Below are 128,533 nucleotides of genomic sequence, written 5' to 3' on the forward strand. Positions count from 1 at the left end.
AGGAAAGGTCTTATACAGATGGTAGGAGTAGGAAATATATGAAAATTGGATCGGATGTTCATGATAAAAGTAATGATTCAATTGAAGATACTGATATGGATGACAACTCGGAGGTTCTGTCTTATGCGAAACCAGATGGAGTGGACCAAAATGAGTCTTCTGTACGGGGTCAGTCATCACAGAACCCAGATCCTGTAAGTTATGTTTGCTACTCTTGTTTTGAATATGTGATTCAGAGGTGTGATATTCCAAATGTTTAGCAGTATATTGTTAAATCATCTTTACCACCATTAATTGTAATGTAAGCTCAGGTTGAATCCAAATTCTTTTGAGAATCTAGAAATATAGTTATTGCATTTTTTATTTTAAATGTAACCTCTTGAGCAATCTAAAAGGTAGGGAGGTCTTAAGGTTATTTTAGAATGAGGAAGCTTTATTGGTTGTTTCTTGCAGTGTGTATATAATTAATGCAGATCCACAACACTCATATTTAGATCTGTGTTGAGCTTTAAAGTAATAGAAAGGTTATCAAATTATAAATAAAAGGCTAGTGCTTTTTCAGTGAGCAACTTAAAAGTAGCAAAGCCTTGAAAGTGTTCATGCCAGAGGCTAGCATAAAGAGAGTAGTTGAGTCACTAACTCGTACTATTGAAGGCCCAGTAACCACTTATCTCAAAACTTTTTTTCTTATGTTTGTCATAGTGTTAATTGAATTTTTTTTTTAATACAGTTATTAATGTGATTACATTAAGTCCGCTATATAACTTTTGTGTACCCTTACACGTGTAGGCTATACTGTATAGCAAAAAAAAATCCATGAAGGTAAATAACATTAAAGTTTGTAATTACCAAACAGTGGAAAAGGATTGTGGTGGGGATAAATGTGATGGCAAGTTTGTATATTAGATTTGTGTAAATCATGATTTTAGCTTCTGTCAAGGACAAATTTTTTAAAGGAAAATAAACTTTTTTTAATCATAAAATATTTTTGGTTATAAAATCCTTTTGATAGATCACTTTGTAGCAGTCTATACTCACCAGAAATATTTGCTTCTTCACTTAAGTGAATTTCAATATTGCAAGTGGTTTATGTGGAAGCCAATAGTATTTTCATTATTATTCTTATTGTTATTATCATGTAGTTTAGCTATTGTACATCACTTAGTAAAAAACTTCATTATAGGGCTGCCTGTAATTATCAATTTTCAATATTTAACTTAGCCGGTGATTATATAGCTGCAACTCTGTTGCCCGACAGACAACTCTACGGTAAAAACTCGCCAGCGATCGCTACACAGGTTGCGGGTGTGCCCAACAGCGCCATCTGTCGTCCAGATACCCAGTACTCAATGTAAACAAAGACTCAATTTTCTCTCTGTCGAGCTATCGACAAGACGTACTTACTCGCTGTTGCTAAACTGGAGTTTTTTCACAACTAATTGGTGAAGTACTTTATTCTAGTTTTGAGCTTTCGCTATGCAGGTGTTTTATCTTCATCTTAAATCTTGAACTCGTTTTGGATAGATTTAATTATGGTGACAAAGAGAGTATGGACTTTCTTTCACTTTTAAATGGCCGACCCTTCCCTTAGACGGAAGTGTGTTTAGGCTTTTAGTAATTATCTTATCACGTTATAGATTTTCCTCTATATATTTTATATCTCTCCGCCTTTATTAGGCCTCTTCGATTAACTTTCCATTTATTATAAACATATAAAAATAATTTTAATGTTTTGTTTATATACAGTAGACCTTTCCTGAGAGTAGGCGGTCCTAACTTGGAAACCGAAGTTAATCAACGTTGAGCCCTTTATATCGTAATTAGCTATTAAAGAGCTAAGGATTTAAAACTTTTTAAATGTAATATTTTATGAAAGAATTTCTTTGATAGTCTTCGTACTGTTTTCAAAGATGAACTAACGTTTAGTTTATTTATGCTACGCAGTTGTTGACGTTCAGGACGTTCAACATGCGCTCTATCGTTACGATAGAGAGAGAGTGTATCACAGTTTCACTTTGCAGTAAGAGTAAATCGATTCTGACGTTTTGTTCATTCTTTCTTAGCTTAAATGTTTTAAATTCTATTTTAAAGGAACTTTTTATTTGAAAAACCTTTCAGTTTTTTCCTTTAGTCAAATAACATGTTTTTTTGACGAAATATAATTGGGCTCTTCTCTTAGGTGCGAAATCAAGAGAGAAAGAGAGAGAGAGATAGAGACGGAGGGAGAGAGAGGAGAGAAAACGTTCCGTTCAAGCGGGTAACGTTGTTCTCGAGTTACTCTCGTCCCTAGTCGCTGTACGGGGAGGAAGGATAAAACTTTTTTAGTTTTTTTTTATTCTCGTCCCCAGGCTATGTGCGGTGAGAGATTGAAAACGTAGGTATATGAACTAGTGTTTAGTCTCTTTCCCAGCCACTGATTTTTTTATCTTAAAATATGTTTTCTGTTTTTTGCTGGTATTAATGAGCTTGCATTATACGACTGATTTCGCAATTGCTACCTTTTAATGAAGGGTAGAATTGCGTGTTTCAGGTAGAAATCAGTAAAAGTTTCGATTTCAGTGAAATAAGTGCAAAGCAGAAAATCGAAGTGATAAAGTGATATGCGCAAAGTGTTACAGTGTTGCGTCCGAGGGTTCATCTGTTCGTGCCTGTCGTTCACCTAGTCCGGGACCTCTTGCATGCTCCCAAGCCCAGGGGAGAAGTAATGTCAAACGACTTATGGGTTCGAGAGGCCTTGACCAACGAACAGACGTTTTCCCTCTATGGTATCGGGTGTATCTTACCAAGATCTCCCCTACCATAAGACGAGAGAGACGTTGTTTCTCCTCGTCATCCGAAGGCTTTTCATATAAGAAACCTGTCACAAGGTTTCGAAGCCCTTAAGCGAAAGTCAGTCCTTTCAGGACAGGTCCAGCGTCCTGGTTACAACCATTAGGACAGCTCTGACCCTATGCAGTCATCGGATAACTGCTCGCCGCCTAACATAAGCGTAACACAGACTCCGAGAGTCTTTTTTTGTAGGCAAAGTGTTGCGGTCACAGACGTTACCCTCGTCTCTTACCACAACCATTTCCGTTGATCCTTAATGGGTTGTATGGCAAGACATGCAGTATATGCTTGCCTCCCTTATGGAAGACTATTCTGCCGATTAGTCCGTTGAGTCTAGCCGTTTATCTCATCGATATCCTGGCTTTCAGCCAACCTAATGTTCCTTTGTGCTTACTGTTGACGTTGGCGTAGCTTAGTCACGTCAGTCAGGTTGTTTAGAACCACACTCGATGCGGTCTCGTGTGGATTTTCAGCCACTTTTGGACGTTAGGCCACTTGCTGATGCTCCTGTTGACGTTCAAGACGTTCACTAACAATCGGAGTTGACTTGTTTTGACGCTGTGCGTCAACCTCCGCATTCTAGAGTTGTTTTGACTGCTCAGTCTAGGCAGTCAAAGCAGTCTCGAGTGGACGCTGTGCGTCCTCACGCACCTGTTGTGGTTGACAGTTCAGTTGTTGACAGTTCACAGACTGTCAAGCAGTTACATGACGTTGCGTTCTGGTCCGCTACTAATGCACCAGTGAGTGTGGACTCTGCTTGTAAAGCATTGCCACCACGGTAGGTCTCTCCCTTGCTTGAGACTCAGCTTTTATCGGACAAGGTTCCTGTAGATGAGGAAGTTGCTGTTCCCCCTCCTACTGATATTCCCTTGAGGACTCTGTCAGATGGAGAGGAGCCTAAAGCTGCTTAGCCTCCTATGGACTTTAATTAAATCATGATGATTTTTTTAAGGATCTTTGTCCGGATCTTTTTGTAACTGCTGCTCCTCGTTCGCCTAAACGTCAGAGCTTACACTAGGCCTAGCTACTTCGAAGCCGATGTTTTTAAGCTAGTGCTCTCTCGCTCTCCTAGAGAGCTTTACATTGGCTAGGCGACTGGTTTTTCACCAGGAGGAGTTTGGGGGATACAGCCTTTGCTTTCCCTTCTTTTAAACTGGTTTATAGAGCGAGAGTCTGATATGACACGAGAGAAGTTCTCGGCTTGGGAGTTCATGCCTCTGCCCAGATAGACTTCTCAATTCTCGTAGACTCTCCCTGGCGCCTGGCCAGGAGACGCTCCAAGTTGTTTACAGGTCAACTTCACAGCTGTTTTCGAGCCTTTGAAGTTTTGCTGTACAATTATGTCATGCATAACAAGGCTTTCAGGGATGGTAAACGGTACCGCCTCAGTCGCTAACCCCGTCTGTTGCCACACCTGCTCCCGTAGACCCTAAATGGGCTTTGCTGCAAGACATGCAGTCCAAGCTTGCGTCCTTGATAGAGGACTTTAATGCGGAGAAGGTTGCTACCGAACCTTCTGGCCAACAACCTTCCAACCGGTCGGTTGTGCGCCCTGTTGACGCTGAGGTAACCTACTCGCGTCTGCCAGTTGAGGTGGTTCCTCCACCGATGCGACCCAGTGTGGGTTGCCAGCCGCACGTTGACGTTAAGCGACGCTCGGAGGTGGTTGTTGACGTTCAGGACGTTCAACAACCAGCAGAGGTGACTTGTTTTGACGCAGTGCGTCAACCTCAGCAACCCGGTAGGGTGTTGACTGCACAACCCAGACGGTCTAGACAGTCTCGGGTTGACGCTGTGCTTCCTCGCGCACCCATGGTTGTTGACAGTTCACAGACTGTGCAGCAGTTCCATGATGTTGCGTCCGGCTCCGTCACGCATCCACCAGTGCGACCGGACTCAGCGAGCCAGACGTTGCCCACTCCGTTGCCGTTTCCTCATCAGTTTTCGGATGAGGAACCCTCTGATGAGGACGTTGCTGAACAACATCAGCCCCCAGAATAGATCAAGCCCTGCTATCCATCCAGAAGATGCTGAAGAAGGAACGCTGGTCAGTCAGGCTGTGGATGAGTCTGGTAGGGACGCTGTCATCCGTGGAACAATTTGTGTCACTAGGAAGACTACACCTCCGTCCTCTTCAATACCATCTAGCTTTTCACTGGAAAAAGGACAAGACGCTAGAAGCGGTCTCGATCCCGGTTTCCGAAAAGATAAAGTCTTGTCTGACTTGGTGGAAGGACAATATCAACCTAAGAGAGGGTCTTCCCCTGGCTGTTCAGACTCCCAACCACGTTCTCTTCTCGGACGCATCGGACGTGGGCTGGGGCGCGACACTAGACGGTCGGGAATGCTCAGGACTGTGGAACTCGAGTCAGAGGAGCATGCATATCAACTGCAAGGAGCTGTTGGCAGTACATCTGGCCTTGAAAAGCTTCAAGTCTCTCCTTCGAGGCAAAGTGGTGGAAGTTAACTCGGACATCACCACGGCCTTGGCGTACATCTCCAAACAAGGAGGTACCCACTCACTGACGTTGTACGAGATCACAAGGGACCTGCTCATCTGGTCAAAAGGTCAAGACATCTCCCTAGTAACGAGGTTCATCCAAGGCGACTTGAACGTCATAGCAGATTGTCTCAGTCGGAAAGGGCAAGTAATTCCAACCGAATGGACCCTCCACAAGGATGTGTGCAAGAGACTTTGGGCCACTTGGGGTAAAACCATCCATAGATCTCTTTGCAACCTCGCTGACCAAGAGGCTTCCAATCTATTGCTCTCCAATCCCGGACCCAGCAGCAATACATATAGATGCTTTCCTCCTAGATTGGTCACATCTGGATCTCTACGCATTCCCACCGTTCAAGATTGTCAACAAGGTACTGCAGAAGTTCGCCTCTCACGAAGGGACAAGGTTGACGTTAGTTGCTTCCCTCTGGCCCGCGAGAGAATGGTTCACCGAGATACTTCGATGGTTAGTAGACGTTCCCAGTAGTCTTCCTCTAAGGGTAGACCTTCTACGCCAGCCACACGTAAAGAAGGTACTCCAAAGCCTCCACGCTCTTCGTCTGACTGCCTTCAGACTATCGAAAGACTCTCGAGAGCTAGAGGTTTTTCGAAGGAAGCAGCCAGTACGATTGCTAGAGCAAGGAGAGCTTCTTCCATTAGAGTCTACCAATCGAAGTGGGAAGTCTTCCGAGACTGGTGCAAGTCAGTTTCTGTATCCTCGACCAGTACCTCTGTAGCTCAAATAGCTGTTTTTCTCTTATACCTGAGAAAAGGACGATCCCTTTCAGCTCCCACTATCAAGGGCTACAGAAGCATGTTGGCATCGGTCTTCCGGCATAGAGGCTTAGATCTTTCCAAACATAAAGATCTGCAAGACCTCCTTAAGTCTTTTGAGACCACCAAGGAGCGTCGTTTGGCTACCCCTGGATGGAATTTAGACGTGGTACTAAGATTCTTCATGTCAGACAGGTTGGAGCCGTTACAATCAGCCTCCCTGAAAGATCTCACTCTTAAGACTCTTTTCCTGGTATGCTTAGCCTCGGCTAAAAGAGTCAGTGAGATATATGCCTTCAGCAAGAACATAGGATTTTCGTCAGAAAAAGCCACTTGTTCGCTACAACTTGGTTTTCTAGCCAAAAATGAGCTGCCTTCTCGGCCTTGGCCTAAATCTTTCGATATCCCCAGCTTATCGGAGATCGTAGGCAATAAACTAGAAAGAGTCTTATGCCCTGTTAGAGCTCTTAAGTTCTATTTAAAGCGTACTAAACCTTTACAAGGCCAATCTGAAGCTTTATGGTGTTCAGTTAAGAAACCATCCTTGCCTTTGTCAAAGAATGCTTGGTCAGACTTTATCAGATTGTTAATACGAGAAGCTCATTCACATCTGAGTGAGGAAGACCGAACTTTGCTTAAGGTGAAGACGCACGAAGTTAGAGCTGTAACAACTTCCGTGGCCTTTAAGCAAAATATATCTCTGCAAAGTATAATGGACGCAACCTATTGGAGAAGCAAGTCAGTGTTCGCGTCATTTTACTTGAAAGATGTCCAGTCTCTTTACAAGAACTGCTACACACTGGGACCATTCGTAGCAGCGAGTGCAGTAGTGGGTGAGGGCTCAACCACTACAATTCCCTAATTCCATACCCTTTTAATCTTTCTCTTGAAATGTTTTTATTGTTGTTTTTTGGGTTGTCCGGAAGGCTAAGAAGCCTTTCGCATCCTGGTTGATTTGGCGGGTGGTCAAAGTCATTTCTTGAGAGCGCCTAGATTAGAGGTTTTGATGAGGTCCTGTTGTATGGGTTGCAACCCTTGATACTTCAGATCCTAGGGTTCCATCAGCATCCTAAGAGGATCGCGAGGCTCCGTAAGGAAGACGTACTTAAAAGGCAGAGAAATTGTTCAAGTCGACTTCCTTACCAGGTACCTATTTATTTTGTTTTTGTTATTTTGATAACTTCTAAAATGAAATAAAAACTCTTAGCTCATAAAAGTGTAAACATATATTGCTGGTCTCTACCCACCCCCCTGGGTGTGAATCAGCTATATAATCACCGGCTAAGTTAAATATTGAAAAATGTTATTTTGATAATAAAATAAATTTTTGAATATACTTACCCGGTGATTATAAATTAAAGGACCCTCCCTTCCTCCCCAATAGAGACGCAGTGGGACGAGGAGAAAATTGAGTCTTTGTTTACATTGAGTACTGGGTATCTGGACGACAGATGGCGCTGTTGGGCACACCCGCAACCTGTGTAGCGATCGCTGGCGAGTTTTTACCGTAGAGTTGTCTGTCGGGCAACAGAGTTGCAGCTTTATAATCACCGGGTAAGTATATTCAAAAATTTATTTTATTATCAAAATAACATTTTTGCAAAAAATATCATTATAGGACTGACTGTAATTATCAATTTTGCAAAAAAAAAAAAAAAAAAAAATTATAGCCAACTGTAATTATCAATTTTGAATTATGATTTGTAAAATTTTGTTTTTATTCTTTTTGTAGGTAACATTCCTTGAAGTTATGTGCATGGAAAATAGTGTAAATGCAAATGGGAACACAGATGGTATAAAATCAGAACCCGCCTCTTCGCTGTCCGACGACCAATCCGAGACTTCCCCACAGCCTATTATCCTGTTATGCCCTTTCTGTAAAAAAGTACTAACCACAAGGTCTAATCTTCAGCGACATATTGATACACATCACCGACGCCATACATTCACTTGTCCCACTTGCAACAAAAAGTTCACAAGAAAGGTCAGTCTAAATAATGTTATTAATGTAGTATTGAGTTGATTGTTTCAGTAACTGTCAGGCATTTTTAATGAAAATATCATATATATATTTTGTAACCTGCATGCATAAAGTATTGTAACTGAATATCATGAGTCTTTTTATAGTTTATTTATGACATATTTGTTTTTGATGTTGTTAATAGTTTATATATGACATGTCTGTTTTGATGTTGTTAATAGTTTATATATGACATGTCTGTTTTGACGTTGTTACTTATTTTAGAATGATTTATTGTTAATTTGTTCTCTTCATTTATTTATTTCCTTATTTCCTTTCCTCACTGGGTTATTTTTCCCTGTTGGAGCCCCTGGGCTTATAGCATCTTGCTTTTCCAACTAGGGTTGTAGCTTGGATAGTAATAATAATAATAATAATAATAATAATAATAATAATAATCACAGCCTGATTAATCATATACAGCATATGCATAATATCACACAATGCAGTGATCCCAGGAACACCAGTCTTATGTCTTTCGGTTGGAAGAAGTAAGTAATCTCATCACAAGTGTCTTTGTGACCCTCATTCATGTGACATCCAATAACATCGCTTAGTTTTTGGTCTTGTATGTCTCTCCCGGTATTTTCTGCAAAACATCCCTCTCGCACTGGCTACTATTGATTTTCCATTTAGAATTATTTATGTCCCTTTTCAAGTATGGCTGTGTAAAAAATAGAGAAAAATAAATTTTGTTCTATAATAACCTTTCTTGTTCACACAAAAAGGTCTATATGGGATTTATATTTTGAAAAAGCACTAATAGATTGTAGTACAGTACAGTAATACCTTGGTATACAAGTTTAATCTGTTCCAGGAGCAAGATCGCCACCCAAAATACTTTTAAACCAAAAAAATTTTTCCAATAACAAATAAAAGTAATTCACTCTGTGAATTCCATATTCATTTAAAGAAGGAATTATAACCCCTAACATAAGACAGGAATACAAATTAAGAATTCAAAGTAGAAAATAGAAATATTGACAAATTAATTCTCACTTTACCTTTGAAGAGAGATGTGGCTGGAATTCGGAGGACGAGAGGGGATGAAATCACAGCTTTGAAGGAAAATCTCCCTCCATGAGAATTTTGGGTAAAATATCAGGAATACTCTCCTAAGCAGCATTCACTCACTAACTGAATCACTCAATTTAGGATTTGGTGACACGTCTTTTTTACACGCTCATGTTCAATTTTGATAAACTTATCTAGAGATGACTGTTTGCGTGGCTCTGGTAGCATAGCTGGTGCCTCTGTATCGGCCCATCCCTTTGACGAAGGAATTAGCTAAATGGAAGACAGCCTGTGAATAGTGGTTTTCACGCGCCTTTGCTTTAGACACGACACCCACAAGGTGCTCGCGCGAGGGTAGTAACCTCTGCATTCCATGCTTTTATCTTTCTCTGGTATAATTGGAAGTTTTATCAGAAAAGGTATATAAGAAGGACTCCTTTTCACCGGGCGCCACAGGTCTCTCCCCAGAAATAGATTTTTCCTTAGTCAAAATCCCTTATCTAGAGATGACTGTTTTTGTTTTTTCTTTAAAATTGTTTGGAAATGTTTCAATTTCCTTAAATAGATTAGCTGCTTGCTCTGTCGAAGCCTTCTCTGGGTGATGTTTTTCTACAGAATTTTGCAGGGTTTCCCACATTTTTAGCATTTCCCTTATTTCACTCAAAGCAAGAGATTTTTCACTGTCCCTACTCCTCCTCAGATAAGATTCCCAGAATCATTATGAATTTTTTCAATTTTGAAGACCATAATATACACTCTCACATATACATTAAAATGAGAGAATACCAATTTGCCTTTAGGAACAGAAACTTTTGCAGTACTGCAATGGCTTCAAATTTGGACTTCCATGTAGGGTATGCAAACACGAAAAGATATCCGTCAATTGTTTGATCTTATATGGAACCTGCAGTTCTCTTAGCAAGTGCACTAAGTAAAGCCAGGATTATAAGCTAATCAATAACAAATGTCCACAATACCAAATAGAAGAAGCAGCTGTTTTGACACAGATACATAACAAATCGGTGTGGGATATGTTAGGCGACTTTTAAGTTGAACAAAGTTACCCCAAGGCCTTAAAATCTAAAGATGGTCAGATCCAGAGAGAAATGCAACACCACCTAGACCAGCTAATACTTTATAAATCATCATTTAAGGCAATTATCCTGCCTCAAGATTTGGAATTGGTGAATCTCATCCTCTGAGTCTTCCACACCTTAGATGGTACAACCTTAGGTTATCACCTCACGCAACATCTTTGCTATATTTAGGAGATGAATCTTCTGCCAAAGAGCTATTGGATGCACCTGTCATAAAGAAGATACATACTCTCAATAGCTCTCTATCTTTTAATGGAAAAAAGAAGAGACCCCATCCCTCTCCCCTCCAATGAGAAATCTAAAAAAAACTATTAAAAAAGGTGTAATATTTTATCTGAAAATAATGAAGATGATTGTTTAAGAAATTTAAATATATGTAAGATTGATGTTTAGGTTCATCATCCCCCTCGACAACTAAATAAGAAGTCTGCTAAGAAAAATGTTGAATCGGGCTTAGCAATACCTATTTTCTCAAAAAGAGTATCAGAGACTCCCATCAATTTAAAGAACTCTGAGAGTAAGACCAGAGGAGTATTCCAAAAAATAAACTATTGTTTTCTCTTCAATCTTGCAATAGAACTAACAAGGTCTGAGGGCTAAATAGGAAAGCTAAAGATTGTAATTCATGACCATTAACCTATAGTTGCATGTCCAAATGGATCTAAATAGGATATGCTGTATACCTTATATCCACTTTATTTTGCCCCCTAATGACAGTATCTCCTATGATGATGTGGCTGAGGTGATGAGCCAACTCCCTCAACTATTTCTTCTTATGGGAGACATTGACAGCAGATATCCCTTATGGGGAGATGTCTTAGCAAACTCAAATGGTAATCTGTCAGCATTGGTAATAGAAAATGAAGATATTGGGGTTGTAAATACAGGTAAGCCTACTCACTTCCATATCCAGACAGGTAGTTTATTATGCTAGTCTCCCTTGATAGCATACATATATACATACATACAGTACATGCAAATACCAATGCACTTCCCCCAATTTCGGGGTGTAGCCGACATCAAACAAATGAAAAAAAAGGGGACCTTTCCTCTCTACATTCCTCCAAGCCTGACAAGGGACTCAACTGAGTTCGGCTGATACTGCTAGGGTGCCACAGCCCACCCTCCCCCGTTATACACCACAGATGAAGCTTCATAACGCTGAATCCCCTACTGCTGCTACCTCTGCCCCCTGTGGCTGGGGGGGGGGCATAAAATCAATTAGAATAGCGCCAATGTATCCCTGTGTGTCGTAAGAGGCGACTAAAAGGGACGGTTCGAGGGGGCAGGGAACTCCCTCTCCTGTATTATATACTACTGTGAGACATCCCTTGATAGCACTTAGGATTACTGGAGCACTCTGGAATGTCGTGTCTTGGAAGACTATTTAAGCACCCATGATTGTTGATTCTTAAGAGGATCAGAGCATCCTTCATCTTCATTTGTGGAGGTTATTCATCAAGTAGCTATATTTGAATTAGTACCGCAGTGTTGGGCATCCATTACACCAGGTTGATGGAGTTGAAAAGTATAATTTTAGTTTATTCTACTATTTATTTTCTTGTTGCTGTCTTAGGAGTTTATCTTTCATAGCTGGATTGGTTTGGTTATTACAATGTCTGGAAAATCTTACATGCCAACGTGACCATTGAGAATTTGTCATTTGTTCCAAACTTTTCCAAAAGATCGAAACAACTCTTACCATTTACTGTTTTATAACAAACTTCACCATCCCCTCCTTGTCTTTCCTCATTATCAAAGACAAAATTGCATGCTCTGTCCAGGTGGAAAATCAGGCTATACCTATACGGTAGCATAGCAATCACTTCAAGGATTACATTTCTGTTTGGTACTTTTCCTCTGAGGTGGGCATAACTGAATATTAACATAAAGTCAAGTTAGGTAAGTTTCTTGATGCCTAACAGCAAAACAGTTCGAAGTATGAGTCACCAGTCAAGTACACTCATAAATTTTACACAAATAGTGTGTCTCGTGCTTACTGATACTGTACAGGTAATAATGATGGGACATGATACCAATAGAACAGGATAGAAAACTTTGATCGCCAAGCATCTTACCTTTTCAATTTGAAAACTTATAAGTGCCTTGCTCTAGATTCCTGAGGTTTCAGAATATACCAGTAACAAACATTTAAACTATTCATAGAATTAGTTTCTGACTCCTTAGAATCACATAGTACAGTGTTGGATCGTAATGGGTTAAGACATTCAGTATTTTGATTGCCCTCATAAATAGGTATTGATGGATACATATAATTATTGAATTTTTAATGCAACAAATAAATTTTTTTTTTTTTACATAAGAATAAGGCTTCATATTAACCTCTTAATCATATATTAAGGGCCCTCCTATCAGCCTCTTTTGATACTGCTGCCTTGCATATACTTTCCATAAGAAGTAAGAATGTTGGTCAATATTCATTTAAGGATCAAGAGGGTATGTATATGGTGAGATTACCTTCATCCTATACCGGGCAGACGACAAACTAGCATTCTTGGGAACACTGCTAACTAATGCTAGGTATACAAATGATTCATGGTTTTCTTTGAATTTTGGGTTTAACATTATTGGAAAGGAAGTCTTGACAGTTAACCTAGCCTATCACTCATTTTACATTATTTTTGCAGGACCGATTAAATGAACATGAGAAACTTCACTCAGGAGAAGCTCCTTACACTTGCGATGAATGTGGAAAAAACTTTGCCCGGAGAGATAACTTGAATGTGCATAAACGCACACATACAGGTATGTACCTCATTTCAGTACTATTTTTCCTCCCTCTTTTGTCACATGTCTTTGATATTGCAACTTCAAATTTCAGTATCTCCTAGTGAAAAAAAAAATTTATATGAACTTGGTATCGTTATTATGCTGGATGGGAAAGGTAAGAAATAAACCTCAAAACATTAAAGTTACAATCAGAGTAATTTAGTAAAATTGCAAAAAGAAAATTATTAAATTTTGTTGTAAATTTGCATGATATAACAATGAATACTATGGCAGTAAATTCTTAGAACATTAATTAAAATAATGCGTATATCCATTTTGTTATCAATGAGTGTCTGTAGATTACTTTCAACATATATTGTAAAGCTTTTGTTTGGATATTGTTTCATTCCATCTCCAGCAGAATGCAATGTGGAACTCACTCCCTTGCATTTGAAAAGTTTAGTGGTTATAAGAGTAACTTGAAAGATAATTCTGTTATCTATTGACCCTTTTACCCAGATGGGTGGTGCACTAGTGACCAGTTTATTATAGAGGAAATGAGATTGATTCAGAAAAATAAGGGATATTTTAATTCAAATGAGGCTTTTAGTATGGTACAAATCAGAATTAAAGAAAAATTGGTTATTCATAGAAAATGTCAATCTTTCTTTTGCTGTTCAAATAACTCAGGACACTAGCCTTTTGGAGTCTTGAAGACAGAAGGAACAGAGTAGCATAGAGTGACTATTCAACAATGCTTAGTTATGAATATCAGGGGGTCAATAGCTAATCTGTCCATATTATTACCAAAATTAGATCTGACACAGGAAGAACTAGGGGTAGAGCGAGTCTAAATTGGAACTTGGGCAGGAGGTAAAGCGTAGAAGTTCCCAACTTAAAAAAAAAAACTTATGTATATACTGTAGATGGTCCATTGAGTTTCTTTCTCTGTTTACTTTGAACCGTTGAACACCCAGAGACTAAGATTTTCTACTTTTTCCATGTAATGAAAGGTGTAGATATCAACTATCCATTGGGTTACTGATGCCTAGAACTATGGAGCACTCTCTCTTTGATAATGATTAGGTGTGTGTGGAAAAAGAGTGAAAAACATCTGCTGTTTGTGAACATTTATCTGTTGTTTGTAAGTAAATCCCATCCCTTATAAACAATATTTGTGAGGTAAAAAATGGCAAAAGTGCAACTTGATATTTCTACTTATATGCATGATGGCTGGATATCAGTTTTGCTTCTGAAAGCCTTGATATTATGCATAGTCACTATCACATGACTACAAGTTGCTTCTAAGCTGTCAAAATATGCATACAAGAAACCTATTACAGCCAGGGTAAGAGTTATTAAAAAGATGCTTCCTTTCCTAATGTGTAGATACAGTAATTAGGGCTGGAACCGATTTCTTTAAGGGCCTGATCAACTTGGTGTCAACTGGCACATACCTGGTAAGAAAAATAATTCACCTTGCTGGATAGCAAAGATTAAACAAGGAAAGTGGTTGGGGTATAGAACTGAGAACCAGCCATTTGGCTTCTCTCCCATGAAATTTAGAGGAAACAAGATAGTTACCTGAAACAAACCACAGGAATGCAACAGAGCATCCAGCTTACTCATACTTTCAAGATCCAAAAGCTAACATGAAGCCAATCTTTATCCTAAAGTGCAAAACAGGAGCCACTTTGAGAAATTTGCCTATAGAGTGCTAAAGATGGTATGAGTTTGGTAGCTACTGCCTGTCAATGGTTCATATCTACGTATGGTTAAAAATTCTTTGTTACCTGTACTGCTTGTATGACTTAAGGATTTCAGAAGGCACATGTCTACGATTCATTAAAACTGCAAATAAAGGGTTCAATGTGATAGATTGGTTTTTATGAAGAAATACTTTAATTAAAGAAAAAAAGATAGATGCATTAAAATCAAATTCTTGCTTATATGTTGTACAGTCAGCCCTCCTTATTCGCAGGGGGTTAGATAACAGAGACAGGCACAAAGAACAAGAATCCTTGAATACTTGCTGCCCTTTGGTGAGATAACTCCAAACCCTACCAACTCACTGCCCATTGCCTATGCAGGGTTGAATAACACCAAGTACTGCTAATATTGCTTTTACTTGGTCTCTATCACAGTATAAGTATTGTGTAATTGAATGAAGATATTTCAGTAAGTGTACAGTACATGTGGACATGTGTAGACTATGTACTGGACACAGTAAGGCTACGGTACAGTACAGTACGTAACAGTAGTCATTGGGACACTTAGCAACAAAACACTGTTGTTCGTATCTAATGTAACACTTGCTGATACTGTATTGTATATTTCTGTAATATATATAAAGTACTATCACTACAGTATGGCTTAACTTTTCATTCAGACAACTCATACTGTGTGGCAACTCACCGCACACGTAGCCTACATTTACATATTGTAGAGTATACTGTAGTAGTAATTTATGTATGTTACTGTACAGTATATTGTAGTTAATAAATAATGCTATACATTACTGTAATACATAATGATACTGTATTTAAGATTTACTATGTCTACATATTTTATACAAAGATCACTAATCATTTTCATTCGAAGTTCTATCCATTACTGAAGTATGAGGCAACTTCTGATGCATCGTCTCTTGCACAGTACTGTAAAGAATTACACATCTACAGTATGTTGTCCAGTAAATATAAACAATGTACAGGAGTGTGTACTTCTGTACTGTATACAAATACCGTACATCACTTTTTTACATGAAAACGTGATTCTGCTCAAAAAAGACCGAAGCAGGAGATGCACATTCAAAAAAAGAATGCAAGACTGAGGCCGAGTCAGATGGAGATGAGACGTGCTTGGCGGATTGGGGAGTGGGCTGAAGCGAGCCGGGTGCTAAGGCGTACAGGGTGTTTGAAATTATCGTGCCTCGAGAGTACTTCGCGCCATGGTGCAAAAGAGCGAGGGCTGTTTGAAATTGTTGCATTGCGGGAGCACTTCTCACAAACCTGCAAATATGTGAATTTTTGTTTAATAGGTTATACAGTTCTCTGTCTCGTGAATTCATGAAGAAAGAACCTGCAGATAAGGAGGGCTGACTGTATAGACTGGATTTACTGGTTTTTATTTGTTTGTTTAATATTACTATTTAAGAATGGATAAGTATGTTTGCATAAAATTATCGCCTCGTTTTCTTTGAAGGTGAGCGTCCGTATTCATGTGAAGTCTGCGGCAAGACATTTTCTCGGAAAGAATACATCAACGAACACATGGCAGTCCATTCTGATTACAAAAGATTTTCGTGCCTGTGGTGCAGCAAGGAGTTCAAACACAAACAAAGTTTGCGTCACCATATGAAAAGTGCTCACGACAGTGTCAAAGCTGAACCAGAGTCCGAGATGGGTTCTGCATCTTTGCAAGTTAGCCTCAAGGAGGAGAGCACCTGAGAATTTTATTTCATGTTATTTGTTGAATTTTTTTGGTCCCAAATGTAGATTTATAAGTTGTTGAGTATATTTTGAGACATTTATAGATTTATAAGATAGTCTACAGCTTACGCACAGGAGAGCTAGGGAAGCTTATAGCTATTTTTGGAGCTGTAAGTGCACTGATATTCTTACTACTTTAAGTTTTATAGTAACAAAGAAAACTACTTGCTCAAATTATTCAGATAAAATCAAAAACTTGTTATACTGTGACTTAGCAATTATGTTTATGAGAGTTTATTGTTAATTGATTCACATGTGTCATTTCATAAACTTTAAAAGTCAATTTTAGTCAGTGTTAATTATATTAAGTCTTGATATAGATATAATGAATCTCTTCAAATCGGTATCATGTTAATTATATTTAAAATTAAAAAAGACTTTGATTGACAATTTTTTAAAACCTGTTAGTATTTTAGGTCTATTGCTACTAGATATATTATTTTGTTGGTGGCCATTTTATAAGGTGGAGAAAAAAAGTACCCATGTGTAGAATGTAAAAGGGTTGGCATACACCCTCCAAGTAATTTTCAGTTCTGCACTTTAGTAACATGTTATTGTTCTGAATACTTTTTGTTCCTACGGGAGTACAAACCTTTTGTCTTTTAAAATAGGGAAATATCTTCAGCAGAACTGGAACAGCCATTGAGTTTGATAACGAGGTAGATAACAACAGGTGTTGCCCGCATGCGAGTAGCCCTGCCCACCTACCTTTTAAAGTCTCTTCACTTTTGTCTTCGGCCATAACGAGTGCGGATTTACTGTTAAGTCCTTCATGTGTAGCATGGAATGGAGCAGGGTTGCAAGTACATTGGATACTTCTTCAGTTAATGACATACTGGTGATAAATACCATTTCTACTTAAGGGCATAATTGTCAAAATAATCTCCTTCATTACTATGTGTAGATTGTGGCTTCCCATCAGTGTTCCTTGTCGTTGAGGAGTGAGAAGACTGTCTTTCTCATTTTTATTCTTGGCAAGCCCAAGCCAGAGAGACTTTGGTGCTTTGTTCTCTTCTTCAAGTTTGCTGTTTGGCCAAAGTTCATAGGTATATGCCTCTGGCTTAGACCCAGGGAGTATGTTTCAAGAGCAGGGAGAACTGATCTACATCAGGGAGTTTTTCAGGCTGTGGAATGAGAGGTAACCGCCACACTACAACATGTGCTTGAAGCTCTTTTCTCCCTGACCGACAACAACGAGTGACCTAAGGAAGGCTTGGCCTTTCTTAGGTCTTGCACAAGGTTACTTCACACCTGTGACTAAATGCCCCTTCATACTGGAACAGTGGACTCTTTGCTTCCTTCCCTGTTCACAACTCTTCTGTGCTCCGTGTTGAGAATTTGGTACTGCCCCAGTTTGTCATTGTATGCATACGCACAACTGAAGGGATTGTTAACAACTGGTTTTGCCTCCCCACCATGATCTGGTTACTCTATCTGTTTAGCACATAGCTAAACAGGAAACTTCCTGTGTGTCATTCCACCATAAGATCACTTGGATGCCTACACCTTTCCTTTGTTTAGCCTGATCCACCTGCTAATCAACCAGATGTTGATTACACCAGGCCTCAGGATGACTCCAGTGGCTCCCTGGTGGTCACATACTGAGTGGTATTCCAATCTGTGTGTATGTCTAGTCAAGGTCCTGAGAGAACTACCTGAGTGGTCCATACTTATCTGTTAACTGCATCTTCAGACTATCCAACTTCTCTGGGTGAAGGCATTTTGTGAGGCACTACGCTGCTTCTGGAGACCTACGACTGTTCTCCGGAGCATTATTTTGCATTACAACTACACCTAATTTTACTGACCTGTGTAATTCTTTGACAAAGTTTTTATTGAACATTATTCTATCAAAAGCAGTTTAGGAAAGCTCAAGGGTTTGGCTGATTGTTATAATTTGTTGGGAAATTCTAGAAGGGTCTTATGTTCCTCTGCATTTTTTTCATGTATAATATGAACTCTATTGAATATTAATTTAGATCTTTATTTTCTTGGTTGCAATGCTTTATGATAGATTTTTTCCATATATGATTATTCTGATAATTTATTTTACTTTATGATACATTGAGCTATAAATCTTTGATGCTATTAAATCCACACTAGAAACTGATAATCCAAGCTCTTTAGATCAGTAGGGCACTAGACTAATTTCAGGGTCAGGATTTTAGGGCCCGCATTTGTCACCAACTTTGGAGTGTTCAGTCAATATCACCTCCATTGACCTCCATCACTGCTGAACCTAAGGCCAAATTCATTTACTTAACTATTATATAGGGAAACATCTATCATGAAATATTGCAGCCCAGAAAATAGCAATTTAACAAATTTTCTTGAAAAATGTACATTGTGCTCTAAAATAAGCACAAGAGGCCCATCACAGATCCATATAGCTAGAAATTTAATACAGTACACGGTAATTTGCACTTTATCGTCTTCCAGATTCTTGACACTGAAATTCAAAACGTATGAGTAAAATGCTCTTGTCCTTGTACATCTACCTAATTGACTTCAACTATATTTCAGCAATTGGGTTTTTCCCTTAAGAAAGGAGAGTACCTGCAGCAAAGCCTCATGGTAGAGATGGGAAAGGATTGAAATATCAAAAATTTTAAGTAATTTTTATTTTTCCTAACATACTTACCGAGAACTACTTTCTTAGGAGTTACCTGTAATCTCCTCTCTACCGACCAGAGTTTTGTGTAGTATACCCTACACCCGTTTTCTATGGAGGGCTAACCCGGGAGTAAGAGAACGTGCCCCGAGGGTAGCCTTGAGCTAGGTCGGCGTCAGCTAGGGTCCCGTTAGCCAGTAAGTTCCTCGGATGTTGCAACAAGTCCCTGCAAGGGCAGAAAGGCACTCGGGGAAGGTAGGGAGGGCCATTACCCGAAAGTAGTTCTCGGTAAGTATGTTAGGAAAAATAAAAATTACTTAAAATTTTTTATTTGTTCCAACACAAATACTTACCTCGAACTACTTTCTTAGGAGACTTACACTTTAGGAGGTGGGAGTGGCTTCCTGACCTTCAGACCCAGCAAAGCGGATGCCAAGTATCCTAGATATGAACTAGGTTCTTAAAAACTGGGAAACGAACGGTAGGGTAAACTACACAAAGAGCTCACGTTAATGCCTAAGTACTCACCCTTTGAAAAATCTTCTGATGTTGAGTCCAGTAACAAAGTTGCAGAGACGTGTTCATCATTGGTTACATAAGTGTGGTTATCTCCGATAGGGATAGGAAACGGGGATTAGGGTGAAAAGGAACGAACCTGTGTCTCCTGGTTTTGCTATCCACGATTGTGCCTGGGGCTTCACCGTTAAATCACTTGGAGCACGGAGATGACTGTCCCAATGGAGAACCCGTCTAAGGACCTTCTTGAGTAATCCTTGAGGTAATGGGCAGTAAAGGTCGACTGGTTCGACCAGGTGCCCGCCCGAAGGATCTGGCCCACTGCCATGTTCTTCTCAAAGGCTAAGGAAGTGCTCAGACCTCTGATGTCATGGGGCTTGGGAGTACCTGGCAAGGCTAGTCCCTCCTCCTTGTAGGCCCTGGCAATAACTTGTCTCAACCAAAAGGATATGGTATTCTTCGATACCTGCTTCTTTGTAACACCTGTGGAGACGAAAAGGCTCTTGATGCCCGGCCGGAGATGTGCAGTATTTCCTAATGGCACGTACAGGGCATAACCTCAAATCCTCAGGATTCCCAGTCCTAGGAATAGCTGGCAGAGAGAACCCCTCGAATTTAGGATCCCAGACTGCTGGGTTCTGGGTTTTCGCCACGAACGAAGGGACGAACTTGAAAGAGAGATCTCTCCACCCCTTCGAATGAGAGACATCATAAGACAGCCCATGGATCTCGCCTACCCTTTTCGCAGAGGCCAAGGCCAACAAAAAGACCGTCTTGAGAGTGAGATCCCTGTCTACAATATCCTTCATTGGTTCGAACGGGGGACTACTCAACATCTTCAGGACCCTAGCCAAGTCCCACTGAGGCACCCTAACAGTTTGAGGGGAGCAGGACTGTTCAAAACTCCTGAAAAGCATAGAGATGTGTCTAGAGGAGCCCAGGTCGATGCCCTTCAGAAGGAAGACTTGACCCAAGGCTGCTCGTACTCCTTTTATAGCTGGGATTGACATCCCTATCTCGTCTCTGAGATATACTAGAAAGTCTGTGATATCTGGGACTGAGGCTTTGAGGGGTTTGATGCTCTTCGAAGCGCACCACTTCGTGAAAGAGGCCCATTTCGCTTGGTAGACCGCTGCCGACGACCTTCTCAGGTATCGCGACATCCTCTTAGCCGTTCCTGACGAATATCCTTCCTTCCTCAGGAGGCGCTCGATAGTCTCCAGTCATGAAGGCGTAGAGACTGTGGGTTGTCGTGGAACCTGAGAAAGTGCGGCTGTTGTAGAAGATCTGGCCTGTCGGGGAGTGGCCACGGAGGATGGCTTGTCAGGTCTTTTAGGTCTGCAAACCACTCTCTCTCCGGCCACCAGGGCGCTACAAAAGTCATCCTTAAGTTCCGGGCAGCCCTTACTCTGTTGAGCACTTGCCTGATCAACGTGAAGGGGGGAAAAGCGTACACGTCTAGGTTGTCCCACTTGTGCTGAAAGGCATCCTCCAAGGCTGCCTTTGGGTCTGGGACAGGAGAACAATACACGGGGAGTTGTGCGTTCAGCTTGGTTGCAAAGAGGTCCATCACCGGGGAACCCCACCGTTGAATGATGAGCCTGGCTACTTCTGGGAGGAGGGACCACTCTGTTCCTACTATCTGACCCATCCTGCTGAGACCGTCGGCTAGGACGTTCTTTTTCCCCTGGGATGAACCTTGCCAATAACACTATCTGGTTCGCCTCCGCCCAATCCAGGATCTCTAGGGCGAGATCGCACAACTCCCTTGATTTTAGGCCTCCTTGCTTCTTTATGTACGCTACCACTGTGGCGTTGTCGCACATCAACGCCACAATGTTTCCCCTTAGTAGATCGATGAAGTGCAGGCAAGCTTTTTGGACTACCTTCAACTCTAGGACATTGATGTGTAGGCCTTTCTCCCCGTCCATCCAGGTTCCTCTCACCGTCCCGTTGAGGAGATGGGCTCCCCATCCCTGGTTGGAGGCGTCTGTGAATAGGAGCATCCCGGGAGGCTCGGTCGCGAAGGGCATCCCCTTGAGCGTGTTCGACTGCCAATGCCACCATTCCAGGAAGGGTATTGTGTTTGGCAGGACTGGAATGAATTTCTGGGGTGAGTCCAGTTGGTTCCAGAAGTTTTTCAGGTTCCATTGGACGGCCCTGAGTCTGAGTCTCCCCTGGGGAACCAGTTTCTCCAATGACACCAGATGACCTATTAGCCTTTGCCAGTCCTTCGCCCTCCTGGGTTGCCCCAACAGGAAAGGGAAAAGGATCTTCATTAGATTGCTTACCCGCTCCTCTGACGGAAAAGCTTTCACTAGTAGGGAATCCAGTGTCATCCCCAAATAGGTCATTCTGGTGGAGGGAGATAGGTTCGATTTTTCTGGGTTGATCATGATACCCAGACCCTTGCAAAACTGGAGAAGTTTTATACCCTGCTCCTTCAAAACGTCCTCTGAGGAGGAAAGAAGCAACCAGTCGTCCAGGTACCGGATGAGGCGAATACCTCGCTCGTGAGCCCACACCGAGACTGTCGTGAAGACTCTCGTGAATACCTGGGGAGCTGTCGACAACCCGAAGCAGAGGGTCTTAAATTGCAGGATCTGGGTACCCCATTTCACCCGGAGAAACTTCCGGCTTGAGGGGTGGACCGGGATTTGGAAGTATGCGTCCTTGAGGTCTATGGTCATCATGTAGTCTTTCTCCCTCAAGGACAGCAAGACCGACTTCGGAGTGTCCATTTTGAAATCTGTCTTTCGCACAAACTTGTTGAGAGTTGACAGGTCTATCACCGGTCTCCAACCCCCCGTCGCCTTTTCTACCAGGAACAGTCGGCTGTAGAAACCTGGTCCCGGGTGCAGGACCTCCTCCATGGCGCCCTTCTCCAACATCGTGGACACCTCTTCTTGAAGGGCCGCCCTCTTCAACGGGTCCTTGGGTGCCAGCCACTCCGACAGGCTGGCCGGAATTAAAGGCGGGGGTTCCGTTAAGAATGGTAGCCTGTACCCCTCCTTCAGTACGGATACTGTCCAGGGCTCTGCTCCATGAGCCGTCCATGCTTGCCAATGTAGTCTGAGATATCCCCCAACCTGAGGCTTGGGCAGGAGTAGGGGGCCTCCCACTCTACCTCCTCCTGGAGGAGCGGCCTGAACGGCCTCTCCTGGAGGCAGAATACCCTGTTCTAAACGAAGCAGACGCTGCTGGAGCTCCTCTACGGGGGGGCTGTGGCGCTGAAGCCCACGAGGAAGAAGGGGCTTCTCTCCTCGTCAGGTTAGGTGGGGCCTGAGAAGTAGAGGGCCCGTCTGATGCTGATCTCTTGTAGGAGGGCCTCCTTACCGGTTGGGGCCTGGGAGCGTTCACTTCCTTTCGTTTAGCCACCTTCTCCATAATCTCTTCTAGCTCTTTCAAGGGGAACAAGGAGTCACCCCACACAGGAAGGCTCCTCATGGCCCTCGCCTCCCTGTCTGGGACCTTCCGGGAAAGCTTCGCCAGAATAGTGTCCCTTTTGCGAAGAACCCAATTCGCTGAAAGGGCAAGGGACTGATACGTAAGGAACTTCAGGGTCTTGCCCCCGGAGATGATAAGCTCCCTCAAGAGGTTTTGCTGCTCCGGGTCCGTTAAGTCATGTGGCTTGAACACCTACCAGTGTGGAAGCCCACCAGTCCAACCAAGAGGAGATGTGCACCAAGTCTTTCGACATCTCCTCCATCATCGCAGCCTCCGACTGCGAAAAGCAAATCGGGGCTGAAGAGGCTCTGTCCTCCTCCGGGGCACCCTGTCCTAGAGCGTCGAGGGCAGGCTCCACTTTGCAGGCTCCCGGTCGTTGTCCCTCTGGCACATAGAACCTACTCTGTGTCTTGAGCCCTTGGAGCAACTTCGAGGAGCTCTGCGTTTTGGGAGCTTCGGCATTGCCTGCCACAACTCTATCAACATGAGCCCGTCCCAGGACGAGATCTCGGGCCACAAGCAGGGCCAGGGAGGTTTTCTGTTGGACGGGTGCCTGCATCAAGCGGGTCAGGCTATACCTCCAGTAGTCCTCATTGGTTGGGACCGGTTCCTCAATCCAATGATGCCTTCGAATCAGGCCTATAACCTTCCGATAGGCCGAGTCCTCGGTCGGGGAACCTTCTCTACCGTCAGCAGTACCTTCCGCCTGATCCCGAGGAGCCGGGTCACCGGGCACTCCCACCGGCCGCTTCGGTTCTGGAACAACAGGCACTCCCCTGCGGTGGTACCGGTCTTCCCCGGCGGGAACCTCCGCACCAGGTTCGGGGGTCAGAACTGGCATCGCCGTGCCGGCGAGGACTACCGTTCGTGTATTCTCTCTGGGGGACGAGGGCGCGGATCCCGTGGGCTGACCCGACGGAGGGAACCGTTCCTTTAAGTCCGAGGGCCGAACCAGCTGTGCTGATTCGGCCAGGCTGCCCGTACGGAAGCACGGTTCCCCCCGCTGGGCGGGGTGAACTGGAAGCTTCGCAGCCTTACGCCTGCCTGAAGCAGCCTTCTCGCATTTCTCCCTGCGAGGGTCATATCTGCGTCTGGAGGAAGGCCTTCGCGGCGAGAAATCCCTGGACTGCCGGTCCGGGGAACGCTGCAACTCAGACTTACGGGGAACGAAGACCCAATCACCATCGGGGGACCTACTCCTCCTGTACTTCGTCCGTGGAGAGCGGGACCGTTTTCTACTGAACCTCGAACGGGATCTTGAGCGGGAACGCCTGCTCCTGGACTGCTCCCTCCGTCGCCAATGTCTCCTCCTCGTTTCCTCTTCTGAAGAGAACGAAGCCCCACCATCTGAAGTGCCCGACGAAACTGTACCACCCGAACGACGGGCAGAAGCGGGGGCTACGGAGGGCTTTGCGACCTGCTGTATACCAGAGGTCGAGGGTTGTAGGAAGGTCTCTGGAACCGCCGTCAGAGGAGCTGGAAAAGAGGTTTGGCGCACTACACTAGGGAACCAGGTATCCAGCCCCTCTTCCATCCGCATTGGGGACCTACCTGGCGTTTTAGGGAGCCTCCACCCGAAGGGCTCACTTACCGTGGAGTCCAACTTACCCTGGGCGTCACCAGCCGCTAAAGAATCTGAAACACAGGCCCACGAAGCGGGCGAAGAAACAGGCACAACATTACTACACCACAAGGGGTCGTCGGAGGAAACGTGCCCCCCAAGCATAAGGGCAGAGTCTCCAGAACCCCCAGACACAGCACTACCAGGCCCCCCACTAGCCTGAGAAGACCCAGCAACCCCCACTTCACACACATTAGACTCCTGGGGAAGGGCCCTCGGCTCTTTCCCCGCAACGGATTTACCTCGTCCCCTACTCTGGGTAGGGGAAGTCGAGACAGAAGCCCCGTCGGACCGTCCACTGGGTGATGGTAACGGCGAAGAGATGCTAGATTTCCTGGGCGAACGTTTCGACGACTTCTTCTTAGTGCCGTAACGCACCCACTGAATCTCACTCCAACTAACACACTCAATGCACGTATCCGATGGCGAACACATCCTGCCCCTACAGGAAGAGCAAAGGGAGTGAGGGTCTACTTCGGGCTTGGAAAGGAACGCTCCACACGACTTTCCGGCTCTAGGCCCAGGACAACGGCGGATCTGCTCCATCGTACACAACCACAAGGCACAGGAACGAAGGGAATCAACAAGGAATACACTTGGAAATCACAAGGAAGGGCAGTGAACACACAAGAACACAAGGGATAAGCACAGAGATACCACGCGGGACACACGAGTCGGAGACAAAGGGTCGTAAGAGACGAGAGGGACGTGATGGTATCACGTCGCGACCAGAGAACTTACTGGCTAACGGGACCCAAGCTGACGCCGACCTAGCTCAAGGCTACCCTCGGGGCACGTTCTCTTACTCCCGGGTTAGCCCTCCATAGAAAACGGGTGTAGGGTATACTACACAAAACTCTGGTCGGTAGAGAGGAGATTACAGGTAACTCCTAAGAAAGTAGTTCGAGGTAAGTATTTGTGTTGGAATAAACTATTTTTTTATGGGTTCTTCACCTATTGGAAATTCATCTCCTTGAATTTTGGATATCATAGAAAATCTGTTGTTGTAGTTAGTTATTAACTCCCATATGGATTGATTGATTGATTTGAGGTTTTCTGGCATCCCATATGAAAGACAAGTTAACCTCACACTTTTAATAGTTCTAGACTTGGATGCTCTCCCAAATACTGACTTCCATATTAAAGGTAGGTTTCTAAGCCAATGGCAGATCTGATTTGTATCCTACTTTACCTTTGTTCTTGCTTTTTTTATTCCTAGATGCATCTTGCTGTCCAACCTCTTCTAATTTTTACCTTGTCGTGTAACTCTAGAATTTTACCCTAGATGCACTTGGAGGCTGAATGGCCTCACAGCCCCCGGCTATTTAGTCCACATCAATACAGTAGATCCATCCCTCCTTACAAATTGACTTTGTATTTTTGTGGTATAACATTCTTTCTCTACCTCTTGCCCATCATTTGTGTTATAAGGCCTCAAATTATCCTTTTCTTTATTAAAAAAGTATGTTTTTGATAGCTGATCTGAGTGGGCTCCTTGTAGAGTTGTTTAGATTATATGACTAGAAGAGATAACATACAAGAGATATTTGCTGCACTACAGGTAGGAATATTGCTTTTTATTTCTTTATGTTTACTGGAAAATTCAATAGAACCTCCATTTCTGCATGATTTTTTTCTGGTTACAATAACTTTTTATGTATAGACCTAAAATTGAATCAAAGTCAATTTTGTTCAAGGATCCTACCCATAATGTCAGAAATTGTTATTCTTAAAAAAAATATTGGGTACAATACAGGAAATTTTAACTGCCATAGACTGTACAGTAGTACAATACCTTGGTTTAGGAGTCTAATCAAATCTTGGAGCCTATTTGCAAACTGAAATGTTCATAGACTAAAACAATTTTTCCCATAACTTAAAAAAAAAGGAAATTCACTTATTGCATTCTGCATTTCCATAAATACACATACTATAGACTTGTTTTTAACGGTTTATAATGCTAATTTTTTAACAATTTATAACCCATAACATAAAAAATGAACATAAATTAGTCAGTCATAAGGAAAAGTAGAAATACAGTAATTGTCAATATAACTGAAATGGAAATTAGATGAAAAACTTATTACATGGTAAAACTTCCTTGTCTCATGCGGAAGCTGGTGAAGGGTGTTTGCATTATTTTTTATGCTGTCATGATGGAACCACCCTCTTTGAGGAGCTTCCTGCTTAACGCACTGGCAATAATCACTGCGAATGCTATGCAGTAATCTCACTCGCCAATGTGCTGCCGCTGTACACTTTTCATTTGGGCTTGCAAGCTGTCATAGCACCTGTACAGGTGACTTTTTCTTAACTTCAACTCATAATTACCTTACTGCAGTAAATTTTTCATTTTCTTTCTTCAAAAGGTTTTGACAAGTATATCCCTTCTATAAAATAACTAACATCTTTAGTCTGCCCCTCCCCCATAAGAAAGTTTTAATAAAAAAAAAACTGTTTGCAAAGACTTAGGTCCCATTATTTTTTTCAGACTAATACCTAGTTGAAATGCTGAATCCACACAAAGAAGCAGATACTATATGTATATTATTCATAGAGGCACATTTCAACTCATATCAAACATTAAAAGCATACTGTATTAATTTGAGACTCGCAGATAGTATTTCATTGCACCAGAGAAATTCTGTGCATCACATGATGTTCTCGTTTGTACAGTGCTGTCCATGAAAAAGGCCTATATCAAGCTAAATTTTGATTCTCACCAATGCAATACTCATATTCCAGTTTGAATTTGTAGTCTCGGTTTCAGAATTACCCTTAAACCAAGGTACTACTGTACTATCGTTTAAACAATATAAGTAATTTTAATCTATTATTTGTACAAATATGTGAATACTTAAGTCTCTTTAATGTATGAATGTGTGTATGATATGAAGTTTCTTCAGAAATCAATCCTGTTTGTTTGCTAATGATATTTGTGATTAAATCTTTTATTTATTGTAACTGATATGACGTATAATAGAAGCTTTCGTGATGCTGATACTTGTAGTTTTTTTAATGTCTTTTGGCAAAACGTACAAAGTATGTTGAAGGTAATAATCATTTCCCTAGTTTGCAATTTAGCTTTTACAAAGGACATGAAGCAGGTGATGCCCATCTTACAATCTCAAATGCTATACAAAAAGCCCTTGATTGTGGTCTGGAAGTTTGTATGATTGACCTTGATTTTAGTGCTGTCTTTGACTGTGTTGATTATGAGGTCCATGTTTACAAACTCAAACAATTGTGAGTAGGTGGTCCATTTCTTAGCATCCCTATTAAATTTTTAATTAATAGATTGCAAATAGTTGGTGTTGATAGGCACTATATTGAGTATATGAATGTGATATTTGGTGGTGCTCAGGGTAGTGTTCTTGGCCCATTACTTTTCACACTATATACATATGATATGTGGTTAGGCTTGGAAAACAAGCTTGTTGGTTATGCAGATGAGGCTTCTCTCTTTACCTCAATTCCATCTCCTAAATGTAAATCTAGGCTTGCTGAATCCTTTAATAGAGATCTAGCTAAAATTAGTGTACGGTGCAAGTTATGAAACATGAAGTTCAACCCTAAAAAAAATAATTAAGTAAGATTGATAAGGTCAAAGACATAGGCACCTCAACATCCAGATATATGCATTGATCCCATTTCTTTAACTATACAGAACTCCTGTAAAATTTTAGGTATAATTCTTGATTTCAAATTTACTTTTAACCAAAGAAAATTTTATTGAGAAAGTCTTAATATTTTTGGTTTCCAATATATTCTGAAGAAATCTTTTAATTCTTTCATTTTATCTTTTTTAGAGGTGTTCTCCTGTCTGGTTTTCAGCTGCTGACTTTTTCTTAATTTGTTGGACAAAAACTTTTGGTCGAATAAATTTCTTATTTCTGATCTTGATATTAATCTCTGGCACTGTTGTTCAGTTGGTTCGTTGTGCATGTTGCTTAAGATTTTTCCTTATTCTGATCCTTCTTTGCATTTTGATCTTCCCAGACTGTACGAAGGGTTGCTGAAAAGTTCGTGGCCGTAATGGTATCGTGAAAGGGTCGAGCTGTTACTTTTACAGGGGAGATAGGACAGCTACTTAGAAGATAGGCAAAAAGCATCTCTCTCTCTCTCTCTCTCTCTCTCTCTCTCTCTCTCTCTCTCTCTCTCTCTCTCTCTCTCTCAAGCTTGACTTCATTGTAGGAAGGTTATGGGTCGAGCTTTCATTGCAGGACAATGCCTCACTTCTGAAAGGAGGGAAATTTCGTCCCTTGAGATGTTTCTTCTTTTCTGGAAAGAGGTGATAATTGGTGGGGGCCCGGTCTGTAGAGTAAGGTGGGTGGTCTACCAATTCAAAGCCAAAATCAAATATTTTCCGTAAAGTTTCATGTGTTGTGTGCGCTAGTGCATTGTTTGCTCGACCCATAAGTTTCCTACAGCAAATTCAAGCACACAGAGAGAGAGAGAGAGAGAGAGAGAGAGAGAGAGAGAGAGAGAGAGAGAGAGAGAGGAGAGAGAGAGAGAGAGAGAGAGAGGAGAGAGAGAGAGAGAACTTTTTTGCCTATATTCTATATAGTTGTCCTACCTCCCCTGTAAAAGTAACAGCTCTACCCTTTCATGATACCCTTAAAGCCAGGAACTTTCCAGTACTTAGTACTAGATCTGCAGTTAATTCTAACAGTCTTGCCTTCTTCATCATAAGACTCAACATTGAATTGGTAGAACTTCAAAAATCTAAACTTGCAATAAATGTTTTTATGATGAACAAGCTGACATGTCTCTCTTCATAGTTTATATAAGACAGATCTATTCAACAATTTTATTGATCTTAAGATATTTTATATTCATTATTCATTACTTTTTATATGGTTTATTGATTTCCTTTCCTTACTGTGCTATTTTTCCTTGTTGGAGCCCTTGGTCTTATGGTATACCTTGTTTTCAAAGTATGGTTGTAGCTTAGTTAGTAATAATAATAATAATGTATATTCGTTCAGTTGACTAGAACAGATAATTTACCATAGGCTAAGTTGATTAACTTCTTGGTAAAGTTGTTTAAAAGGGGTCATAAAGTCATCTAAGATTCTAAGATATTCTATACCTTACTTTTGATAGATTTTAGCGAACTACAGTGGCTACCTATCACACAGAATATACGATATTCCTTTGAGTCTTGGGTATGCCACACTTATTTTTTTTTTACTTCTTAATGAACTAATTACGATGAATCTATAATGGGGGGTCACAGGGTGCAATAGTTTCACCTTGTATATCCCTTGGAATTAGACAATATCGTTCTGTCACACCCAGAAAAAGAAGAGAGAAGGTGTCCTATATGAAGATTTCTTTGAAATTATATCATGGTTGCAACTAAACGGGCTTGCTAAGAAGAGCTCTACATGAAGTTGAATAAACTGAATTTTGTAGTGAACAATTTGCGGAAATGTAAAGACATGTTAGATAAAATATCGGTAAATTTTTGGAGATGGAACTTAGGAGAAATATATTACATAACCATTTAAAATATAATTTAAGATGCGTGGGTTCGAAACTACGTTAACAACAAAAACACAAATGGTTTAGTCTAAGCTTTAAAAGTTGTGAGTTAAAGAATTTCATAAAAATAAATGCAGGCACCCATTTTTTTCCATGAGGATAAATATAACGTCATAAAAATAATATAGCACTCGAATCTTATCTATATTAGTTCTTTATTCAGTTGACTTCAGAAGCGCTGTAAAACAAATATCTCTTTACAAATATCCAAGAAAATTATATTTTGAATTCATGTAAAACATTCCCATCACTTTTAATTTAAATCAAAACTAGTGGAATGTCAGTCTGTCCATTTTGTAAGCTTTAAAATTCCATTGATGTTTGTTTGTGGCTTTCGCCTTTTTACGCAGTGTGTACCCTACATTCAAAACCGGTTTTCTTCTTTAACATACATTTGAGTATGGGATGACGTGTAGGCCATCTTTATTTTAGAATTGAATTGATGTTAAAATACATCGTTATAAGCTATTTGTCATAAAACTTTATCAGTTTTAATGATAAATAGACTTTCTCATTTTCATTTGTTACTTTAGGCCAAGCCAGTGCAAATCATTTTGTTGAAATAATAGAATATATTTTATACTCTTATTTGAATTTATGTAAGTTCATCATTGTTATTACATTCAATAAAGTTGTGATTATATATTCCTAGATATATAACAAAAGAGATTCATATTTTTTTGTAAGGAACGGGGCTTAGCTTGAACTTATACAAATTCGGTATATTTTATATACTATTATTTAGATTTACGTAAGTTTATCATTTTTATTGCATTCAATAAAGTTATTATTATATATTCCTAGATGCATAACAAAATATAGTCACATTTTATTCTTTGTAAGGAACGATGCCTTAGCTTGAATTTACACTAGTTAAGTATATTTTTATTGACTCGTTTGCTCATATATATTTAATGACGTTCATATATTAATAATGTAAGGTTTATTTTATTATGCAGTATAATTAAAACAATAAAAATAAATTAACTTTGTCAAATTGAAAGATGTAAAGCCATGACGTCAAAACGTCAAACTTTCTCTTTGGATGGATCTTCTTCGGTGTTTATTCCGAGTCTTGTAGACCCCGGAGTGACACCGTTAAGTTGGGCACGGCTTCTGTGCCGTTGTATCTGTGTACCATGGCACCTGAAACGAAAAAATCTAAAGCTAAACAGTCCTCTGAAGGTTTACCTGGCCTAGAAAAGATATTTACGAAGTATAGGTAAGTAATTGATTTGAAAATGTTCTTATGAAACAAACAAAATTGTCTTACCTGTGTGACCGTATGGTACCAGAGGCTAGTCCTGTGAAGAATGTAATCGGGGGAAATCTAATTGCCCAACGGGGATACAGTCCCGTTATTGGAAATGGTTTTGGAGGTTAACCCTATTCCCAATACGGGATTGATTGATTGATTAGAGATTATAACTTAGTGTCCAAGAATGCCTATTGGTAGACAAGAAGTTTAACTTTTATGTAGCCCACCGGTGCTTGTTAGGTTGTTAACCTTTTGTGTTAGTTTAGCTTATTTTTATATTAAATTTCACAATTTTCTCATTTATTTATTTACCTTGGTGTCTTTATCCATTTCTGACCATGATAATTGGTGCCACCCACTCTTTCTCTGCCCGTTCCTATATAAATGATAGAAATGCTAATGATAGTTTAATATCCAGCCAAATACATAATTTTTTTCCTACTTTTTAGTATGAGTTTTATCCATTTTTTGCCATGGATATTGGTGCAAACCACCCAATCATGAGTTTTCATAGTCACCCATTTAATATCAATTATGTGGGGTACCAGTGGGAAACAGGTTTTGGGTGGGGAAAGATCAGTAACAAGTAATTTTCAAAACCCACCAATGAAAAGTAATTTGCAGTAATAGTAATGTGCAGAAATGCATAAGAAATACAAGATAACCAGTTGGAAAAGTATAGGGTTTGTATAAGTGCCATGAAATTGAAGTATAAAAGCGGTCACCCGTATGTATTATTTTGGCTAACTTAGAATACGGCAGTGTAAGGAGGCCGTTACTAACGGCCTCCTTACACTGCTGTATTCTAAGGTAGCCATACAGGTGGCTGCTATTATACTTCAATTTCATGGCACTTATACAAACCCTATATTTTTCCAACTGGTGGTCTTGTATTTCTTATGCATTTCTGCACATTACTATTCCTGCAAATTACTTTTCGTTAGCCTCCCTGTTAGGTATGTAGGTAAGGACATGGCTTGTAGATTAGGTTTGGGGGGGGAAATTTAGGTTAGTTGATGTCCATCTTTAATTGACGCATAAGGAACTGGCTGCTGATATACAAAGGCTCCATTACCCATTATTCACATCCCGTCCTTCAAAGTGGTTTTGTTCCCTTGTGGCTTGCTTCATTCATAAATCAGCCTTATCTAGGTGCTCCTCAGTTCTGGAAAGCGGTGCGTGGATATGCTGCGAATGCCATCTGTGTTGATTACCATTAAAGGGTTAATATGATACTCTAATTACTAGCGTAACTGGAATTTGCTATAAGAAATTAACGTATACTGCCTAATTTGGCATTTTTCTCGGTTTAATTGTGGCTTGGACATAATAAATAAGTATTTCTCACTCTTAACTCCATTCTTTATTTACATTTGGGAGACGGATGATAATTTATTGGTAATAAGCATGCGTTTGCTTTTTCAAGCTTTTATTTTTTTTGTGCAACTTAATCATTACCTGGCTTTTTTTAACCAATTATGAGCTTTCAAATACTTATGCACAAGTTCCTGGATGTTGTTCTATAGCAGCCATTTTTTTCCACCCTCCCCTTCAGTTTCATCTTCACTACCATCACAAGAAGACATTTCCAAGAGGGAAGTAGTCTACTGTATTTTGAAATTTAGTTTAATTTATTCAATGTCGGCAGTCAATTATGATGAAAATTCTCTCCGTTCAGTGTATAGCTATTGTTGCCTGTGAAAGTAAAAAATATCCCCGAAATAGTGACCCATAGGGCTGACGTGCACAGCACATCCATGTACCGCTTGCCAGAACTTAAGAGCAGCGAGGTATGATTATTTGCGAGGTAAGCGAGCCACAGCCGAGCAAAAATCATTAGATGGACGCGAGTGAATCATAGAGAATTGTGATACTTAGATTTTCATCAACTTACATGAACCATATATTTTTCCAACTGGTTATCTTGTGTTTTTGTTTTATATTTCTGACAGATAATGTTGCTGCAAATCTCTCTTCTTCTTCTTCTTTTTTTTTTAACCCAGTTTCCCACTGGTGTCCCCCGTAATTTTCAATATATTAGGGGGCCCAAATACTCGTAAATGGGTGGTTTACCTAAAAAATCATGGTTAGAAATGCATAAAACATAATATAGCGAGTTTTATTAACATATTCATGTATTTGAATAGAGATTAAAGTATCATATATTTGACCATTAATCATTATTACCTATAATTTATATCACGTCGCTCAAATAACCATTAGCTCGCTACTCCTTTGTTGTGGAAAGCGATGTATGGTTGAGCTGCACAATCATGTAGGTCATTATGTAGGGAATGTTGTTTAATTAAACGTGAACAGTAATAGCTATACTTTATGTTGTTTTAAATGACCAAAATATATGAAATTACACTAAATTTCAAAATGGATCGAATTCCGTTGTGGAGGACGTCCTCTTGTGATGGTAGTCACGCTGGAGCTGATGCAGTTTGTAAAAATAAATGCTTTTATATAGAACGTCCAGGAACTTGTATATTAGGGTTTGGAAGACCTTAACTGTACCATATTTACCGGTACAGTTCTTTCCTTCTGCAGGAGAGTAACCACTAAACTTTTAGCAAATCTCAGCTTAGCAGATTTCGTTACTAATTGGTTATGATAATTTTTTCTATGCTACATGTGGCTACCTTATTTAACTTCTGTAGGGCAGTTCTCAAGCATTAGGAAGTAACATAGCCTTTGTATCCTGACTTTCTAGTACTGCATTGGGTTTCAATTCTTTTGTTTGGATATACAGTACAGTATTGCACTTCGCCATATTTCAGCACATTGGTTGAATTGTGTAGAAATTTTGCCGCACCCAATGATGCATTCATCCGTTTTTAACATTCCCGAGGGTGTGGGATGATCCAGAATTTCCGAGTAAAATAAAATTGTTGTATTGCTGTATAATGTAGTGATAAGTTTATCTTATAGCTTACTAAGTTTAATCATTATACAATTATGGGATGATGGTTGATGGAAAACAATGTAACCTTAAATTTCTCCCTAAAATGGTATGTTTTATTACTATTCAATGATTTTATTACTTGTTATGGTTCTTCTAAAGTGGTGAAGTGGTGAAATTATTATCTATCATCATCCTTATGTTTTCGGTCTAATAGTTCACCTTGCCTCTGCACCCTTTAGGTATCATCCCATTGCTACTTAGTGTCAAAATGATATTGTTAAATATGCATGATCATATCTAAAAATGTACATGTTATAAGTTAGGGGTACCCTGTATAGGCTATATAGAAAGGCCTACTCTAGGTAGGTAGTACAGTATTAAAGGAAGGTTAGGCTAGAATTTATCCCTTTGTGCAAGGTGAAGAGGACTTCAAGAAATCCAACCTTCCTACCCATGTAAGACGCAATGTCCTATAGTCAATTCTTTTTAGTTAGGAAGATTTGCAGACTCGCAAGGGTGCCCTTTTAACTCGTAAAAAGTTTCCTGATCGCTGATTTGTTGGACAAGATACCGGTAATTCTGACCAATCGGTGAGCAGAAAACTTTTCCGAGCTAAAAGTGTACCACTGCGAGTCAGTGCAAATGCGCTTCATTAAAAAAAATTGAGTATAGGTTAGGTTATATCAAGTAAGGTTAAGTTAGGCTAGAATGTATCCTTGTGATTCTGGAAGGCATTTGACGTTAAATTGATCCAGTTAAAATTTAATTGCATGTATGAAGATTCAGAGAAATAAATCTAACACGAATACTGTATTAAGATGTAGAGCTGTGTAAGTCAAATATGATTGTAAGTTGGAACACACCTAAATTTAGTACCGAAGTCACACCCTCCCATGCAATGCAGCATAACTAGTTGCAACTCTCGACGGATATCGTTTATGAGATCAGCATCGTCCCTCGATGTCGCTCACTATCACGCAGTTCACTGTAATGTTGCTACATTTGACAGCATATTTAAGAAGGCTACATGATAGCTGTCTTTTCAATTGTAGATATTACCATGAAATTTGGCAGGAACAGAGAAACTGTTTCACATCAATCCCTGAAATTTTCATTTGGATATGCGAATTATTTTAGGAACAATTTACTCCTCCACCAAAAATAACCATTCAACCCATACCAAAATAAAAATTTGCTGTGGCTTTTCTACGGCAGATATCAACATGAAAATTGGTATGGATATTATAAATATCCATCTCATAAATCCCTGAAATTTTCTTGTACGGTAGATATGTGAAGTATTTTATGAGTAATTTGTGGCGCTGCCGAAAATCAGTCTCCCGCTGATAAAGAAAAAGGGCTACTGTGACTTTTATATGGCAAGTATCAATACAAAAATTGGTATGAATGTAGTTTACATAACACCCATCAAACCCTGTGAAAATCATTTGGTTATCTGTAAAACTCTAGGAGTAGTTTACTCCTCATCACTGATTATTTAGCTAAAGGCATCACTTACGAACATAAGTGACAGCCAGGGCATCCCTATAGCAGGTATAAACATGAAAATGGGCAGAAACAAAGCTTATGTATATCTAAATAATCCCTTAAAATTTAATTTTAATGTATTTATTGGTATAGGAGTTATTTACCCTGGCACCAAAAATATTAGCTGCTCCCCCCAAAGCCTCGCTCCAAACTCTACAGTGAAAAGGAATGACCAGGCGTTGTGATGGGTTGTTACCTAAAAAAAAAAATTGGGTGCTTCACATAAGGTCACTCACTTCGTTCACGGCAATAAATTTATAATCTAGAACATAAAACACCTTATGATATGGAGATACTTGTATAATTAGGATTAAAAAAGAACATGGTCATGGATATATCGTAGAATTATACAAAAACTCTGGAAAAAAGACAAATACAACTCTTTGACTTATGAGAGATGTCTTATCCACGAAATCTCATGAGAGTACGGTAGACTTTTGTAACTTGATGACCAACAGCACCTTAATAAGTACACTTTCAAGGAATTGAATATGAGAAAGAGAATTCTTACTAAGTGTCTATGTAATATACAGATTGTAAAATATACCGACTCCAGTGTAGCAAAGTTTATTATCAACAGAGTTTAACATTATTACTGTTGCTAGGGAAATTCAAATGGTTGCTGGTAGCATTATATAAGTGTCTTACTAATGTTTTAAAAGCTGGAAGTAACCTTATGTATAGTACTGTATTGTTAAATATGGAGAATTTGGTAGAATATTTACTTACAGTGAACACTTTTCAAGATCGTGTAATTATTAGTAGTTGTTGATTTTCCTGTTTGTATTAACCACTGACTTCACCACTTGGTTCTAAATACCCATGGCAAGTGGCCACTTCATTTTGCAATAGGGAAGAACAATAAACTAAGCCGTTCAGTATATCATAAACTTTCTTCTACTGATTATTGAAGCTATTGTAAAACTGTTTTATTTTTTAGCTTAAATTGAAGACTGGTACATAAGCTGTTTGGTCAATTTCAGAGTATCCAGAATATAGTTATTGATAACCTTTTGTCCACTTTAGAATATTGTTCAGACAGATGTTCAAAGATAACTATCCTGTATCAGAAGAGTAAGAACATTGTTGTTAATCTTCCCAGTTATGTACAGTTCCGTATTATGATTTTCTAAGATCTCCACAATGCTAGAGCTTTAAAATTTTCCAAAACCCAGATTCAGATTAATTTTAAGTGAAATAGGCTTCCCATAATATGGTACATTATGTATGCCACTAGATAGTTACATACTTGTATGCAATTGTTAGCTTGATTAAGGAGTGCAAAGCAAAGCATGTGAAAGGGCATTTTCTATCACATAGTACCTTACCAAACTTGCACATAGTTCCCTATAGTATTTAATGGCAGTAATGTATCGTGACGAGTGTAATTAGTGAGTTGTGGTTGTATTTAAATAAATCCTTGGCTGCCTCCCAGAAACCAAAACTGAGATTGCTTCGTGGAGGACGTGAGATTTTAATGTTTCTTTCGAGTAGAATAGAAAATTAATTTTGTAATATTCCTGGTCATTTATTTATATTAACTGCTTGAGTAAATTTTGAATAGGCCCTAAAAATAAGTTGGAGGACATGTGTTTTTTGTTATTATGATATCTGATTCTCCCCTTAACCTGGTATGGGAAAACTTAAAATCCCTTCCAAAATCATGAGGGAATTTAATAAGTCCATTTCATGAAAGAAAAGGTTGGAGTATGGAGCATCTTGGTAGAGGAAAGGTTTGAAGAAAGGTTATATGTTGCTTTGAGTGAATCAGCAATATAGCACAGCTGTTATTTTTTTTTTTTTTACTTTATGCAAGTTGTTATATTGGATGACGGGGGCTGGATCTTGTATTCTATTAGTTAATTTAATTTATTTATTACTGAACTAATAAGACAAATAAATGCATAAATGTAGTCCAGTGATCTTAAAAATAGGCTACACACATTAGAAGTGTCTTGTTTGCTGAATTTTCATAAGAGGAGGATACAGAAACTTTTATCATTGTCAGTCATTACAAAGGTCTGGTATCAGTCTCTCAGTTGTTCAAGTGAATTTAGTAGTTGAATGTGGATTGGTTGATGTGATATTACAGTACAATACTGTACTTTGGATTTAGTATATTATTATCCCAGTTATCTGTAGCCCTCTCATATTGAAAATGCCATAGTCAATGTGATACTGCACACAGCATTGTCTAGAATTGTTGGAAATATTAACTCTGGTGAATGAGAAATTTCTTTTTCTTTTTAGGCAATGTGACACCCCAGCAGTATGGTGGACAGTATTTGGAATAATCTGCATTTTGACGGCAGTTACACGATTCTACAAAGTATCCGAACCAGAGCATGTTGTGTGAGTAAAATTATTTGTGGTAGTAATAATTGACTTCAGTGTTAGTTTTTTTGTCGAGTAGTTATTGTTTTACCTTTAAATAGTACTGTACCAGTTTTACGTTTCAAGAAATTTATTGGTGTACAGTAGTAAAAGTCTGACATGTTGCATGGTACAGTATTACATGATTTTTTGAAAATTAATACTCCGGTTAGGAATACCAGGTAATAGTAGTTAATATGGATGTAATTCTTCAATGTACCAAGACCCATATGCGATTTTGGCTTAACCTTTGGCTCTGACTGGGAACTCGCAGAACTGATTGAGAGTAAAGAAATTTATTGAAAAGGTTTGGTAGAGTTGAAATGGCACATGTTTTACATTTAAATACTAAATGAAATACCAGTACTGGTAAAGACCAGTGGTTTTAATTGTGCAACTTAACCCTTGGCAATTGATTACGTATCCCTGGAAAAGGAAAAGTAAATTAATCATGAATGCATGCAAAAGAATTCATGGTCTGACTGTCGCATGCTAAAGTTGAGTAAAGGGTGGTTGCGTTAAGGTTCTTGGCTAGTTTTGCAATTTCTGTGTCGGTGGAGTTAGTAAGAGAAAAGCTTGAATGTGGTATTCATCTGCCCTGTCAGTGTTTGAAAATATGTTAGTAGTAAAATAAAGTTTATGTTCCTCATCTGAATTAGGACATTGCATGCCAGGTTACTGTATTTTTTAATGGGTGCTGAAGAGGGTAATGTATTTTGAAGGGAGTATTTTTCTTCATTTTCATGAACACTGAAGGAAAATGTCTAATCTTAAACATGTGGAATTGGTTTCAATTACTTGAAGAGAAACTTCAACTGGTATTATAATTGATATGTTAAGTTTCATGTAATTTTAATTCTTTTTGTACAGTATTTGCTGTTTTGAAATTTCTTTTAATTTAATTGTTTGAGCAGAAAGTCGATTGTTTCAAGAGATAAAAATAATTAAATGTATGAACATAGTTACAACTTCATTTGATCTTTTTTATTGCTATTCAAAGCAAGCTGGAATAAAAGTTAAGATATTAATAACTTTATATGATAAATGGAAAGTTGAAAGTGATAGGAAAATTTTTGCAACCTTGATATCCGTATTGATTATTTAGAAACTTTATACGTAAGTGTCAAATTTAAGAATTTTTTTAGTTGTAGTTTTGACAACATAGTCTTGTAGGAATGAAGAAATCTGCAGTCACAGAGACAATTTGCATCTTGTGAAATTCAGATTCAGAGAACTTTATCTCTGATGGTCAGTCACCGAGACTTAGTGGAGGGAGGAGTGGGAATGGGGATAACTGGTTCCCTGAGGCAGATGATGTTCACTTTCACTTGCAGCCTTCCTGTCAACCATACCTGTCTAGAACCTTTTTATAGTGAACCCAAGCATATATAAATGCTTTTAAATTCAGATTTTACAGTCTTTTGTTGATGTAGATATTTTCTTAATATGTGAAATAAGTTTTTGTGCTTTCTGAATTTCTCTTTTCATAAAGTAGAAATTCAGCATTGTTTCTGCAACTCATGCTTGTCATGGTGGGGAGAAAATCTTTCCCGGTCTATTTGATACATAACAGAACAGGTTTGCACTATGCTGTATATTTGAAAAGGATTCTTTGGTTGTTTTTTGAGAAAATAGACGAGTCCTCTGGTTAAGCTTTTTATATACTGTATGCTAAATCTGCTATAATTAGTTTATCAGAAAGGTTAAGAATACTATGCATAGCTTCCAGAGAATATGCTAGTGTACTTTTAAGTACATTTACTCTTTAGATTGACTTCACCATTCATTTTAATATGATTTATTCAAAATTTTTTTTTTCTTTATTGGTAGAGATTGTGAGGTGGGTCACTCACTCCTTTAAAGAACACATTATTGCCAATATGAAAGCTAGACTTTCTTTAGTGAAGGCATATGTAATGTTGCCAACACTTTCTATTTTTCAAGTACCTTTGTTTTTATCTCTCAACACATCAATTCAGAATGTCTGGCTTATTTTCTTTTCTACTGTACTGTAAAACAATCTGCTTTACAAGCTATGGAAGAACAGACAAACAGCCAAAGCAATACCATTTTATCACCATTTCTTGCACAAGGTTCATTGTACTGTAGTGATTACTGGTATGTATTAGAAATCTCTTCCCCCATGAGTAGGTGTTATGTGAAGGTCACGTGTAATAGATCACCTGGTTATACTGATATTAAGACAGACCTTTGGGAAAAGTTTCCCTAGAAAAGGTTCTGTAACTTTGATTTACAGTACTTATTAAACAAGACACCTAGTCTAAAATACTGATTTCAAAAGTATGTTCCAAGGAAATTCAGCTGACACTAGCAATACTGTAATAAAGATCATAGGGAATAACAGTCAGGCTTCTGATATTGTTAGGATTCTTAGAATTTTAACTCCTATTAGGATTCAGTTTCTTGATGCCTAGTTGTGTTCAGTTAATTGACAGATTTGCTACCAAATCTTGTATGAAATCATAAGGTTTTGGAAGATTTTGTGTTCCTTAATATAAAAAAAATTCAACACTTAAGATTCCAAAAAGAAGGATGTTGTTCAGATGGCGCTCGCGTCGTGGCGTGGGTGGTGTGGCGCTGGGGGTTGGCTAGAGCCTTTGTATCGGCCCATCCCTTTGACGAAGGAATTAACTAAATGGAAGACAACCTGTGAATAGTGGATTTCACGCGCCTTTGCTTTATACACGACACCCAAAAGGTGCTCGCGCGAGGGTTGTAACCTCAGCATTCCATGCTTTTATCTTTCTCTGGTATAATTGGAAGGTTTTATCAGAAAAGATATATAAGAAGGACTCTCTTTTCACCGGCCGCCACAGGTCTCTCCCCAGAAATAGATTTTTCCTTCGTCAAAATCCCTTATTAATACTGGTTATATATATAAGAAGTTCATTATTGCATGTACTGTACTGCAATTGCTTTTCAGTATTCATTCCTATTTAGTTTTTCTTGGTAATCCCCACCTTTTTATTAATATTAGATGTTTACTGTTTAGTCTTACACTAGGTTTAACTTAGAATTTTCAATTTTGTTTCAGAAGCATTAGTTTTCTTTCTTTCATATTGATATTCACTTACTGTTAATAGTTTAGTTAAGTCAAATTCTTAATGTAACTTGATTGATAATGATAATGTTGAGAAGTTTCATATTTTTTGCTTATACAAACCTTCAGTGTTATCTAAGGAAAGTTAATGTAATTAGTTCTAGATGATGTGGTAACCCTAAAATGGAATTGATGTTGAAGATGTTGAATGTTTTCATGAGATTACAGTGGAAGAAACGACGTAGCTCTGTAGGTTTTTCATACGCCAGTTAGTCTAGTTTATATTCCATTTACTAATTATTACCCCATTAGATAGATTTCTAGTCATTTGTTTAATATAATCTAAAGATTACCAAAATTTTGTCTTCACACTGAATGTATTTGGTTTATTTCCTGCTCTTCATTGACATTCTTTTTCTTTTTTTTCCAGATGGGATGAAACTCATTTTGGAAAGTTTGGCAGTTGGTATATAAACAGAACATTCTTTTTTGATGTTCACCCCCCTCTTGGCAAGGTAAGTAAATTTCCTTTCAGAATTTCTCTCATTTCAATATTTGTAGTTACAAATTTTGAAAGTAAATTATATTTCTGAATGCTTAATTTTATTTTCCCCAGATGTTAATTGGGGCTTTTGGTTACTTGACCGGTTATGATGGAACTTTCCCGTTTGTGAAACCAGGAGATTCATATGAAGGCGTCAACTATCTGGGCATGAGAGTAGTAAGTATCGTTAGTAGTAAAAGACCTGTGATTTATGATACCATAATTGTGTTGATTAAACATTAATGATTTTTTTTATACATTTTTAACTAATGTTTTCACTTATACTTATGACACTCTTATTTGAAAGAATAATATGGTGATAAAAGTTTCATGTTTACTCTCAGCTTTTTTTTTCTTATTTAGACTTAGTATTGTAAGAAATAAGTGTCAAGAATAAGGGCATTGCAACTTTTAATTGATTTTGTAGATATTTTCCTGAACAGTATCTAAAAGTATGATGATGTATAGTGGGTAATTGTAGACAACTAAAATAATGTAAGGAGTATAAAAACTGCTAAAAATTGGTTACTGTAGTGGATGTAGATTTTCTTGTTACAATAATAGTGATGGTTATTTGGAAATGAAAATTATATTCTTTACCGTTTAGTTTTAGATTATTATTATTTAGTATTTTAACTAGAGAGCCATGTTAAGATTCCTAGTTTGAAAGGTTTAGAAATCAACTTTAATAGTTATAATTTTAATATTTTGTGAAGAAATTAGTCATTGTTTGAAATTATGTGAACAAGAATGTTTACATATTTTCAAAATTAGATTAAAAAAGATAAGACTAGTATTTTACTGGATCAAGATACAATATTTTAAAAAATCGTGTCTGGTATCTACATGGATCAGCATTGTAGAATTTACTTGAATGGAGATGTATTTTACCAGTCCAAGAGGGAGTAAGAGTGATATTGCAGCATTAAAGTTCTATTTCTTACATTAGAAATTTATATTCCTAATGCATTTGAAGGAGCATATGTTTGACATATTGTCTCTGTATTCCCTAGTGTTGTACAGCAATGGGAGCTTGTTTGGTGCCTTTTGCTTTCATCATTGTGTGGGAAATGACTTTCTCATTGCCTGCTGCAACTCTTTCTTCATCTCTCATATTATTTGGTAAGACCTCTAATTATGGTAACTTGTTACTGTACTTATACAGTTTTTGTTTTTATTACTGAAGTTGAAATAGTCCATTAATCATTTCTAGTAAGAGTTTATTCTTTTGAGATTTACACAAAACAGCCTAGCAGCATTTCTTATTTATTTCATTTGGAAAATATGAACATGAGTTTCATTGGGATCGTATGAGAAGAAACTTTTATTTCTATAATAATTACTGAGAATAACTATACTGTATCTACCAAAAAGGATTTTTTTTAATAGTGACCTGAAATATATTTACAGATATTGGACTTCTGACACTGAATCAGTACATTCTTTTGGATCCCATTCTGTTATTCTTCATCATGGGGTCTGTGGTAGGCATGGTGAAGTTCCATGCCCAGCGTCATAGGTAAAAACATCTTTGTGTATAATTCTTATGAGCTTCTCTTATATTTGGTTCTTATATCATTTATAGAAATAATAAATGTACATAACATGTTCTGTATGGTATTCCATTTGTCTGTGAGCTAAATCATAGTCATTTAGTTACATCCTATTTACCAGCCATAGTTAATCTTCCAAGCTTTAATATAGATTTACTCTTCACAGGCAATTTTAAAGATAAAGTAATACTACAGCTTTGATTTCGGCTAATATGAATATCATGTTAAATTAGATAGCAAGATCTGAATTATTGCATTGTTTGTTTAAAAGTTTGTTAAATTACTGTAAGTTTTATATAGTTCCTGTTATTTTAGAGGATTGTAATAATGTGGGAAAAAGTCAAACACTGTTGAACAGCGTTTTTTATAATGCAGGGGATGGGTTACTTTTAAATCCAAGCCCATTCTAGTGATATTCCAGGATGTAGTGTTTTGTGCAATGTTTAAAATTTCGTTTTAAAGACAGTAATAACAGTTGAAAAGGATTTTGTTTGGCATCAAATGCATCGCAATGATTTTTAAAACAGTACTCCAGCATTGTCGATTTTCTTCTACAGTCAATTTCTGATATCTGTTTAGCATAGATAATTTGTAATGGCAATGCATAAATGGTGATGATACTCTTCATAAGGTTCATAAGTTTGGGAAATAAAGATAACTTCATTGTTTCATTAGGCATTCTTAAACAACTAATGCCAAACTCTTATTATCTACTTATGTGATATAGCAAAGGTTTAAACTGTTCTCAACCATTTTTCAACTTGGGGAAAGTAATGTACCGTAATTTTATGACAACTTTTAAATTTAATTTAAGTATTAGATGAACAAGCCTTTTACCTGCAATTTGAATTGGAAATTTATATATTTTTTTCTTCAATTTTAGGCCCTTCACTGTACCTTGGTGTTTCTGGTTGACATTCACTGGCGTTATGCTGTCTGGATCGGTGTCCGTCAAATTTGTTGGCTTGTTTGTCGTTCTTTATGTTGGTTTACACACCATCAAAGATCTCTGGGACCTGTATGGTGATCTCAACAATTCTCTGGTGAGTTTGATAGTGTGGAATGTTAGTAGATTTTGACTCTCTATCCAAAGTCATTAACCCTTTGAGCACCATTGGATGTAATTTAAGTTCAATTTTTTTTTTTTTTTTGCTAGCTTCAATGCCAATGTAAATTTATTTAATTACCATAGTTTTGTTCTTTATTTACTTATGTAAAAACTGTACAAAATAGGTAACCTTATACATCAAGGGAAAGGAAATTTATTCATCTGTATGATAAATGTAAATCCTCATCTTGCACAAGTTTGTGGCAAGAGGAGTCTAGTAAGGTGGTCATGAAAAAGATTCGGGGACTGGGTCGCCAAATCATTTTGTGAGATGGCGCTCAAGGGTTATGGGTCCTTGGAAGTGTTAATCTAAATAAAACTCAAATATTTGCATTATTTAAAAGGTTTCCTTTTACTTTGACTAGTTTGTCCTTCATTTTACAACACAATATAATCAAAGACTCGTACCCCTACTGATGGAACTTGTAGTAAGTCCCATCTATGGTGCTTTATGCCAGTGGCAATAGAAACAAACAATGATAATTTTTATCTGGATGGAGTGGTTTAAACTGCTCCACCCAAAAAAGAAAGCTAATTTACCCTTTTTTCTTGTCAAGCTTGCATTTGAAGTATATAGCCTATGAATATTTGATAAGTGCTGAAGTCATTGATTTTTGTGAGGAAAATTTACTTATAATTCAAACAATTTTATGTATAGTTTTCAGTTTTTAACTAGAGGTTTATCAGTAAACCTGGTAATAGAAAAAAAAAACATAAAAGAATGTCCAAGCTCATTGACAAATTGTTTTATTACAGAAATATGTGATGCAGCATTTCATGGCCCGTGCGCTTGGTCTTATAGTTCTTCCAATAGTACTGTATTGTGTGTATTTCTACATTCATCTTACTGTTTTGTGCAAGAGGTGAGTAACACATTCATCTGTTTTAATAATATTTTTGGGTATACTTTCCATTTTTCTTTAAATCCTAAAATGAATTAATCAAGAAATTCTTTTAGGTATGATCAGACCTATACTGGTTAGAAAGAAGATTAATGTTTTTACAAATTACACCATGTAATGATGTTGGCATTATCCCTTGCTAAATTTCAGCTTTCAAACTACCTTTTGAATTTCAGGCCGCCTGTTGAATAGAGGTCATATTAAAAATGTCAGGAAATATGGAAGTTTCAAGGTAGTTAATAGGGTAGTGCAAGTCATTGTTGTTTAATTTCGCTTTAAGGGGTTACACCAAAAAAGAAAACAAAACTTGCTGGCAATATTTTGGCCAATAGTTTGGGTTGCTTATCCTATACAATATACAGTACTGTATTTTCTAAATTTGTATTACTGTACTTGTGATTTTTCAGTTATAGTAAATAAGTTTTTGCTAGATTGGATCCATATAGTATGTACATTACTTTTGGAAACTACCCTGATGTAATTGTACAGAAATTTGGTGTTAGTTTTATTTTATTTCCATAATTTATCCATACTCTTTTTACTTGGTAAGTACTAGTTTTATAGATGTTATTGATTAGCAGGAGAATATTAGTTTAAAGTTTAGCTTGATACCCGTAGCCTTTGCAATAAGTGTCATCAAAAAGATAATACTGTTGTTTACACAATATTGCAGTTTATTTCTATGAAGTTTTACTGATGCTTGCTACTGGGAAAACTGTTTTCATAAAGTAAAGCTGTAGTCATTTGTTCCTACACTAATGCAATCCCTCATCCTTTAATAGAAGTATGTTTTCCGCATAGCTGAATCCGTACTGTTGGAATTTATAACAAGGTGATGATAGTTATTGCTGGGTGGCTGGAAACCACGCCAGTACACCAAGTAGCCTCATTTTCAGCTGCCGTAGAGTACATATGTGCTTATGGTGCAAAATTAAAGATGCCTTCCAACATTTCCGGGAATCCTAGATGCTTACGCCTTTCTGTTCTTTTTCTTGTTTTGCCTATTTTGCAACTGTTAGTTGAAGACTGAGATTCAGTAACTACTATCACCACCTCATTGATCTTAACATCTGGTTCCAACTAGATGCTGAAAACATACTCCTTTTAAAGGACTCTGGTTTGGATGAATAGGAAAAAAGCAAATTACTTTAAAGATTCGTGATATTTTTATGGTCTAAAGTTTTTTCTAAGTCCATAGACTTTCTATTGATAAATAAATATGGAGAGAGCGCATAGTCTACCCTAAATTATTTCTTGTATTTTCTAGTATGAGCAGTATGTAGACTCTTTGGAACGTAGCATTAAGACTTTCATTATTACAAATTAATTAACACTCAAATACATTTTGTATTTTCAGTGGTAATGGTGATGGATTCTATAGCTCTGCATTCCAGTCACAGCTAGAAGGAAATTCTCTCTACAATGCCAGTATGCCACTAGGTAAGAAATGTGATGATATTTTCCCCTTGCCTACAACTTGTCTCAAATCCAGGTCCATGTGTATTTGCACGAGTTTTGTAGTCTCGTGTACCTGGTCTTTTTATTTGCATACTCTTAATTTTTATAAATACACTTTATTCTCATGTCCAAATGTTTTCTATTTTGCATAATTCTGCTCTGTTAAGTATTATTCATACACTTTATTTTCTTGAATGGTTAAGCAAGTCTTTATGTATTTTTTTGTTTACTAAATAATGTACTACTTCTTGATATTGAAGGAATAGAATTTAACTTTGGTCAGTAGCAATTCAAATTAGAATTGATTAGTCGTCATAATTGGAGTTTGTATTATATATAGTAATCTCTGGCTTGTCAGACTAATAGATCCAATGTTGTGGTAAAAATGGGGGAAATGCTGGTAAAGGTTATATCTTTTGCTTAACCTGGCCAACTTACCCCAAGTCTTAGCCTTCCTTGTGCAAACGTGCATTATGTCAATGAAACTAACAGAATTCATAGAAACAGACAATAAACCCAAATTATATCTGAAATAGGTTGTTACACTACTTAAACTTGGTCCATTATAATCCTTTCTGGTATCACCAAGCATAATTAAAGATTGCGTCAAGGACTATATGAGTAAACTATGTATCTACAGTACATAGTGTATTGAGCTTTATTCAATGCATTTATGGGTGTATACTTTCTCATATTATAAAGTCAGATTAAGGAAAGTTTGGATTCAAATAAAGCAAATAAACAAAGATTAGTGTCAGTGGTATGCATTTTTTTTCTGCTTATCAGATAGTCAAGTAAGGAACATTTTTGTATAAGTTTTCATCAAATTTTAAAATTAGTTCATTAGCACTCGAAGAAGCTTTGCAGATTGAAATGAGTCAAGTTTGTATATACTGAGTTTGAATAGGAACTTATTTTTTAGGTGACACTTTTTTTTAGGCGACACTGTTTTTTTTAGGTGACACTGTTTTTGATGAAGTTGCTATTAAAAATTTATATTGCAGTTGCTAACTTTAATATGACTTATACTTTACCAGAATTGGCCTATGGTGCAGAAATCACGTTGAAAAATGCGCGAACTGGCGGTGGTTATCTTCATTCCCATATTCATCTGTATCCAGAGGGTGCAGGTGCTCGGCAGCAGCAGATCACAACATATTCCCATAAAGATTTCAATAATAAATGGTAAGATTTTCTTTCTACTACATACGTTAGTATGCTGCAACGTACTTTACTTAAGACCATTGTGTTTTTCTGGCTATGAAATATCAACTATATTCGTTGTTCCATTTTTTCTGTTTTGTTGATATATTTTTTTTTTTTCCAATTTTTAAAACTGAATTGTTTTTCCTTAATATGTAGGGAGCATGACTGGCTCACAAAATGGTGATTTGATATTACAGTTGTCTTTGAAATGAAAATCAGGCATTTTTAAAGGTGCAATTTTCAGTGATTTTAATGGTGCTTAATCTTAATATCTCGAGGATATCGGCTATGGTTCTTGATCCCGAAGCTTTCTAAATATCAGTACCTAATTATTAGTCCACTGTTGTCTTTGGGAACTATTATATAAATTTAACTTCAGTTTGTTCATCAAACTATAGGTCTTTCTAGTTCAGTCATGTTTAACATATCAGAATTCCTCCTACAGTTTTAAGGATTTCAATCTTTTCTTGAAGACTTCCAATCATATATGTGCAAGCACACTCGCTACCACACACACCCACATCAACGCACATGGATATATGTATAGGCTATGTAACTGAATACTACATTATATACATAAAGCTAAGATGTTCAAACCTTCACACACATATACACTCGCCTAACAAACGCAAAAAATGTTGTACTTATCACCCTTGGAAAATAACCCCAAAAAACATTGCAGGTAGTATATATGTTGGCACATATGCACACTGAAGCATAATCTTGCGCGGTGTCATTTGTATATTTCCTGGAATGTATCGACACTTTAACCAAAGGAAATGGCACAGACTACATTTTTAAGTCATCTTTGCCTTATTTTGACTCCTACTTGCTTGAATGGATTTCAAATGAAATTTGTACAAATATAGAACATTGTACATAAGTATGCAAGGAAGAAAGATCATAAATCCATTTTTCATCTGGTTATAACCATGCTGCATTTGCATTTCATCTATAGCATTTGCAAGCGTGTCATTCCAACTAAGTACAAAGGTGGGCAGTCATGCATGTGTGTGTTTGAAAGGAGCGAGTCCATATGTTGTTTAGTTACACACACTTTGTCATTGCATTTGACCAAGGAATTTTAGTCAAAAGGTGATAAGTTTGATTAAGTTTCATGTAGCCATAGAAACCTACTTTTATAAGTTACACTTTAGTCATGTCTTGGCTTGCTCAAAGGTTTTCTTCTTGAATTAGGCAAAATTTCAAGCAAGTTAAGGTCTTAATCTTACTAGTTAACAAACTATTCAAATGATTAGAAAATATATCCTGTATGTGTAACCTATGCAACTTTTGAAAAATAAATGAATTTAAAGTGTAGCCTTTAAATTGTCTGGAGCCCACTGGCTCCCATTTTCTAGGGCTATAAGTCAGTTCTTTTATAGTAGACTGCACTTTGTAACTTTTCTTTTAAAGGGCGTTGTTGCCAGTTCTCTAAGCCTTAATGTGTTAATAAATCAGTAGTTTGTTTTTTTCGTCTGGAGAAAGGTAGCACAGATTCTCCTATGTATAACTAGCAAAGACAGTACAATTATTTATTCTTTGCAAAACTTGAGAGGATTATTATATATATAGGGAGCAACCATTTCTTGATAAATTCTTTTGTTTTTATGGTGTTTATTTTTAAAAATCAATTGTTTGAAATATAGAGATTTATTTCTAAAATTTCCTTTGTAGGCTTGTCAAGAAGTGGAATGAAGAACCAGGTGACTGGGAAGATGATGACCCCGTTGAGCTTGTGAAGAATGGAGATTTGATTCGTTTGGAGCATGTTCCTACTGGTAGGAACTTGCATTCTCACCGGGAAAATGCTCCAGTCACAAAGAGACACCACCAAGTAACTGGTTATGGAGAGGTGAGACTTTATGCATAAACATTTTCTTTCATTATTTTGGTAATGTACTCCATATATGGGGCTTAATATGATAGTTAATTTTATTTCAAAACTGAAGTTTTATATTTCCATACTTACTTCTGAATAGAACAAGAATTGAAATTTAAGTGCCAACCTGCTAAAGATGAATCAATAAAGAACCCTACCTTCCTCCTAAATCCGGCACCAAAACCCCTCCCCATTTTCTGGCTCAAAATGTACTATGCAATATGAAATAAGAACATATCATTTAGTACTAATCCAATGCCCAGAGTAGCTATGGTATGTCACAAGCTGAAGAAGGGATGGCCAAACATAATTGTGCCATAACTCTTAATGGCTGTCATTGATAATCCTAAAGGGTACATTTGAAATATAAGGATATGTAAAAAATTTAACGTTTCTTCTTCAGAATGATTTTCTGTGAACGCTACCAAAGACTAAACAGGGCGCCACAAGATAACTTCAGTAAAGTAATTGTAATTGCTCTACCTTCTTCATAGAATTCTAAAAGCCCATGATGCACTAGCTTAAAAGGACTTACAAAGACGAATTTAGGCTAACACTTTAGAATAAGGCACTGAAACATTAATTTATCAAAAATTAGTCTTAATAATTGCTGATGAATTAGGACTTCATGAATCAAAACTGAATAAGTATTCTATTTCTGAACAAAACATTCATCTAATCAGCTTAAACCCCTTGGTTACATTAAGGTCCCTATTATTTACTTTAATTAGGCCCTTCAGGATATGCTTTAGTTATCTAAAACTTGAGTAATCATATAACACACATTGAGATCATCTTAGGTGGGTTAGGGCCATCAGTGCACGTCATGCAGTATAATGTAGGCTTTACTCTGGTGTTTTTGCTGCATTCCTTTGGCTTCTGGCTGCAATTGCTTTGTATAATTTTACTTTACCTCCGTTCCTGCTTCATTTCTTTGATCTTACTGTCCAACTTTTAACTTTTTCTTTATAGTGTAAATACAGGGTTTCCACAGTTGTATTTGAGTGCTGAATGTCATTACAGGCCCAGGTTCCAGGCTAGATAACCCCAAATTATAAATGCACAATCCACTCACCTTGAGGGCAACAAAGGAATAATGTTACTTCACATACTTAAAGCAATATCCCTGAAATGAATTTACCATTGACATACCTGAATGGAGTAGAAATGGCCAAACCATAAAATATTACTTGCAGATTGTAGACAAAACATTCTAGACATAAATCTCTAGACCCGAAATAAAATGTAGGTGTTGTAATGGCAATGACCATTTGAATATAAAGTTCCCTACCTTGTTCCCCCTCTAACTCAGACGCTGTTCTGGCTGTCTTTTTTTTCCCCAACATATGAGTAGGGTTTTGGTGGCTAAATTAAAGGAAGGGAGGGTATGAAGACAGGGGTGCATTTTTTTTTTTTCATCTAGTTGGTGGCACGTTCCTCTTTATAGCTTTTTTTTTTATTTAGAAGTAAGGTTTTTGGAAATGATTATCATTACAGTATTAATGCTCATTTGAGCAACAGAGTATAGTTTAGAAATTATTTGGTGGGGTGAAGGAGACTTGGTGTTGACTCATCATTGAAGTTATTTCTAGGGCAGTGGCCAAAAATTAGTGCAATATTTAGTTGCAAATTTATTTGTAAGTTTTAAAAAGGCCTGAAAACTACTTTTATTTTTTATTCATTAACCTCTGCTCACATAGTGGCAGCTTTTCAGCTTTGCCATTAAAAAGTTTTCCTATCACATTTAAGAGCAAATTATTCAGGTAGGCCCTAGAACATTGTCAAGATTGTCTTGTTGAACTACATTACTATACTTCAAAATAAAAATATAATGAAAGGGATAGCATATTGGAAATACAAATAAAGCAACTGTACTTGTATGACTGTAGGAAACATGGTGAATGTTCAAAGGTTTAAACAATGTTTTATTAGAAATATCTTATATGATATTGTTTGAGACAAGAAATAATTTTTCTGTAACTTTACTTGGGAAAATCCTCATTATTCTTAATCATTAGGATATCTTAAGCACCAAAGGTGTACAATATGTTCCTAAAAATTTTACTTGTTCCATCTTAGAATGGTGTTGGTGATGTGAATGATGTCTGGCGAGTTGAAATTGTCAATGGCGAAGAGTCAGAAGTTGTGAAAACAGTTGTTCATAAAATCCGACTTAACCACTACCTAGTTGGGTGCTCCCTCATGTCACACAACAAGCAGCTGCCCAAATGGTAAGGGAACTTCGTAGTTATATTGAAACTATTTTACATGTTGGTCATATTATGAAAGTTTTATTTAATAAATTTTCAATATTGTCATAATTATTTAAACAGTATTAGTAAATTTACTGCACTTAGATAATTTTATTTTTATTTCTTAATTTTAGGGGATATGAACAGATGGAAGTCACATGTAATCCAAATATTCATGACCCAAATAATTTATGGAACATCGAAGATAATGTATTCCCTAAATGTAAGTATTGTAATTCTTTCTTTGAAAATTGTTTGCTCAGGATTCATATTATTGAAATGGTTTTTAAGTTTTATTCTTGTGTAGAATTCTTGAATACTGCAATCGAATTTTACCTATCTTCATGTTGGCTTGAATAATGTAGAATGTCAACTTCATGACATTGGAATGTGAAGCAAGTATTAAGAGGGCAATAAGAAAAGTACCAATTGCATGGATAAAGTGGAAGAAGATAGGTAGATTCCATTTGGAAACTATATAAAGCCTACTTGAGGCCTTGGCACCTGTAAAGCATATGGACGAAGTTGCCACGAGATGTGGTGCCAGCAGTTGTGGTGCTAGCGGATCCATATCCATACAAATTCCAACACTTTAGCCTGTTTGAAAATGTGGTAGGAAGGGATAAGGACCAGTTTCAGAAAATTACTAGCCAGGGGAAAAGGACAGATAGAATTAAGCCAGATGGAAATGTTTTACAGTATAGGCTAAAATTTCACAGGAGGCTAGATGACTAATTTCATGTATAAACCAGTCAAGGGAAAACCAGACCACTAAATTTAGTATTAAAATTCCACTACTGTATAGATATGATAGTTTGCTATAGTTTTTATTGCCTTGATTTAATATTTCATGGCTAGTTTAGATGGATACTAACAAAAGTTCAAGATTTGTTTTTAAAAACTTGTTTGGTTAATTTGTATGGTTATCCCAAATAGTAGTTTAATACAGAAGCTGTGCAAGATCTTTGAACTAATTTTGTTATAATTTCCTCTATTTTTCAGTACCCAATTCCAGTTTTGAGATTTATGCACCCAACTTCCTTGAAAAGTTTTTCGAATCTCATACAGTGATGTTCCAGGGTAACTCTGGCCTCAAGCCTAAAGAAGGAGAGATTACGTCACAGCCTTGGCAGTGGCCAATTAATTTCAAGGTATGGGATATATGAAGATGTTCAAAGTAAAACTTAAATTTTTTTCAATAACCAAATTGGGTTAAAGTCGAGGTCCTTTCCTTTAACATCATTAGATTCAATTGTTTATTTTGATAAGACAATTAGTGTAGTTTAGTAGATATCAATCCCATTCCTTTCCTTTTTTATTTCAAAATCTAACCCTGCATGCTCCCAAGTAATATCTACTAATGGATATAGGCATTGGAAGCTTGGTTAAGCCCTGCTTATCATTAGCTTTTCTAATTTTCAAAATGAACATTGGTTGAAAATTGATTATTTTTTGCCTTGCTTGTGTTTAATTTTCAGTATTAACCTAATGTACAATATACTTTAATTTGTTATTAATTGTAGTTAAAGTAAACTTCTAAATTTTGAAAAATTATACCTTGGCTATGGATAATGCAGTTTATAAGACATAAAATCTAGAATTGTTACACTAAATTATGGGAGTACCTTTTATGACTCTAAAGTTCATAATGCCTGGCAATGAAATTGATATATTGTATAGTCCATATCATATCAAAGAATTATTTGCTCCATTGAGAATGGATGGTGGAACATTCACTTGTTTCTTTGAGCTTAGTTTCTTACAAAATGTTTCTGCCATGTATTAAAAAAAAATCTTATGCAGCTCACAAAAGCATGTCATTGCTCTTAACCATCCCTTCAATCATGTAAGTGGTTCCAACACGGTCCATGATAATACCAAGATTTTCTTGTTTTACAAAGAGCACACTTGCAACATTAGCACCCCATGTTCTGTAAAGGAATATTGGATATGAATCCACAATTTTAATGTTTCATAGGTTTGCCTATTTGTCAATAGCTTTATACAGTACTCCATAAAGTTTTCTTCTGTAAGATTTATAAAACTTGCCGTCTATTGAATGTCTTATTCCTAATCTAGATATTATTTTTGTCATAGTACTTCAGTTAGTTTTATATGCATTTAGCATAAGATCTATCATAATTTTGACTCCTTTGCATTCAGATCTTCTCAGACTACCATTCTGTGTGTAGCACTAGGTACAATATGTAGTTAATTCTAAGTCATGCCTTCTTAATCATGAGGCACAATACCACAGTATTCCAGAAGTTTTATTCAGCTGTGACCAGATTGTGGAATGGTCTTAATCTGGCAGTTGAACTGGTTTATCTTCAGAAGTTTTTATATTTAACCCTTTTACCCCCAGGCTATTTGGAACTTTCCATCCCTTAACCCCCACTGGTTATTTTTTATTCAAGCACATTTTGCAGTATATATTTTTCAAATTGCTCTAACAGCCTTAATTTTCGCCATAGAGAGGTCAGGTTGGTCTCATTCTCTTGGAAAATGCCTGAAATTTCTCAAAAAATTAAAAAAAAAAAAAAAAATTATAAATAGCAGTTTTTTGCAAGGACGTACCAGTACGTCCATGGGGGTAAAGGGATGTGTTTTGTGAAACGTACCAGTATGTCCTTTGGGGGTAAAAGGGTTAACTTAAGTCTCTCTTCATAGTTTATATATGGGAGGTCTATTTTAATGTTATTGATGAAGATATTTTATATTCATTATTCATCACTTCTCATGTAGTTTATTTATTTCCATGCTTTCTTACCTCTAATATACTTTCTATACAAACGTACAGTACTTGAAACTTTTAAGTAATGAAATTAATAAGAATATTATGCAATTTTCACCATAATGAAATAATATATATAAAACTGTCATTATTGAGATATTCTAAAGCCAGAAAAATTTCTAATCCAAGGAATTCCGGATAAGGAATTCTCAACCTGTATTGACTACTATGTCAACAACTCATTGCAGAGACTTCATCAACACTTAGGGATGGCTCATGCAAACTATTTGATCAGATTCACTTATTTTACCCAATTTTCTCTTGTGCCTTACTGAAGAGATATTGAACACATTATGTGAGGATTGACTGCATCCAATACTACTGTACAGTGAATGCCATTTAGCTAGTATTTAATGCAATAACTTTGTTAACTAACAACAGAAAACTTACTTGCTGTAACTGGGCTCACAGCACTCTTTTGTGAACAAAATGTAGTCTGAGGATCATTGTGGACCATGATGGGAAGCATTGACATTTCATAATTAAGTGGTGTGTTTGATAGTTTTATATATAAAAATAAAAAATAGATTTTCTCTTCACTATAACTTAGTTAAAAGGTTAAAATTTCCTTTTTTGAACAGGGTTCTTAGATGATGAGTCAGATTGCAGTACTTTAATTATAGTAATTATGCTGCCACTTCCCTCCCAAAATACTACTGTACATTTTTCAATACATTAAACAAAAGGAAAGTTTTTTTCAGTCTATAAACTCTTTTAAGATTTTCAGTATAATTTTACAAATGATCCCTGTGATGAATATTCAATCGGTAATAGCTATTGTATATTAATAATGATTGTATTGTATGGCAAGAGAGATTTCCTCGGTAAGCATTATGGAGTCTATATTCCATTTCTTTTAGCGAAGCAGATTTACACCGACTCGCAGCGGTGCTCTTTTAGCTCGGAAAAGTTTCCTGATCGCGGATTGATTAGAATTATCTTGTCCAACCAATCAGCGATCAGGAAACTTTTCCGAGCTAAAAGGGCACCGTTGCGAGTCGGTGCAAATCTGCCTCGCTAAATTTTTTTTACTATAGTCATGTTTTTATATCTTTATCATCAGTTTATTAAGTAAATTTTTCATTAAATTTGTATCTGGAGCAAGTTATATTTTGAATATGGTATACAATAAAGGTCAGACATATTTTGCATAAAATAAGGGGCTTGTTAGCTGTTCATGCTAGTTTAGCTGTTGGTTGATCAATGTAGTGTTTTAATGCCAAGGAAGCTGGCATGTATATGCATGCAGACATATAGTACAATAATAGGATTAACCACTAATCTCTTCCATTTTCTTAGGGTCAACATTTCTCAGGTGGGAGTGGGAAACCCAAGATCTATCTGCTAGGAAATCCTATTGTATTTTGGTGTAATCTTTTAGCTTTGGTTGCTTACTTCTATCTGCATCTTTGGCATTCATTCCAAATCAAAAGGGGGATCATAATTCCTCACACACTTCAAGGTAATAATGGTAATGAGTAAAACTTTACACATTCTCCTTTTCAATGTATGCTGCATGATTATGCTTTGAGGCACTTTTTAATGTCTTGCGTGTAGGCATGCACTTTCCTGTACATTAATGTTTTACTTATGATTTGAGTTTCATAAGTGACAATTCTGAAGTAACTTCGGAAAATTTATCTAGGTCTAGTTGAAAGACCAAATAAAGTATTTATGTATTTGTGTACTTTGCGTGTTAGTGTTAATTTTTAGTGTTCTATGGCAAAACCTGATCCCCTGTGAAGTAATATCCCTTCACTTTCTTTGTGACTGAATGTAGACACTTTGTTAGCACTAGAGTTGGGTGATTTATTTACCATCATTACATTTACAGTTTGTCCTGGAATTATGGCTGCTTATTTTTGTTCTGATTAGTATTGCACTTTTTTATTCTTTGTCATATATTGTATCCAAATGTTTTTTGTCTTTGTTAATGTTTTGTTGTAATCATAGGGTCAGTGGTTCTCAGCCATTGATGGCTTCAAAGTGTATTTGCTGGGAAACCCCCTTATATGGTGGGGTAACCTGGTGGTACTAGGAGCTTTTGTCTTGGTGTACAGCTACAATGCTTACAGGGTTCAAAGAGGACATGTTGATGATCCAGAGACTACTGGTAAGTAAACCTTTTATAGATTTTATTTATTAAGCCTGCAAAATTTTTATTGTAACTATTTCCTGTATGGTATAGTAGTATTGAATTTGTACATAAAGCTTTAAGATAATTTTTATTTCAAAAGTAAATTCAGTATAAACCCATTAGTAATATATGGTAAAGTACTATTGAATTTTTACATAAAGGTTAAAGATATTCTTTATTTAAAAATAAATTCAGCATAAACCCATTAATTATATTTTCTTAACTTCTGTGCAGAGCAGTTACACCAATATTATCATTGAAATTTAAAGCCCTTAATGGGATTGGCCAGATTACATGAAAATACAGACCTAAAAATGTCTTTAACCAACTGTAATCATTCCACAAATTAGACCAAAGCAGGTATAAATGTTTAGATATTTTGTATCCTAGCACTTATAGACATTAAAGAAAATTAGGAAGCTTATAGCATGGCTAATACTGAAATTTGTATGAATATATCAAGCAGTGAAGTTACTATATGGGTAGTAAAGCGTGTATTAGGATAGGAAATGAAGTGAGCAAGTGGTTTCCAGTGAGAGTTAGGCTGAGACAGAGATGTGTGATGTCGCCATGTTTGTTCAATTTGTTTATTGATGGAGTGATGAGAGAGGTGAATGCTCGAGTGCTTGGTCGAGGATTGAAACCAATAGACGAGTGATCATGAATGGGAGGTAAATCAGTTATTTGCAGATGATACTGTACTTGTTGCAGGCTCGGTAGAGAAGCAAGGAACGGTGACTGAGGCAGGCACAATATTTCGAAATTTAATATTTTTGACTGTTTAACATTGGCTCTTAGTTTTTTAGGTTTTGTCCAACAGAAATGTTATCTTTTGAGTTATAATTTCATTTATCATCACACTAAAGAAGAAGTAAAATGTGTTTTTGTATACTTACGTAATCTTAGTCCAGTTCTTAGCCTTCTTGCAGTTAATGTGAATTTGTTAAATCGGTTGCCCTTGTAGTCCTTCAAAAGAGGTAGCAGTTACAATGCTTCAGTGCAGTTTTCTCTATTTTGATTTTAATCTTGCCATGACTGATTTCTTACTGTACCAAAATGAAAACTACTAAATAATGACTTTAAGTTTAATACTTGTCTACTTAGGTATTCTTGCCCAGGGAACAAGTTAAGGGACAATGGGGCTAAGCTACATTTGGTAGAACTCTTGTGTTTCCAGATGTTTGCCTTGGATTTTTACATTTTTGTTGACATTGCCAGTTATTATTACCACCCACCATTGTCTAGTAATGATTTTTGCCCATCAGGCAGTGCCTGGTCATATGAATATATCCTAAGGCTTATGTTGTCCATAGGATTTTCTTAGCAGTCAACAAGTCACATCTCTTATGTTGGTTGGGTTGAATACTCTTGATCCCTGAGGGATACACACAGAAAAAAGGGAAAAAAAAAAACTATATAGCTCCCCTTGCAAATCCTGGTAAGCATGCTGGCTTATAGGAAATCATAGGTAAAAATAGCAATAAGATACACTCATTAACACAGGTCCCGTTTGCTTATTCACATAAATCTAAATTTAATACTACTGTATATGTATACGAAAAGGTTGCAGTCAAGCTAAGATTTATCAAAAAAATAAATATTAAGGGTGGATAAAAAAAAACATGAAAGGCAATATATAATCTATCCAGCTTGTTACGCAAGGAAAATTAAATCCCATTTTTTCAGAGAATAAAATTTTTCTGAAAAATCTTTGTAATTTAAACTAATTTACTGCAAACTTGCTTTAACTTAGCAGTGTAAGTATAGAACTGGCACCCATAATCATGCAAATGATTGTTACAAGTGAACACTAGCAAAAATTAAGCACTCAAAAGTACATTTTTTTTAAAAATAAAAATACAGGCACAAGTGTGATGAGTGTAATCACGGTGAGCAGTATATTTACTCCTGTCAACTTGCTGGATCTGAGTGTAATAGATTCTTCCCAGTCATGAATGTCATGAAATTGGTGTAACTGGGTTCCTATCTAATGGAAGATTGGCTTTATCATTGACAGGGTTATATTGTAAATTAATGTGAATATTAATTTGATTTTTATTTTACTGACATTTTCAGTTTTTAAACTTGCAAGTCCAGTAAAGTAATAATAATCTACCCAATCTATTTTCATATTTTAGATGTATCCATTTGAACTACACCCTTAAAATGCAATGCACACATAGTTTTGATGGAGTACTTCTGATAATGTAGATTCATCTTTCAAAGGGATTATGGCATTATAAACATTTTTCAGCTCGCCGTGAAAGGACGTTGAATGCTTGTGGATGGCTCTTATTAGCATGGGCTTTACATTATTTGCCCTTCTATTCCATGGGAAGAATCCTGTACTTCCATCATTACTTCCCTGCCCTGATGTTTTCTTCAATGCTTACAGGTGTGTACTCTGCCTCATGCATTTACTATCTTGCCTCATGTATTTATGGATGTTTATTTTCATTGAACACATTAAATTCCTTTTATGACATGCAATTAACTATTTGGGGGGCTTCATTTTGTTTCAGGAGTTGTAATAGATTACATGCTGGAGAGTTTACCAAATATGGTCCCAAGAGTTATCGCATCCTCGGTTTATCCATGTTTAACTGGTCTTCTATTTTCAACTTTGGCTGGCAGGTGAGTGTAGTAAAGTTGACAAATCGATAGGTTAAGTATTTGAATGATTAATAAAATACACATTTTACAGCTCTGATTTGTAAATTTATTTGTATAAAATTTTAATGTCATGAACTATACTGCATACTAAAAATTACTTCAATCTTTCAGCTTTTATATATTTTCTCCACTTGCATATGGAATGCATAACTTGGAACCTGGTTTTGAAAATGGAACCATAAACCAAATACGCTGGCTAGATTCCTGGGAATTTTAAGCATCTTTATCAGTAATTTTCCCCCATAATTTTCTAATTTCAATTAAGATTTTATGAAACTAATTGGATAGAGAATAAGTAGGAAAAATAAATGTTAAAAGCTATGTGCACCTTTAATAATATATTATAATGTTTAGCCTTTTTAAACAGCCTGTAAATCCCTTGATGCTAGATCTAGTGTTGTTTACAATTTGCATGAAAAAAAAAATTTCAAGCTGGTCTTGCTGGTGGTAGGTGTTATATGTCTGTGTACACTGTTACTTGTTAGAATGTCATAATTATTTACTTTGAGACCATATTTAAAGCATTATTTTTGTATACTTTATTACAATAAAGAATTAAAAAATATTAAACTTGGGTCTTTTAATAACCTGTAATTCAGCCACATGTTAAGTTTAGGAAATATGAGAATGAATTTTCTTCAGCATATAAATGCAGCTTATCAAAAAAGAGGACCTAGTAAAAATGTATAAATTTATTTTTTTTCTACTAAAAATTTGGTAGATATAAATCTGAAAAATAATAGTTACAGTACCATTTCATAACATAGGAAATATTACAAATTACTGATATTTCCTTTACAAATTTTAACAATTGACTTTCCTAATAGCCAAACCCAGCTCTTTTGATACGGAATGTGATTTCGGAGAAGCTGTAACACCCTTGAACTTTAAAAAGTGGTTTTAGTTGGGGCAGGAAATGTAACATTAAGGATTGCATGGTTAGGAAAGACCTCGTGGAGGTTAGGAGTACGAACCACCCCGTGAACATAAACAATTCCTATAGAAGTAAAACTTAGGCTTAAGAGCGACAGCCTTTCACCTAGGATCCAATATGGTCATCTCGAGTGCAAATACTGTCAACACGTCTATTGAATAATAGGTAAATCAGGTACACGGTGTTGAAAGGTATTTGTGTTCAACGGTGTTGGATGGCATCCACGCATTACCAATAACTGGAACTGGAGGGCAGAATACTATTAGTTTCTTGTTCAACCGAATGGCCAATGGGTTAATGGATAATGATCCCAAAGAGGCTGAAGCTTTCCATGGTGGAAAGGCATCTTGCTCTTTTAAAGATGTAGGGACAGTGTATCTGCTAGAGCATTCCTCCTGCCTGGGATGAGACGGTGTATGTGCTAGAACATTCCTCCTGCCTGGGATGAACCTAACCAACAGCTCTACCACGTCATTGACTATCCAGGTGTGCAGTTGCTTTGCCAACACTGAAGGGTCTGGGACAGTCACCTTTTTTGTTGTATCTCAACAACATTACCGAGTGCCATATCAAACTTAGTTGGTAAACTCGCAATGCTAGTATCACTGCTTTTATTTCCAACAGGTTGATATGCAGGTGGTACTTCCAAGGATCATACCCCAAAGGCTGCCTATTTCTTAGGTGTGCACTCCAACCCTCCTTGGATGAGTCTGAACTGCAGCATTTATGGCAGTGGGGAGTCAAGTTGAATTCCCCCTAGTCAAGTTTTTGTCATTGGCCACCAGGCCACAAACCAGATTTTCCAGTACTTCTTGTTCCACTAGAAGCTGATGGTAAGAGAGATTGCTGGCTGATGAACAAGTGATGCTTCAGACACAACTGGAGCAATTGCAGACGGTTGGGTTTACCACCCGCCAGTAACTACAACCCCATTGTTAAAAGTCTGAAGCCATTCCAGATTTGTTGAAATAACACACCTATTAAAGGATGATGGTTTATATTTGCGTAAGAACAATTTTTCTGTTAACCTTATCAGTAATTTGAGGGTGACAGACATTACTGTAATCCTGACATATATGCTTATAAGTGCGCATATATGCACATTTTAGAAAGTAGTGTTTGGAAATTGTGCAAATTTATAAGCTGGAAAACTATACCGAGTATTCAATAACTAAAGGTAACCCTACATTAATAATACTGTTGCAACATGGAATGTGAAGGAACATTACAACCACTTATGTAAAAAAAACTTAAAATGTACACCACAGTCAGTATTAATCATTGAAAAAATATAAACTATTTCTTAATTCTTACAGACTGTAGCCAGTTTAAAGTGTACTGTATTGTACTTTTATACATAAACTTTCATTATCCCCTTAGTCTAACCACTTACTCCGTAGAAAGCATTGCACACATAACAGTATAAAAAAAATAAAAGCCTCACAATGCTTTTTTCACACTGGACCTTAAAAGAGAGATAACAGCTTTTGGATCTTCAGCATTCACAACTGCACTCCCTGAGACAATCATGTTTGCACCAGCCTGTCAAAAAGAACAACTATTAAAAATGGAAAAGTAATACTGCATACAACTGTATAGTATATAAGAATAATAACTAAAATAAGATTTGTTGAGATATCTTAGAGTAAAACAGTGATTAAAACCACAGCTATTTTTACCCCCATTTAAGTACAAACTCAAGCTTCTAAAGTCTACTACTACATAAAATATACAATCTGGATATATATTAGAATTCTTCATGGCATTTCCAATGTATACCCGAGTTAATCACAGAAATACAGTATCCTAAATGTTTTAATCAATAAGTATTTTTCCTAACCATACAAACCTAAGACCTTTAATAGGAGTATGACTACACCGAAGCTAGAAGTCTGTTCAAACGTGAATACCACGCAGTAAATGCTAAAAAATACAGGGGAAGACATGTTTATGCACAGTACAATAAGTAAAAAATCTGGAGAAGGTCTGAACAAAACCGTTTTGTGAGAGAAACTGAAGAGACAGAGACTGGCACGTCAGTTCTGGACCTCTTACCACTTACTGCTTGAATGTTAAATTCCTTTACAAATTGCATGTGTTTATTGAAGAGAAAGAAAATAAGAAATTTTTAAAATAATTTTAATTTTACGTGTAAATGTTGATTAAAATGAGCTTCTAGAGAATGTGCAATATGTACATCACACAAGGATAGAAATAAATTCTATTACAATATTAAGATTTTGTTTTTTAACTTATTGAACTAGAAGTTGGGATAGAGAGATGGAGGATGATAATTTGGTCTCAAAAGCTGATTTCAAACTACAGTACCGCTATTGAGGTTGTATCCATATACAAATAAATGGTATTCTTAATATAATTTCCAACCTAAGTACATGCACTTTTCAACATTACGGTGTATTACGCGATTTGTAACTCTAAATTTCATATTTTCACTTTTGTTCTCTGGCAATTTTTAATGCTGTACTTGCCAATATCTAATGTTAAATTTTATGTTTTGACTTGCGTTTTTCAACATTACACTGTATTTGGCGATTTCTAAATTTTTTGTTTTGACTCATGTTATTTGGCAATTTTTTGTTGTAAATGAATTTGGTGTCAAATTTAGCATTTTTGCAAATACTGAACATGTGGATACAAGAGTTGACCATAATGAATAGGGTAAAATCAGTTTTAATACCTTCATATAAATAAATATACAGTAAATAAATATAAACATCTCAGAACTATGCACTATTCCTAATGTGACCTACACAATACCATCTGGACATGACTTTCATTATCTGGATTTGATCATTCATAACCAAAATCTGTTATAATGGGGCCCATAATTGCAAGGTTCTACTGTACTAACTATTATTCTGTACTAATTATTATTATTATTATTTGCTAAGCTACAACTCTATTTGGAAAAGCAGGATGCTATAAGCCCAGGGGTTCCAACAGGTAAAATAGCTTAGTGAGGAAAGGAAACAAAAAAAAAAAATATTTTAAGAAGAGCAACAGCATTAAAATGAATATCTCCTATATAAACTATAAAAAACTTTAACAAAACAAGAGGAAGAGAATTAAGATAGAAGTGTGTGCCTGAGTGCACCCTCAAGCAAGAGAACTTTAGCCCAAGACAGTGGAAGACCATGGTACAGAGGTTATGGCACTACCCAAGATTAAAGAACAATGGTTTGATTTTGGAGTGTCCTTCTCCTAGAAGAGCTGCTTACCTTAGCTAAAGAGTCTCTTCTACCCTTACAAGGAGGAAAGTGGCCACTGAACAATTACAGTGCAGTAAGAAGAATTGTTTGGTAATCTCAAAGTTGTCAGGTATATGAGGCAGAGGAGAATATGTAAAGAATAGGCCAGACTATTCGGGGGTGTGTGTGTGTGTGTGTGTGTGTGTGTGTGTGTGTGTGTGTGTAGGCAAAAGGAAAAAGAACCGTAACCAGAGAGAAGGATCCAATATACTACTGTCTGGCCAGTCAAAAGACCCCATAACTCTCTAGCAGTAGTATCTCAACAGGTGGCTGGTACCCAGGCCAACTTACTACTTAAGAGTATATGAGGACTTCTCAATTTCTGGAGCTCATTAAAGAACGTCATGAATGCTCAGCGACAGGAACAAAGATGGGGACTTGGCACAAGTTAACGCACAAGTAGCATTGTCTCCAGATTAGTATTGGTTTTTGGTGATGACATATCACTGATTGCCAGATTATTTCAGCATTGGAGGTGCTGTGACAAGTTCAATAGAGCCTGAACTTGTGGGTTTCCCTTATACACACTGGGTGTGTACGTACTTTGCAGGTGGAAACATTGGCCCCAAGGCTAGGGAGGTTATATTTCTTTGGTAATTTATGTCGTATTGGATTCCCTGTTCTAGCCTTTCAAAGAAAGTCCTTGGAGACCTCACAGCACACTAATGGAAAAAGGCCTCAATATCTTGAACTAAAATCTCTTTCATGCAAATCATAAAAACACCAAAATAAATATACAAAACACCATAGCCTAATGGCAAGACATTTGGTCACCCCGATTGCTACCTTAAGATGCAGTAACCTCACAGGACTGGAGAGTGCTAGTATGGTAAGTGTATTGTACCCAATAAGGCATTTCACTTTAATTCCCTAAATTAACTTGTTGAATCTGTTCCTCTTACAGGATGAACAGCAATGAACTTAGGGAAGATTCTTTGGATTATGTTGCTGAACAAAGCAAATTACAAAAAGCACAATCCTCCAATATGTAAAATATGATTACAAGAATTTCAATCATCCTTACAGCTCATAAATTGATTTAAAATTGTCATTTGAGATTTTTACATTAACATATCAATACAATTCGGTAATAGTCAGATATGAATCCAATACAGTCTAAGTAATGATCACACTTCTTATAAAGGGATTTTGACGAAGGAAAAATCTATTTCTGGGGAGAGACCTGTGGCGCCCGGTTCTGGACGTCTGCTTGATCTCTGTTTGTACCGGAGATCCGGTAGCAAAGGCCCGTCATCGTGATATCGTGACCGTCACCGGTACGATAACATTAACCTCAATGAATGTTTGTGTTATCTCCAGCGAAGCCGGAGATTCGATGAAAAAAGGGGCCGTAAAGGTGTAATTGTGATCAAACATGACAACGGTTCGTGTGTAAAAGGCCTCAGCCGGAGTCTGAGTGCCGGATTTCACCGTTGCACTCCAAATATCTGACTAGTTCTCACCCAATGAGTATCCATTATAGCGGAGCATAACTCAAGGCGGAGCTAAGCATAACTCAAGGCGGAGCTAAGGGTGTCGGTATAAAACGACCCCAATTAATGACTTATACACTAACGTACCTATTAATAGCGTTAGCTATATTAACAGTAACCACATCAATAAAACGTGTATAACATTAAACGTACTATCATCAACTCTGATAATAAGAGGAGGCCTGAATAACTCGTGATCGTATAAAAACGGAGAACGGGAAATTCACCTCTCTTACTCGAGCTAATAAAGAAAACGAGAGAAGGGATAACTCATATCTGTAGAACAGGAAACGAGCACTCTATGCTCTCACTCTCAAGGTTACATAATAAAAAACTAACATCACACAATAATATAAGAAAATTAATAAAATTGATTGCTTTTTCCTTAGTAATTGTAATAACCAAAAACGAAGAATAACGACAACGTAACAAATAAACAAGGATATAGTCTAAATCGAGCCTTCCTGAGGCGAGTACAAACTAACAGTCTAAATCGCTAAACTTCAAATCGCTATTCGCCCCATACCATTGTTGGCACTATAATATTCAATTGTTTTTATATTTGTAATTTACCTAATGTCTGTTAATGACATAAGGATAAATAACTTAAAGCAATCTGCCGACCTCCGAGGGTTGGGGAAGCAGTGACATGCCCTTAAAATAAATATAAACACCAGCCTTAGCTAAAGGCAAGGCAAATATAAGTGTTAAGTGTATGGGCGACCTCCGGTGAAGCCGGAGAGTAATGAGATGTCCTGAATAATGCCGCCTTAGCCAAAGGCAAGGCAAATAAGTGTGAAGTGTATGGGCGACCTCCGGTGACGCCGGAGGATAATGAGATGCCCTGAATAATTCAATTGTGGCTAATAATTCAATTGTGAAAGATATAAAAGCCAAGCCGCAGCTAAAGGCTAAGGCTTAGATCATAGCAAAGCGTATTTACGATCTCCGGTGAGGCCGGAGGGAGAAGAAAGGTCCTGAATAATTATTGTGAATAAAAACACAATTGTAATAACAATGGCTATTGTGGATATGGCCGTGGCCTGAGACCGCAGTAAGGGCCACCGGAGGGTCGTATCTAAACAATATGAAGCCCGTCCCATGCAGTAAACAATATATAAATATAACAATAGAACGAAAGTCATTGAGAATCCCTCATGCCGGAGTAGAACTCAAGGCGGAGTGGAAAACGTTCATAACTACTCCCGAGCCATAACGGGGAGAGGACGAAACACGGACCTAAAATAACGCTAACAATTGAAAAGTAACCAAAAATAAATAACTCGTAAGTTATCATACACCCAGAGGGGGAGAGGTGAGGGAGGGAGAACCCGTTGAACGCACAAAACGGAAAACGGGAAATCCGCTCACCCACCGGAGCTAAGAAAGAAAACGAGAGAAAGGGGTAACTCGTGCCTGCGAACAGAAAACGGGGACCCCAAGCTCTCGCTCTCTTGGACACAATATCAGGACTAAAAATCACACAACACTATTATAAACGTATAAAATAAAAATGTACATCAAGATAAGACTACGAACGAAGAATAGCATCTGCTAAAACTTAAAATAAATAGCACAGCCGAGTGACAAACGCCCCGGAGGGGCGGGTACTAAACAATAACAAAGCTAGACCGCTATCTCGTTCGTAGGCTGGACTTGCTAGCAAAAAGTACAATGAGCATAAAAAACACAAAAATAATAACGGTTCTAAAGGCATAAGGCCAGGACTTAACCAAGAACCTAAGTGACAGTACTAAACGGGCAGACAAAGATGAATTCCCAAACAAGTGAACAAACAATGGCCACCATGAAGGGCCAGCCGGGAATAATAAAACAAACTATACTGGATATAAAAGCTGTCAAAACAAACTATGGTACTTAACATTGGAATGTGTGAAGATGGAGCTTCGGACATGACGAAATAAATCCACGAATGTTAAAAAAGGCCGAGATCACCAAAAAAAAATTCCACACTAACTAGTCCAAAAAGAAGGATGTTGTTCAGATGGCGCTCGCGTCGTGGCGTGGGTGGTGTGGCGCTGGTGGTTGGCTAGGGCCTTTGTATCGGCCCATCCCTTTGACGAAGGAATTAACTAAATGGAAGACAACCTGTGAATAGTGGATTTCATGCCCCTTTGCTTTATACACGACACCCAAAAGGTGCTCGCGCGAGGGTTGTAACCTCAGCATTCCATGCTTTTATCTTTCTCTGGTATAATTGGAAGGTTTATCAGAAAAGATATATAAGAAGGACTCTTTTCACAGGTCGACCCAGAAATAAACAATATGTTCTAGAATACTTTAACAGGTCCACATATTGCTAATGAAAAGAATTAAAAAAAGAGAACTCACCTGAGCACATGCATCAATTGTACTGGGTCCAACACCACCATCAACTTCTATGTCCATGTCTGGAAACTTTTCGCGGATGTACTTGACTTTAGGCATCATATCCTCCATGAACTTCTGGCCCCCGAACCCAGGCTCTACAGTCATGATTAGAATCATATCTGCATCATCAGCATAAGGGACAACAACGTCAATGGGGGTCCCAGGTTTAACTCCTATCCCAGCCTGTTTTATACAGAACATGAAAATAGAAGTATTAAAATATTTCTCAAGTTTATATACATAAGAATAATTCTTATTTTCTAAAAATAATTCACAAGAGATAAAAAAGAAATTTTGGAACAGCTAAAACCTAATGAAAAGCAAATTTTCATGGTGAAATTTATCATTTCAATACTTAACCAACATTCACATATACCGAGTATACTTTCAGAATAAATAGCATCTTACAACGATATTCTGGTCACCAAAACACCATCTCCCACGGACGGCATGAAAACGGACTTAAAACAAACACAATATGACATCGAAGATATTTTTGTTTATTCCAGGAATGACGGCACTTTATCTTTAAAATAGAAATGGATATTTAATAATGAGTATTGTAAACTTTCAATTGAGATGATTCAAGTGGTTCTGATCCTCTAACTAAAATATATACCAGACATGTAACAGGAGTGAAGAAACACAACTGGATTGCAATCATGTACCTTTATGGATATAAAATTTCCTTCTACCTTTTCATGCGTGGCTTAATGTTAAATTTCTGAGGAAATAAATCAGTTAGTCCAAGCCAGCATTATGTCCAAACCATGACCAGCAACTTGGGAACCTTGGAGTAACTGAAGATGCTTGACACCGCCAACTCTCTTGACAAAATCACTGGTGCGGCCTCCGTCTGCCTACCTCCTTTCGTAACACACAATCCAGAGGTATGGTTCTTTTGGGTGGATACTATTTTCAGGTCAAAGACATCCACATCTTTATCACGAAAAGCTTCCATCTTACTCAAATTCCTACCCAACAAAATCTTTGAACATATAGCACAATGGTTAGACGAATCAGACACTTAGGTCACATACACAACTCTAACGACCCAACTAAGATCATCCTTCTGTATGCCCTAACACCCCAGAGCCAGAAAACTTCTGGACAACATAGGAATGGCAATAGGAGATCAATGGTCCTCATATGTCTACAGGCAACTCCAGTGACTAGCAACAATACCACTCCTGATGCCCAACAAGAGACAACGCTGGACTTAGTGCACAAAGTACTCCAGACAAGTCACTGTGTAAAACAGTTGAGGAAAGTCCTAATACATCCACCATGACTACCATGGATTTCCTACAAATGTTCACCTGGCCCAGACATCGACAGAACCCATTCAAACACATCTGTGGCAGTGGCCGCTAATCAACTTCAACCTGTAAGTGATGAAGAATCAGAGGTGGGCCAGATTCCCCTGCCATTCTTGTTCTCCATTCAAGGAACGAGTGTTTTATCAAGCATCCGCCACGCCAGAGAATACAGCCCGATAACCCACAGGGCCTTTGTTTCTTCCATTGGAGATTCAGTAGTGAGGCTATATCACCGATGAGAAGTCTGACATTGAATTCCTCGTCGATACAAACACATGCAAATTGTTCATCACTGCAAACCCAAACGAACTACTGAATCCAGCCCCCAACACCCACCACGAGTCTACCGCAAATGGTGCCACACTAAAGATATGTGGATGTAGCATTTGCCAGCAAACCATATACTGTAGTTGGACAATCATCATGGCAAATGTTATCTTCCTAATACTCAGAGAAGAATTCCTGAAGGTAAAAGACATAGGTATAGATGTATCAGGGCAGCAACTCATTCAAAGAGATGGCCCTATAGTTCCTATCACTCCAAAGGCAGCAACAAGCTCCATGCCGAACCTGAGAACTCTAGCCTCCTTCCGAAATTACTCAAATGATTCAAGGATGACCTCTAGCATAACCTCATGCAGCCTATCACATCAAACATCATATTGTAAAAGAGGGACTTCCAGTGCACGAAAGTTTAAGACGGCTGGCTCCAGACAAACTATTCTATTTATAATAAGCCATTATTTCAGGACATGGATCAGGAAGAATCTGCCAGAAAGCCTCCAGTCCGTGGGCATCTTCCCTTCACATGATGTTTAAAGAAGACAAAACATGACAGCTCTGCGGGGACTACCGGCAACTTACTGTTTTAATTGTACTAGAAAGGTAGCCCTACCTAAAATCGCAGACATAACTATCCCATACGAAGAGCCAAGAAAATTCTTGAAAATCAATCTCCTGGAGGGGTATTAGCAAGTCCCAGTAGTAACAGAGAATGTAGAAAAGACAGCAATGATCACCCCTTTGGGATATATCATCTAAATTACAGTCCTCTCAACACCTTATGGATGACATCCTTGGAGAATTACCTTGTTGCCTCGTTTACGTCGACAACATTCTGATTTTCAGGCCCAACTACAAACGGCACACCAAAGATGTAAAACAAGTACTTGAGAAGCTCAGGGAAAACGGGATAATTGTCCTACAAGATAAATATGATTGGGTGAAAAATATGATAGAATTTTGAGTAAAGGAGTTTGTTGATAATTCAAGTACAGTGAATAAATATTGAATTAATTGAAATTCATCCTTATTTTACATTTCCTCTAGCCTTACTTTTTATGTCATATACAGGTATTACAGTAAGTTATTATTGGTGCCAGGTATGCAGTCAATTATACCTATTATTCTTATTATTACAAGCTAATCTACAGCCCTAGTTGGAAAAGCAGGATGCTATAAGCCCAAAGGCTCCAACAAGGAAGGAAGGAAATAAATAAACTACAAGAAAAGTAGTAAACAATTAAAATAAAATAGTTTCAGAACAGTAACAATAATACAACAGATCTTTCATATATAAACTATAAAAACTTCCAAAAAAAAAGAGGAAGAGAAATAAGATGGAATAGTGTGCCCATATGTACCCTTAAGCAAGAGAAGTCAAGAACTCTACCCCAAGGCAGTGGAACCAATTGTGAAGATCTTATTTTACTTTAGTCCTTCATGTTAAAATATTAATTATTTCTCTTTTAAAGTTTCTTTTAATTTTATATATCCATATTGAGATCCTTTTCTTAATTGGACTCTGGCTTGTGGCATTCTGCCTTTTTTTTTGAGTAGGATAATTGCGATTGAGACGGAGGTCTAGATCTAGATTCTGTAGGTATCAGTTCCTAAGCAAGGATTTTTACACTTCTCATGAATATATTTACATTCACATAGAATCTCTAGTGTATAAGCTGAAGATATTAAAAGAGAGAGGGAAAAATCAGTTAGATGCATCACAATCAGGTGAAATAGGATCATAAAATGACGAAGGAGAAAGAAGAGGCTTTACTTCTTTCTTAACTGACAAACGAGAAAAATCAATCTTGTGTAATTTATATGATCCCTAAAAACTGTCATGTTTCACAGAGCTAGAAACCTGGGGATCAGGTCTATGCTTATGGACTACTACAAGTGTTGGAGGAGAGCTAAATCTCGAATGCGTAAGTGCTAGAGGTTCATGTTGCTGAGCAGGAGAAGCAGTTTGAGGAACCAAAGGATAAGAATATGGTTGCCATTTTCTAATACTAGATTGAAGCAGTGATTTTACCTCTAAAACAGAAGAATCTTTTCTAAAGTTTGAGTGCTGAGACCGATAATGCACTAAAGAATGATTGCCATCCTCTAAAAAGACTACTGGAGGACAGGGCAAGGTTCTGGGTAAAGGAGAACCCCTGAAACGATATGCTATAGGGCAAACAATAGGTGAGCGTATAATGACAGTGGTGTGTTCTCATAGTGCAAGACGAAGCCCACATAGCGTAAGCATGCGGATAAACCCCCAAGGCTTTGGGAGAGAGCTGACGCAGGGATTGTTTGTGGGAGTGAGGATATCCTGAAGAGCCAGTGCCAGCTCCCAAACAATGCTGAACTTTCTGTACAAAGCATTTTTAGGGAAGAAATACTTCACTACTTCCCTTTTAGGGGAAGATGGCCTTAAAGGACCCCGAGGTGTAACAGGAAGGTCTGAAGATACCGTTAGGATTAGAAGGGGAGTAGTACATCCCAGATAACTGCGATGGTGGTGTGCAGGGAGAATACAGTAATGTCATAAAGCTGGAGAATGACGAGGTGTTTGCATCCATCAGTGTATGCTAAGGAGATTTGCATGCCACGTACACAAGAGAAACTTTTGGAACATAACCAATAAAACCTCCTTGATCTCCTACATCGGAGATATAAAGTTGCTCATACAAGTTAAGCACACTCATAGGATGGAATGGCAAATGAGTAGGATTATCAAGTTCAGGCAAAAAACTTATGACCATCAGCCTGCATATTATCCATGGCTTTGATAAAGACTGAAGCTGAAAGGTCACACTCAGAGGTAGAATTCTCAGCCTCAAAGAAGGGTAGGAGAAACTACATCAACAAACACGTTACCAAAAACTAGATCATTATCCTTTGTTATAAAATCTCCAGGAGACTGTAACAAAGGATCAAACAAGAGAAGATCTTGGCTCGAAAGGGAAGGCTTGAGCTTCTTATTCTCCATTGAGGCCTAAGCAGTCAGAGAAGAATGATCATGCTTGGCCTTCTTCCTGCATCCACTGAACTTCACCCATTGGGAGGATAACCAATCCCTACACACATCATAAGGAGAATTCATAGAGCCAAAGAGGCAAGTAACAGATGACCATTCACAGCAGTGACCAGAAGCAGTGGGGGATCCCAGCCACGAGCCCCGACGAACTGGCTTTCATAGAAGGTGGGTGATGCACCATACCAGGTTGCCAGACCATCAATAATTCTTTAACAGGTCGTAAAATGCTGCGCTACAACTAACCCAATTAAACGGCGAGGATTTGTACCCACGTAGGAACAAATTTGCATTACTATATTGTATTTCTGTCTTCAATTACCCTTTTCTCCTCCAATCAAAATTCTTTCATGGATGCCCTTAAGAAATGGATATGTATCATTACCACTGGCAACCCTAGCTCTGGTGTAAGCTCTAAAATGACAAATTCGAAGATAATTTGTATTTTTCCTAACCATACAAACCTTAGCTATTTACAAAGGGTATTACTTTTAGCGTAGCTGAAATGGCGAGCCATTAGAATTTAACGAGGGTGTATTACCCCCGCGCTAGTTAGCGGGGGGGTAGGGGAGTGGTAGCTAGCTACCCCTCCTCCCCCTCACACACAGGTGAATACTCACTTTCACTTAGAGGTAGGACTTGTCTTGGGGGACAGGGCTGGCGGGCAAATATGTGTAAATAGCTAAGGTTTGTATGGTTAGGAAAAATACAAATTATCTTCGAATTTGTCATTTGTTCCGTAACCGAAATACAAACCACGCTATTTACAAAGGGTGACTTATCCCTTAGGAAGGGTGGAAAGTCCCCAGCCATACTGGCTTTGGCTTTACCCGGGGACTCAGAATCCGAGTGAGTCGCACTCGAGAAAAGGAGTCCCTGCACCTCACAAGTTCCTTGCACCGCAAGGAACCATGTGGCCTACGTAAGCTTGTGTGTGAAGGAAGAAGTGTGACCCGTCTTAGGCAGTTGACCTGGAGTTCCAGAAGGAACTCTGGGTTAAGACGTTCCCAATACCACCTCGTCAGGGTATGGGGGACGCGACAGTATTGACTCAATACTCGGAACACAAGGAAGCATGGTTTACCTGCAGAGGTTCGAGGTCAGCTATGCAGAGACCAGGATGCTGCTTCCCCGTAGAGGGGATGATGAAGAAAGAAGTAAGGGCCAGACATACTTCTTTCGTTCATGCAGACTAAAACCTGATAACAATGCCCTCAACCTTCTGCTACCTGTCCAAAAAGGAGCCTGAGGTTAGACCAGCTGTTGTGTAGCCACCACAGAGCGATAGAAAACGTATCGAGACTCCTGTGGGTCACGCCCTGCAGGAAGCGGGCTGCGAAGGTCATCAGACGCTTCCAGACTCCAGCTTGTAGCACCTGCGTCACAGAGTAGTATTACTCGAAGGCGAGGGACGTTGCGATGTATCCAACATCGTGCTGTAGGGCGACGTGACGGGGGAGGGTCTGAAGACAGGTCGAGATGAATGTCCTTGAGTCCGGGCTGAAGAGGTATACTGGTGACTCTCCCCCCATGTCCTCCTTGTGTTCCCAAATCGGCTGCAACTGAGGCCAAACTGCAGCTGTTCCCAGCGCTAACCTCTCGATTCCTGTACTGGCAAGAAAGAGAAGGTCTTGGGACATCAGACACAGAATGGAGACTCAAAATCTTGAATGAATCGGACCGAAGGGTCGGGACCCTCAGATTCTGAGTCTAGCCAACAACTCAGGAGCGAGCCTGAATGTTGCCTTCCCCTCTTCCTTAGAAAGGGGGGGAGTAGTAAGAGACCAAGAAGATTGCTCACACACTGGCCGTGGCCAGAGTGAGCAGAAGACCCAGGGCGGAATACAATCCGAGGCCTGTCGTAAAAGGGTCTTGAGAAGATCTCTTAAAGGACTAAAAGTCCGAGCCATGCTCCAAGTTGGAGGTCTTCCTCCGACTAGGGCAGGGACGATCGTAGCTTCGCATGAGCGAGGATAGATCCAGCGGGCAGGAAAAAGTTATTCCTTTAAGCCTGAAGGTCAGGAAAAGGCTGAGCGACAGGCTTCATTGCCAAGAGCGGAAAGGAGTTTCCTCCCGCCGAAAGGCAATAAGACCGTTATTGCTGGAGAAGAGGCCTCACGGGAAGAAGTATATCTCCCACGGCACCAACCACCTTAGACTCTTCACTTTGCCTGGGAGACCCCTGTGGATGACTATCGCAGATGACGCGACCTCCGTACCGCGACTGTAGCGGGTTGTCTCTTCTAGAGGAGGAAGCGTAGTGTCTCCAGGCATGAAGCCGAAGCGACGCCCCGGTTCGGGAGAGATGTCGCAGTGTGGTTGCTTGAGTAGTCTGCGCCGTGGGAGAAGCTCTCCCGGGAGTTCCGTCAGGGGAAGCAGAGGGTCCAGAAACCGTTCTGCACATAGTCCCAGTGGAGCTCTCCCATTGAAAGGTTGACAGACAACCTGGTTTTGTTGAGACCCATTGTCCGCAGACAAAAAGGAGGGAAGACGCAGGCGTCGAAGTTGTCCCACCATCACCGGAATGCATCTTGCCAGAGTCTCGGGGTCTGAGACTGGGGGGAAAACTAGCGGAAGCTTGAGGTTCCAAGCTGTCGCGATCAGGTCCCCCAGACCAGCACTTGCTGGTTACCCAAGGTCAAAGACCCCTAGGTACACTCTCTCTATGAGGCTCTGCTCGGATAGTCTGAGAGAAACATTCCCCTGCCTGGAATGAGAGAGCCGATGGTGGAATTGAGAGAATCTCAATCATCCCGATATCTCTACTGCAAGATGTGAAGGTGTGAAAATGCGTCCCCTGCTGGTTAGCATGAAGTCGACACGCAACGGGGCGACTTGGCAGGAGCGGTAGGATCTGAAGAGGGGCCAGACTAAGGCCCTTAAGCCTGCCTGAATGATGGAGAGGTATCCTTCAGGTCTTGACCATAGGCCTGGACCGGAACATGCCCCCCCCCCTTTCCTTTGACGAGTCCGAGAACCGCATCAAGAATGTGGGGAAAGGACGAGAATATCCACTACCATCAAGAGGCTCCATAGGTCAACACCCATTGCAGGTTTAATAGTTCCGCTGGTCCCATAGGGCCAGGGAGTCCGGTTAAACATTGCCTGAAGCCACCGGAACTTGGATCGCCCCACATGGAACTTATCCTGAGGCGACCGTTCGGACTATAAACGGGTCAATGAGGAAAGAAGAACTAGGAAACGTTCCAAGGTAGGGCTGAAAACTCTGCTTGACTGAGAACAGGTACTGCGACTCTCCTCAGTCTTGCCACGGTGAACCGAAAGGAAGGCTCGGAGGATGTGGTAACAGAATCTGGCGTCCCCAGGTGGTCACCCATCCAAGTACCGACGTTGCTTAACCTCGCTGGACGGACGAGAAGCGGGGTTTCCAACGTGGTAAGGCGGTTGACTCAATATCATGGCCAGATACTCCAGATGTTGAGGCAGAGGAAGAGAAGGCTCCAAGCAAAATACCATGAGCCCACACTCATGGTCAGCATTCGGAAGCTTTTCCCGGCGCTGAATCAGGTCGAAACCCGAGCCTACCGGAGTTGACCAGCCCTCCAAACAGCAGAGGAGGCGGAAGTCTGCACCTGAGCGGCCAAGAGGAAGGCAGGGAGAGTTCTCTGGGGAAACAAACCTGCTATGCCACGGCGGGATAGCCACACTGCATCATAAGCAGGAATACTTGCAGTTTAGGCTGAATTCGACGAGCACCCTGGAAGATGGATGGAATGGAAACTGAAAGTACCCGTCCTTCCGATCCAGGGTTAAGGGAGTCCTGTCGCCTCGTTACCAGTCTGATCGATTCTGCTGGTCTACGCTGGCCGAAGTTTGTTCGACAAACTTGATCAGGGCTGAGAGGTCGACTATGGACGTCCCCTCTCAGATCCTTCCTTACAAGAAAGGATCGACTGAGGGGGCCGGGGGTGAAGCCGTCGATGATCCTAAGGAAGACCTTCGCCTAAGGTATGGATCATTCTGCCCAACCGGGCAACTCTGCTGATGCTATGGCATAGAGGTTCAGAGACACTGAATTCGCTGACAGAGACGGCAGGCGCGATATCCTTGGCTACTCACAGAGATTGTGCGGGAATGGGCATCGGGAAGCTGTCATTCGGATGAGTAACCTTAAGCATCCTCCCAGCGAAAAAACCTGCAATCCTAGAGTTCGTGAACTCCTTTTAGGACTATGCCCCCCCGGGGGAGTCTCCCGTGCCATCTGTTCCTGACAGGAGGAAACTGCAATTGGACACCTTGTCCCAGTTGTCGTAGCCGATAACTTAGGCCGACGTGGTTGAAAGAAAAGGGAGCTGGAGCCCTGCAGAGTCTGGAAGAAAGCGCCTTGGAGGAGTGAAACCGGAAGTCGATTTACTCCGCACAGCAGATGTTTAAGTCTCTGTCCTTGGGCAAAGACAAAACTCTTCTCAAGGATGGAAGGGTGTCTGAGGTCGTTGACCTCCACAGATGAGACACCCGAAGGAAGCCTTCAGTCAGTGCGTCCAGATGGTACAACATCGAGCTTGTCCGCAAGTAGATACTTAACGACGAAAGGCCAAGGTGCCTGAGCTCGAGAGGAGGAAAGTACCCTTGATCTTCCTGTAGCTTCCTTGAACCAAACCTCGGGCCGTAACCGAGGAGGGAAAGAACCTGGTAAGCTCCCAGAGGAAGAGGTAAGCAGTCACCCCTTGTCCGATGGAGAAATCTTCAACGGAAAGCCCCCCCGCCAAAAATCCTTCCAGGGCGGGAGAAGGAGAGAGTACTCGTGCAGGAGAGGGGACCCTCGAGACCGACCTCTTGGGAACCAACTTCGCCCTGGGGGAAGTCACCACGAAGTCCACTCCTCTCTTTCTCTTCAGCGTAGGAGAGACAGCCGCTGGTTTGTTACCCTGGCCGGTGAGTGCTGGTTTCATAAACCTCATTAACGCCCGTGCCAGCGGATCAAACCATGTCTGCTGCTCCAAGGACACAGAGTCCGAAATCCTCGCTAAGGTGAAAGGGATCGGGCGATCCTTTGGAGAGGACACGACGGTTCCTGCCTGAAAAGAAGGTGGGAAGAATGCTGTACTGACCTGTCTTCGTCCTGCACTACCAACCTGTGCTTGGATGGAGGTGATCCCGAGTGCCGCCTAGGAGCACGCGTCCCTGCTGCTACCACCGGCTGTGGAATTCGCCGCGAACTATGGTCGCGCGAGGGCGAACGGTCGCGCAAAGGCGAATGGTCGCGCGGGCGCACAGGCGAGTGGTCGCGCGGGCGCGCAGGCGAGCGGTCGTGAGGGCGCGCAGGCGAGCGGTCGCGAGGGCGCGCAGGCGAGCGATCGCGCGGGCGCGCAGGCGAGCGATCGCGCGGGCGCGCAGGCGAGCGATCGCGCGGGCGCGCAGGCGAATGGGCGTGACGGCGAGGGATCGTGCTGCCGCGTAGGTGAAGAAGATCGCTGGCGGTAAGCGATGGCGAGCAGCATGTGTAGGTGAATGATCGCGTGATAGGGTGCGATGGTGATCAGCATCCGCAAGAGGGCGATCGTTCAGGGTTGTGCGATGAGGAGCAGCATGCGAAGCGGGCAATCGTTCAGGGTTGTGCGATGGCGAGCAGCATGCGCAGGTGAATGATCGCGTGAAAGGGTGCGATGGTGATCAGCATCCGCAAGAGGGCGATCGTTCAGGGTTGTGCGATGAGGAGCAGCATGCGAAGCGGGCAATCGTTCAGGGTTGTGCGATGGCGAATGATCGCGTGAAAGGGTGCGATGGTGATCAGCATCCGCAAGAGGGCGATCGTTCAGGGTTGTGCGATGAGGAGCAGCATGCGAAGCGGGCAATCGTTCAGGGTTGTGCGATGGCGAGCAGTATGCGCAGGTGAATGATCGCGTGAAAGGGTGCGATGGTGATCAGCATCATCAGTTGAGGGTCGCGCGATGGCGATCAGCATCCGCAGTTGAGGGTCGCGCGATGGCGATCAGCATCCGCAGTTGAGGGTCGCGCGATGGCGATCAGCATCCGCAGTTGAGGGTCGCGCGATGGCGATCAGCATCCGCAGTTGAGGGTCGCGCGATGGCGATCAGCATCTGCAGTTGAGGGTCGCGCGATGGCGATCAGCATCCGCAGTTGAGCTAGTAGCTGGCGAACCATGTTCCTTCAGAAGTGTTGGAGAACGTTGGCGTGCCAGCTGTAACACACGTGGGCGATCCGGAGATCGCTGGCGAGCTGATGATCGCTGACGAGCTGACGATCGCTGACGAGCTGATGATCGCTGACGAGCTGATGATCGCTGACGAGCTGATGATCGCTGACGAGCAGAAGGCTACGCGTGGAAGCCCGCGCAAAGAAGAAGAGTCCTTGACCCCGACCTGAACCTAAGTTCTAGATCGCGAGGGCGAACGTGGGCGCACAGGGCACGTAACAGGAACTGCAGGGAAGATCATCTTGAAAGCGCTGACGAACAGGAGAGCGCTGACGAACAGAAGGGCGCGCAGGGAAACCCTGACACGCAAGGGAAGAACCCCCGTGGGGGCAACCCTTTGCCCCGAAGGGATCGTTGTCCGCCGGGAGACTGATGTCCGTCGGAAGACCGCTGTCCGTCGGGAAGACCGTTGTCCGTCGGGAAGACCGTTGCCCGTCGGAAGACGAGATTAGACTGCTGTCCATCTGCACCAAGACGGAAGATCGAGAAAAAGAAGTTGTAGGCTGCAAACGGAGATTCAAAAAGGCGCCTCAAACACCCTTATAGGGAGATGAGAGGCCCTTACGACGAGGCGGACGGAGGGCCTTACGGCGAGGGAGGCCAACAGCAACAGCAACAGAAGAAACCTCCGAAGAGGAGTCTCTATGAGTGTACTCTCTCGCGAACGAAAGAGAAACACTTCGTGGAAGAGACTGGTCAGCCAGTGACCTAAAAGGGGCAATCCTCCGAAGAGGAGATCCTGCAGTTGCCCAGCCCCTTGAGCGAAACTGCAGGTGCGACCGCTCAGCACCAAGAGCATAGTCGCACGAAAAAAAGGCAAGAGAAGAACCCCCCAAAAGAGGAAAAGCTCAAGCCTGGACAGGAAAAAAACTTCCCTCGGAAGGAAAGTTATCCGCCCAAGGAGGCAAGCCTCCTGACTGTTCTAAAATGAACTGGAGAGCTGTCCGTCGACACGGGAGTACTACCAGTAGAAGGAGACACGCCCCTGACGACAATACAAGGGGGAGGCAGCAACAGCCGAATCCCCGGGACTCAACCAGACAGCTCACACCGTTGCTATATTACAGAAACGAACTAGATCGGTAACTGTAAAAAATAAAACAAATAATATTAGTACACATTCATTCCCCCGGGAAGGCTCCGAAGAGGAATCCCGAGGAAAAGGAACAAGAATTACACAACAGGCACGTGCCCTCACAACCACTTACACTCGCGGAAGGAGAGCTGTAACCAAAACAGAATTATAACAATTATAATTATGTAACTATGTAATTATGTAATTTAAAAATGAATGAACACTAAAGAAAAAAACGAAAACCCCGAAAGGAATCGTTCTACAAGCTGAAAAATTAACAACTACAATTAGATTCATAAACTAATTGAGACAAAATGTACGGCGTAGCAACCCCACCCACACGGGAAGGAAGCTACAAGGGCGTAGTAAAACATAGTAAAAGGGTGAACGACCTCAAGAGAGAGAGAGAGAGAAAGACCGAAGTCAAACTCGATCGCAACCCATAAAATTAGGCCGTGGTGGCCTAACTGCCGAGGCCTCCACGTAGATATCGTACACTACACACACACATCTGAAAAGGAAACTTACTTATTTCTATACTCAAATATATATACAAACATGAAAACATGTTTACATATATATTGAGTAAAAGAAAAGTAAGCGATTAAGTAAAGACAAAACAGACAATGGCTGCCAAGCGAGGACCAAGACAGAGACGTCTGTCACAGTCCGAGCCAAAAGTGAAAGTGAGTATTCACCTGTGTGTGAGGGGGAGGAGGGGTAGCTAGCTACCACTCCCCTACCCCCCCGCTAACTAGCGCGGGGGTAATACACCCTCGTTAAATTCTAATGGCTCGCCATTTCAGCTACGCTAAAAGTAATACCCTTTGTAAATAGCGTGGTTTGTATTTCGGTTACGGAACAAAATTTGTTTAGCAGTATCAGAATTGATGAAACTAAAATTTGCGAAACACCAGGTCGTATGATAACAGCAAAAAAAAATTGAATACTGTAACCACCCATCAGAAAAGGCCCAGTCTTCTATTCTATCATCCTCAATGATGAGTGTTCTTGAAATGGAGATCCAAAGCTCACTTCTATAAACTATTTACTCAGAACTTTGTCTAACTCAACTAATATTTCATGTTTTATAGGATTTCCAACTAACTTTGCTTTTTTACACTATTTCAAATTTGTTTTGATTGCACAGTACTTGAAAGGAAAGCCATAAATTTACTCTGTTTTAATTTGCCTCTTAACATCATAGATAGAGATGCTCATGCTGAACTCTTCAAACAATTATTTCTCACCAACTCCATCTCCTATTCTTTTAAACATTGTACTGTCTAGTAATTTGATCTCCATCAGAAAAATGTTATTTTCATTAGTAAAATAAATTTTTGAATATACTTACCCGATGATCATGTAGCTGTCAACTCCGTTGCCCGACAGAAATCTAAGGTCGGGATACGCCAGCGATCGCTATACAGGTGGGGGTGTACACAACAGCGCCATCTGTGAGCAGGTACTCAAGTACTTCTTGTCAACAAGAACTCAATTTTCTCCTCGGTCCACTGGTTCTCTATGGGGAGGAAGGGCGGGTCCTTAAATTCATGATCATCGGGTAAGTATATTCAAAAATTTATTTTACTAATGAAAATAACATTTTTCAATATTAATCTTACCCGATGATCATGTAGCTGATTCACACCCAGGGTGGTGGGTGGAGACCAGCATACATGTTAACATTAGAAGCTAAGTATCCCGTATTTCATTTTATCAGTTATTCAAAATAACAAACATAAAATAAATAAGTACCTGGTAAGGAAGTCGACTTGAACCATTACTCTGCCTTTTTTAAGTACGTCTTCCTTACTGAGCCTAGCGGTCCTCTTAGGATGCTGAACGACTCCTAGGTGCCGAAGTATGAAGGGCTGCAACCCATACTAAAGGACCTCATCACAACCTCTAATCTAGGCGCTTCTCAAGAAAGAATTTGACCACCCGCCAAATCAACCAGGATGCGGAAGACTTCTTAGCCTTCCGTACAACCCAAAAACAACAATAAAAGAATTTCAAGAGAAAGATTAAAAAAGGTTATGGGATTATGGGAATGTAGTGGCTGAGCCCTCACCTACTACTGCACTCGCTGCTACGAATGGTCCCAGGGTGTAGCAGTTCTCGTAAAGAGACTGGACATCTTTGAGATAGAATGATGCGAACACTGACTTGCTTCTCCAATAGGTTGCATCCATAACACTCTGCAGAGAACGGTTCTGTTTGAAGGCCACTGAAGTAGCGACAGCTCTTACTTCATGCGTCCTTACCTTCAGCAAAGCAAGGTCTTCTTCCTTCAGATGAGAATGAGCCTCTCTAATCAGAAGCCTGATGTAGTAAGAAACTGCGTTCTTAGACATCGGTAGAGCAGGCTTCTTGATAGAACACCATAAAGCTTCTGAAAGTCCTCGTAATGGCTTTGTCCGTCTTAAATAGTACTTAAGAGCTCTTACTGGGCAAAGTACTCTCTCTAGTTCGTTCCCCACCAAGTTGGACAGGCTTGGGATCTCGAACGACTTGGGCCAAGGACGGGAAGGAAGCTCGTTTTTAGCCAAAAAACCGAGCTGCAAGGAACATGTAGCCGTTTCAGATGTAAAACCTATGTTCCTGCTGAAGGCGTGGATCTCACTGACTCTTTTAGCTGTAGCTAAGCAAACGAGGAAAAGAGTCTTTAATGTGATATCCTTAAAAGAGGCTGATTGAAGCGGTTCGAATCTTGATGACATCAGGAACCTTAAAACCACGTCTAGGTTCCAGCCTGGAGTGGACAACCGATGTTCCTTTGAGGTCTCAAAAGACCTAAGAAGGTCCTGTAGATCTTTGTTGGTGGAAAGATCCAAGCCTCTGTGGCGGAAGACCGCTGCCAACATACTCCTGTAACCCTTGATCGTAGGAGCTGAGAGGGATCTTACATTCCTGAGATGTAACAGAAAGTCAGCAATCTGTGTTACAGAGGTACTGGTTGAGGAAACTGCATTCGCCTTGCACCAGCTTCGGAAGACTTCCCATTTTGACTGATAGACTCTGAGAGTGGATGTCCTCCTTGCTCTGGCAATCGCTCTGGCTGCCTCCTTCGAAAAGCCTCTAGCTCTTGAGAGTCTTTCGATAGTCTGAAGGCAGTCAGACGAAGAGCGTGGAGGCTTGGGTGTACCTTCTTTACGTGCGGCTGACGCAGAAGGTCCACTCTTAGAGGAAGAGTCCTGGGAACGTCCACTAGCCATTGCAGTACCTCGGTGAACCATTCTCTCGCAGGCCAGAGGGGAGCAACCAACGTCAACCGTGTCCCTTCGTGGGAAGCGAACTTCTGAAGTACCCTGTTGACAATCTTGAACGGAGGGAACGCATACAGGTCTAGATGGGACCAATCCAGCAGAAAGGCATCCACGTGAACTGCTGCTGGGTCTGGAATCGGAGAACAATACATCGGGAGCCTCTTGGTCATCGAGGTAGCGAATAGATCTATGGTGGGCTGACCCCACAGGGCCCATAGTCTGCTGCAAACATTCTTGTGAAGGGTCCACTCTGTGGGGATGACCTGACCCTTCCGGCTGAGGCGATCTGCCATGACATTCATGTCGCCCTGAATGAACCTCGTTACCAGCGAAAGCTTTCGATCTCTTGACCAAATGAGGAGGTCCCTTGCGATCTCGAACAACTTCCTCGAATGAGTCCCTCCTTGCTTGGAGATGTAAGCCAAGGCTGTGGTGTTGTCGGAGTTCACCTCCACCACCTTGCTTAGCTGGAGGGACTTGAAGTTTATCAAGGCCAGATGAACTGCCAAAAGCTCCTTGCAATTGATGTGAAGTGTCCTTTGCTCCTGATTCCACGTGCCCGAGCATTCCTGTCCGTCCAGTGTCGCACCCCAGCCCGTGTCCGATGCGTCCGAGAAGAGACGGTGGTCGGGGGTCTGAACAGCCAATGGTAGACCTTCCTTGAGAAGAATGCTGTTCTTCCACCACGTCAGTGTAGACCTCATCTCTTCGGAAACAGGCACTGAGACCGCCTCTAGCGTCATGTCCTTTCTCCAGTGAGCAGCTAGATGATACTGAAGGGGGCGGAGGTGGAGTCTCCCTAACTCGATGAACTGGGCCAGCGATGAAAGTGTCCCTGTTAGACTCATCCACTGCCTGACTGAACATCGGTTCCTTCTCAGCATGCTCTGGATGCATTCTAGGGCTTGGTAGATCCTTGGGGCCGACGGAAAAGCCCGAAAAGCTCGACTCTGAATCTCCATACCTAGATAGACAATGGTCTGGGAAGGGACGAGTTGGGACTTCTCTATATTGACCAGGAGGCCCAATTCCTTGGTCAGATCCAAAGTCCATCTGAGATTCTCCAGACAGCGACGACTTGACGGAGCTCTTAAAAGCCAGTCGTCCAAATAGAGGGAGGCTCTGATGTCTGCCAAGTGAAGGAATTTGGCAATATTCCTCATCAGTCTGGTAAACACAAGAGGTGCCGTGCTTAGGCCAAAGCACAGGGCTTGGAATTGGTACACGACCTTTCCAAAGACGAACCTTAGGAAAGGTTGGGAGTCTGGATGGATGGGGACGTGAAAGTACGCGTCTTTCAGGTCTAACGAGACCATCCAGTCCTCCTTCCTGACCGCTGCTAGGACCGACTTCGTCGTCTCCATCGTGAACGTCTGCTTGGTGACAAAAGCATTGAGAGCACTGACGTCCAGCACCGGTCTCCAACCTCCTGTCTTCTTCGCTACCAGGAAGAGACGGTTGTAGAAGCCCGGGGATTGATGGTCCCGGACTATGACTACCGCTCCCTTTTGTAGCAAGAGCGACACCTCTTGTTGCAACGCTAGCCTCTTGTCCTTCTCCTTGTAGTTGGGAGAGAGGTTGATGGGAGATGTAGCTAGAGGGGGATTGCGGCAGAACGGAATCCTGTACCCCTCCTTTAGCCACTTCACAGACTGAGCGTCTGCACCTCTGCTCTCCCAAGCTCGCCAGAAGAACTTGAGCCTGGCTCCCACTGCTGTCTGGAGAGGAAGGCAGTCAGATCCTGCCTTTTGCGGACTTGGAACCCTTCTTGGATTTGCCACGGTGACTGTCGGCACGGGTACCTCCTCTGCTGGAGGTTCTGCCACGAAAGGGCGGGATGAACCTAGTAGCTGGTGTGTCTACTGCTGCAGGACGGAAAGGTCTAGGCACGGAAGGTAAAGCTTTAGTCTTACGTGCGGAAGAAGCCATCAGATCATGGGTATCCTTCTGGATCAGAGAGGCAGCCATCCCCTTGATCAGCTCCTCCGGAAACAGACACTTGGAGAGAGGAGCAAAAGACAACTCCGACTTCTGGCAAGGAGTGATACCAGACGACAAGAAGGAGCAAAGATGTTCTCTCTTCTTAAGCACTCCCGACGTGTACGAAGCCGCAAGCTCACCAGACCCATCCCGAATGGCTTTGTCCATGCAAGACATGATCAGCATGGCAGAGTCCTTATCCGAAGGGGAAGTCTTTCTGCTTAACGCTCCCAAACACCAATCGAGGAAGTTGAAGATCTCAAAAGCACGAAAGACTCCCTTCAACAGATGATCCATGTCAGAAAAGGACCAGCAAATCTTCGATCGTCTCATAGCCAGCCTGCGGGGAGAGTCAACCAGACTTGAAAAGTCGCCCTGGGCAGAGGCAGGAACCCCCAAGCCGGGTTGCTCTCCCGTGGCATACCAGACGCTAGACTTGGAAGCAAGCTTGGTAGGCGGAAAGATGAAAGCAGTCTTTCCCAGTTGCTTCTTGGACTGCAACCACTCTCCCAAAACCCTCAAAGCTCTCTTGGATGAGCGTGCGAGGACAAGCTTGGTGAAGGCAGGAGCAGCAGACTGCATGCCCAGAGCAAACTCGGAGGGAGGAGAGCGAGGGGTTGCAGACACAAACTGTTCTGGATACAAGTCCCTGAACAAGGCAAGGACTTTACGAAAGTCTAAGGAGGGAGGCGTAGACTTGGGCTCTTCTAAGTCTGAGTGCGGTTCATCCAAATGTGCATGTTCGTCATCCGAAATTCCATCATCCGAAAGCTGAGTAGGAAGTGGCAAAGGCGGAGCAGAAAGCTGAACGGCTGAATCCGGCAGCACGGGTGCATGCGTAGCTGCTGCGGATCCAACATCATGCCGCTGCTGGTCAGTCTGCGAGCTGGCAACAACAAAAGCAGAGTGCTGGTGCGTGGGAGGGACTGCCGTGGGTTGCGGAGCATGCCGTATGGGATGCGGAGCATGCCGCATGGGTTGCGGAGCATGCCGCATGGGTTGCGGAGCATGCCGCAAAGAGTCAGAACCCGGCAGCTCTACAGCACCTTCCCACTGCTGATGCGGTAGCTCACGCATGTCAACGGATGGTGCAGCAAGAACATGCGTCAGGCAGGGAGGACTGCGCATCGGTGGTGGAGCTCTCACAGGTGGAGTGTGGGAGCAGGCAGCCGCAGTATCTGCTGAGCGCACAACCGCGGCAGGTTGTAGGCTAACAGGGGCAGTGTCAACCTTCTCAGCATGATACTCTTGCATGAACGCAGCAAGCTGAGACTGCATAGTCTGCAACATGGACCACTTAGGGTCTACCGTGGTTGGAGCAGCAACAGACGGAGAAGTAGCCTGTTGTGGAACCACTCTACCTCTCTTGGGAGGTGTGCAGTCTTCGGAAGACTGCGGCGAGTCCGAACTGACCCAGTGGCTACACCTGGGCCGTTGGACTCGCTCGGCAGGGACCTTACGCTTAAGAGGTCGTGAGACCTTGGTCCATCGTTTCCTCCTTGAAACTTCTTCCACGGACGAGGGATGATAGGGCTCATTCGTCTGTATGTGGATGGGACGATCTCTAAGAGAAACATCCGCAACCACTGAGGGTACATCCGTACGCTGATCAAGGCCTGCCGAACCCTTTGGTCCTTCGACATTGCTTCTCCCCTGGGCTTGGGAGCTTGCAAGAGGTCCCGGACTGGGAGGACGACTGGCACGAACAGATGTACCCTCATGCGCAACACTGACACTGACACTTTTCACCTCACTTGCACTAACACTTCCCACTGCACTTTTCGCTTTCAGCTCTTTGACATCTGCCAAAAGCTGATTACGGTCATTAGCCAATGACTCCACTCTGTCACCAAGAGCCTGAATGGCACGCATCATATCCGCCATGGATGGCTGAGCACTAGTAGCAGGGTCGGGAGTCACCACTACAGGGGAAGGAAAAGGTTGAGGGGCATGGGGAGAGGAAAAATCAACAGAGCGAGAAGAACTCCTCCTGATCCTATCCTTCTCTAGCTTACGTGCATTTTTGAGGAATTCGTTAAAATCAAATTCCGAAAGCCCAGCGCAATCCTCACACCGATCTTCCAATTGACAGGATTTACCCCTACAATTGGAACAAACGGTGTGAGGATCTATGGAGGCCTTCGGAAGACGCCTAGTGCAAGCCCTAACACTACACTGCCTGTACTTAGGGACTTGAGAATGGTCAGACATCTTGAATTGTAGAAATGGTCAAGGGTGATTCCAAAAACTAGCAAAGTTCGTTAACAATTAATCCAAATTAATTCCAAAAGCTTGCTAAGCTAATGATAAAGCTTCCTGAATAGCGAAGGCTAAAATCTAGAGCGAATACATCACCAAAATCGTGAGAAACAACTCCAGAATCAACAGCGTATCCAAATAGGTCTTGCCGGTGGCACGACAGAGGAAAAATTGAGTTCTTGTTGACAAGAAGTACTTGAGTACCTGCTCACAGATGGCGCTGTTGTGTACACCCCCACCTGTATAGCGATCGCTGGCGTATCCCGACCTTAGATTTCTGTCGGGCAACGGAGTTGACAGCTACATGATCATCGGGTAAGATTAATATTGAAAAACTTACACATTAGAAAAATAGTACTGTACTTCACTACCCTGGAACCATTACCACTTGCAAAGGCCACAATGAACAGGGTAAATTTAACCAACAATTCACATGAATACAATAAATCCTCTACATACAAATGAGATGCATTCAATGAACAAGTTCTTCTGAAAGTTCTCAGTTCAGCTCATAATTTTCCACCCACTGTTCTTCATTATTTTCAGTCAGCCGGTTTTTTGAAGACTAATGTATCAAGAATTCCTACAGCTATTTGTTTAACATGATACTGTACTTTAAATGAAATTATAAAATCTTTTATTCATTGCAGACACAGCTTCTAATCGTTAGAAGTTCATAAGTCAAATGTTCTTATCTTGAGGATTTAAAGGTTAAAGTATTTATACATAGATGAACCCATAATAAGCTCATAATTGCTCTTGCCATTTATTTCATTAGTGTTGCACAGACATGTCACCATACAAGCAAGTGGTTGATATGTTACATCTCCTACAGCTCACTCCATGATACTGGTAATTAAAAAAATCCCAAGAAAGAAGTCTAACCTACATGCACATGAAAACTCTCAAGATGGCTAACTGGTTTCCTTACTCCTAAAAACATCATCTCATACCATCCCCCTTAAAATATACTGTATAACTAAATGAAACTCACAGTGGGACTAATATTCCTCAACCGAAAACTACCTAACAGTTTTTTCTGAACTAACACATGCAGTGTCGTTGGGTTAACCCCTGCAGTCTATTTATTCTATGGTACAAATCACTTTTAAAATTCTGCTCCCAAGAATTATTGTAAAGAAGTTAAACTTACATTTGTTCCCAAAGGACACACACAAAAAAGTTCTCTTTAATTCTACACATTTCTGAAGAACGAAACAAGTCTTACCCACCTTCATACCAGTCTCTTTGATTTGGCGGATCAAAGCCTTTGCATCATTTGTCGCCTCTATGTGGAAAGTATACTGATTAGCCCCAGCATCAGACATTGGCTCCACCCACTGGAATGAAAATAACAAACTATTAAAAGTAATTCATATTTCTTTCTAGCTATACAAACCTGAGTACTTTAATATCATACTAATTTTAACCCTTTTACCTCCACGCTATTTGGAATTTTCCAACCCTTAACCCCCAGGGGTTATTTTTTTTAAGCACATTTTGCAGTATATATTTTTTAAATTGCTCTAACAGCCTTAATTTTCGTCATAGAGAGGTCAGGTAGGTCTCATTCTCTTGGAAAATGCCTGAAGTTTCTCAAAAAAAAATTATCAAAGATATGAAAAAAAGTTGTAAATAGCAGTTTTTTGCAAGGACGTACCGGTACGTCCATGGGGGTAAAGGGATGTGTTTTGTGAAACGTACCAGTACGTCCTTTGGGGGTAAAAGAGTTAAAGGACCGTGGCTTGTATTTGTGTAGGAACAAACTGTATCAAAAAACTATATTTACACTTGAAAACATTTCATGAAAATTTTGAGATTTTCTTCTTAATATACCTGTACTAAAAAGTTTGCGTTATTTAGTTTTTTAAACTCATAGAAAATTTAAATAAAAAATGTTATTTTCATTAGTAAAATAAATTTTTGAATATACTTACCCGATAATCATGTAGCTGTCAACTCCGTTGCCCGACAGAATTCTACGGGAGGGATACGCCAGCTATCACTATACTAGAAGGGGGTGTACTCACAAGCGCCACCTGTGGCCAGGTACTACAGTACTTGTTGTTGACGCCACCTCACTTTTTCCTCGGTCCACTGGTTCTCTATGGGGAGGAAGGGTGGGTCAATTAAATCATGATTATCGGGTAAGTATATTCAAAAATTTATTTTACTAATGAAAATAACATTTTTCAATATTAAACTTACCCGATAATCATGTAGCTGATTCACACCCAGGGGGGTGGGTGAAAAACCAGTGTACAAGACTAAAGGATAGCTAAGTATCCCGTATTTCATATAATCAGTTATCCACAATAACAATGAAATAATAAGTACCTGGTAAGGAAGTCGACTTGAACCGTTACTCTGCCTTTAATAAGATCGTCTTCCTTACTGAGCGCAGCGTTCCTCTTGGAAGGCTGAATCAACTCAAAGGTGCTAAAGTATACAGGGCTGCAACCCATACTAAAGGACCTCATCACAACCTTTAACCTCGGCGCTTCTCAAGAAAGAATTGACCACCCGCCAAATCAACAAGGATGTGGAAGGCTTCTTAGCCGACCGTACAACCCATAAAAAGTATTCAAGAGAAAGGTTAAAAGGTTATGGGATTATGGGAATGTAGTGGCTGAGCCCTCGCCTACTACTGCATTCGTTGCTACGAATGGTCCCAGGGTGTAGCAGTACTCGTAAAGAGACTGGACATCTTTGAGATAGAATGATGCGAACACTGACTTGCTTCTCCAATAGGTTGCATCCATAACACTCTGCAGAGAATGGCTCTGTTTGAAGGCCACTGAAGTAGCCACAGCTCCCACTTCATGTGTCCTTACCTTCAGCAAAGCAAGGTCTTCTTCCTTCAGATGAGAATGTGTTTCTCTAATCAGAAGCCTGAATAGTAAGAAACTGAGTTCTTAGAACTTGGAAAAGAAGGTTTCTTGATAACACACTATAAGGCTTCTGATTGTCCTCGTAAAGGTTAAGACCTTTTTGGATAGTACCTAAGAGCTCTAACTGGGCAAAGTACTCTCTCCAGTTCATTCCCCACCAAGTTGGACAGGCTTGGGATCTCGAACGACTTAGGCCAAGGACGTGAAGGAAGCTCGTTTAGCAAAAACCGAGCTGCAAGGAACATGTAGCCGTTTCAGATGTGAAAACAATGATCCTGCTGAAGGCGTGGATCTCACTTACTCTTTTAGCTGTTGTCAAGCACACGAGGAAAAGAGTTTTTAATGTGAGGTCCTAAAAAGAGGCTGATTGGAGAGGTTCAAATCTTGATGACATAAGGAACCTTAGGACCACGTCTAGATTCCAGCCTGGAGTGGACAACCGACGTTCCTTTGAGGTCTCAAAAGACCTAGGGAGGTCCTGTAGATCTTTGTTGGTGGAAAGATCCAAGCCTCTGTGGCGGAAAACCGCTGCCAACATACTTCTGTAACCCTTGATCGTAGGAGCTGAAAGGGATCTTACTTTCCTTAGATATAACAGGAAGTCAGCAATCTGGGTTACAGTGGTACTGGTTGAGGAAACTGCATTGGTCTTGTACCAGCTACGGAAGACTTCCCCTTGAGACTGATAGATTCTGAAAGTGGATGTTCTCCTTGCTTTGGCAATCGCTCTGGCTGCCTCCTTCGAAAAGCCCCTAGCTCTTGAGAGTCTTTCGAAAGTCTGAAGGCAGTCAGACGAAGAGCGTGGGGGATTGGGTGTACCTTCTTTACGTGAGGTAGACGTAGAAGATTCACTCCTAGAGGAAGAGTCCTGGGAATGTCGACCAGCCATTGCAGTACCTCTAAGAACCATTCTCTCGCGGGCCAGAGCGGCGCCAACCAACGTCAGCCGTGTCCTTTTGCGAGAGGAGAACTTCTGAAGTACCCTGTTGACAATCTTGAACGGCGGGAATGCATACAGGTCGAGATGGAACCAATCCAGCAGAAAAGCATCCACGTGAACTGCTGCTGGGTCTGGAATCGGAGAACAATACAACAGGAGTCTCTAGGTTATCGAGGTAGCGAACAGATCTATGGTTGGCTGACCCCACAGGGCCCAAAGTCTGCTGCAAACATTCTTGAGAAGGGTCCACTCTGTGGGGATGACCTGACCCTTCCGGCTGAGGTGATCTGCCATGACATTCATACCGCCCTGAATGAACCTCGTTACCAGCGTGAGCTTTCGATCTTTAGACCAGATGAGGAGGTCCCTTGCGATCTAGAACAACTTCACGAAAGAGTCCCTCCCTGCTTGAAGATGTAAGCCAGGGCTGTGGTGTTGTCAGAGTCCACCTCCACCACTTTGTTAAGCTGGAGGGACTTGAAGTTTATCAAGGCCAGAAGAACCGCCAACAACTCCTGCAATTGATGTGAAGTGTCCTTTGCTCCTGATTCCATGTTCTCGATCATTCCTGTCCGTCCAAAGTCGCACCCCAGCCCGTGTCTGATGTGTCCGAGAGGAGACGGCGGTCGGGTTTCTGAACAGCCAAAGGTAGACTTCCTTGAGAAGAAAGCTGTTCTTACACCACGCGAGAGAAGACCTCCTCTCTTCGGAAACAGGAACTGAGACCGTCTCTAGCGTCATGTCCTTTATCCAGTGAGCAGCTAGATGATACTGAAGGGGGGGAGGTGGATTCTCCCTAACACGATGAACAGGGCCAGCGATGAAAGTGTCCCTGTTAGACTCATCCACTACCTGACTGAGCATCGGTTCCTTCTCAGCATGCTCTGGATGCATTCTAGGGCTTGGAAGATCCTTGGGGCCGACGGAAAAGCCTGAAAAGCTCGACTCTGAAGATCCATACCCAGGGAGACAATGGTCTGGGATGGGATGAGTTGAGACTCCTCAAAATTGACCAGGAGGCCCAGTTCCTTGGTCAGATCCATAGTCCATCTGAGAATCTCCAGACAGCGACGACTTGTGGGAGCTCTTAAAAGCCAGTCGTCTGACGGAGCCGGACACAAGATCATGGTACTGCTGCACAGTCTGTGAACTGTCAACCATGGGGAAGCGAGGAAGTACAGTGACAACCCGAAGCTGTCTAGACTGTCTGGGTCGTACAGACAACTCCTTATCGGGTTGCTGAGGTTGCCGCACTGCGTCACAACAAGTCACTTCTGCTGGTTGTTGAACGTCTTCCCAGTGACACACTGACTCCGTAAACAAAAAATCCTTTAACAAGGACTAAGCTTGGACTGCATGTCTTGCAACACAGCTCAAGGTCTATGGGAGCAGGTGTGGTAACAGACGGGGTTAGTGACTGAAGTGGAACCATTACCTTCCCTGGAAGCATGTTATGCTTAAATAAAAGTCCATAGGAGGCTACGCAGCTAAAGGCTCCTCTCCAAATGACAGAGTCCTCAAGGGAATATCAGAAGGAGGGAGAAAAGCACTTTCTCATCTACAGGGACCATATCCGAGAAAAGTTAAGTTCTCTCAGTGAGGGTTTCAATGGTGCAAAAGCAGCAGACTAGAAGGCAACGTTATGAAACTGCTTGACAGTCTAGTGAGTTGGCAACAACCAAAGATGTATGACTGAGAAGCATGCGGTAAGGTATGCAGAGCATGTTGTATGCAGAGCATGCTGTATGCAGAGCATGCTGTATGTAGAGCATGTTGTATGCAGAGCATGCTGAATGCAGAGCATGCTGTATGCAGAGCATGTTGTATGCAGAGCATGCTGAATGCAGAGCATGCTGTATGCAGAGCATGTTGTATGCAGAGCATGCTGTATGCAGAGCATGCTGTATGTAGAGCATGTTGTATGCAGAGCATGCTGAATGCAGAGTATGCTGTATGCAGAGCATGTTGTATGCAGAGCATGCTGTATGCAGAGCATGCTGTATGCAGAGCATGCTGTATGCAGAGCATGCTGTATGTAGAGCATGCTGTAAGGTAAGCAGAGCGTGTTGCATGGCGTTTAACATTTCTCAGAAATACCATGACCAGTGCTAGAGTGCTTCATGCATGCTTGCATGGGGTTTTAATATCAACATAATATTTACCTTACATTCATAACTCATGATTCATTTTTGTTTTGAAGATATTTTTGCCATATTTTGCGATATTGTTAAAAAAATATATTGCAAGGAATACATATATATTTTTATATAAGTAAGACAAATAACCTCCATTATCATAATGTTTGTGTAGGCATACATGTATATGATTACAAATGCAAGTTATGAAAGTAATGAGGTGTTATTATTGTCATTTTTAATTTCTCAAGTTGAGGAGAAAGTGGCAGATGCATGCGTTGAGGTGGCTGACTCATAGCATGAGTGACTGAACTCAAGGGTTGCGCTTGCTGAGTGGTTGGCGGAAGCGGAGTAGCAAGCGGAGAGCGATGAGGTAGAGGCTGCGCAGAACGTAGTAAATGTCTCGCGAGTTGAGGCTCCTGAGGCGCAAGGCTAAGGTGTTGTGGAGCTTGCCTAGAGGAGGGTTGAGCTCGCTGCAGCGAGAGCTGAGGAGACTGACTCATGGATGGGAGAGGTTGTTGTACCTCAACCGAGTGTTGCATCAATGGTGGAGCAGCAAGTGGAAGCGGAGGAAGAGAGGTATAAGCCTCCTGATCCCATTGCTGAGGTTGCCTTAAGGAAGGCGGAGGGAGCTGTACACCACTGGGAACAGTAAACTCAGAACGTGGCTCAACATCGTACGCCTGGCAGGCGGTACTGCGGTCAGGCGGAGCGAGCGCAGGCGGAGCGAGTGCAGGCGGAGGCGGAGGCGCAACCTTCTCAGCCCGACACTCACGCATCAATACTGAAAGTTGTGACTGCATGGAATGCAGTAGAGCCAACTTGGGGTCGGCAGACACTAAGGTCTGCTGAGGCAAAGCCTTAACAGCAGAGATCTGTTGCGGCAGAACCTTACTCCTCTTGGGCGGAGTGCAGTCGACAGATGACTGCGGCGAGTCAGAGCTGAGCCAATGACTGCAGCCCGGTTGAGCACTCGCGGACTGGACTCTGCGTTAGAGTGGTCTAGAGACCTGAGTCCAGCGTTTCTTCCCTGACAATTGATCAGCGGACGAGTAAAAGACGGGCTCAATCGTCTGCAGGTGGGAGTGACGGTCTCTGGAAGACACGCCCGCAACCACAGAGGATACTTCTGTGCGCCGATCAAGGCCTGCCGAACCCTTTTGCCCTTCGACATTGCTTCTCCCCTGGGCTTGGGAGCTTGCAAGAGGTCCCGGACTGGGAGGACGACTGACACGCACAGAAGTACCCTCACGCACAACACTGACACTTTGCGCTAATCACTTATCACTTTTGATTTTCTGTTTGCACTTATTTCACTGAACTCGAAACTTTAAGTGGTTTGTACCTGAAACACGCAATTCTATCCTTTCTCAAAAGTTAGTAATTGCGAAAACAGAATTACAATGTAACAGAAAAATCTAATGAAAGATAAATAATTCAGTGGCTGGAAAGAGACTAAACACTAGATCAAATAAACTACGTTTAAATTCTCTCACCGCATAAAGCTTGAGAACAAGAAAAAACTCTAGAAACATTTACCTTCTTCCCCTAAAGAGACTAGGGAGAAGAGTAAAAACGATAACAACGTTACTCGCTTGAACGAAACGTTTATCCTCCTCTTTCTCCCTCCGTCTCTATCTCTCTCTCTCTCTCTCTCTCTACTTAGAACCTGAGAGAAGAGCCCAATCATATATATCGTTAAAACATATTATTGTTAAAGGAAAATATTCCCAAAATGAAAAGTTCCTTTGTAGAATTAAAACCATTAAGTTAAGAAAGAATGAACAAAACGCTAGACACGGTTACTCTTACTGCAACGTGACACCGTGAAAATTCTCTCTCTATCGTAACGATAGAGCGCAAGTTGAACGTTCTGAAACGTCAACAACTGCAGAGACAAAACAAAACGTTAGTTCAACTTTGAAAACAGTACGAGACTATCAAAGAAATTCTTTCAAAAACATAAAAATAGCATAATATGTTAACAGGTAAAACCGAAATGACGGGCTCAATGTTAATTAACTTCGGTACAAGAAAAGACCGCCTACTATTAGGAAAGGTCGAATATAAACAAATATAAAAATTAATTTTAATAATTTTATAATAAAAGGAAGTTAATCGAAGAGGCCTATAAAAGGCGGAGGGATATAAAATAAATCTATAACTTTTGTTAAGCAAAATTAAGAAAGAGAGTCTATACTCTCTTAGACACCAACACTTCCGTCTAAGGGAAGGGTCGGCCATTAAAAGGTGAAAGAGAGTTCATACTCTCTTCGTCACCATAATTAATCAATTTAATTCCAAAAGCTAACTAAGCTAATATAGAAGTTTCCAGTATAGCGAATAGCTGCAAATTTTAGAGAAATACTTCACCAAACCGTGAACAATACTCCAAAATCATAAGCGTATCCAAGAACGTCTTGCCGGAAGCACGACAGAGGAAAAAGTGAGGTGGCGTCAACAACAAGTACTGTAGTACCTGGCCACAGGTGGCGCTTGTGAGTACACCCCCTTCTAGTATAGTGATAGCTGGCGTATCCCTCCCGTAGAATTCTGTCGGGCAACGGAGTTGACAGCTACATGATTATCGGGTAAGTTTAATATTGAAAATATTAGAATCATAATTATTAAAAAATCAGAAGTACCTTTTCTGGATTTGCCACCATCATATGCATGTCGAAAAAAGCCTCCGGAACCTTAGGTCGCAGACACTTGACCAAAGGATGTCCAAAGGTTAAATTTGGTACAAAATGTCCATCCATAACATCTAAATGAAGATAATCTGCACCACTGTCTAACATCTGCAGAAATACCAAAATAAAAATCATACAAGCAATGGAAAAACATAAAATTTTAAAATGTTATTTTCCTTAGTAAAATAAATTTTTGAATGTACTTACCCGATGATCATGTAGCTGTCAACTCTGTTGCCCGACAGAAATCTAAGGTCGGGATACGCCAGCGATCGCTATACAGGTGGGGGTGTACACAACAGCGGCATCTGTGAGCAGGTACTCAAGTACTTCTTGTCAACAAGAACTCAATTTTCTCCTCGGTCCACTGGTTCTCTATGGGGAGGAAGGGAGGGTCCTTAAATTCATGATCATCAGGTAAGTACATTCAAAAATTTATTTTACTAAGGAAAATAACATTTTTCAATATTAATCTTACCCGATGATCATGTAGCTGATTCACACCCAGGGTGGTGGGTGGAGACCAGCATACATGTTAACATTAGAAGCTAAGTATCCCGTATTTCATTTTAGCAGTTATTCAAAATAACAAGCATAAAATAAATAAGTACCTGGTAAGGAAGACGACTTGAACAATTACTCTGCCTTTTTAAGTACGTCTTCCTTACTGAGCCTCGCGATCCTCATAGGATGCTGAGCGACTCCTAGGAGCTGAAGTATGAAGGGTTGCAACCCATACTAAAGGTCCTCATCAAAACCTCTAATCTAGGCGCTTCTCAAGAAATGATTTTGACCACCCGCCAAATCAAGTAGGATGCGAAAGGCTTCTTAGCCTTCCGGACAACCCAAAAATATTTCAAGAGAAAGATTAAAAAGGTTCTGGAATTAGGGAATTGTAGTGGTGGAGCCCCCACCACTACTGCACTCGTTGCTACGAATGGTCCCAGAGTGTAGCAGTTCTCGTAAAGAGACTGGACATTCTAAAGATAAAAGACGCGAACACTGATTAGCTTTTCCAAAAGGTTGCGTCGAATATATTTTGCAGAGATCTATTTTGTTTAAAGGTCACGGAAGTTGTGACAGCTCTAACTTCGTGTGTCCTTACCTTCAGCCAAGCTTGGTCTTCCTCATTCAGAAGGGAATGAGCTTCTCGTATTAACAGTCTGAAAATAATAGGATAAAGAATTCTCTGACATAGGCAAAGATGAATTCTTAACTGAACACCAAAAAGCTTCAGACGGGCCTCGTAAAGGTTTTAAAATAGAACTTAAGAGCTCTTACAGGACATAATACTCTTTCTAGTTCATTTCCAACCATACGATAAGTTTGGAATATCGAACGATATTGGTCAAGGCCGAGAAGGCAGCTCGTGTTTGGCTAGAAAACCAAGATGTAGAACATGTAGCCGTTTCGGATGAAAATCCGATGTTCTTGCTGAAGGCATGAATCTCACTGACTCTTTTAGCTGTGGTTAAGCATATCAGGAAAAGAGTCTTAAAGGTGAGATCTTTCAGGGAGGCTGATTGAAGTGGTTCGAACCTGTCTAACATAAGGAATCTTAGAACCACGTCTAAATTCCAACCAGGTGTAACCAAACGACGCTCCTTCGTGGTCTCAAAAGACTTAAGGAGGTCCTGTAGATCTTTATTGTTGGAAAGATCTAAGCCTCTGTGACGGAAGACTGATGCCAACATGCTTCTGTAACCCTTGATAGTGGGAGCTGAAAGAGATCGTTCTTTCCTCAGATAAAAGAGGAAGTCAGCTATTTGAGTTACAGAGGTACTGGTCGAGGATACGGATACTGACTTGCACCAGTTTCGGAAGATTTCCCACTTCGATTGGTAGACTCTAAGGGTGGATGTTCTCCTTGCTCTAACAATCGCTCTGGTTGCCTCCTTCGAAAAACCTCTAGTTCTCGAGAGTCTTTCGATACTCTGAAGGCAGTGAGACGAAGAGCGTGGAGGCCTTGGAGTACCTTCTTACGCGTGGCTGACGTAGCAGGTCCACCCTTAGGGGAAGAGTTCTGGGAACGTCTACTAGCCATCGAAGTACCTCGGTAAGTTATTCTCTCGCGGGCCAGAGGGAAGCAACTAGTGTCAACTTTGTCCCATCGTGAGAGGCGAACTTCTGCAGTACCTTGTTGACAATCTAGAACGGAGGGAATGCATATAGATCTAGATGAGACTAATCTAGTAGAAAGGCATCTAAAAGAACCACTGCTGGGTCCGGGATAGGTGAGCAAAGTATTGAGAGCCTCTTGGACATCGAGGTTGCGAAGAGCTCTATGGTTGGCTGGCCCCAGGTGACCCAAAGTCTCTTGCATACATCTTTGTGGAGGGTCCAATATGTTGGAATTATTGTCCCTTCCTACTGAGACAAACTGCTAAGACATTCAAGTTGCCTTGGAAGAAACTTGTAACTAGTGAAAAGTCTAGATCTGTTGAACAGGAGAGGAGGTCACTTGCGAACTCGCACCATGTCAGAGAGTAGGTCCCTCCTTGCTAGGAGATGAACATCAAAGCAGGGAGAAGTCCGTGTTCACCTCCACTACTTTGCCTTGAAGGAGAGACCTGAAGCTTTTCCAGGTCAGACGTACTGCCAGAAGCTTCTTGCAGTTAAAATGCATTGTCCTTCGACTCGAGTTCCATAATCCCGAGCATTCCCTACCGCCTAAGGTCGCACCCCAGCCTACGTCCGATGCGTCTGAGAAGAGAACGTGGTTGGGAGTCTGAACAGTCAGGGGAAGACCCTAAAAAAGGTTGATAAAGTCCTTTCATCAAGTCAGACCAGACTTATCTTCCGGAAACCGGGATCGAGACCGCTTCTAGCGTCTTGTCCTTTTCCAGTGAAGAGCTAGATGAAACCGAAGAGGACGGAGGTGTAGTCTTCCAAGTGACACCAATTGAACCACGGATGACAGTGTCCTAACCAGACTCATCCACAGCCTGACAGGGCCGTGTTCCTTCTTCAGCATCTTCTGGATGGATAGCAGGGCTGGGGGTTGATCGTCTTGTTCAGCCATGTCCTCATCAGAGGGTTCCTCATCCGAAACTGATGAGGAAACGGCAACGGAGCGGGCAACGTCTGACTCGCTGAATCCGGTCGCACTGGTGGATGCGTGACGGAGCCGGACACAAGATCATGGTACTGCTGCACAGTCTGTTAACTGTCAACCATGGGGAAGCGAGGAAGTACAGCGACAACCCGAAACTGTCTAGACTGTCTGGGTAGTGCAGACAATCCCTTATCGGGTTGCTGAGGTTGCCGCACTGCGTCACAACAAGTCACCTCTGCTGGTTGTTGAACGTCTTCCCAGTGACACACTGAACGTCCACAACCACCTCCGAGAGTAGCTTAACGTCAACGTGCGACTGGCAACCCACACTGGGTCGCACCGGTGGAGGACTCAACTGGCGGACGTGAGTAGGATACCTCAGCGTCAACAGGGCGTACAACCAACCGGTAGGAAGGTTGTTGGCAAGAAGGTTCTTCTCCGTAAAAAAATCCTCTAACAAGGACTAAGCTTGGACTGCATGTCTTGCAACAAAGCCCAAGGTCTATGGGAGCAGGTGTGGCAACAGACGGGGTTAGCGACTGAAGCGGAACCATTTACCCTCCCTGGAAGCATGTTATGCTTTAATTAAAGTCCATAGGAGGCTAAGCAGCTTAAGGCTCCTCTCCAAATGACAGAGTCCTCAAGGGAATATCAGAAGGAGGGAGAACAGCACTTTCTCATCTACAGGAACCATGTCCGAGAAAAGCTAGGTTATCTCAGTGAGGGTTTCACTGGTGCATAAGCAGCAGACCAGAAGGCAACGTTATGAAACTGCTTGACAGTCTGTGAACTGTCAAAAACTGAACTGTCAACCCCAACAGGTGCGTGAGGACATACAGCACTGGTGTATTAGTAGCACACCAGAAGGCAATGTCATGTAACTGTTTGACAGTCTGTGAGTTGGCAACAACCAAAGCTGTGTGGGGAAGCCTTAACTCCTGACTGACTAGTTTGCTGCGGGCGAGTGGCGGTAACCACAGTGTGTTGCTGAGGCTGACACACCGTGTCAAAACACGGCAGCTTGTGGTAGCTCACGCACGGCAACGGAGTGCTCCGCGTGTCTGTGGGAGTCAGCATGCGTCTGGCAGGGTCGACTGCGCATGGGTGGAGGAGCTCTCACAACAAGAGTGTGGGAGCAGGCAGCCATGCCGGGCGCACAACCGTGGCAGGCTGTAGGCCAACGGGTGCATCGTCAACCTTCTCCGCAGTCGGAGTGTGGGAGCTGGCAACAACAAAAGCGGAGTGCTGGTGCGTGGGAGGGACTGCCGTGGGTAGCGGAGCATGCCGCATTGTGGCAAAACACGGCAGCTTGACAGCACCTTCCCACTGCTGATGCGGTAGCTCACGCATGTCAACGGAGGGTGCAGCATGAACATGCGTCTGGCAGGGTCGACTGCGCATCGGTGGTGGAGCTCTCACAGGTGGAGTGTGAGAGCAGGCAGCCGCAGTATCTGCTGAGCGCACAACCGTGGCAGGTTGTAGGTTAACAGGTGCAGTGTCAACCTTCTCAGCACGATACTCCTGCATGAAGGAAGCAAGCTGAGACTGCATATCTGCAGCATGGACCACTAGGGTCTATAAAAGACGGCAACAAACGGAGCTACTGTCCGTTGTGACTGAGGGTCTAAAACAGCTGGTGCGGCAACAGACGGAGTTACTGCCTGTTGCGGTACCACCTTGCCTCTCTCGGAAGGTGTGCAGTCGTCGAAGACTGCAACGAGTCCGAACTGACCCAGTGGCTACACCTAGGCCGTTGGACTTGCGCGGAAAGGACCGACTTGCACTTAAAAGCTGCAAGATTTGGTCCATGGTTTCTGCGAGAAACCTCTTCCGCAGACGAGGAAAAAATGGGCTCTCTCGTCTTTGTGTGGGTGGGGTGATCACGTCGGCAACGTGTGTAGATACACCCGAAACCACGGAGGGAAACGTCTGTTCGTCGATCAAGGCCTGTGGAACCCATAAGTCCTTCGACATTACTTCTCCCCTGGGCTTGGGAGCTTGTAAGAGGTATCGGACTAGGTGAACAACTGGCACGAACAGACGAACCCTCGAACGCAACACTGTAACACTTTGCGCATATCACTTTATCACTTTTGATTTTCTGTTTGCACTTATTTCACTGAAATCGAAACTTTAAGTGATTTGTACCTGAAACACGCAATCCTATCCTTCATTAAAAGGTAGTAATTGCGAAAACAGTTTTACAATGCAACAGAAAAACATAATGAAAGATAAAGAATTCAGTGGCTGGAAAAGAGACTAAACACTAGATCAAATAAACTACGTTTAAAATCTCTCACCGCATAAAGCCTGGGAACAAGAATAAAACTCTAGAAACGTTTTACCTTCTTCCCCTATAGCGACTAGGGAGAAGAGTAAAAAACGAGAACAACGTTACCCGCTTGAACGAAACGTTTATTCTCCTCTCTCTCCCTCCGTCTCTATCTCTCTCTCTCTCTCTTGACTTAGAACCTGAGAGAAGAGCCCAATTATATATCGTTAAAACATATTATTTGTTAAAGGAAAAAACTGAAAGGTTTCCCAAATAAAAAGTTCCTTTATTAGAATTAAAACCATTTAAGCTAGGAAAGAATGAACGAAACGCTAGAATCGGTTTACTCTTACTGCAACGTGAAACCGTGATACACTCTCTCTCTATCGTAACGATAGAGCGCATGTTGAACGTTCTGAACGTCAACAACTGCGGAGACTAAACTAAACGTTAGTTCATCTTTGAAAACAGTACGAGACTATCAAAGAAATTCTTTCAAAAACATTAAAATTAAAAAAGTATAAATTCTTAAAAGGAAATACGATATGACGGGCTCAATGTTAATTAACTTCGGTTCCAAGTAAGGACCGCCTACTATTAGGAAAGGTCGCATATAAACAAACATAAAAATTAATTTTTATAAGTTTATAATAAATGGAAAGTTAATCGAAGAGGCCTATAAAGGCGGAGAGATATAAAATAAATAGATCTATAACTTGTTAAGCAAAATTACCAAAAACCTAAACACACTTCCGTCTAAGGGAAGGGTCGGTCATTTAAAATGAAAGAGAGTCCATACTCTCTTCGTCACCAACACTTCCGTCTAAGGGAAGGGTCGGCCATTTAAAAGTGAAAGAGAGTCCATACTCTCTTTGTCACCATAATTAAATCTATCCAAAACGAGTTCAAGTTTTGAAATGAAGATAAAACCCCTGCATAGCGAAAGCTCAAAACTGGAATAGTGTACTTCACCAAATCGTTGTGAAAACAAATCCAGTTAGGGACGGCGTATTTAGTAGGTCTTGCCTGTGGCACGACAGAGGAAAAATTGAGTTCTTGTTGACAAGAAGTACTTGAGTACCTGCTCACAGATGGCGCTGTTGTGTACACCCCCACCTGTATAGCGATCGCTGGCGTATCCCGACCTTAGATTTCTGTCGGGCAACAGAGTTGACAGCTACATGATCATCGGGTAAGATTAATATTGAAAAATTTGTATTTCCTAACAATACAAACCTGAGTCCTTCAAAATAGGGAATATCTTCAACAAAGCTGGGACAGCCATTGAATTTGTTAGAAAGATAGGTAACGACAGGTACTGAGTGCAGGTGAGTAGCTTACTTTTCTGGCATATAAACTTTATTTTTACCTTCTCACAACCGAGAGGGGTGGTCGAGGTGAGAAATTTAAAGGACTGGTTAGTCTGGCTAGGAAAAATACAAATTACTTCTAAAATATGATATTTTAATTATAAAATAAATTTTTGAATATACTTACCCGGTGAATATATAATAGCTGCAACTCTGCAGCTCGACAGAAAACACACTCAAAAAACTCGCGAGCGATCGCTATGAAGGTTGCGGGTGTGCCCACCAGCGCCAACTGTCGGCCAGATACCACTCTTGTATGTAAACAAAACCTTAAATTCTTCTCGTCCCGCTGCGTCTCTATTGGGGAGGAAGGGAGGGTCATTTAATTTATATATTCACCGGGTAAGTATATTCAAAAATTTATTTTATAATTAAAATATCATTTTTAAATATTTAACTTAGCCGGTGAATATATAATAGCTGATTCACACCCAAGGAGGTGGGTAGAGACCAGAGTTAATTATATTTACAGCGTATAAGCTAAGAGTTTTTTCATTTTGACAGTTATCAATATAACAAAACCAAAATATATAGGTACCTGGTAAGGAAGTTGACTTAGACGATTACTCTGCCTTGTAAGTCTGTCTTCCTCACGGAGCCCAGCGATCCTCTTAGGATGCTGAGAGACTCCCAGGAGCTGAAGTATCAAGGGTTGCAACCCATAAAACAGGACCTCATCAAACCCCTAATCTGGGCACTCTCAAGAAATGACTTTGACCACCCGCCAAATCAACCAGGATGCGAAAGGCTTCTTAGCCTTCCGAACAACCCATAAAACAATATTAAAAACATAATACTTTGCAGAGATTTATTTTGCTTGAAGGCCACGGAGGTTGCTATATCTCTAACTTCATGCGTCTTAACCTTAAGGAAACATCGGTCTTTCTCATTCAAGTGAGAATGAGCTTCTCGTATTAAAAAAATCTGATAAAATATGACAAAGCATTCTTTGACATAGGCAATGAAGGTTTCTTAACTGAGCACCATAATGCCTCAGATTTCCCTCGTAATGACTTAGTACGAGCTAAATTGAACTTAAGAGCTCTAACAGGACATAATACTCTTTCCAGTTCGTTGCCTACGATCTCTGATAAGCAAGGAATATCAAAAGATTTAGGCCAAGGACGAGAAGGCAGTTCATTTTTGGCCAGGAAACCAAGTTGAAGTGAACAAGTGGCTTTTTTCTGTAGCCGAAGCCAAGCACACTAGGAAAAGTGTCTTGAGGGTGAGATCCTTCAGGGAGGCTGAATGTAATGGCTCAAACCTGTCTGACATGAGGAACCTTAGGACCACGTCTAAGTTCCATCCAGGAGTTGCCAAACGACGTTCCTTAGAGGTCTCGAAAGACTTAAGGAGATCTTGGAGATCTTTATTGTTGGAAAGATCTAAGCCTCTATGTCGAAAGACCGAAGCCAACATGCTCCTGTAGCCCTTAATCGTGGGAGCTGAAAGGGAGTGAACCTTTCTCAGATGTAAAAGAAAATCTGCGATTTGGGCTACAGAGGTACTGGACGAGGACACAGATGCTGACTTGCACCAGTCTCGAAAGACTTCCCACTTCGACTGGTATACTCTAATGGTAGAAGCTCTCCTAGCTCTTGCAATCGCACTGGCTGCCTCCTTCGAAAAGCCTCTAGCTCTTGAGAGTCTTTCGATAGTCTGAAGGAAGTCAGACGAAGAGCGGGGAGGCTTTGATGGACATTCTTTACGTGGGGCTGACGTAACAAATCTACCGTTAGAGGAAGACTTCTTGGAAAGTCTACCAGCCATTGAAGTACCTCGGTGCACCACTCTCTCGCGGGCTTGAGGGTTGCAACCAACGTCAACCTTGTCCCTTCGTGAGAGGCGAACTTCTGCAGTACCTTGTTGACTATCTTGAATGGTGGGAATGCATATAAGTCCAGAAAAGACCAATCCAGTAGAAACGCGTCTATGTAGATTGCTTCTGTATCTAGGACTGGAGAGCAATAGATTGGTAACCTTTTGGTCAACGAGGAGGCAAAGAGGTCTATGGTGGGTTGACCCCAAGTAGCCCAAAGACTCTTGCCCACGTCATTGTGGAGGGTCCATTCCGTGGGTATCACCTGACCCCTCCGACTGAGACAGTCTGCCAAGACGTTCAAGTCCCCCTGGATGAATCTCGTCAACAGGGAGATGCCTCGAATTCTTGACCATAAGAGAAGGTCCCTTGCGATCTCGTGCAGCGTGAAGGAGTGTGTGCCTCCTTGCTTGGAGATGTACGCCAAAGTTGTGGTGTTGTCTGAGTTGCCTCTACCACTAAGTTTCGAAGAAGCCTTCTAATATCATCAAGGCCAAGTGGACTGCTAATAGCTCCTTGCCGTTGATGTGCATGCTCTTCTGACTTGAGGTCTACAGACCCGAGCATTCCCGACCGTCCAGGGTCGCACCCCAACCCAAATCCGACGCGTCTGAGGACAACACGTGGTTTGGGTTCTTGACTGCTAGGGATAGTCCCTCTCTCAGACTGATATTGCTGTCCCACCATTTCAGGCATGCCTTTACTGGTTCGGAGACTGGGAATGATACCGTCTCTAATGTCTTATCCTAGTTCCAGTGAAAGGCTAGATGGAACCGGAGAGGCAGAAGGTGTAGTCTCCCTTGTGAGACAAACTGCTCCAGGGATGAGAGAGTCCCTACGAGACTGTTCCAACTCCTGACTGAATAAACGTTTCGTTTCAGCATTAGTTGGACTTCGAGCAGGGCTTGACTGCGAATCTCCATCCCCAAATATAGAATAATCTGGGATGGGATCAGTTGGGACTTTTAGGTTGACCAAAAGTCCCAACTCCCTGGCCAGACTCAACGTCCAATGTAGATCCTGCAGACAGTGAAGACTGGACGATGCTCTGAGAAGCCAGTCGTCCAAGTACAGGGAGGCTCGGATCCCCGATAGATGGAGGGATTTTGCCACATTCCTCATGAGCCTCGTAAACACGAAAGGCGCAGGACTGAGGCCAAAGCACAGGGCTCGAAACTGGTACCCCACATTCCTGTAAACAAACCTCAGAAACGGTTGGGAATCCGGGTGTATAGGAATGTGGAAGTATGCCTCCTGAAGGTCGAGAGAGACCATCCAGTCGCCTTCCATAAATGCTGTCAAGACAGCCTGGTAGACTTCATCGTGAAGTTTGTCTTGACAATGAACACATTGAGCGCACTTGCCTCTTACGTACTCCTGCAGTGAACATGGCTGCCAAATCATGGAGCCATCCCTGAGGGACTTGTTCCTGCAGAGAACGTGGCTGTCAGATCATTGGAGCCATCCCTGAAAGCCTTGTTTATGCATGACATAATTGTACAGCAAAACTTCAAAGGCTCGAAAACAGCTGTGAAGTCGACCTGTAAAATCTTGGAGCGTCTCATGGCCAGGCGCCAGGGAGAGTCTATGAGGTTTGAGAAGTCTATCTGGGCAGAGGCAGGAACTCCCAAGCCGAGAACTTCTCTCGTGTCATATCAGACTCTCGCTCTATAAGCCAGTTTAAAAGAAGTGAAAGCAAAGGCTGTCTCCCCCAAACTCCTCCTGGTGATAAACCAGTCGCCTAGCAAACGTAAAGCTCTCTTAGAAGAGCGAGAGAGCACTAGCTTATAAAACAACGGCTTCGAAGTAGCTAGGCCTAGTGTAAGCTCTGACGTTTAGGCGAACGAGGAGCAGCAGTTACAAAAAGATCCGGACAAAGATCCTTAAAAATCAGCATGATTTATTTAAAGTCCATAGAGGGCTAAGCAGCTTTAGGCTCCTCTCCATCTGACAGAGTCCTCAAGGGAATATCAGTAGGAGGGGGAACAGCAACTTCCTCATCTGAAGGAACCTTGTCCGATAATAGCAGAGTCTCAAGCAAGGGAGAGACCTACCGTGGTGGCAATGCTTTACAAGCAGAGTCCACACGCACTGGTGCATTAGTAGCGGACCAGGACGCAACGTCATGTAACTGCTTGACAGTCTGTGAACTGTCAACAACAACAGGTGCGTGAGACCAGGACGCAACGTCATGTAACTGCTTGACAGTCTGTGAACTGTCAACAACAACAGGTGCGTGAGGATGCACAGCGTCCACTCGAGACTGCTTTGACCGCCTAGACTGAGCAGTCAAAACAACTCTAGAATGCGGAGGTTGACGCTCAGCGTCAAAACAAGTCAACTCCGATTGTTAGCGAACGTCCTGAACGTCAACAGGAGCATCAGCAAGTGGCCTAACGTCCAAATGTGGCTGAAAATCCACACGAGACCGCATCGAGTGTGGTTCTAAACAACCTGACTGACGTGACTTGGCTACGCCAACGTCAACAGGACGCACAAAGGAACGTTAGGGTGGCTGAAAGCCAGGATCTCGATGAGATAAACGGCTAGGCTCAACGGACTTATCGGCAGAATAGTCTTCCATAAGGGAGGCAAGCTTATTCTGCATGTCTTGCCGTACAACCCATTTAGGATCAACGAGAATGGTTGCGGTAAGAGACGAGGGTAACGTCTGTGACCGCAAAACCTTGCCTACAAAAAGACTCTCGGAGTCTGTGTTACGCTTTTGTTAGGCGGCGAGCAGTCTTCCGATGACTGCATAGGGTCAGAGCTGTCCTAATGGTTAAAACCAGGACGCTGGACCTGTCCTGAAAGGACTGACTTTCGCTTAAAGGGCCTCGAAACCTTGTTCCACGGTTTCTTATGCGAAAAGCCTTCGGATGACGAGGAGAAAATCGTCTCTCTCGCCTTATGGTAGGGGTGATCTTGGTAAGATACACCCGATACCATAGAGGGAACGTCTGTTCGCTGATCAAGGCCTCTCGAACCCATAAGTCGTACGACATTACTTCTCCCCTGGGCTTGGGAGCTTGCAAGAGGTCCCAGACTAGGCGAACGACAGGCACGAACAGACGAACCCTCGGTCGCAACACTGATAACACTTTGCGCAATATCACTTTATCACTACGATTTTCTGTTTTGCACTTATTTCACTGAAATCGAATTTTTTAACAATTCACATTAGGTATGAATAAAACTGATTTCTACCTGAAGCACGCAATTCTACCCTCATCAAAAGGTTGTAATTGCGAAATCAGTCGTATAATGCAAGCACATTATTACTAGCAAAAAACAGTAAACATATTTTAAGATAAAAAAATCAGTGGCTGGGGTAGAGACTAAACACTAGTTCATTCAAAACTACGATTTCAATCTCTCACCGTACATTGCCTTGGGACGAGAATAAAAAACTAAAAACGTTTTATCCATTCTCCCCGTACAGAGACTAGGGACGAGAGTAACTCGAGAACAACGTTACCCGCTTGGGACGAGATAAAGAACGGAAACGTTTTCTCTCCTCTCTCTCCCTCCGTCTCTATCTCTCTCTCTCTTGAATTCGCACCTAAGAGAAGAGCCCACTTACGTTTCGTCAAAAAAACAGGTTATTTGACCAAAGGAAAAAACTGAAAGGTTTTTCAATTAAAAAGTTCCTTTAAAATAGAATTTAAAACATTTAAGCTTTGAAAGAAGAATGAACAAAACGTCAGAATCGATTTACTCTTTCTGCAAAGTGAAACCGTGATACTCTCTCTCTCTATCGTAACGATAGAGCGCAAACTGCGTAGCATAAATAAACTAAACGTTAGTTCATCTTTGAAACAGTACGAAGACTATTCAAAGAAAATCTTTCATAAAATATTTATTAAAAAATATTCATTTAATAAGTTTTAAATCATTAGCTCTTTAAAAGCTATTTACGATTGAAAGGGCTCAACGTTGTTTAACTTCGGTTTCCAAGTTAGGACCGCCTACTCTCAGGAAAGGTCGCATATAAACAAATCATTAAAATTTATTTTGATGTTTATTATAAACGGAAAGCTAATCGAAGAGGCCTAATAAAGGCGGTTGAGATATAAAATATATAGAGGAAAATCTATAATTAATTTATAACGTGATAAGATAATTGCTAAAAGCCTAAACACACTTCCGTACTGAGGGAAGGGTCGGCCATTTAAAAGTCAAGGAAAGTCCAAAAAACAATCCAAAGTCATCAAAAATTAAATCTATCCAAAAACGAGTTCAAGATTTAAGTTGAAGATAAAACACCTGTATGCGAAAGCTCAAACCAAAATGAAGTACTTCACCAAATATGTTAAGAAAACTCCAGGTTCTACAGCGAGTATGAATACGTCTTGTCGTCAACGTCGACAGAGAAGAATTGAAGGTTTTGTTTACATACAAGAGTGGTATCTGGCCGACAGTTGGCGCTGGTGGGCACACCCGCAACCTTCATAGCGATCGCTCGCGAGTTTTTTGAGTGTGTTTTCTGTCGAGCCGCAGAGTTGCAGCTATTATATATTCACCGGCTAAGTTAAATATTTAAAATTGTTATTTGTTTCTAAACCTGTACAGTAATAATCTTTTGTCCATTAAAATAGGCAGCCTCACTTATGACAAAGTCTCCCTGGTCCTCAACGGGAGCAAGGAAGACGACAACTGCAACCTCCAATCAACACATCATAGGCATCTGGTATGTACATGGTACTCTATTATTATTACTTGCTAAGCTACAACCCTAGTTGGAAATGCAGTATGCTATAAGCCCCGGGGCTCCAACACAGAAAATAGCCCAGTGAGGAAAGGAAACAAGGAAAAATAAAATATTCAACGAGCAGTAACATTAAAATAAATATTTCCTATATAAACTATAAAAACTTTAAAAAAAGAGGAAGAGAAATACTATAAAATAGTGTGCCAGTGTACCCTCAAGCAAGAGAACTCTAACCCAAGACAGTGGAAGGCCATGATACAGAGGCTATGACGCTACACAATTCTAGAGAACAAGGTTGAGTTTGGAGTGTCCTCTTAGAAGAGCTGCTTACCATGGCTAAAGAGTCTCTTCTACCCTTGCCAAGAGGAAAGTAGCCACTGAACAATTAAAGTGCAGCAGTTAACCCCTTGAGCGAAGAAGATTGTGTAGTAATCTCAGAGTTGTCAGGTGTATGAGGACAGAGGAGAATATGTGAAGAAAAGGCCAGACATTTGGTGTATGTGTAGGCAAAGGGAAAATTAACCTTAACCAGAGAGAAGGATACAATGAAATACAGTCTGGCCAGTCAAAGGACCCTATAACTCTCTAGCAGTACTATCTCAACGGGTGGCTGGTGCCCTGGCCAACCTACTACTTATCACTGAAGAAACCCTTCTTCTCCAAAGAGGAGATGCAGTCTAGAATGAAATACCTGGCGATGATGACCTATGGGTTTGGTATTCATTCCACCATTACCCATTTTGTTAAAGGAAGATGGGGGAAAACTTCTTACAGCTCTCGTCTAATATGAATGGTGCTCAGGAATGCAGTTTATCAGCATCAATGCCCAATCAAGCATGTAACTTTATGTGGTACAACTGCTTCATCCACAAATAACGGGAAGGAAAGAAAGGAAGGGCCAGTTAATCTACCTTTCATCCAGACTCACATTGAAATGCTACCAATGACAAAATACTCTCTGTCCGATGTGGGAGCTAGGCTGGCTAAATAACTACTTGAGCAACAACCAAAGGGCCAAGAACAAGTGTCAAAGGGCATGTTGGTATAAGTACTCCCTTAAATAGAAGGCAGTGAGGGTTGATTGGCACTTCCAAATTCCTACCTTAATCCAGTGCCTGACTGCTAGATTGTCTCTGAAAGCCAAGATAGGACCTATACACTCGACTTTGTGAGCTCTTGCCCAAATCAGCACCTTGACTGTTTCCATGGTCGAGGCATATGCTCTAATGATTGTCTCATGAAGCCAGAAAGATACTCTATTCTTCAACACCTCTTTCTTGGTTCTGCCATTGCTAAGTTAATGACATTCAGGCATGAGATGTTGAGTCCCCTTCAGATAGCACCACAGAGCTCTCGAAGGATACAAATGTACTTCTACTAATAACATAGAGAGAGGATGGAGAAAGTCTCGAACCTGGCAAAGACAGATGAGGAAGTCCGCGATTTACACTCGAGATGCTCCGACCAGAGAAGTACTTTTACTATGATGACAAACAACACCTGGTAGACAATTGCAGAGGGCTGTCCATCATAGGTACCAAGACATCTGTGCAGTCCCTCATGAAAAGCCTTTCACTTGAAAGAGATGCTGGATAATCTGCAACCATGAATGGCAAGCGACTTCAGGGATTGGTGGTACTTCTGAAAGTGTGACTGACAAGAGGAGATTATTCTATAGGGATAGTTATCTTGGAACCTCGATTAAAAGTGGTAGTAGATCAGGATACCACTTGGCTAGTGGGCATCTGAAAGCCACCAAGGTCATTCTGAGAATTTGTGAGATTGATGTTTGGTTGATCAGCCAGCTAATCAAACTGAATGGAGGAAAAATGTAGGCATACAGGTGATCCCATGGGTGTTGGAAACCATCCACAAACACTAAAAAGGGGTCTAAAAGTAAAAAAAACACCAGGAAGTTCCTGTTTAGGCATGTGGCAAGCATGACAATTCCTGGTGATCCCCACAAGGTGTGTAAGGATCACTCTGATTCTACAATCTGCCCCTGGTGACTAAACATATCTGCTAGTACATTCTTTTTGCCTGGAATGTACCTGGCAAACAGCTCCACAGCATGGTGTGCCACAAATGTGCATCTCCCTTGTCAACTTGTGAAGAGGGAGTGACACCATACCCCATTGCTTATTGATGTAAGGTATTTTGCTGGTGTTGTTGCTAATCAAAATTACAGTGCCTCATCAAATGTTCTTGGAATCCTTGTGGCACTAGAAATGCAGCTTGCATTTCCAACAATGTGCAAATGCTTCTCTTGTGACACTACCAAGCTGCCAAGGTGGGCATCCCACCCTAACTTTAATGCATCTGGGAACAGATGCTTGTCTGGAGGTGTGGAGTTAAGTGGGACTCTCTCTAATAAGAGTAAGATCAGCCTACCACTCCTGTCTCACTGGGATAGGATAGCTCTGAGGATCCCTGGAGTCCAACCAGTGATCTTTCAAGCACCACAAAAGGGATATCTGGTGGAGATGACTGTGATGCAAATCTCTCTAACGAGGAAAGTGGCCAAGAAGACTGACAATGTTGGGCAGGAAGTGCTGTCTTGGACAGAAATGGTTGCACTACCTCTCTGAGCTAGTTTATGCAATCACCGGATGCAAAGACTGTCAGCTCTGCCATGTCTATCAGAATGTCCGGACACTTCAAACTCTGCTTGGGGGTGAGAATTGACTTCTCCCAGTTTATACAGATCCCCAGATTGCCACGAAAAGCGATATGATGATTTCAACCCTGTGGTAACTACCTGTCTGAGGAGACCAGGATCAACCAATCATCGAGATACATCAAAAGAAGTATCCTGTATGAGAAGGCCCATGTTGCCACTAGATGAACACCTGGGAAGTATAGCACAGTGCAAAAGCAGTCTCTTAAACTGATACAACATTCCATTGATGAAAAAGCAGAGGTACTTCCGAGAGGATTGATGAATAGGGAATGGGTACTAGGAAGTACACACCCTTCAGAGACAATGAAAGCATGAAGTTCCCTTCCCTAAGGGAACTCGGTACAGATTGTACCATTTCCAGCCTATACCTAGTTTTGCTGTAGCCTACAAACTGGTTCAAGGGAGTGAGACCAATGACCGGTCTCCAAGCCTTAGATGACTTTTCCACCAGAATGATAAGACTGCAGGAAATATGAGATCCGTCTAGAACAACTTCGAGCACGGTCTTTTCCATCATACCTCTCACTTCAACAATGCTAGAGCTTTCAGTGATGTTGGAAGATAGTCTACAAAGAATATCAGTATGCAAGATGGGGGGGGGGGGAAGCAGTACAAAAAAGGGTAGTATGCACCCTTCCCGAAGGAAACTCACTATCCAAGGCCCAGTCCCATGTGCCTGCCAAGTTGCCCAATGACATGACAGGCATCTCCCTACTTGTGGTAGCAAGAGAGAGGTAACGCAAATATAATCGTCCATCTTTACCTCCCCCCTTACCTATGTCTCCTTCTGGAACTGGTCAGATTGGGGGCTTCAATAGGGTTGTATATGCAAGGAGTCCTTGGTGGTGGAAAGTTTCAGGTAGTCCTTATTGGGGTCTAAAGAAGGTTTAAGCAACCTTTCCCCAATCCTACAGGCACCCTCGAAATCCAGAGCCTTGAAAAGACATGCAATGCAGTCCTCCACTTCTCCACCACTTCCTGCATCTGAATCTTCATCAAGAAAGACATGGATTCCCATATCAATGCATCCCATAGTATCACTGCAACCTCTGAACCCACTTGTTTTGCTGACTGGTATGCCACAAAAGTCACTGTCTATCCACCAGACAGCACGACTCTCCAGTGCACTTCCAAAGAATCAGGAGTTGATAACCTCGTCCTTGCAAAGTATGTTACAGCACCTGACCACTGATCATGCTATGAGACTGCTTGGTGAGTGGCCATTCCAGACTCTCAGAACCAAGAAGGACGTGCTTTCTGCTACAAGTCTTTCCATGGTAGGTTCTCACTGGCGAGAAAGAAAGATCTCTTCCCCCAATCAAACCAGACACAGAAGAGGTACTATGTAGCCTTCCCTCTGCTGATCAACGTGTAGAGTAAGCTGTGGCTCTGTGCTCGTGAACCTTGGGCCATTAGCCCACCGACCTATGGTTGCCAACACAAGTGTGCAACGACATTCTTGAGAGGTTCAATTTCTTCAACTTGGGATAAAAAGTACCACAGTCAGAGAAGGAAGCAGCACTTCCCTGTCAAGGTAGCAAAGGTGAAGAAAGGCATCCAAGCTCTTTTAATACCTGACCAATGGAAAAAGTGCACGGCTTGCACTGGTCCTTGCATCTCAGGCTAGCCACCCAGGACATTCTCCCAGCTCCAGACATATACTGACCTTGGGTGTATACTGTACATAGAAGCTTCAACAAGAGGTGAACTCAATAAGAGCATAAGAGCTATACACTTTCTCATTTTGGATGTTGCAATGGATGACATCAGAAAACACTTAGCCTAAGCCTGCAACTGAATGGGAGACCACAATCTGTATTCAGTACATGGGAATGATTGCGAACAATCGTGTCACCTACAAGAAGTGAAAATGTGTTTATCTATAGCTGGTCTTACCATGATACAATTGCAGCATCCACTTTCTTATTGATGAAATTCTTGATTCTCATTCACAAAATTCTTATTTCACATAAAAAATCACAACTATAACAATTGAACATACACTTCTGTAGAGAGAGAAAAAGATTAATAAAGCCTTTGGATGGGAAGCAACCATACATTCAAACTCCATGTGGCCAAAGCCAAAAGTGAAAAGTCTTTGACAGAAGTGGGTGAAGCTGTTCGCCCACACTCACCACCTATCGCCAACTACCTTATTAACAAATTTAACAGCTGTACCAGCTCCAGTGAAGACATTCCCTATTTTAAAAAACAAAAGATTTGTACTCCTGTAAGAAAGATAAAAATGCAATATTATATGCTATACATTATCAAGAAAAATTATATTTTGATTATAAAATAAATTTTTGAATATACTTACCCGGTGAATATATAATAGCTGACGTCTCGGACGGCTCGACAGAAACAAAAACTCGCGAGCGATCGCCATGAAGGTTGCGGGTGTGCCCACCAGCGCCAACTATCGGCCAGATACCGCATATACATGTAAACAGCTCCAGTTCTTCTCGTCCCGCTGGGTCTCTATCGGGGAGGAAGGGGGGGCCTTTAATTTATATATTCACCGGGTAAGTATATTCAAAAATTTATTTTATAATCAAAATATCATTTTTAAATATTAAACTTAGCCGGTGAATATATAATAGCTGATTCACACCCATGGTGGTGGGTAGAGACCAGTATTAATACCGTTTACGGCGTATATGCTTAGAGTTTTTGACAGTTATATCATAACAAAACCCAAATAAATATAGGTACCTGGTAAGGAAGCTGACTCTGACGATTACTCTGCCTTGTTAGTCTGCTTTCCTCACGAAGCCCAGCCATCCTCTTAGGATGCTGAAAGACTCCCTGGAGCTGAAGTATCAAGGGCGGCAACCCATACAACAGGACCTCATCAAACCCTTAATCTGGGCGCTCTCAAGAAATGACATTTGACCACCCGCCAAATCAACCAGGATGCGAAAGGCTTCTTAGCCTTCCGTACAACCCAAAACAAGATTAAAAACATTTCAAGAGACAGATTAAAAGGATATTGGAATTAAGGGAATGTAGTGGTAGAACCCTCACCCACTACTGCACTCGCTGCAACGAATGGACCCAGTGTGTAGCAGTCCTCATAAAGAGTCTGGACATCTTTTAAGTAAAATGACGCGAATACCGACTTGCTTCTCCAAAAGGTCGCGTCCATAATACTTCGCAGAGATCTATTTTGCTTAAAGGCCACGGAAGTTGCTATAGCTCTTACTTCGTGTGTCTTAACCTTAAGCAAGCAACGGTCTTTTTCACTCAAGTGAGAATGAGCCTCTCGGATTAAAAATCTAATAAAATATGACAAAGCATTCTTTGACATAGGTAATGATGGCTTCTTAACTGAGCACCACAAGGCCTCAGATCCACCTCGTAAGGACTTAGTACGAGCTAAGTAGAACTTAAGAGCTCTAACTGGACACAGTACTCTTTCAAGTTCGTTGCCTACGATCTCTGACAGGCAAGGTATATCAAATGACTTAGGCCAAGGACGGGAAGGCAGTTCATTTTTGGCCAAGAAACCAAGCTGAAGTGAACATGTGGCTTTATTCGTGGAAAAGCCGATGTTCCTACTGAAGGCATGGATCTCACTGACCCTTTTAGCCGAAGCCAAGCACACTAAGAAAAGTGTCTTGAGGGTGAGATCCTTCAGGGAGGCTGAATGTAATGGCTCAAACATGTCGGACATTAGGAACCTTAGGACCACGTCTAAGTTCCATCCAGGAGTTGCCATACGACGCTCCTTAGAGGTCTCGAAAGACTTAAGGAGATCTTGGAGATCTTTATTATTGGAAAGATCTAAGCCTCTATGTCTAAAGACCGAAGCCAACATGCTCCTGTAGCCCTTAATAGTGGGTGCTGAGAGGGAGCGAACATTTCTCAGATGTAAGAGAAAATCTGCGATTTGGGCTACAGAGGTACTGGAAGAGGAAATAGATGCTGACTTGCACCAGTCTCGAAAGACTTCCCACTTCGACTGGTATACTTTGATGGTAGAAGCTCTCCTAGCTCTCGCAATCGCTCTGGCTGCCTCCTTCGAAAAGCCTCGAGCTCTTGAGAGTCTTTCAATAGTCTGAAGGCAGTCACACGAAGCGCGGGGAGGCTTTGATGAAGATCCCTTACGCGGGGCTGCCGTAAGAGATCTATCCTTAGAGGAAGACTCCTTGGAACGTCTACCAGCCATTGAAGTACCTCTGTGAACCACTCTCTCGCGGGCCAGAGGGGAGCAACCAACGTCAACCTTGTCCCTTCGTGAGAGACGAACTTCTGCAGTACCTTGTTGACTATCTTGAACGGTGGGAATGCGTACAAGTCCAGGTGAGACCAGTCCAGTAGAAACGCGTCTATGTGGGTCGCCTCTGGATCTGGGACTGGCGAGCAATAGATCGGGAGCCTTTTGGTCAACGAGGTGGCAAAGAGGTCTATGGAGGGTTGACCCCAAGTCGCCCAAAGACTCTTGCACACGTCCTTGTGGAGGGTCCATTCCGTGGGGATCACCTGACCTCTCCGACTGAGACAGTCTGCCAAGACGTTCAAGTCCCCCTGGATGAATCTTGTCAACAGGGAAATGCCTCGATTTTTTGACCATATGAGGAGGTCCCTTGCGATCACGTACAGTGTGTGGGAGTGAGTGCCTCCTTGCTTGGAGATGTACGCCAAAGCTGTGGTGTTGTCTGAATTGACCTCTACCACTTTGTTTCGAAGAATGCTCTCGAAACTCATCAAGGCCAAGTGGACTGCTAATAGCTCCTTGCTGTTGATGTGCATGCTCTTCTGAACCGACGTCCACAGACCCGAACATTCCCGACCGTCCAGAGTCGCACCCCAACCCAAATCCGACGAGTCTGAGAACAACACGTGGTTTGGGTTCTTGACTGCCAGGGACAGACCCTCTCTCAGACTTATGTTGCTGTCCCACCAGTTCAGGCATGCTTTGACTGGCTCGGAGATCGGGATTGATACAGCTTCTAAAGTCTTGCTCTTGTTCCACTGAGAGTCTAGATGGAACTGGAGAGGGCGAAGGTGAAGTCTCCCTAGCGAGACAAACTGCTCCAGGGATGACAGAGTCCCTACGAGACTCATCCAACTTCTTACTGAACAACGTTCTCTTTTCAGCATGAGTCGGACTTTGAGCAGGGCTTGTTCTATTTGGGTGGCAGACGGAAAAGCCCGAAAAACTAGACTGCGAATCTCCATCCCCAAATATAGAATCGTCTGGGATGGAATTAGTTGAGACTTTTCCAAGTTGACCAAAAGTCCCAACTCCTTTGCCAGACCCAACGTCCAGTGTAGGTCCTGCAGACAGCGATGACTGGACGATGCTCTGAGAAGCCAGTCGTCCAAGTACAGGGAGGCTCGAATTCCCGATAAATGAAGGCATTTTGCCACATTCCTCATGAGCCTCGTAAACACGAGAGGAGCAGGGCTGAGGCCGAAGCATAGTGCTCGAAACTGGTACACCACATTCCTGTAAACAAACCTCAGAAACGGTTGGGAATCCGGATGTATAGGAATGTGGAAATACGCATCTTGCAGGTCGAGAGAGACCATCCAGTCTCCCTCTCTGACCGCTGCTAGGACGGACTTCGTGGTCTCCATCGTAAATTTTGTTTTCGTAACAAAAACGTTGAGAGCACTGACGTCCAGCACTGGCCTCCAACCTCCCGTATGCTTTGGGACTAGGAAGAGACGGTTGTAAAATCCCGGTGATTAAAGGTCCGAGACTTTCACCACCGCTCCCTTCTCTAGCAACAGAGACACTTCGTGATGTAGAGCTTGTCTCTTTGACTCCTCTCGATACCTGGGAGAGAGGTCTAGAGGAACTGTTACTAGAGGAGGTCTGCGTACAAAAGGTATTTTGTACCCCTCCTTGAGCAACAACACAGACTCTTGGTCTGCACCCCTCTTCTCCCAGGCCTTCCAGAAGTTGTTCAGTCTGGCCCCTACCGCTGACTGAGGACGTGGGCAGTCAGACTCTGCCACGGGAGGACTTGGCTCCTCTCCTCTTACCTCTCTTTCCGTCGGCACGAGAGCCTCCCCTGCTGGGAGCTCTGTCACGAAAGGGCGGGATAAACCTAGATGCAGGAGTCTCGATTCTGGGTTTCACACCAAAGGATGAAGAATGAGCTCCCTTGCGAGCAGAAGAAGCCATCAGGTCATGTGTGTCCTTCTGTACAAGCGAAGCAGCAATGCCCTTAATCAGCTGTGGAGGAAACAAGGCAGCCGATAAGGGAGCAAAGAGAAGCTCCGATCTTTGACAGGGAGTAACTCCTGCTGAATGGAAAGAGCAAAGGGTTTCCCTCTTCTTCAGGACTCCAGACGTAAAGGTGGCGACGAGCTCATTGGAGCCATCGCGGATGGCTTTGTCCATACAAGACATAATAAGTAAGGACACATCCTGGTCAGCAGACGAGATCTTCCTACTTAATGCTCCTAGAGTCCAATCTAAAAAGTTAAAAACTTCGAAGGCCCTGTATACCCCTTTAAGGAGATGGTCAAGGTCCGAGGATGACCAACAAATCTTAGAGCGTCTCATGGCCAGGCGACGGGGAGAGTCTACGAGGCTTGAGAAGTCACCCTGGGCAGAGGCAGGGACTCCCAAGCCGAGAACTTCTCCCGTGTCATACCAGACGCTCGATCTAGAAGTTATCTTAAAAGGTGGGAAGGCAAAGGCCGTCTTCCCCAAACTCCTCCTGGTAACCAACCAGTAGCCTAGAAGACGTAAAGCCCTCTTAGAAGAGCGAGAGAGCACTAGCTTAGTAAAGGCAGGCTTGGCAGCAGCTAAGCCTAGTGCAAACTCAGACGGAGGCGAACGAGGAGCAGCAGTAACAAAATGATCTGGGAAAAGATCCTTGAAAATCATCATGATTTTCTTAAAATCCATCGAAGGTTGCGCAGCCTTAGGCTCTTCTACGTCTGATAAAACATCCAAAGGATTATCAGTAGGTGGAGGATCAGCAACATCCTCATCTGAAAGAACCTCGTCCGACAACTGATGAGTCTCAAGCAAGGGAGAGACCTGCCTTGGTGGCAATGCTTGACAAGCAGAGTCCACACGCAAAGGAGCATCAGTAGCAGTCAAGGACGCTACGTCATGTAACTGCTTAAAGGACTGACCAGCAACAACAACAGGAGCGGGAGGACGCTCGACGTCAATTCGAGACTGCCTAGATTGAGCAGTTAAAACAACTCTTGACTGCGGTGCTTGACGCTCAACGTCAAAACAAGTCAACTTAGCTGGTTGGCGAACGTCCTGAACGTCAACACGAGCATGCGGCAGCGGCTGAACGTCAACAAGCGGCTGAAAGTCAACACGGGACTGCATCGAGTGAGGCTCCAAGTCACGTGACTGACGTGACTTTGTAACGTCAACGTCAACAGGACGAGCAAAGGCTCGTTTGGGGGGCTGACGGCCAGGATCTCGATCAGCGTAACGGCGAGGATCATCGTGAATCTGCTCAACGGAATACTCCTCCATAAGGGAGGCAAGCTTATTCTGCATATCCTGCAGGACAACCCATTTAGGATCAACGGGAGTCGGTACGGGTCGAGACGATGGTAACGTCTGTGACGGCAAAACATTGCCTAAACTAAGACTCTCGGAGCCCGTGTTACGCTTTTGTTTAGGCAGCGAGCAGTCTTCCGATGACTGCACAGGGTCAGAGCTGTCCCAATGGCTACAGCCAGGACGCTGGACCTGTCCTGAAGGGACTGACTTCCGCTTTAAGGGTCTAGAAACCTTGCTCCACGGTTTCTTTCGCGAGAGTTGATTACGATCCGTTGCCAAAGATTCAACTCTCTCGCCCAACGCTTGAATGGCACGTAACATATCCCGCATTGATGGTTCATGAGTGCTAGTAGAAGGTTCAGGCACAACTACTACAGGGGAAGGCTTAGGTTCAGGGGCATGGGAGGAGGAAAATTCTAATGATCTAGAGGAACTTCTCCTCACCCTATCTCTCTCTAGCTTACGAGAATACTTATCAAACTCTAGCCAGTCGAATTCCGAAAGTACCACGCACTCATCACACCGATCTCCTAATTGACAGGTTTTACCCCGGCAATTAGAACACACGGTATGTGGGTCGAGAGAGGCCTTTGGAAGACGTTTGTTACAATCCCTAGCATTACATTTACGAAATTTAGGAATCGGAGAAGGGTCAGCCATTTTGAAAAGTTAAAGAAAATCCAAAAACAATCCAAAGTCATCAACAATAAAATATATCCAAAAAAGAGTTCAAGAGTTTTAATTGAAGATAAAAACACCTGCACTGCGAAAGCTCAAAACCAAAAAGAAGTACTTCACCAAGAATGATGAAAAACTCCAGGTCAACAGCGAGTAATGGAATCAACTTGTCGACAAGACCGACAGAGAAGAACTGGAGCTGTTTACATGTATATGCGGTATTTGGCCGATAGTTGGCGCTGGTGGGCACACCCGCAACCTTCATGGCGATTGCTCGCGAGTTTTTGTGTTTCTGTCGAGCCGCCCGAGACATCAGCTATTATGTATTCACCGGCTAAGTTTAATATTTAAAAAGAAGGCTTTAGGTATACTATGTATCTTAAGTAGACATAACATCTCCCACTTAACTTTTTAGTACTGTACTACAACACTTTATTCGATTGATGTCAGATATAAGGGACAATGAGAATTGTCCTTTGGTATAATAAAGAGAAGTGATACTGCCAAGACACTAAAGTGTTTGATAACAGTAAGAGTCACTGTTTTTCAGACCATCTCCATATTAAATACTCATAGCATACTTCAATGGACTTTGGGGTTTTCATTATTCTACTGAGTATAAGCAAGGCATTCCCAAACATGCATTATAAGCAAGGCATTCCCAAACATGGATTTCTTGCTTTAATACAAAGACAGATGGGGAATGTGTATGGCTTGAGAATGCTAATACTGTACTGTACATGGAGTACTTCTATTTCAAAAGATTATATACAGATAATACTTAACTGTCTTCTCCTTAAATACAGGAACATAATTCAAAATTGTGCAATACATACCTTGACACATGACTCCTGCAAGTTAGACAAATCAGCATTCAGGATGGAAGGTCCAATTTTGCATGATGGTTTATTTCCTGTCTCTGCCATACTGTAAAGGAAATATACATCACTTTCAGAAAATATCAAATAATTGTATATCATTTCCTAAGTAAATACAATACATTATAAATAGACAAAAATAAAAAACCAAGAATAATTAAACAACGACAAATTTGGAAATAATTTGTATTTTTTTAAGTCAGTAGTATCAGGGATCTTGTAAAGTAAATAGGGCATGGGATTGTACTGAAGGCTCAAGGCTAAGCCCCCAATTAAGTAAGGATGGGTACGTGTAGATCGTTGGGTCCTCAGGCCTACTGCTCGCATAGAATACAAAATTCCAGGGTGAAGGTCGTTCGTTGGGAATGTAAACCTTACCGCTTGTCAAATTGATTTTACTTTATAGGTAAATTATTTATTTTGGTCTGAAACACGATAATATGAAGCTGGTTTTACGATCTAAAAAATAGTTACCTTGTCAGTAGTAAAGCTAGTTGGGAAGCAAACACAAGACTGACCCTTAGGCTAAGGCCGTGGCAACCCGCCCTTTAGGTAAGTAGGAAAGAATACGGCTCTTCAGTTAGATGGCATTCTTGCATTTGTTTCCCATTGAAATGTGGGTTTTCAGTCATAAATTTTGGAATTTTACACCTGGTCTGTCCCAACGAACTACAAAGGCTCCGAGAATCCTTCGTAACCATGTCTGCTATCCTGGCTAGTACAGTGGTAACATATTTGCCTAGCATTTACTTGGCAGATCGATCCCTGCCTGGGAACGTGAGTTTAAGCTGTTTACTAGGTAGGTCACTGATGTGGTTAGGCACCACAGTGAGGGGTTGTGGTTGCCCGGCTGATTATCTGGTGAGCATCTATTCTGATAAAATTGTAACTGAAACCAGAAACCTTTACTGCTTTACTCATAATAATAAGTGATTTACGAGTATGTTGGTCAAAGAACTAACACTATTTCCTCACTAGTCTTTGATAGGGCGTGGCTCTCTCTACTCGCAATTAAACAATATGTCATTGCTACTCTGGGAGCCTTTGTATATCAACGGCCAGTTCCTCCAGCGTGCATTAAAAATGGACACTAACTAAACTAAACTTACCCCCCCAACCTAACCTAACCTACAAACCATGTTCTTTACCTTACGGGGGTGGGATGGGGCACTACCGCCCCCTGTGACCCCCTACACTGCTATGTTCTTATTCAGCCGTCATCATATACATACACAGGTGGCGCTATCACACATACACCCCCTACTCTGTTCTGACAAGTACATGTTGCGCTAAAAGCGTCAGTCACATGGGTGCGTATTTGGTGGGCAAAAATTCAGTGACCCAACTACCTACACACTGCCCTAAGGATGTATTCACTAAACTAGGTTATGTTAGTATAAATTAGGTTGTATAACTTATGTCGATTTGGATTGTGAATGGCACTAATGGCCAACCACCTGCAGTGGCACCAAATGTTCCACTTTCACTAATTTGAATTTCTATAGTCGTAACACATGAAACTCGTAGCGAGGTAGTCCCAAGCATAGGTTACCTTGACGAATAAGTGCCTCAATACAACGACAATTAAGTTTAAAGCCTTGATTCGTGTTTTGAGGTTACCGGTAACCTAATACAGTAGTACAGTTGACGAATCCCGTGCATGAATTACATATATCAACACTAATGCTTCTCTAACGTTTCCAAAACAAACTAGCAGGATCTTATACTGAATAACATTAAAATCAAAGATAATAGAGTATCAAACTTACTTTTGTTTGGATGCCTCAGCAAGTTGGACACCGAATCAGCTGTTTACAGTTCAGCAACCTGCCAGGCTCAGCTTATAAGAATGTCACCTTGAGAATTTGAGAAGTAAGGAATTACGATCATAGCGATTTAAATACTTTAGTAATACTTATAAAAAGTAATCGTTAAAAATAAATTGGTTATTTTAAGTATATAATTATATTAATTATTCAGTTTACAGGTGGAATTAAAATACCCATGTTTATTACATTTGAAATACTTCTTGCCCATTTCTCAACTAAGGAATTACGATCATTGCATTTTAATTACTTTTCCGAGACTTATGAAAAGTAATTATTAAAAATAAATTGGTTATTTCTAATATAAAATTATATTATTATTCAGTTTACGGGTGGAATTAAAATTCCCATGTTTATTACATTTAAAATTATCTTCTTACCCTTTTCTCTTCTTCTTATCATTTAAAACGAACTGGGACGTAATGGTTCCACAGAACTATTTGAGGATTTTTCGCTAATGTGGCTATTAATCTAATCTAGAATCGTTATAATTTCTACTTACATGTAGATACAATCATATTTTACAGCCCCATTGTAGCAAAATATTTTATTGTAGAACACTTCCTATACCAATGTTCATCAGAAACATTCCAACATTAAAGAGACATACATCACACCATTTTTCGATCAGTGTATATATATATATATATATATATATATATATATATATATATATATATATATATATATATATATATATATATATATATATATATATGTATGTATATATATGTGTATATATATATATATATGTGAAGAATTTTCTTCACTCTTCTTCTTTCAATCGTATTTTTAGCTCTCTTCTACTAATACTATAGCTACCCCTTAAACATTCTCTCCTACATTTAGTTTTCTTTAACGAATTATAGGGAGGACTAATTTAAACTTGTTGACAGTGCCGCACGCCATGCTCGTGACGTCACAGCGTAGATACGCACGTTAGAGGGCCTTAGTGTAACCACGGCGTATGTTGGTTCTTTCCTTAAACTACATGGGTCGAGATTAAATTCCTAAACTGCACATTTTATATAAATTCCAATACTGCTGAATTAATGCATCTTATATTTCTCAATACCAATTAAGGTTTGTTAATTTTAAGATGTATGCCCATCGTACCAGTCCATTGCTAATTAATCATTTTAAATATTAATTTTTAGCAAGCCAGAATAGGTAGGATTATTGTATATATAACCTCCCTCAGAGCAGCAAGATTTATCTGAGTATTTAGTACAAAATCCTGCCTCCTCTGCACTCCTTTCAACAATATATTGCCCTGTCCTTAAGTCCCGATATGGCAACCCAAATGGATTACCATGCGCATCATGAACGTCACTTGTTTGGCAAGGTGAAGCCAGGTGATCTCTTCGACCGTAGTGTCGAGCACATTCTACGAAAAGCTGCCCTGGCCTGCTGACCTGCCTGGTCATTGAACCCGGCCACTGCTGGCTCACCCCTCGCACCCTCTCTACCAAAACGTGTCTCACCAACGAGTCCTGTTGCTGCCGGTCGGAGAGATTGAGAAGAGGAACCAGCTGTACCTAGTTGCAGCCAAAGTGAGATTCTTGGGGTGAGCCAGGCAAGAGTGCAGCGTGCCAATTGGTGCAACGTCCAGGTCAACAGCTATCTCGGGCATAGGACTAAACTTCAAAGGAGTGCAGGTACTACATCAATGGCCATTTAGTTTTCCCCCATTTTTTATTAGCTTAGACTAAATTTAACTTGATAGGGTACCTGGCTAATTACACTATTCGGACTGTGTGCGGTGGGATTGTGTGTATATATTTTTTCTATACAATTTTTTGCCTTTTGAGACTAACATAGTCTCTGGGTCACGTGGGCCACGTGCCAGACCCTATTTTGATTGTTGCAGACCACGTGTCTAACTCATCATTTTCATTATTTGAATTGCATCTCTTTTTATTCCATTTTTGTGTTGTTAAGATGTCCGTTTTGTTTCAATGTAAATTTGTGAATAAATCAATATTAGGTTAATCAAACCTCCTTAGTATTTTTGCTCCCTCATTTATTTTAATGTGTGAGATGAATAGTTGATCACGGGACAAAGTACCCAATATTTAAAGAGAAAACCTAAGTAAGTCTATAGGTGGTAACAGCGAGGTACTTTGCATTAATATATTTGCTTCGAAGGTAAAGATCCTTATCTTTAAACTTTTAAACTACTTTACATCACTGCTCCCATTTTGGATTTTGTCTACCTTACATTAACGTAAAATAACTGTCCAGCATCTCATTGGGGTCACTGGGACGGAGCCGGAACAGAGCCTGAGAATGAGAGGACTATAGACCTGACAAAGCTAGAGTAGGCCATAAATTATTCTCAATCCTACGTGTGGAGTGCTTAGGCCTCTGGACAGTAAAATTTCCCTTTTGTATGTGAGTGATGGTTAGTGAATTGTGACAGTAAAGTATTAGCAGGGTGTTTGTGCCCCGAGAGTAAGTGCTCCTATCCTCCCCTGTTGAACTTTATGTAACTGTTATAAGGAGACTTTCCCGGACTAAGTTCCCACTCAGAACGTAACCATTGAAAAATTCTCCACACGAGTGGTCCTTCGAACCGGATCTTTTACCTTTGACTTGTGAAGCATTAACGTAATTAATCAGCTTGATTAAGCACATAGTAACTCGCTATATCACTTACCCACACGCACACAGCCAGTTTGTCGAATGTGTAAAGCCCAGACTTTAATTGGGAAGAGAAATTTGTAATCAACATGATCTTTTTGTATCGACCACGTGTTTAAGGAAAGAGCTACGTAACCAGGTTATTTTGTTGCTTGAATGTTCTACAGAAAGACTAGAATTTGTCGTAGGAACTTCACTTTGTCTCGGATCCGTTCACCCACGTGTGGCGGAATCCACTTATACCAGAAAGTTCTAAGCTACTTGAACTAAGGTTTTTTGTTGTTCAGACGCCCGTGTTTACTGCTCAGCTAGAGCGCCGGTGTACTCGTCCTGTCAACTAATTTTGCTAGCTAAGCATCTAATTTGTAACATTTTGTACCTTGGTCTACCTTCCTTTGTGTCGTTTACCTTCCCTAACCAACTTTAACCTTTCTAACTAACATCACCGTATACCTAGCACATGTCCTTGTCCTACAGAGCGAATTGGTGCAACATAATTTTAAGTGTTCTTACGAGTAACGTAGAAACTTAACCCCAAGTCCGTTTCATTCCACGTGTTTGTTCCGAGATGGCGGATCTTGTTTACAGCCCAAACTAAGGGTGCGTAATTGTTTGCTACCGTAAGTAAATTACTGCGTGTAGTTAATTTAATTTCCTTTAGCGAGGAAATATTGTTTTTGTCCTTTAGCGAGGATATTTTTGTTTTACCTCCGCGTGAGGGAAATTTTATATTTGTTTAGCCTCCACGAGAGTGCACTTTAAAGTCTTTGCCTTGTGCGCCTATTTACATTTTGAATAGATCAGTGGCTGCCTTAGTGCGCCCGTAATTGTGAACTTGTTACAACAGTGTCAGCCTCGACCTGTTATTTTAACTTTTAACTTTAATCTTTGCATTCATAGCCCATGTGCTTTCTAATATGTTCTGCTTTAAAGTAAATTAATTAGTCACTATCGCCACGTGCGTATATAATTCATTTTAGCAAAGTCTAAAGTCACGTGACCTGGGCATCGTCTGCTTTGTTGGACCCGGTCACTTTGAATTTTAAAGTAATTTCATGAGTTATATGTTTTTGTCCATTTAACCATTTTCCTCCCATCATGAGTAAATTCAAATGTTCAATTATAAACCTTGTAAATTTGTAAAGTTTCATTTTTACATTCCTTTAAAATTCAGATTTATCCCTTGTTTTGTTTTACGAATCCGTTCATAAAACGTGGTCATTCCAAGATGGCGGACTTCACTAGTAACGTAAACAACCCTTCACCGCCTAAGGCGGAAACGCTTAGCCCCGAGGAGATTAACGCTAGGCTTAAGGAACAGGAGTTGACGTTCACCTTTGTGTGTGAGGACGCAGACCTAGCACTTCATGCTCTTGCTTCTGTGGATTTTCCCAGCATGGGTCCAGAAGCCGTAAATCATTTTAAAACCCTTATTGGTAAAGTAAGAGATGAACTTTTTAATTACAAGAATTTTTGGAGACGTCATTACGACCATCCTATTGTCAAATTAAATTATCCCGTACTTATTGCCTGTTCGAGTAAAGTTGAGATTGCTTTTAATAGCCTCATGGCTCATCCCAATTTAGCTATTAAAGCTAATCAGTCTAATTCATTTTCAAAGGCGACACCTTCAGTGACACGTCCCGTTGAAAATGTCCTTAATGATCCCTTAGTTGATCCTTTTAATGTTATGGCAGTCAAGCCCAATGTTCATAATTTTGTCTTAATTCCCCAACCAGTAAAATCATCACATTTCAATACTATGTTGCCAACACGGCATACGATTAGTGAATTTGTGTCAGTCACACGTGCTCCGTCCTCATCTCCAAACCTTAAGCCACCAGCGTTCCATCGCCCTCAACCCCCTTTGTCTTTGCCGCCGGTGACAGTCCGTCCCGGAGGAAATACCGTTCATTGTCTTGTCATGGACCCCCCTCGTGGTAGCGCAGATACCACACAACTTAACCGTGTGCGTGATGGCCAGCAGAGGCCTGTACCGGTAGTAGATTCATTCATTAAAACCGTACCATTCCATGGACCAGTGCCCACGTTGCCTGATCGTCCTATCTTTAAGCCAGTAACTTCCGCTCCAACCCGTGTCGACGCTAAGACATCCCCGTCAGGATTTGAAACCCGCCCTCAGAAAGAGCCGCGTGATCGCAAGGTTAAGACTTTAGTTGTCAGAAATGAACCTTGTGCACTAACGGCGGATTTAGCGAAGGTCACACATGTAGACCTAGCACCAGAGCTTAGAGCTTGTTTACAAATAACTTTGCTTAAGGATAACGGTACCATGAACATCATTCATTGTTTTCATTCACTTTTGTATGGCACAACTGTAATCCTTTATTATTTTTGCCAAGTCATTCAGCAGCATTTTTTCAGTCAATCACTTGCTTTAACCTCAAAGCGTAAGTTTAATTTTTGCCTTGACAACTTGTCATGTTGCTATAATCCCCCTGATATCCTTCAGCTCGTGCTGAATATAAGCTTTGTTTTTAATGTTCCCATCTTAAACGTTTCCCTTGAAGATGACATCCAAGACCTTAGTTGTCAGAAATACGATGTCCCCAGGGACCTAGTTTGTCTCATTTTATCATTCAGGCTAGTGTCAAATAACTTTTCACCTTTTAACGCCGAGAAGGAGGTAACTTTTCTCCTTTTGTCAGGCGACAAATACAAAGTTTTCAGTACGCCAGTAATTTTATTTGTAGAAATATTCTATGTAAAACGTTGGGTGTCAGACCGGGATTGGGATTCACCCCCATAATTTTGAATTAATCATTGGCTGGACTTGTTGCTGAACTCGACTGACATTGGATTGCGTTTTCTTTACTCTATCCGTACCCCTAGGGTGGGAAGAATTGAGTACTTTTAATCGTTTAATTACTATTGCATCGTACGTTTCAAGTTAACACTGATCATTTACTTGTATAAACGCTTCCGTGAAACATTGCCTGCATGGTTCAATTTTCCCCAAATTCACGTGAAAGCATAACTTTTGATTCAATTGATTTCAATTAACGTTAAAGGCGTTTTGTTAACTTTAAACGGACGATGATGTGAAGAACAACTTCACTCATCATTCAACCAGTAACCTTATCTCGCTCATACTAACAAGT

The 128,533-nt window shown here is 41.1% G+C and overlaps 3 protein-coding genes across 6 annotated transcripts in view; 2 read left to right on the forward strand and 1 right to left on the reverse strand.

Moving 5' to 3' along the window:
* LOC137617249 (zinc finger and BTB domain-containing protein 24-like) overlaps positions 1-16,839 on the forward strand; it is a 64,087-nt gene extending 47,248 nt beyond the window's left edge. For both annotated transcript variants that reach the window (XM_068347218.1, XM_068347219.1), the window contains exons 6-9: positions 1-194; positions 7,836-8,087; positions 12,883-13,000; positions 16,169-16,839. The exon at positions 1-194 is cut by the window's left edge and continues 31 nt beyond it. In XM_068347218.1, coding sequence (XP_068203319.1) covers positions 1-194; positions 7,836-8,087; positions 12,883-13,000; positions 16,169-16,413 — 809 coding nt within the window. In that variant the 3' untranslated portion in view covers positions 16,414-16,839. The remainder of the gene's footprint in view (positions 195-7,835; positions 8,088-12,882; positions 13,001-16,168) is intronic.
* A 14,413-nt stretch (positions 16,840-31,252) lies between these two features.
* tw (Protein O-mannosyl-transferase 2) lies at positions 31,253-60,247 on the forward strand. 2 transcript variants are annotated; one of them, XM_068347221.1, is made up of 18 exons: positions 31,253-31,419; positions 38,162-38,263; positions 41,776-41,860; positions 41,962-42,066; positions 42,903-43,011; positions 43,300-43,408; positions 44,326-44,485; positions 45,307-45,413; positions 46,810-46,892; positions 47,948-48,095; positions 49,794-49,971; positions 52,078-52,229; positions 52,385-52,473; positions 53,253-53,401; positions 56,998-57,157; positions 59,436-59,576; positions 59,704-59,815; positions 59,966-60,247. In XM_068347221.1, exons 1-18 carry the CDS (start codon positions 31,337-31,339, stop codon positions 60,069-60,071), a joined length of 2,178 nt encoding a protein of 725 aa, XP_068203322.1. In that variant the 5' UTR covers positions 31,253-31,336; the 3' UTR covers positions 60,072-60,247. The 2 variants fall into 2 exon arrangements, with proteins under 2 accessions (XP_068203322.1, XP_068203321.1); XM_068347220.1 differs by lacking the exon at positions 56,998-57,157 and adding an exon at positions 56,344-56,506 and having other exon boundaries at positions 59,966-60,104.
* On the reverse strand, positions 60,172-120,996 carry Rpe (Ribulose-5-phosphate-3-epimerase). Of its 2 annotated transcripts, XR_011039595.1 has the most exons (6): positions 120,901-120,996; positions 95,937-96,092; positions 88,558-88,665; positions 67,903-68,124; positions 61,228-62,330; positions 60,172-61,187 (listed from the first exon to the last, which is right to left on the reverse strand). XR_011039595.1 is itself a non-coding variant. In XM_068347222.1 (5 exons), exons 1-5 carry the CDS (start codon positions 120,988-120,990, stop codon positions 62,229-62,231), a joined length of 678 nt encoding a protein of 225 aa, XP_068203323.1. In that variant the 5' UTR covers positions 120,991-120,996; the 3' UTR covers positions 60,172-62,228. The 2 variants fall into 2 exon arrangements, 1 of the variants encoding a protein (XP_068203323.1); XM_068347222.1 differs by having other exon boundaries at positions 60,172-62,330.
* Positions 120,997-128,533: the final 7,537 nt, after the last annotated feature.

This window comes from Palaemon carinicauda, chromosome 23 (genome assembly GCF_036898095.1).
Source record: "Palaemon carinicauda isolate YSFRI2023 chromosome 23, ASM3689809v2, whole genome shotgun sequence".
NCBI classification, from domain to species: Eukaryota; Metazoa; Arthropoda; class Malacostraca; order Decapoda; family Palaemonidae; genus Palaemon; species Palaemon carinicauda.

Coding starts and splice junctions, on each gene's coding strand:
- tw (XM_068347220.1), top strand. CDS start 31,337: ATGGCACCTGAAACGAAAAAATCTAAAGCTAAACAGTCCTCTGAAGGT. Junction 43,012..43,299: donor TTCATCTCTCATATTATTTG/GTAAGACCTCTA, acceptor ATATATTTACAG/ATATTGGACTTCTGACACTG. Junction 53,402..56,343: donor AGTGGCCAATTAATTTCAAG/GTATGGGATATA, acceptor CCATTTTCTTAG/GGTCAACATTTCTCAGGTGG.
- Rpe (XM_068347222.1), bottom strand. CDS start 120,990: ATGGCAGAGACAGGAAATAAACCATCATGCAAAATTGGACCTTCCATC. Junction 68,125..88,557: donor TCAAAGAGACTGGTATGAAG/GTGGGTAAGACT, acceptor TGTATAAAACAG/GCTGGGATAGGAGTTAAACC. Junction 62,331..67,902: donor CAATTGATGCATGTGCTCAG/GTGAGTTCTCTT, acceptor TCTTTTTGACAG/GCTGGTGCAAACATGATTGT.